The sequence below is a fragment of the Salvelinus namaycush genome, chromosome 35 (assembly GCF_016432855.1).
Source record: "Salvelinus namaycush isolate Seneca chromosome 35, SaNama_1.0, whole genome shotgun sequence".
NCBI classification, from domain to species: domain Eukaryota; kingdom Metazoa; phylum Chordata; class Actinopteri; order Salmoniformes; family Salmonidae; genus Salvelinus; species Salvelinus namaycush.
In genome coordinates this window covers 2,629,886-2,736,758 of record NC_052341.1, presented here as the reverse complement: position 1 = coordinate 2,736,758, position 106,873 = coordinate 2,629,886, and the positions used below count along the sequence as shown (strand labels likewise).

At 44.1% G+C, this 106,873-nt stretch overlaps 2 protein-coding genes across 2 annotated transcripts in view; one reads left to right on the top strand and one right to left on the bottom strand.

Annotated features, from left to right (window-relative positions):
- Positions 1 to 26,530: 26,530 nt before the first annotated feature.
- Positions 26,531 to 92,623, top strand: LOC120030042 (brain-specific angiogenesis inhibitor 1-associated protein 2-like). The gene is made up of 11 exons (XM_038975361.1): positions 26,531 to 26,592; positions 28,957 to 29,028; positions 31,024 to 31,161; positions 49,615 to 49,767; positions 56,810 to 57,046; positions 62,174 to 62,483; positions 63,339 to 63,543; positions 64,119 to 64,190; positions 64,633 to 64,819; positions 72,258 to 72,295; positions 91,364 to 92,623. The coding sequence occupies exons 1-11, from the start codon at positions 26,548 to 26,550 to the stop codon at positions 91,461 to 91,463; spliced, it is 1,557 nt and encodes a 518-aa protein (XP_038831289.1). The 5' UTR covers positions 26,531 to 26,547; the 3' UTR covers positions 91,464 to 92,623.
- Positions 92,624 to 104,331: 11,708 nt separating this feature from the next.
- LOC120029353 (serine/threonine-protein kinase LMTK1-like) overlaps positions 104,332 to 106,873 on the bottom strand; it is a 109,450-nt gene continuing 106,908 nt past the window's right edge. The window contains exons 14-16 of the mRNA XM_038974583.1: positions 105,929 to 106,052; positions 105,084 to 105,317; positions 104,332 to 104,968 (exon numbers count right to left, since the gene is read on the bottom strand). Coding sequence (XP_038830511.1) covers positions 104,937 to 104,968; positions 105,084 to 105,317; positions 105,929 to 106,052 — 390 coding nt within the window. The 3' untranslated portion in view covers positions 104,332 to 104,936. The remainder of the gene's footprint in view (positions 104,969 to 105,083; positions 105,318 to 105,928; positions 106,053 to 106,873) is intronic.

Here is a 106,873-nt window from a genome sequence, read left to right as displayed (position 1 = left end):
GGCAATCACGTCCCTTTAGAGTTCATCTCTGATATTTGATGTGGAAATTTTGTTTTGTTCGGTTCTAGCTTGAAATATACGTATTCATGTTACTAGCTCGTTCATGTGCTTCCTATCTCACCCGTATGGAAACGTTCTGTCTCTGAGACAGTCCCCCTTTGTGCTTGGCCTCCGGTCACATATACATTTGCATATAGATCATCTGATCTAAGCCACAATATGTTAATCACTACTACTAGGCCACTTGCATAGTTATAAACATACTAAAACGTGCTCAAGTCAATGAGACAGTTTCCAACAGTTTACCTCTTGTTTTGCCTCAACTTTCTCTGAATTATGCCGTGTAGCATTTTATTTTGTATTGTAGCCCAGAGTACGTAAATATTCAATTGAATTTCAAAACATTATCATGCTGCGGATTTTCTTTTCATTCATAACATCCAATAGGGATTATTGGTAATGTTTCTTAATTGGACTGTAAAGACACTGTTTTGGGGCTGTTGACTTTTCTCTGTCCTCTCTTGTCCTTTTACAGTCAGAACCAGTTTTTACACTGGAACAGCTACAACCTGTGTATGGACCTGGGATGGGGGGTGTAGACTGTGGTGATGGTGGGAGGGCAAGGGTCAGATTGGAGGCAAGATGGGGAGGTGATGGCAGCAGGTGGTCTCTTTCAATGACATCTGTAAGAAATGATTACATTAAGGCTCCAGCATGCTCCACTGCAGTTATTTCTTCAACAGCTTTATGTTTTTAGCTGTTTTTATGGTTGCAGTGATATACATTGGTAAGAAAAGTATGTGAACCCTTTGTAATTACCTGGATTTCCGCATAAATTTGTCATAAAATGTGATCTTATCTTCATCTAGGTCACAACAATAGACAAAGACAGTTTAAACTAATAACACACAAACAATATGTTATCATGTCTTTATTGAACACACCGTGTAAACATTCACAGTGCAGGGTGGAAAAAAGTATGTGAGCCCTTGGATTTAATATCTGGTTGACCCTCCTTTGGCAGCAATAACCTCAACCAAACGTTTTCTGTAGTTGCGGATCAAACCCGCACAACAGTCAGGAGGAATTTTGTACCATTCCTCTTTATAAAACTGTTTCAGTTCAGCAGTATTCCTGGGATGTCTGGTGTGAACCGCTCTCTTGAGGTCATGCCACAGCATCTCAATTGGGTTGAGGTCAGGACTGACTGGGCCACTCCAGAGGGTGTATTTTCTTCTGTTGAAATCATTCTGTTGTTAATTTACTTCTGTGTTTTGGGTCGTTGTCCTGTTACATCACCCAACTTCTGTTGAGCTTCAATTCGCAGACAGATAGCCTAACATTGTCCTGCAAAATGTCTTGATAAACTTGAATTCGTTTTTCTGTCGAGGATAGCAAGCTGTCCAGGCTCTAGGACAGCAAAGCATCCCAAAACCATGATGCTCCCTCCACCATACTTTACAGTTGTGGGATGAGGTTGGTGTACTGTGCCTTTTCCTTCTCCACAACAACTCAACTTTTTTCCACAGAATATTTTTGCCAGTTGCGATGTGGAACATCCAGGTGCTGTTTTGCGAACTTCAGACGTGCAGCAATGTTTTTTTTTGACAACCGTGTCTTCTCCCGTGGTGTCCTCCCATGAACACCATTCTTGTTTGGTGTTTTACGTATCGTAGACTCGTCAACAGAGATGTTAGCATGAGATTTCTGTAAGTCTTTAGCTGACCCTATAGGATTCTTCTTAACCTCATTGAGCATTCTGTGCTGTGCTCTTGCAGTCATCTTTGCAGGACAGACACTCCTAGGGAGAGTAGCAACAGTGCTGAACTTTCTCCATTTACAGACAATTTGTCTTTACCGTGGACTGATGAACATCAAGGCTTTTAGAGATACTTTTGTAACCCTTTCCAGCTTTATGCAAGTAAACAATTCTTAATCTTAGGTCTTCTGAGATCTCTTTTGTTCGAGGCATGGTTCACATCAGGCAATGCTTCTTGTGAATAGCAAACTCAAATTGTGAGTTTTTATAGGGCAGGGCAGCTCTAACCAACATCTCCGATCTCGTCTCATTGATTGGACTCCAGGTTAGCTGACTCCTGACTCCAATTAGCTTTTGGAGAAGTCATTAGCCTAGGGGTTCACATACTTTTTCCAACCTACACTATGAATGTTTAAATGATGTATTAAATATAGACAAGAAAAATACAATAATTTGTGTGTTACTAGTTTAGGTACACTGTGTTTGTCTATTATTGTGACTTAGATGAAGATCAGATCAAAGTTGATGACCAATTTATGCAGAAATCCAGGTAATTCCAAAGGGTTCACATACTTTTTCTTGCCACTGTATGTATACAGCTAGCCTATATAGATTCAGCTTCATGTTTTTAGTCAGATCGAGTCACATGTTCGAAGAATGGGACTGTCTCGCCTCCTGAATCTGAGCACTGTGAAGTTAAGTCTCTCTCTCTCTCTCTCTCTCTGACCTCTCATAAGTCTGAGGTGAATTTGGATAGCAGACAGCTGTGGCTGGGAGGATGAGAGGGAAAAGGGCAGAGGTGAGAGGTCAGAGGTGAGATGGGAAAATAGAAAAGAAAAGCTCTCAGCATTCATTATTCAGACTTTGTCTTTTTTTTTTTTTTGGCCTTTCACATTTTGTCTGATGGTTTCATCTCTTCATTCCTCCACTCAGCCTCTCTCTCTCTCTGTGAATACTGATTGAACTGCGTTTGATTGCCTACTCCAATCTGAACCTTTTATAGTCTGTATTCAGCCTCAATGACGGTATCTGTGCTGTGATCGAATTCCAACACAGCACTCAGTATTAGTAGCAAAGCCATTCGTTCAGATTAGTATTTTTTTTATTACAGAAAATAGTATGTTAGGGCAGAAGAACCCATTTAATGAGGCTGCTGGTTTAATTAATGCTACATCCCAGTGACCTCATCTTAAACTGTCCATAAACACATGTTCATCCATCTCCATATTGGTTCTGTCTTCTCTATTGTCCCTTATCTACTGCCTGTTCTAAAGTGTGTGTGTGTGCTCTGCGTTATATGAGGTCCTTTGGTTGTTTTTGCATCCCTAGCTATGACTCAGCACAATTAACCCTCCTCCCTCTAATCCCTTTGCAGTTAGTGACAGGCAGGGCTGAAGAGAGGTGACTGATGCTGTCTCTGGACATCATTGTGCCTAAAGGGGTGTGTGTGTGTGTCTTTTATTTCTGACAGTACTTGCAAGTATGATGTTCAAAACATCACAAGATGTTTTACGTGTTTGTTCCTTGTAGTTTAATGGCAACTCAGTCAGGCTAGCCTGCAGTGACAGTGTGATTGCATGATCAGCCATTCCCTCTTCACACGGTAATGAAAGAGGTGAACATTTAGTGTACATTCCAGTTAACTGCAGTTTGTTTGTATTCGACAGCTGACTGTAAGACGAGAGAGGGACGCAGAAAGGCATTACTATAGCCTGAGGGATGAACATTGAATAGTCTACAACATGACAGCCATTATTCACAAAATGTTCCTAACGTCAGCCCATTACATTGTTGGTCTACCCAGTGTAGTCTAGTCAGTTCTAGTCTAGTCAGCACCAGTCTAGTCAGCTCTAGTCAGCCTCTGTCTAGTCAGCCTCTGTCTAGTCAGCCCCTGTCTAGTCTAGTCAGCGCCAGGGAGGAATGGATGGGAGGAGGAGTGTTGGGATGGAGGGATAGGAGGGACGTCAGCGCTCTGCTGCAGCATGAAGCAGAAACGCTTTTCCAGCCTGCTCACTTTCATTATCCACAGGCCCCATGATTCTCTGTCTCTCTGTCTCCATGTGTGTCAGTTGGCTTTTCATAGCCAAGCATTGAGGTCAAGAGACGAAACCTAAGATCACACAGGACACTAGATAAGACAGAAGAATTACACCAGATATGACAGGCTGACCCTGTCTTTGGGGGTTCCAGTCAAGATTCTAGCATCCGTATTTATCACTAGCTGTGATTTAAAGTTTTATTGTCTTATCCGGGTAGCCGGAGAGTAGAGCTTTGCAGTAATCTAATCTTGAAGTGACAAAAGCATGGATTTAGTTATTCTGCAGCATTTTTTTTGATAAACTTTTTCAGATTTTGGTAATGTTACAAGGATGGAAAAAGGCTGCTCTTGAAATATTTTATGTTCGTCAAGAGAGATCAGGGTCCAGAGTTCAGTTTAATTTGAGATGGCTGTACATCAATCGAGATACATTGTCCGATCCAACAACAGATCTCTTTGTTTCTTGGTACCTAGAACTAGCATCTCTTTGTCAGAGTTTAAAAGTAAAACATTTGCCACCTTCCACTTCCTTATGTCTGAAACACAGGCTTCCAGGGTAGGCAATTTTCGGGCTTTACCATGTTTTCATTGACATGTACAGCTGTTAGTGGTCTGCATAGCAGTGAAAGTTGACATTTGTTTTTCTGAATGACGTCACCAAGAGTTAGCATACAGTATATAGTGAAAACAATAGTGGTCCTAGAACAGAATCTTGAGGAACACCGAACCATTGATTTGTCAGAGGACAAACCATCCACAGTGACTCATATCTTTCTGACAGATAAGATCTAAACCAGGCAAGAACTTGTCCGCGGTCCGCGTAGACCAATTAGGGTTTCCAATCTTTCCAAAAGAATGTGGTGATCGATGGTGTCAAAAGCGGTGCTAAGGTCTACGATCACAAGGACAGGAGCAGAGCCTCGGTCTGACGCCAATAAAAGGTGGGGTCTATGATAAGGTCTAAAACCAGACTGGAGCATACATGGGCAACTGCTTTTTTTTATGTTGAGACGAATGGGAGATTTGGAATAGGCCAATGTATTTATATTGTAATGTTTTTGTTTCAAGGTTTGGCTTTTTCAGGAGAGGCTTTATAACTTCCACTTTTAGTGAGTTTGGTACACATCCGGTGGATAGGGAGCCATTTCTTATGTTCAACATAGGAGAGCCAAGCACAGGAAGCAGCTCTTTCAGTAGTTTAGTTGGAATAGGGTCCAGTAGACAGTTGGAATAGGGTCCAGTAGACAGTTGGAATAGGGTCCAGTAGACAGTTGGAATAGGGTCCAGTAGACAGTTGGAATAGGGTCCAGTAGACAGTTGGAATAGGGTCCAGTAGACAGTTGGAAGAGCTCAGTGACTTTCAACGTGGCACCGTCATAGCATCGGGTGCCATCTTTCCAACAAGTCAGTTCAGCAAATGTCTGCTCTGCTAGAGCTGCCCTGGTCAACTATAAGTGCTGTTATTGTGACGTGGAAACGTCTAGGAGCAACAACGGCTCAGCCGCTAGGTGGGTAGGCCGCACAAGCTCACAAAACGGGACCGCCAAGTGCTGAAGCGTGTTGCGCGTAGAAATCGTCTGCTCGGGTGCAACACTCACTACCGAGTTCCAAACTACCTCTGGAAGCAACAAACGCGCAAGAACTGTTCGCCGGGAGCTTCATGAAATGGGTTTCCATGGCAGAGCAGCCACACACAAGCCTAATATCACTGTGCGCAATGCCATGTGTCGGCTGGAGTGGAGTAAAGCTCGCCGCCATTGGTCTCCGGAGCAGTGGGAACGCGTTCTCTGGAGTGATGAATCACGCTTCACCTTCTGGCAGTCTGGCGGATGTATCTGGGTTTGGCGGATGTATCTGGGTTTGGCGGATGTATCTGGGTTTGGCGGATGTATCTGGGTTTGGCGGATGCCAGGCGAACGCTACATGCTGAATGCGTAGTGGCAGCTGTAAAGTCTGGTGGAGGAGGAATAACTGTCCGGGACTGTTTTTCATGGTTCGGGCCCCTTAGTTCCATTGAAGGGAAAGCTTAACACTACAGCAAACAATGACGTTCTAGACGGTTCTGTGCCTCCAAAATTGTGGCAACAGTTTGGGGAAGGCCTTTTCCTGTTTCAGCATGACAATGCTCCTGTGCACAAAGCGAGGTCCATACAGAAATGGTTTGTCGAGATCAGTCTGGAAGAACTTGACTGGCTTGCACAGATCCCTGACCTCAACCCTAATGAACACCTTTTGAGATTAATTGGAACTCTGACTGCGAGCCAGGCCTAATTGCCCAACATCAGTGCCCGACCTCACTAATGCTCTTGTGGCTGAATGGAAGAAAGTCCCCGCAGCAATGTTACAACATGTAGTGGAAAGCCTTCCTAGAAGAGTGGAAGCTGTTCTAGCAGCAAAAGGAGGGGGGAAAAACTCCACATTAATGCCCATGATTTTGGAATGAGATATTCGACGAGCAGGTGTCAAGTAGTGTATTTCCCAGATCATTACAATATGTGATTATTAAATGACGAGTGATTTGAAGAGCGTGAAAAGCAATTTATGCAATGGACCAGTCCAGATGTTTCCTCCCTAACTGTTGCCTGTGAGACAAACCAGAAGTGATAATCCAACAAGTCAGTAGCTACATCAATTCAAGCTACCCAGGGAAAAAACACTCCCTGTTCTCCCAATCACATTTTCTAAAGCTATTTGGCTTTTCTCTCAAACTCCCAAATGGCACCCTATACCCTATGGACCCTGGGCAGAAGTAGTGCACTATATAGGGAATAGGGTTCCATTTGGGATGCACCCCCTGCTTCCCTGTTCTAGGTTATATAAAAGGGAGGGTATTTTTAAGGTGAGGGGCTCCGCTAGAGATCACGTGGGGATAAATAAATAATAATAATAATAAATAACGTCTCTAACGTGCGGTAGTGTCAAGGGGAATGGAACTGCACTGCACACACAGGACTGAATAATAATAATATAACTTTACCCCTAAGGTGTATATGCAGTAGCTACAATACTGCAGTGATGCATCATCATTTCTTACCTCCTCCCTTTTGGGGGGTGTCTGTGTCCTTCGTTATATCATAAATCAGTGTGATTACCTACAGAAGACAGAGCCCAAGTGCACACTAATAAGGAACACTTCCTCATAGAACATGACATGTTGAACATAGAGAACATATGGTACTTGTAGCCTTTTGGCTTAAATACAGAGACCGCTTCTTCCTGGCATGTTATAGGCTGTGGGCAGTTGTTATAAGATTTGTCATTTTATTTTCCTGTACTGAAGAGAAACTAACATGTGTCATGTATGTGAGATTTAAACATGCGTGACCTGTCATACACATCTGGAGCATAGTACATGTATGGTGTTGTGTTGCAGCTGTTTTCCAGTTGGCAATTTATGATGTTGTGTGCTTCCAGAGACGAGAGCGACAGAGTCTCAGCTTAATAATGGTACAGTCAAGCTGTTTTCCTCCCACACCAGAAATCAGACTGGTGGCCTACACACACACACTAGTACACTCACGCATCTACATACACACACACACTATAATGTACACACACACTAGTACACTCACGCATCTACATACACACACACACACACACACTAGTACACTCACGCATCTACGTACACACACACACTATAATGTACACACACACTTGGGTTTCACTTAGCCTCTCACATTTAACTGTTTCAACCCTGTTATTATTCCTAAAGCATTATTCCATTATTAATAGCCCCTATTCCACCACTAGACCCAATTTCACCACTAGACCGATTCCATTAATTATCCCCTATTCCACTACTAGCCCATATTCTGCTACTAGTCCCACCACTAGCCCCTATTCCAATACTAGCCCCACCGCTTGCCCCTATTCCACTACTAGCCCATATTCTACTACTAGTCCCACTACTAGCCCCTATTCCAGTACTAGCCCCACTGCTAGCCTCTATTCCACCACTAGCCCCACTTCCACTACTAGACCATATTCCAATCATAGCCCCACTACTAGAACCTATTCCACTAATAGCCCCTATTCCAATGCTAGCCCCACTTCTAGCCCCTGTTCCACTACTAGCCCCTGTTCCACTACCAGTCACTATTCCATTAATTGCCCCTACTCCACTACTAGCCCCTGTTCCATTAATAGCCCCTGTTCCACTACTAGCCCCTGTTCCATTAATAGCCCCTGTTCCACTACTAGCCCCTGTTCCATTAATTGCCCCTGTTCCACCGCTAGCCCCTAATACACAATCACTGACTCATAAAATATCCATTCACACAAGCGAGGACACCTTTTTATTCTGTGTGCCATGGTCCGTCTCTCACACAGCATCGTACTAAGAACACAAATTAAATAGGCAGTCACTTTAGTCAGAGTTCATTCACAAGTTATTCTAAGCACAAGTGGAGGCTTTTAAAAATTCAACAACTTTTCATCCGTCTCTTTGAGAAGGAAAGGATGGATGCTCAGTGATTTGTTCCACTGCAGCAGAGGTCAGAGTCAGTCTTCCCCCACCAGCTCTCTCCATCCCTCCCTCTCTCAATCTGGACGCCCACGCAATGATGTAGGAGCCTACGCAGGCAGGCAGGAAGCCCTAGGAAAATGCTCTGCCACCTCACCTCGAAAGTAACAGATAGATGAAATGCATTCCGGGAGCGATTCAGAAAAAGCGAGAGGGGAGACCAAATACACTAGACCAACGCACAGACTGCCCAAAAATGGCTCGTTGGTGATGTCACACTGCTGAAGTTGGCATAGTCTGGCTTCCATTGTCATAGAGGAAGGATTCTCTGGCATTACCGGTTATCCTCCCTGCCCATAACAGGACATCAGGAAGGATTCTCTGGTACCACCGACTCTCCTCTCTACCCATAACAGGACATTGTTCATCATACTTGTCATTCTGATACACAATTAAATTCTAAATTTCTGCTCTATTTAATGAATTCCTCTCCTGCTGTCAGCTGTTGCAGTGTTCTCGGTATCCGTCCGTAGAGGATGCATGCACATCTGGAGCGATGGCCGTCCTCATTAAAACTCTTTAGAGTCGAAGTTAAACGGCTGCATCTGAGGTTTGGGAAATAATGATTCTTTCGCTAATGAATTGAGATGCCGTGGTGTTAACCATGCTGTGTGTGTGTCTGCGCGCCTGTGGTGGTGCGCGCCAGTAGAGGCTGGTGACTTGAAAAATTGAGGAGGATGGGAGACCCTTGATATAGGCGCGGAACACACGGAGACAACAGTGTGTTTCAAAAATTGTCAGACTAATTATTTGACGCTTTAAATAAAGACATTTTTAATACAATATTATGGGGAATGGAAATGAGAGGGCTACTTACACCATGTTGGAAAGGGATCACAGCAGTGATTGTATGAGGAATAAGTTGAGGTGTTCAGAGGCTTGACAAGGACAGGATTTGACTGGGAAGACGAACTATAAAGCAACACACTAACACAGATAAGAGCTAAGAATGAGTTCGTCCAAGCAAGGAGTAAAATCATTGATGCGTAATAATGTGTTTGTGATTGACTCTACATACAGTAATGAGAGAACATTGATGGGGTACTCACAGTGCTTGGAGGGGAAACATTCAATGTGCCAGTGGATGAGCGGGCACATGAGACATGAGACAGTTCATGTCAGGAGAAAGTTGACAATGGTAGTGTTTATTTTTTATTTAACTAGGCAAGTCGGTTAAGAACAAATTCTTTTTTACACTGACGGCCTACCGGGGAACAGTGGGTTAACTTGTTTGTGTCGCACTGCTTTGCTTTATCTTGGCCAGGTCGCAGTTGTAAATGAGAACTTGTTCTCAACTGGCCTACCTGGTTAAATAAAGGTGAAATAAATAAAATAAAATAAAAACTGCTTTGTTCAAGGGCAGAACGACAGATTTTTACCTTGTCAGCTCAGGGATTCGATCCAGCAACTTTTCGGTTACTGGCCCAACACTTTAAACCACTAGGCTACCTGCCAGCCCAAAAGTGTGTAGTGGAGGGAAGTAGGCATCACCTCTTAATCAGGGAAAAGGAGGGGACTTAGCTGTAAATATAAATAGCAGATGCATTACATTACAGCTGTGCCGTAGTAGATTTGGACAACGAGTTTCTTTATGAACTTAAACTCAGACATCTCAAAATTCATAAAGTCAAACACAGTCTACGCATCTCACCCACTTGACACATCAAAGTAGCCTAAGAAACGTTCCTGAATAAAGCCCTGATCATCCACATACCTGACGATCACTGACAACTGCAAGCAGACTGGTGGCACCATAGGTCCAAGAGCGGTCAGACTGGTGGCACCATAGGTCCCAGAGCGGTCAGACTGGTGGCACCATAGGTCCCAGAGCGGTCAGACTGGTGGCACCATAGGTCCCAGAGCGGTCAGACTGGTTGCACCATAGGTCCCAGAGCGGTCAGACTGGTGGCACCATAGGTCCCAGAGCGGTGGGGCAATTTTTAACAGTTGATCAGACTGAAAAAAATTGTCTTGTTTTAATCCGATACAGCATGTCAGATTTGTAATGTTTAAGTGTAGCCTAAGCTGCTGCGACATTTATGTAATGTGCTTGCTTGTGTCTGTTCTGAGTGATTATATGTTATCATCTTTGCTAAATAAGGAAAGTGTAAAGCCTACCCAAGAGCACACGAAAAAATATGCTGCATTAACCTCTCTCTTTAATCTAACTGTTAATGGATGATGCGATGGAAGCTATCAAATCATTCAGAATTGTTTTCGACATCCCAGAAAAGGGAGTCGAAAGTTCGATATGTTCAGCAAGTAAGTTCTTCGGGATCGGTGTCCCATCCACAGGATGGTTGAGCTAACTTAGGCTAATGCGATTAGCATGAGGTTGTAAGTAACAAGAACATTTCCCAGGACATAGACATATCTTATATTGGCAGAAAGCTTAAATTCTTGTTAATCTAACTGCACTGTCCAATTTACATGAGATATTACAGTGAAATAATACAATGCTATTGTTTGAGGAGAGTGCACAATTTTGAACAAAGTTATTAATAAAAAAAATTGGCACATTTGGGCAGTCTTGACACCAAATTTTGAACAGAAATGCAATGAATTATTGGATCAGTCTAAAACTTTGCACATACACCGGTGCCTTCTAGTGGCCGAAATCTAAATTGCACCTGGGCTGGAATAGTACATTGCCTTGGTCTTGCATTTCAAAGATGATGGTACAAAAAAATATGAATTTGAATTTAATAATATCCCCAAAATGCTCAACTATCACTCTTCACTCATAATCTCTATCCAACAATGTCACCAAGCCTCTCAACACACAGAACCCCCATAATGCTCTGTGACACAATCCCAATACAACTCACTAGGTTAATTCTCTGATCCTAATTATATGATTTGATGGACAACATGTCAGTTCATACTGCAAAAGCTTTGATTAGTTGGAGGACGTCCTCCGGAAGTCGTCATAATTACCATGTAAGTCTATGGAAGGGGGTGAGGCCTACGATCCTCCTAGGTTTTGTATTAAAGTCAATGTAGTCAGAGGAGGACTGAAGCTAGCTGTCTTCTGGCTGCACCATTGATGCTACCCCAGACAGTGTTGTTGAAGTTACTGTAGACCTTCATTGCAAAACAACAGTGTATTTTAAGCAATTATTTTGTGACCTATGAATATATTTAGTATAGTTTAATATAAAAATGACTTTTTTATGTTTCACTATTTTTATGAAATTTCACTGAGGAGGATGGTCCTCCTATTCCTCCTGAGGCACCTCCACTGCGCGTGTCCATATTCCTCTAGCTAGAGAGAGAGGACAGCTTGCAGCTAGCACTGCTCCACTAGATAGAAGAACATGGAAAAAAGGCTTCTTCGTTAGATTCAGAGGAAGGGTTTTGCTGGGCTGAACCTTTATGTCGACAGTAAGGAAATCAGTGGGGAGATAGATGGGATAGACAGAAATATAGATAGAAAATGACAATACTAGACACAATGTCATTCTGATCAGGAAAGGACAATACCAGAGAGAATGTCATTCTGATCAGGAAAGGACAATACCAGAGAGAATGTAATTCTGATCAGGAAAGGACAATACCAGAGAGAATGTAATTCTGATCAGGAAAGGACAATACCAGAGAGAATGTAATTCTGATCAGGAAAGGACAATACCAGAGAGAATGTAATTCTGATCAGGAAAGGACAATACCAGAGAGAATGTAATTCTGATCAGGAAAGGACAATACCAGAGAGAATGTAATTCTGATCAGGAAAGGACAATACCAGAGAGAATGTAATTCTGATCAGGAAAGGACGATACCAGAGAGAATGTAATTCTGATCAGGAAAGGACGATACCAGAGAGAATGTAATTCTGATCAGGAAAGGACGATACCAGAGAGAATGTAATTCTGATCAGGAAAGGACGATACCAGAGAGAATGTAATTCTGATCAGGAAAGGACGATACCAGAGAGAATGTAATTCTGATCAGGAAAGGACGATACCAGAGAGAATGTAATTCTGATCAGGAAAGGACGATACCAGAGAGAATGTAATTCTGATCAGGAAAGGACGATACCAGAGAGAATGTAATTCTGATCAGGAAAGGACGATACCAGAGAGAATCTAATTCTGATCAGGAAATGACGAAACCAGCGAGAATCATATTCTGATCAGGTCAAAGGGGAAAAGTAGGGAGGGAGTCTATTCATCAGTGGATGTTGCATATACAATGCATTCAGAAGTGGATTAAATTCTAAAAATTTTCCATCAATCTACACTCAATACCCCATAATGGGGTATTAATAATTACCTTTGCTGCAGAGGATAAGTTCTGATAGGAGTTACCAGCCTCAGAAATTGCAGCCCAAATAAATGCTTCAGATTTCAAATAACAGACACATCTCAACATCAACTCTTCGGAGGAGACCGCATGAGTCAGGCCTTCATGGTCAAATTGCTTCAAAGAAACCACAACTTTTTTCTTTTTTTAAATGTTTATTTATCAAGGCAAGTCAGATAAGAACAAATTGTTATTTACAATGAAGGCATACCCCGGCCAAACCCCGACGACGCTGGGCCAATTGTTCACCGCCCTATGGGACTCCCAATCACGTCCGGATGTGATACAGCCTGGAATCGAACCAGGGTCTGTAGTGACGCCTCTTGCACTGAGATACAGTGCCTTAGACCACTGCACCACTCGGGAGCCCAAACTACTAAAGGACACCAATAAGAAGAGACTTGCTTGGGCCAGCCAAGAAACAGTGAGTGGTGTAAGTGTGCCCTCTAAAACCTGGCCTTGTTATGAGGACAGTGAAGGAGTTATTTTATTAGCCTGTCTGCTCCTCCATGGAAACGCCAGCCTGGCAGCACACACACAGGGTACATCCCAAATGACACGTGTGTCCCTATGTAGTGCACTACCTTTGACCAGGCCTCGTAATGTTTTGGTCATACGTAGTGCCCTACATAGGGTACTATATGGGAAGCAGTCATTGTCTACTGGAGGCTTTTATTAGAGAGCTGTGAGAAGCATGAAGGGAGACAATCTGGTGGCCTGTCACACGTGTGCCGCATCAAATACAGTAAGCCCACTTGTTCACTGCTGGGCCAGCACACACACACATACACACAGCTTTACATTTTGGGGACCTCTCTGGCTTTATCTGGCAATATTTCCTGCCTTTTTCCTGCCTTCTAATTTCCTGCCTTCTAATTGTACTCTATCTCTGAGAAGGGAGACACAGTGAGGGTGAAACAGTTGACCCCTAGGTGACCCGGTTTCTGAGTTTCTCCCCTGAGGTTTATCTGGAGACGCTCAGTGTGTATGAGGAAACTGCAGCGCCAGCGAGAGTCTTCTTCCAAACATCATCACAAACACCTGGTCTCTTGTTCTCAGTAGATAACGAATTATTCTGCCTGAGATGACAACAGGTTCTTGTATTTCTGATAGCCTAATGAATTTCAGCTCTAGGCCCTTGGCTCTGTTGCTTTAAAGCTGCCTGACAAATGACACCCTTTAACCTTTACGTTGCACTACTTCTGACTAAGGCCCATAGGGAATCGGGTTCCATTTGGGACGAATCTCACGGGAGGTGGATGGAGAGAGGGAGGTGGATGGAGAGAGGGAGGTGGATGGAGAGAGGGAGGTGGATGGAGAGAGGGAGGTGGATGGAGAGAGGGAGGTGGATGGAGAGAGGGAGGTGGATGGGGGGAGGGAGGTGGAGGTGGAGAGGGAGGTAGAGAGACTCGGACCTGGCCTCTGTGATCACAGCTCTCCGAGGGTCCTTAGCTGTCTTTAGTGCTGTGTCTTTGATTAAAATACTAACACACACCTGTTTCTCTGGTAGCGTTCTCTCAACTCTTATCTGCCGTCAGTCTGTGAAACTCTTCTACTCATGTCTGTCAGCTGAACATTTTTCAGTCATTTTTTGTTTTGTAAGACTGGGAGGGAGGGAGGGAGTGAATTCACAGCTTGTCCGTGCTTCATAGCTGGTATGTGTGAAATCCACAAGCTTTGCCGATTTGTTCTGTATTTTTTTTTTCTTTCCACTGCAGCAATAAGTGATGCAGTGTCAATATGCTTTCAACAGCCTGCTGGACTTTGTAAAATATGCCCTTGAGCTGGTTTGCCACCCGTCCTTGGTACGGGTGTTACTCTGCCAGATAGTGACTTAATGAACCTGTTAATATAGTAGAATACTGGGCTCTGTGGTACTATACCACTGGCACATATATACACATACACACACACACACACTTCCATGCCAACCAGTGAAGAGGAAAGGACGCAATGACCGACCTCTGTTCTGAATCCCATAAAAGCCAATTACAAGCTATTTAAGAGCACCATGTACCCACTCCAGCACCAACCTTACTTTACACTGTTGTTCCCTCCTGCTGAGTGGACCTGGAGTTTTCTCTGGGGGTTCACAGTTATCTGTGACTGTGACGCTGTTCCTATGTGACTGTGACGTTGAGTCTTTCACATCAGCCTGTCCTCTCTGAGATTACTCTCATTCTCACCCAGCTCTTGGTGTGAATCTAACAGTTACCTCACTGTCACAGACATTGCTGACTCTTTTCCCTCGGTCTCATCTCAGACACTCATTCTCAGTTTCCCCAATTGAGAATTAGCTAACATTTTACATTTCAGTCATTTAGCAGATGCTCTTATCCAGAGCAATTTACAGTTGATGCATTCATCTTAAGATAGCTAGGTGAGACGACCACATTTCAGGCATGGTAAGTACTTTTTTCTCTCTCGATAGAGTAGTTATCAGCAAAGCCAGTGCTTTTGGGGAAAAGTCCAGTGCGAGTGTTAGTTCACAAAAGTCACGGGCATCTGGTGTCCTAGTGCCAGGGATCTGGCGTCCTAGTGCCTGGGATCTGGCGTCCTGGTGCCTGGGATCTGGCGTCCTGGTGCCTGGGATCTGGCGTCCTGGTGCCTGGGATCTGGCGTCCTGGTGCCTGGGATCTGGCGTCCTGGTGCCTGGGATCTGGCGTCCTGGTGCCTGGGATCTGGCGTCCTGGTGCCTGGGATCTGGCGTCCTGGTGCCTGGGATCTGGTGCCTGGGATCTGGTGCCTGGGATCTGGTGCCTGGGATCTGGCGTCCTGGTGCCAGGGGGAAGCACGTTCCACCATTGGGGTTCCAGGACAGAGAAGAGCTTGGACTGGGCTGAACCACAAACATAACCCTTAACAACAATACTCTGTGACCATACACAAGAGAGGAGGGTAACACAAAACTTACTAATGTCTCTGGGTTTCGCTCTGTGGGACCAGAACCAGCGTTTGGAACACAGTTTGTGTGTGTGACCTCTTATGAAAAATACATAAACAAACCGTGTGTTTCACGCCTGGGCCTGGTAATGATATGCTAGGCCTACTGTGTGTTCAGTCACTACTGCTAGGATGAACACTAGACTCTAGTTTTAGGTTATACATCCTGTCTAGGAAACACACTAGGCTCTAGTTTTAGGTTATACATCCTGTCTAGGAAACACACTAGGCTCTAGTTTTAGGTTATACATCCTGTCTAGGAAACACACTAGGCTCTAGTTTTAGGTTATACATCCTGTCTAGGAAACACACTAGACTCTAGTATTAGGTTATACATCCTGTCTAGGAAACACACTAGGCTCTAGTTTTAGGTTATACATCATGTCTAGGAAACACACTAGACTCTAGTATTAGGTTATACATCCTGTCTAGGAAACACACTAGGCTCTAGTTTTAGGTTATACATCCTGTCTAGGAAACACACTAGACTCTAGTATTAGGTTATACATCATGTCTAGGAAACACACTAGACTCTAGTATTAGGTTATACATCCTGTCTAGGAAACACACTAGGCTCTAGTTTTAGGTTATACATCCTGTCTAGGAAACACACTAGACTCTAGTATTAGGTTATACATCCTGTCTAGGAAACACACTAGGCTCTAGTTTTAGGTTATACATCATGTCTAGGAAACACACTAGACTCTAGTATTAGGTTATACATCCTGTCTAGGAAACACACTAGGCTCTAGTTTTAGGTTATACATCATGTCTAGGAAACACACTAGACTCTAGTATTAGGTTATACATCCTGTCTAGGAAACACACTAGGCTCTAGTTTTAGGTTATACATCATGTCTAGGAAACACACTAGACTCTAGTATTAGGTTATACATCCTGTCTTCTCTCCCCGGACTAGTAACATTTTCCTGTTTTGATGCAGAGATAAAAGTTTATAGAGTGTTAAAAGACAACAAAATATTTCTCCTACATGCCTAGTTTTTCAAGACACTGACTCCTTGAGCCGTGAACTGTCTATCCTTTTCTCCAGAGATGGTCTTTTGTTATTCACGCATTATAAACACAGTTATTTGTGTGTATTCTAAATACACTAACACTTTTTTTTTCTCTAATTTATATTTTTCACTCATCACTAGATTCTGAGAGCAACACAATGAATGACAAACCGCTCCACGACCCCTAGAAGCCAATTGCATCTTGTTGAAAGGGGAAAATAAATAGGATTTTTGTGATTTACCAGGCTCTTGAGGGGACATCTTAAGAATCTAATCGATCGGAGTGGACAAGACAAATGGTGTACCAAATGACCTAATCCCTATGCAATGCACCCACTTCTTACCAGATGCCTATGTTCCAGTTTTAACCTTTAACTAGGCAAGTCAGTTAAGAACAAATTCTTATTTACAATGGCGACAGCCCGGATGTGATACAGCCTGGATTCGAACCAGGGACTGTAGTGACGCCTCTTGCACTGAGATGCAGTGCCTTTGACCGCTGCTCCACTTGGGGAACCCATGCACAAGTACAGTGAAATGCCTTTCTTGCAAGCGTTAATCCCAACAATGCAGTAATCAATGTAGAACTAAAAATAGCATAAGGTAGAACAAAGTTCAACACCATACTATATACAGGGTCAGTTCAATACCATACTATATACAGGGTCAGTTCCAATACCATACTATATATACAGGGTCAATACCATTTCTACAATGTGCAGGGTTACTGGTGTGATGGGGGAATATGTATAGTGCTAAGGTGACTAGGCATCAGGATATATGATGTGTGTAGTCAGTATAAAAGTATGTGTATATGATGCGTGTGTGTGCAAATTAAGTGTTTGTGTGTGTGTTGGGCCTTGTGAGTGTGCATAGAGACAGTGTAAAAATGTAAATACAAGGGTCAACTCAGATATCTAACAAAATGGCTACACGGACCATTTAAATGGAACAAACATATAAACGTAACATGCAACAATTTGAATATTTTACTGAGTTACAGTTCATATAAGGAAACCAGTCAATTGATATACATTCATTAGGCCCTAATCTATGGATTTCACATGACTGGGCAGAGGAGCAGCCATGGGTGGGCCTGGGAGGCCATAGTTCCACCCACTTGGGAGCCAGACCCAGCCAATTAGAATACAGACAAATACTCCTCAGTTTCATCAGCTGTCTGGGTGGCTGGTCTTAGACGATCCCGCAGGTGAAGAAGCTGGATGTGGAGGTCATGGGCTGGCGTGGTTACACTTCGTCTGCTGTTGTGAGGCCAGTTGGATTTACTGCCAAATTCTCTAAAACTACGTTGGAGGCGGCTTATGACAAATTTAATATTAAATTCTCTGGCAACAGCTCTGGGGGAAGTTCCTGCAGTCAGCATGCCAATTGCACGCTCCCTCAACTAGAGACATCTGTGGCATTGTGTCGCGTGAGACGACTGCCCATTTTAGTTGCCTTTTAGTGTCACCAGCACAAGGTGCACCTGTGTAATGAGCATGCGGTTTTAATCAGCTTCTTGATATGCCCCACCTGTCAGGTAGATGGATTATCTTGGCAAAGGAGAAATGCTCACTAACAGGGATGTAAACAAATTTGTGCTCAACATTAGAGAAATAAGCTTTTTTGTGCATATGGAACATTTCTTGGATATTCTATTGCAGTTCATGAAACATGAGACCAACACTTTACATGTTGTGTTTATATTTTTGTTCATTATAGTTAGCTATTTAACAGTCATATGGTTTTGGGGATAGAATCGTTTCAGGAGCCTGTTGGTGTCAGACTTGATGCACCGGTTGCTGTGCGGAAACAGAGAGAACATCTGTCTTTGATGGCTGGAGTCTTTAATGATTTCCCTTCCTTTGACACCACCTGGTATACACTGAGTCTACAAAACATTAAGAACACCTGCTCTTTCCATGACATAGACTGACTGGGTCATTCCAGGTGAAAACTATAATCACTGATTTTTGAAGTGTTAAATCCACTTCAATCAGTGTAGATGAAGGGGAGGAGACAGGTTAAATAGACAATTGAGACATGGATTGTGTATGTGTGCCATTCAGAGGGTGAATGGGAAAGACAAAAGATTTAAAGTGCCTTTTGAACGGGGTACGGTAGTAGGTGCCAGGCGCACCGGTTTGTGTCAAGAACTGCTACGCTGCTGAGTTTTTCATGCTCAACAGTTTCCTGTGTGTATCAAGAATGTTCCACCACCCAAAGACATCCAGCCATCTTGACAACTGTGGGAAGTATTGGAGTCAACATGGGCCAGCATCCTTGTGGAACACTTTCAACACCTCGTAGAGTCCATCCCGCTACGAACTGAGGCTGTTCTGAGGGTAAAAGGAGAGGGGGTACAACGCAATATTAGGAAGGTGCTCTTAATGTTTTGTATACTCAGTGTAGAGGTCTTGGATGGCCCTGGTCAAAAGTAGTGCATTATATAGGAAACCGGATGCCATTTGGGACCACAGGCCCTGAGTGGACAAGACAAAGCAGCTGGGGGCATTAATCGTGTTAATTAATTGTCTATTTTTTTTAAAGATGGGGCTCCACTAAGACCACATAACAATATCTGCTTTAGTCTCTAAGCTTCAGATGTTATCTGGGCTGATTATGGTACAGAAGCTTAGGTACCCTGCTGGGACAGGAGAGAGGAACAGGCAGACCAATATGTCAGACGTCAGGATGGAGTAGCATTACATTAGACATTCACAAACACAGGCACATAGCTGCTAGAAGTAGTCTCTGGGTGCTGAGATTTTATTTATTTTTTGCTGCGGAGGGGGGGTGCAGAGAAAGAAATGCCCATGCTGAAAACGTCTATATCGGTCTGTTAATACAGGGCTAGTAAAGGCCCAATGCACTGCTTTTATGAAGAAGAAAAAATTACTTAATGTATTTGAGTGTTGACCAGCATTTGTAACATTTCAGTCTGTTTAATTATCTCTACAAAACAGTTAATCTGATAATACTTGTGGAATATAAAAATACTTGCTTGATATGTTTTCCCGTTTTCTTGAAAATTTAGCAAAATGCAACTTATTTCTATGTGAAAATTGAAACGGTCGATTCATTCCTTTTCCCATGTTAGTAGACACTCTTATCCACAGCAACTTACAGTAGTGGGAGTACATTTTTCATACTGGTCACCCGTGGGAATCAAACCCACAACCGTAGCATTGTAAGCATCATACTCTACCAAATGAGCCACATCACAAACCGCTTGATGGCTGAATGTATTCAATCACTGGATTGGTCATTGTTTTCGCCATGGTGATGGAAGGTCTACAGGGTAGGTCATTGTTTTCTCCATGGTGATGGAAGGTCTACGGGTAGGTCATTGTTTTCTCCATGGCGATGGAAGGTCTACGGGTAGGTAATTGTTTTCTCCATGGCGATGGAAGGTCTACGGGTAGGTCATTGTTTTCTCCATGGTGATGGAAGGTCTACAGGGTAGGTCATTGTTTTCTCCATGGTGATGGAAGGTCTACAGGGTAGGTCATTGTTTTCTCCATGGTGATGGAAGGTCTACAGGGTAGGTCATTGTTTTCTCCATGGTGATGGAAGGTCTACAGGGTAGGTCATTGTTTTCTCCATGGTGATGGAAGGTCTACAGGGTAGGTCATTGTTTTCTCCATGGTGATGGAAGGTCTACAGGGTAGGTAATTGTTTTCTCCATGGTGATGGAAGGTCTACAGGGTAGGTCATTGTTTTCTCCATGGTGATGGAAGGTCTACAGGGTAGGTCATTGTTTTCTCCATGGTGATGGAAGGTCTACAGGGTAGGTCATTGTTTTCTCCATGGTGATGGAAGGTCTACAGGGTAGGTCATTGTTTTCTCCATGGTGATGGAAGGTCTACAGGGTAGGTCATTGTTTTCTCCATGGCGATGGAAGGTCTACAGGGTAGGTCATTGTTTTCTCCATGGCGATGGAAGGTCTACAGGGTAGGTCATTGTTTTCTCCATGGCGATGGAAGGTCTACAGGGTAGGTCATTGTTTTCTCCATGGCGATGGAAGGTCTACAGGGTAGGTCATTGTTTTCTCCATGGCGATGGAAGGTCTACAGGGTAGGTCATTGTTTTCTCCATGGCGATGGAAGGTCTACAGGGTAGGTCATTGTTTTCTCCATGGCGATGGAAGGTCTACAGGGTAGGTCAATGTTTTCTCCATGGCGATGGAAGGTCTACAGGGTAGGTCAATGTTTTCTCCATGGCGATGGAAGGTCTACAGGGTAGGTCATTGTTTTCTCCATGGTGATGGAAGGTCTACAGGGTAGGTCATTGTTTTCTCCATGGTGATGGAAGGTCTACAGGGTAGGTCATTGTTTTCTCCATGGTGATGGAAGGTCTACAGGGTAGGTCATTGTTTTCTCCATGGTGATGGAAGGTCTACAGGGTAGGTCATTGTTTTCTCCATGGTGATGGAAGGTCTACAGGGTAGGTCATTGTTTTCTCCATGGCGATGGAAGGTCTACAGGGTAGGTCATTGTTTTCTCCATGGCGATGGAAGGTCTACAGGGTAGGTCATTGTTTTCTCCATGGCGATGGAAGGTCTACAGGGTAGGTCATTGTTTTCTCCATGGCGATGGAAGGTCTACAGGGTAGGTCATTGTTTTCTCCATGGCGATGGAAGGTCTACAGGGTAGGTCATTGTTTTCTCCATGGCGATGGAAGGTCTACAGGGTAGGTCATTGTTTTCTCCATGGCGATGGAAGGTCTACAGGGTAGGTCATTGTTTTCTCCATGGCGATGGAAGGTCTACAGGGTAGGTCAATGTTTTCTCCATGGCGATGGAAGGTCTACAGGGTAGGTCAATGTTTTCTCCATGGCGATGGAAGGTCTACAGGGTAGGTCATTGTTTTCTCCATGGCGATGGAAGGTCTACAGGGTAGGTCATTGTTTTCTCCATGGCGATGGAAGGTCTACAGGGTAGGTCATTGTTTTCTCCATGGTGATGGAAGGTCTACAGGGTAGGTCATTGTTTTCTCCATGGTGATGGAAGGTCTACAGGGTAGGTCATTGTTTTCTCCATGGTGATGGAAGGTCTACAGGGTAGGTCATTGTTTTCTCCATGGTGATGGAAGGTCTACAGGGTAGGTCATTGTTTTCTCCATGGTGATGGAAGGTCTACAGGGTAGGTCATTGTTTTCTCCATGGTGATGGAAGGTCTACAGGGTAGGTCATTGTTTTCTCCATGGCGATGGAAGGTCTACAGGGTAGGTCATTGTTTTCTCCATGGCGATGGAAGGTCTACAGGGTAGGTCATTGTTTTCTCCATGGCGATGGAAGGTCTACAGGGTAGGTCATTGTTTTCTCCATGGCGATGGAAGGTCTACAGGGTAGGTCATTGTTTTCTCCATGGCGATGGAAGGTCTACAGGGTAGGTCATTGTTTTCTCCATGGCGATGGAAGGTCTACAGGGTAGGTCATTGTTTTCTCCATGGCGATGGAAGGTCTACAGGGTAGGTCATTGTTTTCTCCATGGCGATGGAAGGTCTACAGGGTAGGTCATTGTTTTCTCCATGGCGATGGAAGGTCTACAGGGTAGGTCATTGTTTTCTCCATGGCGATGGAAGGTCTACAGGGTAGGTCAATGTTTTCTCCATGGTGATGGAAGGTCTACAGGTAGGTCATTGTTTTCTCCATGGTGATGGAAGGTCTACAGGTACAATCCAAGATGACCGGCCTATATACAATACGTTTACATGAAGTGGTTTTATAAGGATGGTAATATCTTCTATGTTATTTGATCAAGAAAAATATTTAATTAGATTTTGTTTTTGTATTTTTGTCCATAACTTTTTTGCCAAAGTGGAGATGCTGAAAATATGTTTTTGCCCATGCTACAGACGTCTATAATCGGTCTGCTAATATTATAAAGGCCCAGGGCACTACTTTTGTGAATTAAAAAAAATCAAAATATATATTAATTAAAAAACTATTCTGATTTATCAGGGTGTGCAGCAGCACCGCTACTTCACACAGCTATGATGTGCATCTGCTTGAACACACACAGTAATATTCATGTGATGTAGTCACATTGTTCAAAGCATGGTGCTGTTATATCTTACCGCCCCTTCATTTTGTTCCCGTCCACTAATCTAGTTAATCGTGTCGCTGTATTTTATCCCTTGATGGAGAGCGGTATTAGCGTGGAGGGAGGAGGAGGAGGAGGAGGAAGGTGGTTGATGGATGGACAGTGGTATTAGCATGGTGGGGGTGGAGGGAGGAGGAGGAGGAAGGTGGTTGATGGATGGACAGTGGTATTAGCATGGTGGGGGTGGAGGGAGGAGGAGGAAGGTGGTTGATTGATGGACAGTGGTATTGGCATGGTGGGGGTGGAGGGAGGAGGAGCAAGGTGGTTGATGGATGGAGAGTGGTATTAGCATGGTGGGGGTGGAGGGAGGAGGAGGAAGGTGGTTGATGGATGGACAGTGGTATTAGCATGGTGGGGGTGGAGGGAGGAGGAGCAAGGTGGTTGATGGATGGAGAGTGGTATTAGCTTGGTGGGGGTGGCGGGAGGAGGAGCAAGGTGGTTGATGGATGGAGAGTGGTATTAGCTTGGAGGGAGGAGGAGGAAGGTGGTTGATGGATGGACAGTGGTATTAGCATGGTGGGGGTGGAGGGAGGAGGAGCAAGGTGGTTGATGGATGGAGAGTGGTATTAGCTTGGTGGGAGGAGGAGGAAGGTGGTTGATGGATGGACAGTGGTATTAGCATGGTGGGGGTGGAGGGAGGAGGAGCAAGGTGGTTGATGGATGGAGAGTGGTATTAGCTTGGTGGGGGTGGCGGGAGGAGGAGCAAGGTGGTTGATGGATGGAGAGTGGTATTAGCTTGGAGGGAGGAGGAGGAAGGTGGTTGATGGATGGAGAGTGGTATTAGCTTGGAGGGAGGAGGAGGAAGGTGGTTGATGGATGGACAGTGGTATTAGCATGGTGGGGGTGGAGGGAGGAGGAGCAAGGTGGTTGATGGATGGAGAGGTATTAGCATGGTGGGAGAGGGAGAAGGAGAAGGAGGAAGGTGGTTGATGGATGGAGAGTGGTATTAGCATGGTGGGAGTGGAGGGAGAAGGAGGAAGGTGGTTGATGGATGGAGAGTGGTATTAGCATGGTGGGGGTGGAGGGAGGAGGAGGAAGGTGGTTGATGGATGGACAGTGGTATTAGCATGGTGGGGGTGGAGGGAGGAGGAGGAGGAAGGTGGTTGATGGATGGACAGTGGTATTAGCATGGTGGGGGTGGAGGGAGGAGGAGGAAGGTGGTTGATTGATGGACAGTGGTATTGGCATGGTGGGGGTGGAGGGAGGAGGAGCAAGGTGGTTGATGGATGGAGAGTGGTATTAGCATGGTGGGGGTGGAGGGAGGAGGAGGAAGGTGGTTGATGGATGGACAGTGGTATTAGCATGGTGGGGGTGGAGGGAGGAGGAGCAAGGTGGTTGATGGATGGAGAGTGGTATTAGCTTGGTGGGGGTGGCGGGAGGAGGAGCAAGGTGGTTGATGGATGGAGAGTGGTATTAGCTTGGAGGGAGGAGGAGGAAGGTGGTTGATGGATGGACAGTGGTATTAGCATGGTGGGGTGGAGGGAGGAGGAGCAAGGTGGTTGATGGATGGAGAGTGGTATTAGCTTGGTGGGAGGAGGAGGAAGGTGGTTGATGGATGGACAGTGGTATTAGCATGGTGGGGGTGGAGGGAGGAGGAGCAAGGTGGTTGATGGATGGAGAGTGGTATTAGCTTGGTGGGGGTGGCGGGAGGAGGAGCAAGGTGGTTGATGGATGGAGAGTGGTATTAGCTTGGTGGGGGTGGCGGGAGGAGGAGCAAGGTGGTTGATGGATGGAGAGTGGTATTAGCTTGGAGGGAGGAGGAGGAAGGTGGTTGATGGATGGAGAGTGGTATTAGCTTGGAGGGAGGAGGAGGAAGGTGGTTGATGGATGGACAGTGGTATTAGCATGGTGGGGGTGGAGGGAGGAGGAGCAAGGTGGTTGATGGATGGAGAGTGGTATTAGCTTGGAGGGAGGAGGAGGAAGGTGGTTGATGGATGGACAGTGGTATTAGCGTGGAGGGAGGAGGAGGAAGGGGGGAGGAAGGAGGGTGGTGGGTGGACATTGTGATCCTCTGGTGGTCTCAGTGTGATGAATCAGCACTGTCCTCCTTGGCATGGAACCAGACCTATAAATGGTGCTATTATACAGAGTAGAGTGAGGTGTGTGTGTGTGTGTGTGCACTTTGTGTGTATTTGTGCTTGTCCAATATGGAAAAATGTTGTGCTATGTTGCTCACTGATTGAGTTCAGTAAACGTGTCGATTCAGTGGAGACATATTGAGATACATTGTCATTTTTCCCTCGACAGCGAGGCCAGGGGTTCTTCATCGATTGATGAGATGGAGAGTGCTTTGGAAACCAGCCAAAACCAGACAGAGGTTGGAAGCTGACGCCGACATATTTCTCTACCTCACTGTGTCCAGCCTCAGGCAGTGCAATAACCACTGCCATGTTCCTACCCTGGCTTTCATAGGCATTCTGGATGGGATGAGGGGAGGGAGGCCTCTGTATGCCTGTCACTGTCCTTTTGTTAGGGGGATTGTACTGTACTGGCTATGCGTCTGTTTGTGTATGTCCATCTGTGTGTGTGTGTGTCCCCGTCTGTGTGGCTGGTTGGTTGGTTAAAGATTAAGTGTGTGTACTGTGCAGCTAACAATGTAATCGCTTCCCAAATAATGTCCTACCATCTTGTGTGTACTTTTAACCGTTTTGCATTACATGCTGTTTTTGTGGATTTTAAGACCTGAATCCGGTCCAAGCCTTGTTGGAAGGTTCCCATCCTTCCCTTCTCCTACATCTCCTTTTCACTTAGTCAGCTTGATGACCTTACCACTTCCTGATAAGCTTCTTTATGCTGTGATGTCATTAAAGAAAGACCCTTCTAGAATGTTCTCCTTAGTTCTATAGGAAGTATCAACCTATCACCTTGGTTCTTCCCTCACCACCTCTCCTTCCCCACTTGTTTCATAACCCCAGTTAGTGACCTGTGAAAGACTCTGAGTGATCACATAAATCATAGAATGGTTCAGGGCAGCGTACTACACGCAGCGAGTTGGATGATCTTAGATATTACACCTTTTTAATTGACAAATGGATAGTCAATTAATTACAATAAATCATCACCTTGTGAATGTCTGCAAAGTCAATATTTGATTGAACACAATCGGTGTGTGTGTGTGGTGGGTAACCCATCGTGTGTCTCATTCCTATATCTGGGGAATTTATTTGGAAACGGGTCTCGTCTCTGGGGTAGTTTGATCTGTCTCTGTATCTCCAGGTCTTTTCTATCCGTTCGTAGCTCAAACTATATATTTTTGTTCCTTTTTTTTACAATGCATTGCATATTCAGAAGAGGCAGCATGTAGGTATCTTAAAACGAACGCATTTAATCTCCCTGGCTGCATGAATCACCCTTTACTCTCTCCTCTCCTCTTTTTGTTTTAGGCTTTTCTCTCGGTTCTGCTTTTTGTTTGGAGTATTTCTGTGTTTTATTTAGTGCAAAGCACTCGCTTTCTCTCTTAGTATAAAGATTGACTAATTCCTGTGTGGAACTAATTTTTATTTGTTTATCTCATATGGAGTATTTGTATGGTCTCAATACTATTAATATGAAGCTAATATTATCATTGATACTTTGATTTACATTCTCTGTTTCTGTTGTGTTGTTCTATTGTTTTTCAGTTCCGTTTTGCTCGTGACTTGACTGACGTTCCATCCTGTTCATTATTCATCCTCCTCCTCCCTTGTCTCCCTCCCTCCACCAGTCTTCCGTGTGTTTTTTGTTTGGCTGCATGGTCTTGTTTGCACGTTGATGTAGCTTTCAGCGACACCTTGGAAGATTTAATATAATTCTCTCTCTGTCTTTCTTCCCATTTTTTTTCTTTCCTGGTCTGTCTTCTCTTTAGGGGACGTACTGTTTCAGATGGCTGAGGTCCACAGGCAGATCCAGATGCAGCTTGAAGATATGGTGAGGAGAACTGGATGATGGGAATGAGGAATTTGTATTAGGATATTGAATTAGAATTTTATATTTTAGAATGTGTAATGCGCAAATGTAATCATTGAATTCATAAATTGAACTTGTTTCATTATCATTATTATTGCATTTAAAATTATTTCAGTTTGATTGAATATTCAAATGAAGTATGTAGATATTGCATTCATTGTCTGTGTATCAAGTTTCAAAACTGTCATTTTTAAAGTTGATCAAAGTTTCACATTCAACTTTTCAGATGCATTCAAATTCAGTTTTCAAATTGAGTTCTCTATATTCAGACTCAAAACCAGAGACAACATCCTGGTACTTTGCCAGCCAGGAGAGGTAGAGGAGAACAGAGAATCAAACTCTCTCTGTGGTAAACCCAAGCCTCTGGCAGTTGCTGAAGCCAAAGTGGCATGTTGAATTACATGCTGACCACACTGCCCACATGCTGACCACACTGCCCACATGCTGACCACACTGCCCACATGCTGACCACACTGCCCACATGCTGACCACACTGCCCACATGCTGACCACACTGCCCACATGCTGACCACACTGCCCACATGCTGACCACACTGCCCACATGCTGACCACACTGCCCACATGCTGACCACACTGCCCACATGCTGACCACACTGCCCATGTTACAGGACCAGTTACATGCTGACCACACTGCCCATGTTACAGGACCAGTTACATGCTGACCACACTGCCCACGTTACAGGACCAGTTACATGGTGACCACACTGCCCACGTTACAGGACCAGTTACATGCTGACCACACTGCCCACGTTACAGGACCAGTTACATGCTGACCACACTGCCCACGTTACAGGACCAGTTACATGCTGACCACACTGCCCACGTTACAGGACCAGTTACATGCTGACCACACTGCCCACGTTACAGGACCAGTTACATGCTGACCACACTGCCCACATGCTGACCACACTGCCCACATGCTGACCACACTGCCCGTGGACACATTATAAGGGAGTATAGCCCCACATCAATAAGTCTGAATGAAATATACATTTGATGTCGTTTCAAACTATGAAATACAAATTAATTTTATGAATTTAATTACGAATTTCAAATTCAATATCCTAATACAAATAAACAATTATGGAATTCAAATATAATTTCTGTTGGTACTGAAATCGCTCCATAGATAAGAATGATGATGATGAAGCCGCTCCAGCTTACGTCTCACCCAATCGATGCCTGAAGAATGTAGAGACTGTGAAAGGCTTGTAATTCAGTGTCATTAGATCTACTGTCACTGACTACCCACAACCACCTCCGAAGCACCTGTCTCACACATTACCGCCTCTGAGCGTTCGGTCCAGAGGAACAAAAGGTGTGACGGCTCCGCACTCAAAAAAAGATGTCGCATAAAGCTCACTTCATTATTCATTGTTTAGTTCAGAGGAACAGGAAATGACATCCAGAGCTTATGTCAGACCAACATGGAACAGAGCGCTACTGTACACACACACACACACACACACACACACACACACACACACACACACACACACACACACACACACACACAATCAACTACTGGCCTTTTAACTATTGTTTGTATATACTCTCACATCTCGCCTGTTCCTGCTCTTTCAGCACACAGCCAACTGATAGAAGTTAAGAAAATATTACTGCTTGAGACGTGGCGCTACTAACTAGGACGATAAGGGAAGAAAACACACCTAGAGACTTTGATACTGCTTTAGTCCCAGATGGCACCATATTCCCTATGAAGTGCACTACTACCAGAGCCCATATGATCTGGTCAAAAGTAGTGTACTCCAAGGCAGACTGTAGGGGCCTGCCTTGTTTTTTATTATTCATCAGAGCCAGTGTGTGAGGACTCCCTCGGTGATCTGAAGCTACCGTCTTAGCGTGTGTTCATTTGGGATGTTTTACCATTGATTTAGTTGTTTGTTTTGCGACATTTCAGTACTGCCTGGTGTGGGACTGCCCTTTGTCTCCATACATGCTAAAGTCATTTGTGAACATGCACTTCCTTACACACACACACACACACACACACACAATCTCAACACATGAAGTTAGACATAATTCACATACTGGTACTATACAACTTTCCCCAGTCCTTTGGGTCATGTCCGATATCAAGACAATCTTGGCTCCTCAAGTCATGTTGACACCACAACACTGACAGCATCCAAAATAGTAGGGTGTTTTTGTTTAAGCGAACAAGTCTGTTTTGGCAGTTTGAGAAAGTACAACCTGAGGCAGGTTATATTCCTGCCTGTTGTTATGACGCGTGGGTATATCTGATGTGATCATTAACTCTTTGTGGTCCTCTCTGTCCTTCTAGCTGAAGTCGTTCCACAATGAGCTTCTAACCGAGCTGGAGAAGAAGGTGGAGCTGGATGCACGCTACCTGAATGTTAGTATCCTTAGACCAGTGGTTCCCAACTCCAGTCCTCTACTGTACACCCCCCCCCCCCATAACACACCGTTTTGTTGTTGTCCGAGACAAACATAGATACCTCATTTAGGGCTTGATGAATAGTTGAAGTTGAATCAGGTATTTAAAAGCTGCAATATGTAACTTTTTTGGGGGGGGGGTGACCCGATCAAATTCGCATAGAAATGTGAGTTATAGATTTGTCATTCTAATTGAAAGCAAGTCTAAGAAGCAGTAGATTTGTTCTATCTATGCGATTTCTATGCTTCCCGCACTTAAGTTTCATTTTTGCGACTTTTGCTGTCGGTTTTGTAAACCAACTTCAAACAGCTGAAAAAACCTAACTTTTTGGTTAATTAAAAGATATTTCGCAGTGGTTTAGATGGTACAATGATTCTCTGCACTTGTTTTGTCACAAACTGAAATTAGGCAAACTATTAGAATTTTAGCAACCAGGAAATGTGTACAGTTGGATTTACTGGAGTTGGAAATAATGTCCTAGAGAACCATCATTCATTGTTGTCTCAATTTCATTCACATCAGTCACTCTCCCAGTTTAACACCTGTTTAGTACCTGTTTAGTACCTGTTTAGTACCTGTTTGGTACATGTTTAACACCTGTTTGACACCTGTTTGACACCTGTTTGACACCTGTTTGACACCTGTTTGACACCTGTTTGACACCTGTTTGACACCTGTTTGACACCTGTTTGACACCTGTTTGGTACCTGTTTGGTACCTGTTTAACACCTTCTAAATACACCTTTCAGATATCTTCTCACCTTCACTTTGAACTAGAACACAGAGGTGTTTAGTGAGCATCTAACTGTTGGTTGACATCCCTTTACAAATACGTATGCTTTTATTACCTATAATTATCTTTATATTAGCTGTTTTCTTATGACGTTACCGCAGAGTTAATTAAATTTTAGTTCAGTTTTATATAATGCCTTTATATAATTCTGTGTCAGTGGTTGTGTATTCTGAAGGGAAGGCCGCATTTAGTAAGCGTTGATACAGACTGGTGCTTTAATTGTATTCCACGGTGGCTAGCTAGGCCTCCCTACGGATCCACATTAACATCAAATCATCAGCTAGAGACCGACTCCACGGCTTTCTGAGCACTTCTTTTCATTTCCCACTGGTTTTCATCATAACCACTCAGCAATAAAGTTACAAATTACTTTCTTCTCTTACTTTCCGAATCATGAATTATGACACATTTTAAGAAAATAAGAAGTAGTTTTATTTAAGGGATAAACCCATTTCTAGAGATTATTGAAGATAATTTTGTAGTGGAATTGGGAAGCTTAAATAAAGGCTCAGTATACTGTTGGATATTCATAAACAAAAAGTCAGTAATAAAATAATATTGTCCTCTGTTTGAAATTCATATTGACCTCGTCAGTTCATTTGAGGCCATACTTTGGCAGGCTGGCAGCGGATCAGAAAAGCATATGTTCCCCTGTTCTCTCTCCCCCTTTTGTCCCTTTCTCTCTCTCTCGCTCGCTCGCTCATTCTCTCTCTGCATGGCTCTGTTATTTCAGCGTTGACAAAAGTAATTAGCCATGCTCAGCTAGGTTTTTCCATCAGACAGAAGTAAAATATTGGAAACATTGTTTTGTTGAGGGCAGGCAGACCGGCAGACAGGCCAGGCCACAGGATTGCGTTAAACTCTTGGCAGAGGTGAATGAGTGAAACACAAAGGCAGTGGTTTGGAACACAATGAGTCCTATAGCCACTGGGGACAGACTGTGTGGGGGGGGGGGGGGGGGAGAGAGATCAGCCAAGTCCCTATGATGCCAGACTAACTCATTCCCCTGCATTATGCCACATTGCATCAATCAGCGAATCGAAGGTGGTCAGGTGGTTTGAAATGGGACTCGACACCTAACCATAGTGGTAGAACACTAGTCTAGGGAAGCCAATGACTGTATAGCTATCTTAAAACTGACTCTATACTCCCACCTACAGGCGGCTCTGAGGAAGTACCAGATGGAGCACAAGAGTAAAGGAGAGAGTCTGGAGAAGTGTCAGGCAGAACTGAAGAAGCTCCGCAGGAAGAGCCAAGGCAGCAAGAACCCCTCCAAGTACGGCGACAAGGAGATGCAGGTGAGAGGTCGGAGAGAGGAGGGGGGGGAAGGGGTGTGTGTGCTTCCAAAGAGCCTCAGGTGTCGGTTAGCTTGCCACTGTGAACGAAACAGACAGAGTCCCTTGTCAGCCTATGGACGATGCCAGCTGGTGGGTCAAAAGTTCACCGTAGGGGAAGGTGGCTGGTGAAACGTTTGACTACAGAGCCAGATAAATACTGTATCATCCCATTGGCCACAAGCCCAGCAGGTGTCGGAGATGGATAGCCAATCAAATCCAAGAGGAGATTTAGGCTGAGCAATTCTCTTATGACCCTTTTACTGAAGCAGAAGAAGTTGACTAAAAATAACTACAAGAACTCCGTAACCTTCAACCTTTAACCTTGCAGACGTTAGCCAAGTCATCTATATGTACAGTACCAGTCAAGACTTTGGACACGCCTACTCATTCAAGGGTTTTGCTTTATTTTTACTATTTTCTAGTGTAGAATAATAGTGAAGAAATCAAAACTATGAAATAACACATGGAATCATGTAGTAACCAAAAAAGTGTTAAACAAATCAAAATATATTTGAGATTCTTCAAAGTAGTCACCCTTTGCCTTGATGACAGCTTTGTACACTCTTGGCATTCTCTCAACCAGCTTCATGAGGTAGTCACCTGGAATGCATTTCAATTAACAGGTGTGCCTGTCCATCATTACTTTAAGACATGAAGGTCTGTCAATGCGGAAAACCCTAGAATGAGTAGGTGTGTCCAAACATTTGACTGGTACTGTAACATCATCAAGGGAATAGGGACCCATCCCATCTCTCACTAGCTTCCAGATACGAGGTTCTGAGAGATGGGTCATTCGTTGCTCTGGTACTGGTGGTGATGTGTTGCTGCTGGATGGAGGGGTGGGCCCGGGATGCTGGATGGAGGGGTGGGCCTTGCCTCGGACAACCAAGAGCCAAGCTCGGAGGGAGGGAGACATACAGCGATGGGGAGAAATAAACTGAATGTCACCTTGAATTACTGCTTCAGAGATTCAAGCCTCTCACTCAAGGAGATATGCTAAGATAGTTGGGACAGGCATGGGTAGATCCTATAAAAGTCAGGTCCACTGAAATAAGGGAGTCATTCATCTTGCTGATTTTTCTCCTCTGCATTTTTCAAGCTTGTCAAAATGCTTTGAATCACCATGGTTACTCTCTTTTATTCTGATCTTTGACCACTTCCTCAACTACATTGCATAACGTTTGTTTATTTGATGTGAAGTGTTATGTAGGCCAGCTAATTGTGTCCTGCAGAGGCATACATACCTCCCCCATGGTAGCTGTTACAGAGAAGGTGTGTATGAGCCCTTACAGGTTGCCTGTGCCCCTCTGCCTCTTAGTGGGTAGCACCATGACACGTGGTGGGTGTATTGAGTTGATGGTTATACAACGCAGGTGTGTGGAGGCTGATGTGTTGTGACGTTGTGAAGCTGTATTATGATTCTGAAGCTGCAATATGAGACGGGAGCACTGCCTGCCACTGCTCAGTCCTCTTAGTTAAATAGTGTGTGTGTGTGTGTGGACTGCAATTTCCTGGCGGAATGCAAAAGTCATCAGAGCAACCTACAGGTCCTCTGTTGCCCAAAGGTTTCTATTTAAACCAATAGAAAATAAACAATTTCAGCACCAGAGTAGGCCAGTCTACAGGGGAAACACTCAGGCATTGAGACATTTTGGAACTGGTGCTATTGGCATTGAGATGCTCAATGATGGGCCTCCAGGCTATTCATAAAGCAGCAGGAGGGAAGGTAGGTAATTACTGTTTAATTGTTGTTGTTGCTGCGCTGAGTACCAGACCTAGAAGAGGAGTCATTTTGGAAATGGATACGTGGTGCTTTAAGCCACAGCGTCTCTGCAAGACGACACTCACCCTAAAAACCATTGGACTCCCATGGGCCGCTATGGTTCGGTGGTCTGTCCTTTTTTACATTACATTTTACATGTGAGTCATTTAGCAAGACACTCTCTTATCTAGAGCCACTTACAGTGAGTACATTCGTCTTAAAGCTAGGTGGGACAGGAAAGCAAAGAGCTTGGACTGGGCTTAGCGGGAGCATCCCTCCCGTAGGGGTGGGAGGGCCAAGAGACCAGAGGTGGCAGATGGAGTGCCTGGGTTGGGGTGTATGGTTTGAGCATAGCCTGAAGGTAGGGAGGGGCAGTTCCTCTTAGTACTCCATAGCAAAGCACCATGGTCTTGTAGTGGATGCGAGCTTCGACTGGAAGCCAATGGAGTGTGCAGAGGAGCAGGGTGACCTGGGACAACTTGGGAAGGGTGGCTGGTCTGGATAAGTTGCAGGGGTTTGATGGCACAAGCAGGAAGCCCTGCCAACAGCGAGTTACAGACGGGAGATCTGATGGTTCACTCCCAGCAGAGACACAAACACACACAGGCACGCGCGCACAAAAAGTAATGTCCGGGCCATAGTCACACTCCTTTGAGCCTGCTCTCTTCAGCACTTACTGATTAACGGAACCTTCTCTCTCTGTCTGTGTGTGTGCTCCCAGTCGCTTAACGGTTCTTGAGTGTGATTACAGAGAGTGAGTGTTGCGTGGCTGGGTAGCTGCGTAGCCTATCTCGGTCCCTGCTGTGCCTCACATGTGCACTTCTGGGAACAAGCGGTTGGCGGGGACACTTGAGACTGGGGCCTCTTCTCTCTGCCAGGGAGGAGTTTAGCTGATTACCAGCTAGTGAAGCTCGTTATAATGATTCTCTAAAAGAGTGTTGATTAGATCGACTTAATTATCCCACCTGAAGAAATGTTTTGTGTGTCTGTGTGTTTAAACCCAGCCTCGGTAGGCTCACTCTGAAAAAGCTAGTCCATCTCAGCCGCCGTCTTGTTCCTAACACCTATCATCGTTTCATTAAGTCGGGTAACGGCTCACTGATTTCCTCGGAAAGGAAAGAAACAAAAAGTAATCTCCCCTTTCCCCGCTCTGCTCCAGATGGATGGTAATATTAAACCCTTACTCTAGCCGATGTTGAAAATTCACTCGTTTACTACGGTGTCCCTAGGGGAACACAAAGCACGGACGCAGTGCCTGAAAATGACATGGTAAATCTCTCTCCCGTTCATTATTAAACACTTAAGAGGGAGGGTTTCAGGGGGAGAGGCAGACTGATTTGAATATAATGGCAATGTCACTGTTCTGCTGTCGACCCAGAAAAATAGGAAATCGCTAATAGCTTCTGTTACATAATATCTCAATTGGGTGTTAGATGAGTATTAGCAGTGGCACATAGGCGGTTGAACACCACCGTCTTTTCGTATTCCCATTTATTTACGATTTTATATTTTTATTATCATATTGCATTCAGTGTGCTTGCATGATTTGAGGTAGATTGTGCAATGTAAATACAATGCTAGTCTTCTCTGATTTCCAATTTATTCGGTTGTCAGTTAAAAAGCATTTAGCAGTTGAGTGGGAGGTAAATGTATTGTCAATTTATTCTGTAGCTAAGGGCAGTAAGGTTTCCCTTTGTTGAGACAGACCCTGGTGATCTCTCTCTGCTGCTCTCTGTCTCTCTGTCTGTCTGTGTGTCTCCTGTCTGTCTGTTTCTCTCTCTCTCTGTCTGTGTCTCTGTCTGTCTGTTTCTCTCTCTGTCTGTCTTTGTCTCTCTCTCTCCTCTCTGTCTCTCTCAGGCTCTGGTTACTATGAGGAGAAATGGTCAAAGAAGGTGTGTTTTCTGAACAGTCGAACATACCACATTACCCCAACTGATAGTCATGTTTCACTGCTACTGGCTTTGGGGCATTTATGGTAACTAGTAACAACAGCTCAACAACTAATTATCACGTTATAATGACAACTCTGTGAGGGTGACATGCTACATGCTACTGCCGTGTGAAAACGGGAGTTTCGAGTGACACGCAACATGTTAGCATGTCACATAAACGCAAATGCTCACAGACACATCTTGAGGCTACTTCAACACCACAGTTCAGTTCCCTCTGCGTTAGCTGGATGGCGTCAGAGCAGACGGGATGTGGAGAGTAAAAGAGGCCGAGCGAGAGAGAGGGGGGAGGGTCTTTTGTTTCTTCTGTTCTGCTGCAGTTCTGTTCCTTCCTCCAATTATTCAACCCAGTTATTCTCTGTCTCTCTGTCTCTCTCATTCCACCTTTCACTATCCCTTCCTTTTCCACGCTATCTCTTTTCTGAATGACCCATGTCTTGTCCTCCTGCTATTGATAATGCTTTAATAAGTCGCTTTGATGTAGTTGTTCAGGAGGAAGGGGCTCCACGACATCGGCGGAAGCTGTGCACTGACAGTGGTGACAAAAGATCAGGCTTAGACCTCGGCTTGACATCAATAAATGATGATTCTAGGAATGAAGTTCCATCAAAGATTAGGTTCATGGAATCTGACATTTGCGTTGACGTACTTACGTATCTCGTATTCCATTTAGTGGAGGTTTGAAATTTCCTTTTATGCATCTTCTGTCTCGCCACCATTTGGTATACCAAAGCCTCTATCATTGGGTATAATGTAACAATATCTAGTGAGCCTGTAAGAGTGGGAAAGGGGTTATGTCGGATCACTCCATATGTTCCTTAGTTCTTTGTCGCTCGTCCCCCCCCCCCCCCCCCCCCCCGAGTCCCACCTGTTCAACCCTTTCTTTCTTACTGCTGAATCTGCTTCCTGTCACCACCAGGGGTCCCCTGCTCCCCCGACCTCTAAGACTTCTGGCTACTGGTTCTCAATCCGCTGGGGCGGCAGCGTAGCCTAGTGGTTAGAGCGTTGGACTAGTAACCGAAAGGTTGCAAGATCAAATCCCCAAGCTGACAAGGTACAAATCTGTCGTTCTGCCCCTGAACACTGTTCCTAGGCCATCATTGAAAATAAGAATTTGTTCTTAACTGACTTGCCTAGTTAATTAAAGGTTAATTAAAGGTTAATTAAAGGTTAAATAAATCAACTCATCAAAAGGCTGTGATGATTATGGTTAGGGCAAAAACTAAAATGTGCACCCCTTTGGGTCCCCAGGACCAGGATTGAGAACCAGTGGTCTACGAGGTCAGAGCAATGCAAACCTCTAGGAGGTGAGGCTGAACGCAGGAATTAAGGAAATACAAATGAGTCACCCCCAGTAAGCGGGACCCAGTTTGATTGACAGCTGAGAAAGAGCATGAGAGGACCATTATACAGTAATTATTCAGATGACGTTACATAACATTTAGTCCATATTTGGGGGCTAAATGCTGAAATGCAGTTATCACAAACTGTATAGCGAGGAGATAACATGTAAATGAATTCACTTTAATGTACTGTAAGTCTATCAAGCATCTAGTCTACGGCCTGTACTGTTCGGGATCTAGTCTACGGCCTGTACTGTTCGGGATCTAGTCTACGGCCTGTACTGTTCGGGATCTAGTCTACGGCCTGTACTGTTCGGGATCTAGTCTACGGCCTGTACTGTTCGGGATCTAGTCTACGGCCTGTACTGTTCGGGATCTAGTCTACGGCCTGTACTGTTCGGGATCTAGTCTACGGCCTGTACTGTTCAGGATCTAGTCTACGGCCTGTACTGTTCAGGATCTAGTCTACGGCCTGTACTGTTCAGGATCTAGTCTACGGCCTGTACTGTTCAGGATCTAGTCTACGGCCTGTACTGTTCAGGATCTAGTCTACGGCCTGTACTGTTCAGGATCTAGTCTACGGCCTGTACTGTTCAGGATCTAGTCTACGGCCTGTACTGTTCAGGATCTAGTCTACGGCCTGTACTGTTCAGGATCTGGTCTACGGCCTGTACTGTTCGGCATCTGGTCTACGGCCTGTACTGTTCGGCATCTGGTCTACGGCCTGTACTGTTCGGCATCTGGTCTACGGCCTGTACTGTTCGGCATCTGGTCTACGGCCTGTACTGTTCGGCATCTGGTCTACGGCCTGTACTGTTCGGCATCTGGTCTACGGCCTGTACTGTTCGGCATCTGGTCTACGGCCTGTACTGTTCGGCATCTGGTCTACGGCCTGTACTGTTCGGCATCTGGTCTACGGCCTGTACTGTTCGGCATCTGGTCTACGGCCTGTACTGTTCGGCATCTGGTCTACGGCCTGTACTGTTCGGCATCTGGTCTACGGCCTGTACTGTTCGGCATCTGGTCTACGGCCTGTACTGTTCGGCATCTGGTCTACGGCCTGTACTGTTCGGCATCTGGTCTACGGCCTGTACTGTTCGGCATCTGGTCTACGGCCTGTACTGTTCGGCATCTGGTCTACGGCCTGTACTGTTCGGCATCTGGTCTACGGCCTGTACTGTTCGGCATCTGGTCTACGGCCTGTACTGTTCGGCATCTGGTCTACGGCCTGTACTGTTCGGCATCTGGTCTACGGCCTGTACTGTTCGGCATCTGGTCTACGGCCTGTACTGTTCGGCATCTGGTCTACGGCCTGTACTGTTCGGCATCTGGTCTACGGCCTGTACTGTTCGGCATCTGGTCTACGGCCTGTACTGTTCGGCATCTGGTCTACGGCCTGTACTGTTCGGCATCTGGTCTACGGCCTGTACTGTTCGGCATCTGGTCTACGGCCTGTACTGTTCGGCATCTGGTCTACGGCCTGTACTGTTCGGCATCTGGTCTACGGCCTGTACTGTTCGGCATCTGGTCTACGGCCTGTACTGTTCGGCATCTGGTCTACGGCCTGTACTGTTCGGCATCTGGTCTACGGCCTGTACTGTTCGGCATCTGGTCTACGGCCTGTACTGTTCGGCATCTGGTCTACGGCCTGTACTGTTCGGCATCTGGTCTACGGCCTGTACTGTTTGCCTTTTTGCAAATTTCTAAATGCATTTGTGTGGAAAAACTTAGTCTGGAAAGCAAGTGCTGTCATTACTAAATGTGTAATGTAATAGACATTACAGTTTTTTTACACCGAGAAAAAAAAAAAAAAAAAAACATTTGATTAATAAAATATTTTAATCAGTCTTCCCCAAATGAAGGGGATGATGACACAATCTTTGTGAGAGGGAGGGAATTTGATTTCATTGGTCCTCAACTTGTGCCTCAGACACTTCATTCAGGATAAATGGAGTTAGCCCTGAGTTAGCCTGCTTTGGAGCAGGTTAGTTCTGAAGGATTCATTGCCATAGAAACGTACCTGGCTAAAAGATGAGCCACTTTCGTGGTACTGGTTATCCCGAGTTGAACTCAGAGGCAAGCAGACTGGTTTGTCAGCTCTATGCTGATACCCAACTACTGCTTTCTAGTTATACTGTATATGGCTGGCTGGCTGACTGACTGACTGACTGACTGACTCACCTACTGTCTGGCTGGCTGGCCTTTTGTTTACATGTTGTCAATTTCAAGGTAAGGGTGTGTCTGGGAAGATCTAGAATTACCAGGAATAATGACCCTTGTTTGGTCCCGCCCGTAAACACACACTGTAGTACATGACAGGTAAACAAAACATGGCTATCCTATACTACTACAGTAGTAGTAATACAGTAATACTACTACAGTACTACTCCTACTACAGTAATCCCACTACTCCAGAATATATATATTTTTTTATATATTTCTTTCTACACTGAACAAAAATATAAACACAACATGTAAAGTGTTGGTCCCATGTTTCACGAGCTGAAATAAAAGATCCCACGAATGTTTCATAGACCACGTGTATGGCGTCGTGTGGGTGAGCGGTTTGCTGATGTCAGTGTTGTGAACAGAGTGCCCCATGATGGCAGTGGGGTTGGGCTGGAATAAGATACAGACAATGAACACAATTGCAATTTATCGATGGCAATTTGAATGCACAGAGATACCATGACGAGATCCTAAGGTCCATTGTCGTGCCATTCCTCCTCCCCCATCAACTCATGTTTCAGCATGATAATACACAGCCCCATGTCGCAAGGAACTGTATACAATTTCTGGAAGCTGAAAATGTCCCAGTTCTTCCATGGCCTGCATACTCACCAGACATGTCACCCATTGAGCATGCTTGGGATGCTCTGGATTGACTTGTATGACAGCGTGTTTCAGTTCCCGCCAATATCCAGCAACTTCGCACAGTCATTGAAGAGGAGTTGGACAACATTCCACAAGCCACAAACAAGAGCCTGATCAACTCTATGCGAAGGAGATGTCGTGCTGCATGAGGCAAATTGTCGTCACACCAGATACTGACTGGTTTTCTCAACCACGCCCCTAATTCTTTATTTTTTTTAAGGTATCTGTGACCTACAGATGCATATCTGTATTCCCAGTCATGTGAAATCCATAGATTAGGGCCTAATTAACTTGTTTCAATTGTCTGATTTCCGTATATGAACTGTAACTCAGTAAAATCTTTTAATTGTTGATTGGCTGAAAGCTGTGGTGTATCAGACCGTATACCACGGGTATGACAAAACATTTATTTTGACTGTTCTAATTACTTTGGGTAACCAGTTTATCTTAGCAATAAGGCACCTCAGGGGTTTGTGGTATACCACGGCTAAGGGCTGCTGTTTTTACACTACTGCTACTCGCTGTTTATCATCTATGCGTAGTCACTTTACCCCTACGTACATGTACAAATTACCTCCACTAACCTCTACCCGCGCACATTGACTCGGTACCGGTACCCACTGTATATAGCCTCCTTATTGTTACTTTTTCTTCAATCTTTTTTTACTTTAGTTTGTGTAGTAAATATTTTATTTCTTGAACTGCCTTGTTGGTTAAGGGCTTGTATAAGTAGGCATTTTGCAGTACATGTGACAAATACAATTTGATTTGAATTTCTTACGCATGACACAATGCGTGGTCACTCTCTACAGTCACTCGCTCTCTCTCTACAGTCACTCGCTCTCTCTCCACAGTCTGTCTCTCTCTCCAGTCTCTCCCTCTCTCTTCAGTCTCTCTCTCCCTCTCTCTTCAGTCTCTCTCTCCCTCTCTCTTCAGTCTCTCTCTCCCTCTCTCTTCAGTCTCTCTCTCCCTCTCTCTTCAGTCTCTCTCTCCCTCTCTCTTCAGTCTCTCTCTCCCTCTCTTCAGTCTCTCTCTCCCTCTCTCTTCAGTCTCTCTCTCTCTTCTCTTCAGTCTCTCTTCTCTTCAGTCTCTCTCTCTCTTCTCTTCAGTCTCTCTCTCTCTTCTCTTCAGTCTCTCTCTCTCTCCTCTTCAGTCTCTCTCTCTTCTCTTCAGTCTCTCTCTAGTCTCTCTTTCTCTAGTCTCTCTCTTTCTTCAGTCTCTCTTTCTCTTTCTTCAGTCTCTCTTTCTTTCTCTTTCTTTCTCTTTCTTCAGTCTCTCTTTCTCTTTCTTCAGTATCTCTTTCTCTCTCTCCACCCCGTCTCTCTTCTCCTGCAGATTTTCATCTCAGTGTTCTGCCTCTTTTTGTGTCCATGTAATTTGTCCCTGGGATACCTGTGCTAAACCATATTTAAGTCGCTAGTCACAGTAGGATAGCCATATTTGTAGGCCTCGGAAAATACCAGGGTACTTACGGCATTATCCAGCAGCCTCCACTGGGCTTCTTTCCTGATCCTTCCCTTTCTCTGTGGACTTTGTTCTTTTTCACAACGTGCCTGAGTATCAGATACAGGTGGTCTTTCTCTTTCATAGGTGTGATCTCTGTGGAGTGACATAGTAGCTCGTCTGTGTGGCAGATGTCTCCCAGATGGTTTTGTCATTGAAGACAGAGTGTACATATGCTATATATACATATGTGGACAACCATCAAATTAGTAGATTCTACTATTTGACACACCCGTTGCTGACCGGTGTATAAAATCGAGCACACAGACATGCAATCTCCACAGACAAACATTGGCAGTAGAATGGCCTAACTGAAAAGCTCAGGGACTTTCAACGTGGCACCGTCATAGGATGCCACCTTTCCAACAAGTCAGTTTGTCAAATTTCTGCCCTGCTAGAGCTGCCCCGGTCAACTGTAAGTGCTGTTATTTTGAAGTGGAAGCGTCTAGGAGCAACAACTGCTCAGCCGCAAAGTGGTAAGCCACACAAGTTCACAGAACGGGACCGGCGAATTCTGAAGCCCATAGCGTGTAAATATCGTCTGTCCTCGGTTGCAACACTCACTACCGATTTTTCAAAATTGCCTCTGGAAGCAACGTCAGTACAATAACTATTTGTTGGGAGCGTCATGAAATGGGTTTCCATGGCGTTCCTTGGGGAAGGCCCTTTCCTGTTTCAGCATGACAATGCCCCTGTGCACAAAGCGAGGTCCATTCAGAAATGGTTTGTCGAGATCTTTGTGGAAGAACTTGACTGGCTTGCACAAAGCCCTGAACTCAACCCCATCGAACACATTTGGGATGAATTGGAACGCAGACTGCGAGCCAGGCCTAATCGCCCAACATCAGTGCCAAACCTCACCAATGCTCTTGTGGCTGAATGGAAGCAAGTCCCCCCCCCCCCCCCCCAATGTTCCAACATCAAGTGGAAAGCCTTCCCAGAAGAGTGGAGGCTGTTATAGCAGCAAAGGGGGGGACTAACTCCATATTTACAATTGAAGTCGGAAGTTTACATACACTTAGGTTGGAGTCATTAAAACTCGTTTTTCATCCACTCCAAACATTTCTTGTTAACAAACTATGGTTTTGATAAGTCAGTCAGGACATCTAATTTGTGCATGACACAAGTAATTTTTCCAACAATTGTTTACGAACAGACTATTTCAATTATAATTCACTGTATCACAATTCCAGTGGGTCAGAAGTTTACATACACTAAGTTGACTGTGCCTTTTAACTTCTTCTGGCTTCAAGCCCGAGGCCGCCCACAATATGACAACAGCCACTTCAAGTGCAGGGCGCGAAATTCAAAAGATATTTTTTTTTAAATATTTAACTTTCACACATTAACAAGTCCAATACAGCATATGAAAGGTACACATCTTGTGAATCCAGCCAACATGTCCGATTTTTAAAATGTTTTACAGCGAAAACAGCACGTATATTTGTTAGCTCACCACCAAATACAAAAAAGGACAGACATTTTTCACAGCACAGGTAGCATGCACAAAGCCAACCTAACTAACCAAGAACCAACCAAACTAACCAAGAAACAACTTCATCAGATGACAGTCTTATAACATGTTATTCAATAAGTCTGTTTTGTTCGAAAAATGTGCATATTTCAGGTATAAATCATAGTTTACATTGCAGCTACAATCAGAAATTGCACCGAAAGCAGACAGAATAATTACAGACACCAACGCCAAATACCTAAATACTCATCATAAAACATTTCTGAAAAATACATAGTGTACAGCAAATGAAAGACAGGCATCTTGTGATTCCAGACAATATTTCCGATTTATTAAGTGTTTTACAGCGAAAACACAATATAGCGTTATATTAGCTTACCACAATAGCCAAAAACACAAGCCATTTCCCAGTAGCAAAAGTTAGCGATCGTAACAAACAAGCAAAATATATATAATTTGACTAACCTGGATTTTCTTCATCAGATGACAGTCCTATAACATCAGGTTATACATACACTTATGTTTTGTTCGAAAATGTGCATATTTAGAGCTGAAATCAATGGTTATACATTGTGCTAACTTAGCTACTTTTTCCCACTACGTCCGGATTTTTTTCTGACACTTTTTCTGGCACACATATTCTGACCAAATAGCTATTCATAAACATAACTAAAAAATACATGTTGTATAGGAAATGATAGATCCATTAGTTCTTAATGAAATCGCAGTGTTAGAATTCTAAAAAATAACTTCATTACGACATCCAGCTTCGGTATAGCTAGAGTACCCAAAAGTTGGGCGCCGACGACTAGTTCACATGTACGACAGATATATAAAATAGCATCATAAAATGTTTCTTACTTTTGCTGATCTTTCATCAGAATGTTGGACAAGGGGTCCTTTGTCAAGAACAATCGTTGTTTGGATTTAGAACGGCCACTTTCCCTCTCGATTTAGCAAGCACACTAGCCAAGTGGCGCGACTCTCTCCATCGTCAACAAAGTCAGAGAACGGAACACGGCAAAACTCCCGAAAAAATTTCAATAATCTGATTAAACTATATTGAAAAAACATACTTTACGATGATATGGTCACATGTATCAAATAAAATCAAAGCCGGAGATAGTAGTAGCCTATAACGGCAGCTAAACAGAAGGCTAATCCAGGTACCTCCTCGCGCTCTCCAGAAAACAGGAAATGGGGGACACGTCAAACAAAGAGCTTGTATTCCACGTCAGACCAAGATAAACACTCAATTTCTTCTCTCACCGCCTCTTGACATCCAGGGGAAGGTCTATGAAGTGCATGTATACTAATACGTATCATGCCCATTTATAGGCAGGAAGTAGAACAGAGCATCGATTTCAGACTTTCCACTTCCTGGTCAGGAAGTTTGTGCCAAATGAGTTCTGTTTGACTCACAGATATAATTCAAACGGTTTTAGAAACTAGAGTGTTTTCTATCCAATAGTAATAATAATATGCATATTGTACGAGCAAGAATTGAGTACGAGGCCGTTTGAAATGGGCACCTTTTATCTGGCTACTCAATACTGCCCCTGCAGCCCAAACAGGTTAAACAGCTTGGAAAATTCCAGAAAATGATGTCATGGCTTTAGAAGCATCTGATAGGCTAATTGACATTTGAGTCAATTGGAGGTGTACCTGTGGATGTATGTCAAGGCTAACCTTCAAACTCAGTGCCTCTTTGCTTGACATCATGGGAAATTCAAAAGAAATAAGCCAAGACCTCAGAAACAAAATTGTAGACCTCCACAAATCTGCTTCATCCTTGGGAGCAATTTCCAAATGCCTGAAGGTACCACGTTCATCTGTACAAACAATAGTACGCAAGCATAAACACCATGGGACCACGCAACCGTCATATCGCTTAGGTAGAAGACACGTTCTGTCTCCTAGAGATGAACGTACTTTGGTGCGAAAAGTGCAAATCAATTCGAGAACAACAGCAAAGGACCTTGTGAAGATGCTGGAGGAAACGGGTACAAAATTATCTATATCCACAGTAAAATGAGTCCTATATCGACATAACCTGAAAGGCCGTTCAGTAAGGAAGAAGCCACTTCTCCAAAACCGCCATCAAAAAGCCAGAGTACGGTTTGCAACTGCACATGGGGACAAAGATTGTACTTTTGGAGAAATGTCCTCTGGTCTGATGAAACAAAAATAGAACTGTTTGGCCCTAATGACCATCGTTATGTTTGGAGGAAAAAGGGGGATGCTTGCAAGCCGAAGAACACCATCCCAACCGTGAAGCACAGGGATGGCAGCATCATGTTGTGGGGGTGCTTTGCTGCAGGAGGGACTGGTGCGCTTCACAAAATAGATGGTATCATGAGGGAGGAAAATTGTTGGTATATTGAATCAACATCTCAAGACATCAGTCAGGAATTTGAAGCTTGGTTGCAAATGGGTCTTCCAAATGGACAATGACCCCAAGCATACTTCCAAAGTTGTGGCAAAATGGCTTAAGGACAGCAAAGTCAAGGTATTGGAGTGGCCATCACAAAGCCCTGACCTCAATCCTATAGAAAATGTGTTGGCAGAACTGAAAAGCGTGTGCAGGCAAGGAGGCCTACAAACCTGACTCCGTTACACCAGCTCTGTCAGGAGGAATGGGCCAAAATTCCCCCAACTTATTGTGGGAAACTTGTGGAAGGCTACCCAAAACGTTTGACCCAAGTTAAACAATTTAAGGGCAATGCTACCAAATACTAATTGAGTGTATAAACTTCTGACCCACTGGGAATGTGATAAAAGCAATGAAAGCTGAAATAAATCATTCTCTACTATTATTCTGACATTTCACATTCTTAAAATAAAGTGGTGATCCTAACTGACCTAAGACAGGGACTTTTTATTTGGATTAAATGTCAGGAATTGTGAAAAACTGAGTTTAAATGTATTTGGCTAAGGTGTATGTAAACTTCCGACTTCAACTGTAAGTCCATGAATTTGGAATGAGATGTTCGACGAGCAGATGTCCACATACTTTTGGTCATATAGTGTACATCACACATCAGCAACGTGTGTATCACACAACATTTGATTTGTCACGTTTCATAAGCAACAGGTGCATACTAACAGTGAAACGCTTATTTATATGTCCTTCCCAACAAGGCAGAGAAAAAAAAGATTAATAATAACACAAGTAATAAATACACAATGATTAACGATAACTTGTCTATATAAACGGAGTACCAGTACAGAGTCGATCTGCAGGGGTATGATGTAATTGAGGTAGATATGTACATATAGGTAGGGATAAAGTGACAAGGCAACAGCATATATAATAAACAGTAACAGCAGTGTATGTGACGAGTCAAAAATAGTTTGTGCAAAAAGGGTCAGTGCAGATAATCTTGGTAGCTGCTGACTATTCAGCGGTCTTATGGCTTGGGGGTAGAAGCAGACAGAGTGCCTGAAATAGAAACTAATTGCTTGACGTCTCATCAAGGTCTGTAGCTGAGAGTAGGCTGTAATCACAGGCTTTTACTTTGAAAACAACACTAGTCATTTGAATCCTCCTTGTAGTTCCCGCATTGATAACTAATTAAGCTCCTCAAGTGTTTTTTTTTCTTTTCTTCTCGTTCTTTTCTGTAATCAGTCTACACACAGAGGAAAGAGAACAGATCAATGGAGTCTTTCCTCTTCTTCATCATCTCTGAGTAATTAGTCTCGTTACAGAAAGCAGAGGCCACGGTCGCACTGTGTAGTGGTTATAATCTGATGGCTCAACTATGGTGAGGGGGATGGGGGGGAGGTGAGGATTGTGTAACACTCTCAGAGAAGAAACACGTTGAAGTGTTTACTGTTAGGTTCTAATTCTCAGAGTTAAAAACTCCACGGACACTATGAAAGCTTAACCAAGTTTATTTTTCCCAGAGGATCAATACAGATGCATTCAGACAAAACATGTTTCCACCAACACAAGTGTGTGTATGTGTATGTATGTATATGTATATATATATATATATATATATATATATATATATATATATATATATATATATATATATATATATACTCCAATTTAGATGCACTCCTGTCCAACCCTTAAATATGTTATGGTTGGACAGGAAGACGAAATGATGAGTAAGTATATTTCATATTCTCAGAACCCAACAGTGTCTTCACACAGCAACTCTGACTGTCCTTTATCATTCTGAGGGAGGGAAAGAGGGGGGAATTAAAGCTCCAGGGTAGCAGTGTGGGGAGTGGTAAATGGGAAGCTGAGTATTTGCAGTAAACATCTGTTTGCGCTGCTTTAATGGGTTCTGTAATGGGGCTGACATTTCCGTGTGTGTCTCCCTGATGTGAGCTTAGAGGGTCAAGCCTCGCAAATCTATTTTTGTGGGATATTTGTGTAAAGTATTCAACAAGGATTTGCGTGTATGCCTTTGTCTAGATGTTGACGACTGTTGTGTGGATGACAGTTTTCATGACTAGTCTGGTTGTATCTCTATGGTAACAAAGGATGAACTCTCAATTGTCCTCGTCTTAGGCTGATCTCTGTATGTGTCATCGACATAAGCGACTAATCCTACTTTAACTCTGCTTATATCGGCCATTTTGTTTTAATAAGGCAGGGAATTAGTGCTCCGTTGTTTACTACTCAATGTATGCTGTGAGTCAGAATGTAGAGTGTTTATGTGTTATTCTATGTTCAGATTTTCTACACTGATTTAGCTGCTGTCACCTTATTCTAGTGCTACTCAAGATGACACATACAGTACAGTTGGCACTCCCGCAGCACTCCCACACAACTCCTGCAGCACTCCCACACAACTCCCACAGCACCCCTGCAGCACTCCCACACAACTCCCGCAGCACTCCCACACAACTCCCGCAGCACTCCAACAGCACCCCTGCAGCACTCCAACAGCACCCCTGCAGCACTCCAACAGCACCCCTGCAGCACTCCAACAGCACCCCTGCAGCACTCCCACAGCACCCCTGCAGCACTCCCACAGCACCCCTGCAGCACTCCCACAGCACCTCTGCAGCACTCCCACAGCACCCCTGCAGCACTCCCACAGCACCTCTGCAGCACTCCCACAGCACCCCTGCAGCACTCCCACAGCACTCCCACAGCACCTCTGCAGCACTCCCACAGCACCCCTGCAGCACTCCCACAGCACTCCCACAGCACCTCTGCAGCACTCCCACAGCACCCCTGCAGCACCCCTGCAGCACCCCTGCAGCACCCCTGCAGCACTCCCACAGCACCCCTGCAGCACTCCCACAGCACCCCTGCAGCACTCCCACAGCACCCCTGCAGCACTCCCACAGCACCCCTGCAGCACCCCTGCAGCACTCCCACAGCACCCCTGCAGCACCCCTGCAGCACTCCCACAGCACCCCTGCAGCACCCCTGCAGCACCCCTGCAGCACCCCTGCAGCACTCCCACAGCACCCCTGCAGCACTCCCACAGCACCCCTGCAGCACCCCTGCAGCACTCCCACAGCACTCCCGCAGCACTCCCGCAGCACTCCCGCAGCACCCCTGCAGCACCCCTGCAGCACCCCTGCAGCACCCCTGCAGCACCCCTGCAGCACCCCTGCAGCACTCCCACAGCACCCCTGCAGCACTCCCGCAGCACCCCTGCAGCACCCCTGCAGCACCCCTGCAGCACTCCCGCAGCACCTCTGCAGCACTCCCACAGCACCCCTGCAGCACCCCTGCAGCACCCCTGCAGCACCCCTGCAGCACCCCTGCAGCACCCCTGCAGCACTCCCACACAACTCCCGCAGCACTCCTGCAGCTAAATGTTCAGGTTGTTGTCGGCTTTACTTCATGCACCTAACTACAATACTAACCTTAACCATTGGCTCACACATACATACATACATACATACATACATACATACATACATACATACATACATACATACATACATACATACATACATACATACATACATACACTACTGTTCAAAAGTTTGGGGTCACTTAGAAATTTCCTTGTTTTTGAAAGAAAAGCACTTTTTTTTTTGTCCATTTAAAATAACGTCAAATTGATCAGAAATACAGTGTAGACATTTGCTAATGTTGTAAATGACTATTGTAGCTGGAAACGGACTATTTTTTTTTTTTTTTTTTAATGGAATATCTACATAGGTGTACAGAGGCCCATTATCAGCAACCATCACTCTTGTGTTCCAATGGCACGTTGTGTTAGCTAATCCAAGTTTGATTTTAAAAGGATAATTGTTCATTAGAAAACCCTTTTGCAATTATGTTAGCATAGCTGAAAACTGTTGTACTGATTAAAGAAGCAATAAAACTGGCCTTCTTTAGACTAGTTGAGTATCTGGAGCATCAGCATTTGTGGGTTCGATTACAGGCTCAAAGTGGCCAGAAACAAAGAACTTTTTTCTGAAACTCTTCAGTCTATTCTTGATCTGAGAAATGAAGGCTATTCCATGTGAGAAATTGCCAAGAAACTGAAGATCTCATACAACGCTGTGTACTACTCCCAAACTGGCTCTAACACTTTCTAACCAGAATAGAAAGAGTGGGAGGCCTCGGTGTACACCTGAGCAAGAGGTCAAGTACATTAGAGTGTCTAGTTTGAGAAACAGACGCCTAACAAGTCCTCAACTGGCAGCTTCATTAAAAAGTAACCGCAAAAAACTAGTCTCAACGTCAACAGTGAAGATGCGACTCCGGGATGCTGGCCTTCTAGGCAGAGTTGTAAAGAAAAAGCCAGATCTCAGACTGGCCAATAAAAAGATTAAGATGGAAAAAGAACACACACTGGACAGAGGAACTCTGCCTAGAAGGCCAGCATCCCGGAGTCGCCTCTTCGCTGTTGACGTTGAGACTGGACAGAGGAACTCTGCCTAGAAGGCCAGCATCCCGGAGTCGTCTCTTCACTGTTGACGTTGAGACTGGTGTTTTGCGGGTACTATTTAATTTCCAGCTGTGGTAACATAATTGCAAAGGGGTTTTCTAATGATCAACTAGCCTTTTAAAATGATTAACTTGGATTAGCTAACACAACGTGTCATTGGAACACAGGAGTGATGGTTGCTGATAATGGGCCTCTGTACGTCTATGTAGATATTCCATAAAAAAATCAGCCGTTTCCAGCTACAATAGTCATTTACAACATGAACAATGTCTACACTGTATTTCTGATCAATTTGATGTTATTTTAATGGCCAAAAATGTGTTTTTCTTTAAAAAAACAAGGACATTTCTAAGTGAACCCAAACCTCTGAATGGTAGTGTATTTTCATACGTAACTGCTTAGATTTGTTTCTAGAGTCTAGGGGACAACTACATCCTACTGTACCTTATGTCTTCTCCCCGTCCCCCTGCTCCTCCCTCTCCTCGCCCTGTCCCCCTGCTCCTCCCTCTCCTCGCCCTGTCCCCCTACTCCTCCCTCTCCTCGCCCTGTCCCCCTGCTCCTCCCTCTCCTCGCCCTGTCCCCCTACTCCTCCCTCTCCTCGCCCTGTCCCCCTGCTCCTCCCTCTCCTCAGTATGTTGAGACCATTGGCAGCAAGCAGAGTGACCTGGACCAGTACACAGCAGAGGGCTACAAGAGTGCACTGTCAGAGGAGAGGAGGAGGTACTGCTTCCTGGTGGACAGACAGTGTGCCGTGGCCAAGAACAGCAGCTCCTTCCATAGCAAGGTGAGATGTCGGACTCACATTTTCATCTACAGGGTTCTGTTACCTTTGTATTCTCTCTTTGCAGGTAACCCTCAATAGCTAAAGCAGTGGATGAAAACCAACTAGCTCTCACAGTCTGACGTCAAAATTAGACGTTCATCCTTGTTTCTCAAACATTACATTTCGAAGTTGTTCCAAACATTACATCAATTCCAATCAAATTTTATTGATCGCATAAACGTGTTTAGCAGAAGTTATTGCAGGTGTAGCGAAATGCTTGTTGTTTCTAGCTCCAGCAGTGCAGTAGTATCTAACAATTTCACAACAATACACACAAATCTAAAGTAAAGGAATGGAATTAAGAATATATAAATATTTGGATGAGCAATGTCAGAGCGATATAGACTAAGATACAGTTGAATAGGATAGAATAAAGTATATACATACAGTTGAAGTCGGAATTTTAGGTTGGAATCGGATAGGTTAGAATCATGAAAAACTTGTTTTTCAAGTACTCCACAAATTTATTGTTAACAAACTATAGTTTTGGCAAGTCGGTTAGGACATCTACTTTGTGCATGACACAAGTCATTTTTCCAACAATTGTTTACAGACAGATTATTTAACTTATAATTCGTTTTATCACAATTCCAGTGGGTTAGAAGTTTACATACACTAAGTTGACTCTGCCTCTAAACAGCTTGGAAAATTACAGAAAATTGTCATGGCTTTAGAAGCTTCTGATAGGCTATTTGACATTATTTGAGTCAATTGGAGGTGTACCTGTGGATGTACGTCAAGGCCTACCTTCAAACTCGGTGTCTCTTTGCTTGACATCATTGGAAAATCAAAAGAAATCAGCCAAGACCTCAGAAAAATAATTGTAGACCTCCACAAGTCTGGGTCATCCTTGGGAGCAATTTCCAAACGCCTGAAGGTACCACGTTCATCTGTACGAACAATAGTACGCAAGCATAAACACCATGGAACCACGCAGCCGTCGTACCGCTCAGGAAGGAGACACGTTCTGTCTCCTAGAGATGAACGTACTTTGGTGCGAAAAGTGCATATCAATCCCAGAACAACAGCAAAGGACCTTGTGAAGATGCTGGAGGAAACCGGTACAAAAATATCTATATCCACAGTAAAACAAGTCCTATATCGACATAACGTGAAAGGCCGCTCAGCAAGGAAGAAGCCACAGCTCCAAAACCGCCATAAAAAAGCCAGACTACGGTTTACAATTGCACATGGGGACAAAGATTGTACTTTTGGAGAAATGTCCTCTGGTCTGATGAAACAAAAATTGAACTGTTCGGCCATAATGACAATCGTTATGTTTGGAGGAAAAGGGGGATGCTTGCAAGCCGAAGAACACCATCCCAGCCGTTTAAGCACTGGGGTGGCAGCATCATGTTGTGGGGGTGCTTTGCTACAGGAGGGAGTGGTGCGCTTTACAAAATAGATGGCATCATGAGGGAGGAAAATGATGTGAATATATTGAAGCAACATCTCAAGACATCAGTCAGGAAGTTCAAGTTTGGTCGCAAATGGGTCTTCCAAATGGACAATGACCCCAAGCATACTTCCAAAGTTGTGGCAAAATGGCTTAACTTCTTATGGCTGCAGGGGCAGTATTGAGTAGCTTGGATGAAAGGTGCACAGAGGTGCCCATAGTAAACTGCCTGCTCCTCAGTCCTAGTTGCTATTATATGCATATTATTATTCGTATTGGATAGAAAACACTCTGAAGTTTCTAAAACTTTTGAATTATGTCTGTGAGTATAACAGAACTCATATGGCAGGCAACAACCTGAGAAGTTCCACTTCTTGTTTGAATTTTTTCTGAGGTGGCAGATTTTCAACCAAGCTCTCGTTGAAAATACAGCGAGATATTGATGAGTTTTCACTTCCTACGGCTTCCACTAGATGTCAACAGTCAATAGAACTTTGTCTGATGACTCTAATGTGAAGGGGGGCCGAAGGAGACAGGAATTAGTCAGGTCTGCCACGAGCTGACCATGCTTTCACATGCGCGTTCACATGAGGAGGACCTCCGTTCCACCGCTCTTCTGAAGTCAATCTAATTCTCCGGTTGGAAAGTTATTCAAGATGTATGTTAACAACATTCTAAAGATTGATTCAGTACATCGTTTGACATGTTTCTACTGACTGTTACGGAACTTTTGGACAGTTCGTCACGTTATAGTGGACGCGCTTTGTGACTTTGGAATTGTTTACCAAATGCGCTAACCAATGTATCTAATTGGACATAAATAACGGACATTATCGAACAAATCAAGCATTTATTATGGACCTGGGATTCCTAGGACTGCATTCTGATGAAGTTCATCAAAGGTAAGGAAACATTTATCATGTATTTTCTGGTTTCTGTTGACCCCAACATGGCGGCTAATTTGGCTATTGTTCTGAGCTCCGTCTCAGATTATTGCATGATTTGCTTTTTCCGTAAGGTTTTTGTGAAATCTGACACAGCGGTTGCATTAAGGAGAGGTATATCTATAATTCCATGTGTATAACTTGTATTATCATCTACACTTATGATGAGTATTTCTGTTGAAACGATGTGGCTATGAAAAATCACTTGATGTTTTTGGAACTAGTGAATGTAACGCGCCAATGTAAACTCAGATTGTCTGTTATAAATATGAACTTTATCAAACAAAACATGCATGTATTGTGTAACATGAAGTCCTATGAGTGTCATCTGATGAAGATAATCAAAGGTTAGTGATTAATTTTATCTCTATTTCTGCCTTTTCTGACTGCTATCTTTCGCTGGAAAAATGGCTGTGCTTATTGTGGTTTGGTGGTGACCTAACATAATCGTTTGTAGTGCTTTCACTGAAAAGCATATTTGAAATCGGACACTTTGGTGGGATTAACAACAAGATTACCTTTTAAAATGATATAAGACACAAGTATGTTTGCGGAATTTTAATTATGAGATTTCTGTTGTTTGAATTTGGCGCCCTGCACTTTCACTGGCTGTTGTCATATCGATCCCGGTAGCGGGATGCAGCCATAAGAAGTTTTAAGGACAGCAAAGTCAAGGTATTGGAGTGGCCATCACAAAGCCCTGACTTCAATCCTATAGAAAATGTGTGGACAGAACTGAAAAGCGTGTGCGAGCAAGGAGGCCTACAAACCTGACTCCGTTACACCAGCTCTGTCAGGAGGAATGGACCAAATTCACCCAACTTATTGTGGGAAGCTTGTGGAAGGCTACCCAAAACGTTTGTCCCAAGTTAAACAATTTAAAGGTAATGCTAGCAAATACTAATTGAGAGTATGTAAACTTCTGACCCACTGGGAAATGTGATGAAAGAAATAAAAGCTGACGACAAATCATTCTCTCTACTATTATTCTGACATTTCACATTCTTAAAACAAAGTGGTGATCCTAACTGACCTAAGACAGGGAATTTTTACTAGGATTAATGTCAATAATTGTGAAAAACTGAGTTTAAATATATTTGGCTAAGGTGTTTGTAAACTTACGACTTCAACTGTATGAGATGAGAAATGCAAACATATAAACATTGTTAGTGGCTAGTGTTCCATTATTAAAGTGGCCAGGGTTCCCTTATTAAAGTGGCCAGTGTTCCCTTATTAAAGTGGCTAGTGTTCCCTTATTAAAGTGGCTAGTGTTGGATGGTGTGCTGGTGAGCTGGTGAGTTACCTCCGCTCTGAAAAACAAAAGTTCTTCCCGGCTGTATGTAATAACACAAAAAAATGTACTGGGATAATAATGTAAGAAATAACAAAAAAAAAGATATATATACTGCAAAGTTTCCTAAGTGCTAGAAGCACAGCAGCCCTATCCGTCGGGGCCATTTTTCGAAGTGTTTAAGGTTAAGTTTAGGCATTAATATCCACTGCTTTAGCTTTTGATGGTTAAAACAGTAGGGTCTACCACAGCAAGGTAATACAGGCACTTTCACTCACACCAACAGGTCTAGGGTTGCAATATTCTGGTCACTTTCTTGAAAATTCCAAATGAAGAATTTTAGGTTGGACGCTTCCCTCACAGCTTATTTCCTTTTTATTGCAAGAATCATCCAACTGGGATTTCTGGGGGGAAATTGGGAACGTTCTGGAATTTTACTGTTACCACAAACGGTTTACTTCTCCTTTCGGGACGGTTCATATACTTGTTTAGTTTGGCTTTAGCCATTGCGTCCAGTGGCTTTGCTTCAAGACTGCCAATCATGCCACGGTTGCTCTCACCGATCAATGTAGCCACCTAGTGTCTTTATTCAGGAGCTTTCATAGTCCAAGTCCTGGTTAAGTGGGCGTTCACTTTCTGCTCTTTCTGCTTTGTTTAACTCGGGCCTTGGAGCAAGGCTGAGAGACTGTGCAGTGGGAGGAAAGGAGGTGTAGAGGACAGGAAGGGAAGAGGCTGAACAGTGTCCCACTTCCACAAGTTAGTGGATGTGAATCCCAGAGGGAGAATGTGTGGGCTGACTGTCTATAGACAATACTGATGTGCTGACACAGAGAGAGAGAGAGAAAGGAGGGGGAGAGTTTGTTATGAAGCAATTTCGAAAGAAGCAGTGAATATTCTGTGTGAGGGAAAATATGGAGGCCATCAGATTGTAGGGAGACATAGAAAGAATGAGTGAGTGCATATTGTGTGAGTCGTGTAGGGAGAGGTGGGCAAGAGAGGACCCATTCTTCAGGTTCTCACCCCAGTGCTTGCTCACACACACACACACACACACACACAGAATAGTGGTACCCTCCATGTATGTGACATGCATAATTAAGGTAGCAGCAACTGTCCTGTGGTGATGGAGTAGAGGAATAAAGTAAAATGAAGAAGCAGGCTGTTGGTGTTGATCGTCTCTCTGGCATGGAGCTTTAGAAACCACACTAGCACCCACACTACATTACCTAGCAGATACTACCACCTGGGAGCTGAGTCACCTACTGGCACCGTTACCCAGCGCACCAACGGAGAGAGACCAGGGAGGAACACTCTGACTGGTACACAGAAAGCAATAAGGTAGAAAACATGGAGAGAAACAGAGACCGATTTTAAGTAGGCTATGTACAGAGACCAAGAGTAACATACCGTAGATAGAGGGATTTGTCACACTTCAAGGTGCTATCTAAAACCTAAACCTTTTGAAGATCCTTTTTTCAGGTAGAATCATTTTGGTTCAAAGTAGAACCCGTTTGAGTTCCATGTAGAACCCTTTCCACAGAGTTGAAGAACCCTTTTGGAACCCTTTTTTTTTTTTGTAAGTGTTTTGTTTCTAAGGGAGTGCAGTTAATGAAGAACCCTGGCAACCCTGCTGAATATCACTTCCTGTCTTACACCCAGACTGCTTTAATGGGTGGGGGTAAAACTGATCAGAGGTAAGCTAGAGCAGGAAACCCATAGCTGGGGAGAGAGCTGGTGGAGAGGTCTGGAGGCTACAGATGGTGTCGCGGGCCTTGAGTACAATAATCCTAGGAGGAAGGCTGCTGGTGTATAGCTGTGAGATGAAATGGCCTGCTAGACTGGTAATGAGGCTGCTTCAGCTGTGAGATGAAACGGCTGCTAGACTGGTAATGAGGCTGCTTCAGCTTTGAGATGAAACTGCTGCTAGACTGGTAATGAGGCTGCTTCAGCTGTGAGATGAAACGGCCTGCTAGACTGGTAATGAGGCTGCTTCAGCTGTGAGATGAAACGGCCTGCTAGACTGGTAATGAGGCTGCTTCAGCTGTGTGATGAAACGGCTGCTAGACTGGTAATGAGGCTGCTTCAGCTGTGAGATGAAACGGCTGCTAGACTGGTAATGAGGCTGCTTCAGCTGTGAGATGAAACGGCCTGCTAGACTGGTAATGAGGCTGCTTCAGCTGTGAGATGAAACGGCTGCTAGACTGGTAATGAGGCTGCTTCAGCTGTGAGATGAAACGGCCTGCTAGACTGGTAATGAGGCTGCTTCAGCTGTGAGATGAAACGGCTGCTAGACTGGTAATGAGGCTGCTTCAGCTGTGAGATGAAACAGCCTGCTAGACTGGTAATGAGGCTGCTTCAGCTCCCCAGGCCAACACAGAGAAGAGCTGTCAGAGCTGAGAGAGAAGGATGTCTTAGTTTGATGCTGTTGCAGAAAGGGGAATAGGTGACGCTCTCGCTTTCAATTCAATAGGCTTTTTTGGGCTTGGGGAAACATATGTTTACATTGCCAAAGCAAGTGAAATAGATAATGAACAATATACAATGAACAGTAAACATTATTCACAAATGTTCTATAGGAATAGAGACATTTTAGATGTCATATTATGGCTATATACAGCGTTGTAACATAAATATGGGTTGTATTTACAATGGTGTTTGTTCTTCTGGTTTCCCTTTTCTTGTGGCAACAGGTCACAAATCTTGCTGCTGTGATGGCACACTGGTATTTCACCCAGTAGATATGAGAGTTTATCAAAATTGGATTTCTTTGTGGATCTGTGTCATCTGAGGGAAATATGTGTCTCTAAAGTGGTCATACATTTGGCATGAGGTTAGGACGTGCAGCTCGGTTTCCACCTCATTTTGTGGGCAGTGTGCACATAGCCTGTCTTCTCTTGAGAACCAGGTCTGCCTACGGCGACCTCTCTCAATAGCAAGGCTATGCTCACTGAGTCTGTACATAGTCAAAGCTTTCCTTAAGTTTGGGTCAGTTACAGTGGTCAGCTATTCTCTCTCTTACTCTCTCTTACTCTCTCTTGCTCTCTCGCTCTCTCTCTGATGTGATACTTGAGCTGGAGATCCCACACATTGACACTTGCTTTCCAGGAGCCCACGCTCTCCCACCTAGGCTGACTCAACTACCTCAGCTAATGTAGTGAACCTTTTCACAGTATAAAGATTTGTTCAACAGTTTCTCCTGAAAGTTATAACCCTATACTCTCCCAGAATATCTCCTTATATATAAATACACTTAACGTTTGACCAGGTTCAAAGGAACACCTCGTTACTCTCTCACCAGAACAGCTCAATATTCACCACTACACAGTGTCTCACCACTCTCTCCCTTTGTGTTTATTTACCTGTCTTCTCCAGGGTAAGGACCTGCTAGCCCAGAAGATCCCAGCATGGCAGCAGGCGTGTGCTGACCCTACCAAGCTGCCTGACCGTGCCATGCTCCTGGCTCAGCAGATGACCTCTACAGGGGGTTCCCTGGGGTCCGTCTCCCACACCCACCATGGTTCCAAGGGCAACCTGCTCATCTCTGACCCCATTCCCGGGGCCAAACCCCTGCCTGTACCCCCCGAGCTGGCTGCCCTCATGGGCCAACAGGTGGGTTACCGGTACCGGTGGTATTACTATAATATTGCTGTGTTGGCGCTGTGTTGGGACCAGTGGTGGAACAAGTACTCAAATGACTCAAGTAAAAGTGATTTTTTTTTTTAAAGTAAGTGAAAGTAAAATGCTACTTGAGTAAAAGTCTAAAATGATTTAGTTTTAAATATACTTATGTATCAAAGTAAATGGAATTGCTCAAATAAAAGTATAAATCATTTAAAATTCCATATATTAAGCAAACCAGATGGCACAATTTTGTTTTACTTTGTTTTTTTTAGTTTTTTTTTACAGCTAGCCAGGGCTACAACAGTCCACCAGATCAGAGACAGTAGTATGACCAGGGATTTTCTCTTCATAAATGCTTGAAATGGACCATTTTCCTGTCAAAATGTAATGAGTACTTTTGAGTGCCAGGAAAAATGTATGGAGTAAAACGTACATGATTTTGTTTTGGAATGTAGTGGAGTAAAAAGTTGTCAAAAATATAAATAGTAAAGTACAAAGTGTTTTTACATTAGTATTTTACACCACTGGTTAGCACTGTGTTAGCACTATGATAGTACACATATATTACTACAATATCACCCAATAGTAAGCTATAGAGCTGCTATGGTTTGTCAGCCCTAATGGCGAAACATTCAGTTAATTGGGTGCTGCAGGCATCAATCGTTGTTTATCATCACTAATTGTGTTTTTGATTATGAAGCTTTGAAGCGCTGTGTGTGAGTGCCTGCGTTTCTCAGTATGAGCCTCTGTATCGGTGTGGTGCCTCGGTGTTTGAGGGGGTACTGTTGAGTGTTGAGGCCAGCAGCAGGTTTGTGGGCTGCGGCTCTAACCACGTTCCTTAATTAACACCACCAGCTAGTCTGTTGCCTAGCAATGCCCCAGGGTTGCCTAGTGATGCCCCAGGATGTTGGGATTCCATTATGGAATCTCTTGGAGCCTCTCCTTTAGAACTCAGAACCCTCCCTGATGCCTCAACACACACACACACACACACACACACACTTGTTGATGCAAATTAAGTCGTTAGTGCTGCATGCTAATTAGAAATGCCTTTAGGAAGGAACAGAAACAGATTACTTGGGTCTGTTGGGCTGTTGATTGTTTCACACCCCACTTCCACTCTGCTGTGTGTGTGTGCCTGCGTTCGTGTGTGTGTGCCTGCGTTCGTGTGTGTGTGTGCCTGCGTTCGTGTGTGTGTGCCTGCGTTCGTGTGTGCCTGCGTTCGTGTGTGCCTGCGTTCGTGTGTGCCTGCGTTCGTGTGTGCCTGCGTTCGTGTGTGCCTGCGTTCGTGTGTGTGTGTGTCTGCGTTCGTGTGTGTGTGTGTCTGCGTTTGTGTGTGTGTGTGCGCCTGTGTTCGTGTGTTCCTCCGTTCATTTGTGTGCCTGCGTTCATGTGTGTGAATTGCAGTAACATATTGAGGAAGCCTCTAAGGCTGTGTTTACACAGGCAGCCAGATTCTGATATTTTTCTTCCACTAATTGGTATTTTGACCAATATCAAATCTTTTAACATCAGATCTTTTTCAGAGCTGATCTGATTGGTCAAAAGATCAATTAGTTTAAAAAAAATAAGGCTGCCTTAAAAGGAGGAAGAGAAGATGATTCTTATTGTGTAACATTCTCAGAGAAGAAACACATTGAAGTGGACAGGATCTTCACACAGATCCCACAGAAACACGTTGAAGTGGACAGGATTTTCCCACAGATCCCACAGAAACACATTGAAGTGGACAGGGTCTTCACATAGAAACACATTGAAGTGGACAGGGTCTTCACACAGATCCCACAGAAATACATTGAAGTGGACAGGGTCTTCACACAGATCCCACAGAAACACATTGAAGTGGACAGGGTCTTCACACAGATCCCACAGAAACACATTGAAGTGGACAGGGTCTTCACACAGATCCCACAGAAACACATTGAAGTGGACAGGGTCTTCACACAGATCCCACAGAAACACATTGAAGTGGACAGGGTCTTCACACAGATCCCACAAACACATTGAAGTGGACAGGGTCTTCACACAGATCCCACAGAAACACATTGAAGTGGACAGGATCTTCACATAGAAACACATTGAAGTGGACAGGGTCTTCACATAGAAACACATTGAAGTGGACAGGGTCTTCACATAGAAACACATTGAAGTGGACAGGGTCTTCACATAGAAACACATTGAAGTGGACAGGGTCTTCACACAGATCCCATAGAAACACATTGAAGTGGACAGGGTCTTCACACAGATCCCATAGAAACACATTGAAGTGGACAGGGTCTTCACACAGATCCCATAGAAACACATTGAAGTGGACAGGGTCTTCACACAGATCCCACAGAAACACATTGAAGTGGACAGGGTCTTCACACAGATCCCATAGAAACACATTGAAGTGGACAGGGTCTTCACACAGATCCCACAGAAAAACATTGAAGTGGACAGGGTCTTCACACAGATCCCACAGAAAAACATTGAAGTGGACAGGATGTTGAGTTTGAGTTTGTTTTTACAGGGACAGTGCACATTAATCAACGTTTCAGTAAAAGTGCCGGTTTTAGCCAGCCGGCTAATTTTCAACCGCAGTCCCTGGGCAGGTTATTAAAAACAATTACAATATAGACAATAGCAACATAGAACAAGACATAGCATACAGACATAGCAACATAGGACAAGCAAGACGTAGCATACAGACAGAGCAACATAGAACAAAAAGCAGCAAGACAAAATTCATAAAAGCAACAAAGTGTTTCCACACCTCACAAGTTACAGACAACAGACATGGAAAGCGGCAACACACAGCTAGGGACCATGTTCACAAATCTGATTGACCTTTAGCCATGTCTTCAAGCATTTTGTGAAAGTGTGATATGTGGTGCAGTTATGTGTGTCTGATGGCAGTGTTTTCCAGACATGGGAAGCTCTCACAGAAAAAGCGGATTTACTAAAGGTGCTTTTCCTTAGGGGAACTACACAGTCACCTCTCATGGCAGACCTTGTGGATCTGCTGCCATATGTTTGGGTTTTCTGTTTAACAAAAATACTGAGTGGAGGGGGAGCCAAGCCATTTAGGATCTTGAATACAAGACATGCATCGGTGTATTGCACAAGATTTTCCCAACTCAGGAGCTCATGCTTTCTGAGGATGTGACAGTGATGATGGCTATTGGGCTTCCTATCAAGCACTTTGAGAGCCTGTTTGTAGACAGACTGAATAGGTCTTACTGTTGTACAGCAAGCTTGGGCCCAACTAGTCAAGCAGTATGTTAAGTGGGGGAGTATCATAGATTTGAAGTACAGTTTTGCTACCTCTGTAGTCAAACAATTTCGTATAAATCGGAAATTAGCTAGGTTGAATTTGGTTATTTGAATTACCTTTTTCACATGCTTTTTAAAAGAGAGGTTGGAATCAAGTATGATGCCAAGGTACTTAAAATCAGATACCACCTGGAGCTTCTCCCCTGACACATAGACATCTGGCTCAGTAGCATCTGTTGCCCTCTTTGTGAATAACATGCAAACAGTTTTTTTCACATTGAGATGCAAACACGAGTCACTGAGCCACTTTGTAACCTGGACCATTACAGTAGTGAGTTCTTGTGCAGCTTGTTGTTTGCTCTTTGCATGCACATATATCACTGTATCATCTGCATACATTTGAACTTCAGACCCAGTACAGACAGAAGGCAGATCATTAATGTACAGGCTGAACAGGAGGGGCCCCAGTATTGACCCTTGGGGCACGCCCACATCATAGCTAAGAGTGGGCGACAGCTCATTGCTCACTCTGACACACTGAGTTCTGCCTTCAAGGTATGATTTCATCCATCTCAAGGCATCGGGGGAAAAGTTGAACTTGGACAATTTTGTGATGAGAATCTCATGGTTAACAGTATCAAAAGCCTTCCTTAGGTCCAGAAACACAGCCCCAACAGCGCCCCCTTTGTCCATCTTGGACTTCACATTTTCCAGAAGAAAGCAGTTGGCCGTTTCTGTGGAGTGTTTCGCTCTGAAGCCAAACTGCATGGAATGTAATGTGAAGGGGCTGTTGTTGAGGTGGGCAATCAGTTGTTCTGCTACACACTTTTCAACAACCTTTGACACCACAGGTAGTATACTAATGGGCCTGTAGTTACTCACGTCAGCAGGGTCGCCTGATTTAAAGATGGCCGTTATTATGGCCGACTTCCATACCCTTGGAAACACCCCGAGACCAATAGATGTGTTGGTGACCTTAGTAATGGGGCCAATGAGTGACTCTTTGACTCTTTGATCTTCACACAGATCCCACAGAAACACATTGAAGTGGACAGGGTCTTCACACAGATCCCACAGAAACACGTTGAAGTGGACAGGATTTTCCCACAGATCCCACAGAAACACGTTGAAGTGGACAGGATTTTCCCACAGATCCCACAGAAACACATTGAAGTGGACAGGGTCTTCACATAGAAACACATTGAAGTGGACAGGGTCTTCACACAGATCCCACAGAAACACATTGAAAGTGGACAGGATTTTCCCACAGATCCCACAGCATCTCTGACTGTCCTTTATCATTCTGTTTTGTGATGATGTGTCTTTCAACAACAAACAACTTGGGTCCATTCACATTGAAGACTGGCGGTTGGGATTTTTTGTGGCTGTGTCGTGGTGCTGCTTAGTTGTTCCGTTACAGTTGATTGATCTCTTATAGTAAGCTAAATGATGTTGCCACGGGCAACACAGCAGATATTGCAAATTTAACGAGATGCACAACTTTGCTGTCACACAGTATGTGCACGGGTTCTGCTTTATGCTTTTACAATGTGGTAGCCACGGGACCAAAACAGCAGAGAGGTTGAGCATCGCGCTTTAACGCTCTTAGTTATTGCAGAAATTGACTCACTTTGCTGTTTTATTTTCTACATCATATCGCTGAGTCTACCTTTAATCAACACAACCTGGCCCATTTCCAACAGCATAATCTCCCTCTCGTTAGTAGTGATGAGATTCACATTATGTAATTCTTTTCTGTGATGGAAGAATGGTGCCTAATGAGTATGTTAACGAACACATCAACACATGCTTCACTCTCTTCCTTCCTTCCTTCCTACTTTACTCCCTCCCTCCCTGCAGCGTATAATGGGACCAGGAGGAGTGGATGGAGGGATGCCCATGATGAATGGAACGACAGGGGCCCACGGAGGAGCAGGCGGGGGAGGAGGGGAGGACTACCAACACTGGATGGAAGGGAAGATGGCTCAGGCCCAAGCTCAGGCCCAAGCTCAGGCCCAGCAGGCTCAGGCCCAGCAGGCTCAGGCCCAGCAGGCTCAGGCCTCCTCCCAGGCCCAGCACCTCTCCCAGCCCCACAGACAGGGCAGTGAAGTCTACTCCAACACCCTGCCTGTCCGTAAGAATGCCCCAGCCAAAAGCAACACCACCATGGGTAAGGAAGACCAGGATAGTGGCGGGGCGGGTCATCTTGAGGACCTCACAAGTTGGGCAACATAATCATATGTACAGAAGCTACACTGTAACACATTGACGTACCTTTACAGCAAAACATCGGCAATAGTGCAGTACTGTGAAGACCAATGCATTATGGGGGGCTCAATGGTATTCCGCTATATAGGCAGTCAAGTAAGAATATTACAGAATACATCACTAGTGGGCTTTATGAATGCCACCTCGTCACAGAGACCTTAGAGAGTGAACGGCTTGATTGAGACCTTTTTTACGATTGTGTCATTGACTCCATGCTGTGAATGCTGTGCAGTGGGGGTTGTTCTTGTTCCCTCTATCGGCTCTTTTCTTCATTTCTACTATTGAATAGCTCTCGTCTCTCCTTCTGTCACAGTGTGTACCTGGCACTTAGAGAACTGTGGTCTCAATGAAAGCAGAGCACATGGGAATAGGAGGGAGGGAGAAGACGGTGGGTTTAAAAAGGAGAAACAAAGACTCAAATTAGGTGAAGGACAGAGGCTTTAAGAATAATGGAAGCATTTAAAGTCACTTAGGAGAGGTGGGTTATACTAATACATTAGGTACTCCGAGCAGGTACTATATACAGTAGGCCCCGTGTGACCTGTTTTGGCTTAGTTATCTGCTTAAAGACCTTGGACTTTATTGCAGAAGTTCTGTGGTACAGCATGATTGAAGTGTAAAGGCAACCCCTAGATTTGGTCATAAGTCCTATAGATCTAGTCAAGCGCATGTCCAGTAGTAAGGTACAGTACAACTGTAGAGAAACGTCCAGCTACTAACTCCCTGTTATAAAAAGTGTAAAATCAAATCTCCTCAGTTCCAGAGACCCGGACCCTGCCCCGGTCTAGCTCCATGGCTGCAGGGCTGGAGAAGAACGGACGTACCCGTGTCCAGGCCGTTTTCTCCCATGCAGCGGGGGACAACAGCACCTTGCTCAGCTTCTCTGAGGGAGATGTCATCACCCTGTTGGTCCCAGAGGCCCGCGACGGATGGCACTATGGAGAGAACGAAAAGAACAACATGTAAGTATCCTAACTCCATCCCATTCCTTTTGTCTATAGCACTATGAGTTACGCTCTGTAGCTCAGTTGGTAGAGCGTGACTCTTGAAATGTACCATACGTGAAAATGTATGCATGAATCTTTACATTTAAATATGACGTCATAAGCATCCTGACTCTAGGTTATGCTGTCAATGTTGAATCACTGTTGCTGACTCATCTGTTGATTCTCTGTTTGCTGATTCGTCTGTTGATTCTCTGTTTGCTGATTCGTCTGTTGATTCTCTGTTTGCTGATTCGTCTGTTGATTCTCTGTTTGCTGATTCGTCTGTTGATTCTCTGTTTGCTGATTCGTCTGTTGATTCTCTGTTTGCTGATTCGTCTGTTGATTCTCTGTTTGCTGATTCGTCTGTTGATTCTCTGTTTGCTGATTCGTCTGTTGATTCTCTGTTTGCTGATTCGTCTGTTGATTCTCTGTTTGCTGATTCGTCTGTTGATTCTCTGTTTGCTGATTCGTCTGTTGATTCTCTGTTTGCTGATTCGTCTGTTGATTCTCTGTTTGCTGATTCGTCTGTTGATTCTCTGTTTCCTCATTAGGCGTGGCTGGTTCCCTTTCTCCTACACACGTGTTATCCCTGAGACTGCTGGCAACAAACTACGAGAGAACAAGTACGTTTGACATTTTTTGTCATTTGTGTGATGTATTTGTAAGGAAACAGGTCTTTATCTGTTATTCAATAGACAGAGAATTACTCCTTTCTCTCTCTGAAGCTAATTTGTTCATTTTCAAAGTGTGAGATCAGTTATTTTCAGTTCTGGAATTGTTTTATTTTGTTATATTGTTTTAATGTGTGACTGGTTGACTGTGGGCTAGATCCAATCCATATCCCGGAAGGTCCCAGTTATAGCGCATTTGAAATGTAAATATAGGTTCAGATTGAGCCGACATTTAAAGCGTTTATTATGAACGCAGTGCTGCAGCACGGATCTTCCGCGATACGTATTGAATCTAGGCCTATGTCACGGCTCCGGTTTGCACTGTCTGACTCTTCAGCTAATCACAGTTTTCATTTCACTCCCTGTGTAACTTACTGACTGTGTTTGTCACCAGTCTCCACCATGGTAAGAGCAGCAGCACGGGGAACCTGTTGGAGAGAGAGGACATGGCAGGTGTCCCTCCCCCAGACTACGGCATGTCATCTCGCCTGCTGGCACAGAGCATGCAGAGCGCAGCCATGACACACAGCAGCAGACGGCAACAACGGCCATATAGCGTGGCGGGGCCGGGCTTCTCACAGGTCAACAACAACTACTACTACAAACACACACACGTAGATACCAGGATTGTGCTCAACTCAGAATTGTAGAATTGACTCCCATTCAACTCAGAATTGTAGAATTGACTCCCATTCAACTCAGAATTGTAGAATTGACTCCCATTCAACTCAGAATTGTAGAATTGACTCCCATTCAACTCAGAATTGTAGAATTGACTCCCATTCAACTCAGAATTGTAGAATTGACTCCCATTCAACTCAGAATTGTAGAATTGACTCCCATTCAACTCAGAATTGTAGAATTGACTCCCATTCAACTCAGAATTGTAGAATTGACTCCCATTCAACTCAGAATTGTAGAATTGACTCCCATTCAACTCATGAATTGAAATTCAAATTGAATTGGTCACACTCCACAGGAAGTAGAATTTAATTCAGTGGAATTCAAATAAATTCCCCTCAGTCATAGAACATGAGAGTTTCATTGAATGTGACAGGTCACACTTCTAGATACCAAAGAATAGATCACTTCTCTCTGGAAACATTGTTCATGTACTTACTCGTTTAACCTTAGTGCTTAGAATAGCTGATTATATTTCCACCAACCATTTAATTTGCTTGGTTTCTTTTTAAAGGTCTCAGGGTCAACTTGAAGGATAAACTACTGCATTCTGGGAAATGTAGCATTTTCTCCATATTGAATAACATTTCAGATATGATATAATAACTTAGAATATTTCTATACAGTTTGTCTTCCTTGATCATTAATTTGAAGAGTTTGTCCTGAAAATATTGAATGTACATGACGACATGTTTTATGTACAAGATGTATATTTGACTTCACCTATTATAGAATAGAACGGGCAGTAGAATTTCAATACATTTCAATTAATTAAATTCGATTTCCTTTCATTCTAATTGTGATTCTGTATCCTGTTTACTACTTCAATTCAAAAATTACATTTTAATTTGAAGCATTCTCAATTCACACACACATGTTCACACGAGGTTTATATGTACAAACCATGAAACTTTGAAAGCATTTAAAGTGTGATGGTATTTTATTTTCATTACTTTACTAACTGCACCTAAAAGGATCACATACACACTGTACGTACACCAGTCGAGAGCACTTAGCTATGCCCTCATATATAGGAGGAATCAATCAACACAAGTGACTTAGGTGCCTTGTGCAGTAAACCATCAGTGTGACAGGCTGTGTGTTTAGGTCCCCGGTGGCACTCAACACAGCTTTCCCACAACGTTCTGGCCCATTAACTTACATAAACGGGGGATCAGTTCCCCTCTGCCTCACACACACGGAGTGTGTGTGTGTTTGTCTGAGTGTCTGTGTGTGAGTGTTTGTTTGTGTGTGTGCGTCTGTGTGTGAGTGTTTGTTTGTGTGTGTGCGTCTGTGTTTTGTGACGGGCCACACAGAGATGACAGAGCCCAGATTAGAGAAGGCTGCTTGCTGCTTCTGGTACTGAGGAAAGTGATTGTGACTGGAGACCCGCTGATAACAGGACTAGTCCAGCTGACTGGAGACTGTTGATAACAGGACTAGTCCAGCTGACTGGAGACTGCTGATAACAGGACTAGTCCAGCTGACTGGAGACTGTTGATAACAGGACTAGCCCAGCTGACTGGAGACTGTTGATAACAGGACTAGCCCAGCTGACTGGAGACTGTTGATAACAGGACTAGCCCAGCTGACTGGAGACCTGTTGATAACAGGACTAGCCCAGCTGACTGGAGACCCGTTGATAACAGGACTAGCCCAGCTGACTGGAGACCCGCTGATAACAGGACTAGCCCAGCTGACTGGAGACTGCTGATAACAGGACTAGCCCAGCTGACTGGAGACTGCTGATAACAGGACTAGCCCAGCTGACTGGAGACTGCTGATAACAGGACTAGCCCAGCTGACTGGAGACTGCTGATAACAGGACTAGCCCAGCTGACTGGAGACTGCTGATAACAGGACTAGCCCAGCTGACTGGAGACTGCTGATAACAGGACTAGCCCAGCTGACTGGAGACCCGCTGATAACAGGACTAGCCCAGCTGACTGGAGACCCGCTGATAACAGGACTAGCCCAGCTGACTGGAGACTGCTGATAACAGGACTAGCCCAGCTGACTGGAGACCTGCACACACATATATTGTCGCTGAGGCGAGAGCGGGGGATGTGCTGCATTATGTAACACCAAAACCCTTTTAACACAACCCTTTACAGGGCTTGGGTAGGAGGAGGCGGGAGGTGGAGAGGTACTGTATGTGGGCATGATAATAGTCTCTAATTGCTCAGATAGTCACATAACAACTTCTTGGTCTTGTTTTCCCCTTCAGATTATTCCAGGGATAGAAAAAAAGTAGAGTTAGAACAGACCGTTATGTTAGTTTTATACAGCTGTCACTCTGACTAAAGGCAATGGTTGTTCTGCTGTGTTCAGCTGGCGCCCTCTACTGGCTCATATTGGTTTGGCAACTGTCAACACTTCAATGACTGATCATATGTTAATTATATAAGCAATTTAGCAGTGGTGTAAAGTAATTAAGTAAAAATACTTTAAAGTACTACTTTAGTGTTTTTTGGGGGGGTATCTGTACATTACTATACTATTTATATTTTTGAGAACATGTACTTTAACTTCACTACATTCCTACTTTTTACTCTGTACATTTTCCCTGACAACCAAAAGTACTCGTTACATTTTGGATGCTTAACAGGACAGGAAAATGGTCAAATTCAAGTCCTTATCAAGAGAACACGTTGTCATCCCTTCTGCGTCTGATCTGGTGGACTCCCTAAACACCAATGCATCTTCTGTAAATAATGTCTGAGTGTGGGAGTGTGACCCTGGCTATCTGTAAATAATGTCTGAGTGTTGGAGTGTGACCCTGGCTATCTGTAAATAATGTCTGAGTGTTGGAGTGTGACCCTGGCTATCTGTAAATAATGTCTGAGTGTTGGAGTGTGACCCTGGCTATCTGTAAATAATGTCTGAGTGTGGGAGTGTGACCCTGGCTATCTGTAAATAATGTCTGAGTGTTGGAGTGTACCCCTGGCTATCTGTAATAATGTCTGAGTGTTGGAATGTGCCCCTGGCTATCTGTAATGATGTCTGAGTGTTGGAGTGTGCCCCTGACTATCTGTAATAATGTCTGAGTGTTGGAGTGTGACCCTGGCTATCTGTAAATTTAAAAACAAGAACATGTTGCCGTCTGCTTTGCTTAATATAAGGAATTAAAAATTAATTATACATTTACTTTTGATACTGAAAGTATATTTAAAACCAAATACTTTTATACTTTTACTCAAGTAGTATTTTACTGGGTGACTTTCACTTTTACTTGAGTAACTTTCTATTAAGGTATCTATAAAACTGCAATTTAGCAAACTTTTATCCAAAGCGACTTAAGAAAAATGTATGCACAGATGATTATAAGTGGCCCAGCAGGAATCTAACCGAGGACTCTTGGCATAAAACTGCGTAGTTGGTTAAGGCTTGTAGGTAAGCATTTCACTAAGGTTGTATTCGGCGCATTTGATAAATAAAATTGAATTTTGGACTCTTGGCATTAATTTTTATGTAAATGCCAAGCAGTCAGACTAAATGGTCATTTAGTCTGACGGCTGCTCCCCCTGTGGTCATTTAGTCTGACAGCTGCTCCCCCTGTGGTCATTTAGTCTGACGGCTGCTCCCCCTGTGGTCATTTAGTCTGACTGCTGCTCCCCCTGTGGTCATTTAGTCTGACGGCTGCTCCCCCTGTGGTCATTTAGTCTGACGGCTGCTCCCCCTGTGGTCATTTAGTCTGACGGCTGCTCCCCCTGTGGTTATCCCCCCCCAAACGACAATATAAAAGTGAAATGATCAAACGGTGAAATATGGTCATGTGACGATGGCTGTGTATAGAGATGTAAAAGGCCGCTAAGCCAGATGGGAGTCTGGCTGATAAGCAACATCACTGTCAGCCGCACAGAGGTTGGGTGTGGTCAATCTCTGTTCCTGACTGGTTTTCATCAAGCTATCCACTCGAGGAAGCTTCTCAATGTAACCAGTGCCTGTAATCTGGTTCAGATTATTATTCGACCTATCAGGGTGTTTACTGACATTACAGGAACAAGATCATCCACAAGTATTGCTCATATTTATACTAATACTGTAAAACTTTGTTCTAAAACTGTATCCGTACCCATTAGATGCAGTGATCACAATATAATGGCTATATCTACCTTTTAGCTGTTTGTGACGTTGTCTGTGCCCAATAATGTTTGTACCCTGTTTTGTGCTTCTACCATGTTGTGTTGCTACCATGTTGTCATGTTGTGTTGCTACCATGTTGTTGCTACCATGTTGTTGTCATGTGTTGCTGCCATGCTATGTTGTCATCTTAGTTCTCTTTTTATGTAGTGTTGTCTCTCTTGTCGATATGTGTGTTTTGTTCTATATTTTTTATTTATAATCCCAGACCCTGTCCCCGCAGGAGGCCTTTTGCCTTTTGGTAGGCCATCATTGTAATTAAGAATTTGTTCTTAACTGACTTGCCTAGTTACATTTTTATGTATTTATTTCACCTTTATTTAACCAGGTAGGCAAGTTGAGAACAAGTTCTCATTTACAACTGCGACCTGGCCAAGATAAAGCAAAGCAGTTTGACACATACAACAACACAGAGTTACACATGGAATAAAACAAACATACAGTCAATAATACAGTAGAAAAATAAGTATATACAATGTGAGCAAATGAGGTGAGATAAGGGAGGTAAAGGCAAAAAAAAGGCCATGGTGGCGAAGTAAATACAATATAGCAAGTAAAACACTGGAATGGTAGATTTGCAGTGGAATAATGTGCGAAGTAGAGATAGAAATAATGGGGTGCAAAGGAGCAAAATAAATAAATACAGTAGGGGGAGAGGTAGTTGTTTGGGATAAATTATAGATGGGCTATGTACAGGTGCAGTAATCTGTGTTGCTCTGACAGCTGGTGCTTAAAGCTAGTGAGGGAGATAAGTGTTTCCAGTTTCAGAGATTTTTGTAGTTCATTCCAGTCATTGGCAGCAGAGAACTGGAAGGAGAGGCGGCCAAAGGAAGAATTGGTTTTGGGGGTGACCAGAGAGATACACCTGCTGGAGCGCGTGCTACAGGCGGGTGCTGCTATGGTGACCAGCGAGCTGAGATAAGGGGGGACTTTACCTAGCAGGGGGGGCCAGCCAACGAGAGCGTACAGGTCGCAGTGGTGGGTAGTATATGGGGCTTTGGTGACAAAATGGATGGCACTGTGATAGACTGCATCCAATTTATTGAGTAGGGTATTGGAGGCTATTTTGTAAATAACATCGCCGAAGTCGAGGACCGGTAGGATGGTCAGTTTTACAAGGGTATGTTTGGCAGCATGAGTGAAGGATGCTTTGTTGCGAAATAGGAAGCCACTTCTAGATTTAACTTTGGAATGGAGATGTTTGATGTGAGTCTGGAAGGAGAGTTTACAGTCTAACCAGACACCTAGGTATTTGTAGTTGTCCACATATTCTAAGTCAGAACCGTCCAGAGTAGTGATGCTGGACAGGCGGGCAGGTGCAGGCAGCGATCGGTTGAAGAGCATGCATTTATTTTTACTTGTATTTAAGAGCAATTGGAGGCCACGGAAGGAGAGTTGTATGCCATTGAAGCTCGTCTGGAGGGTTGTTAACACAGTGTCCAAAGAAGGGCCAGAAGTATACAGAATGGTGTCGTCTGCGTAGAGGTGGATCAGAGACTCACTAGCAGCAAGAGTGACATCATTGATGTATACAGAGAAGAGAGTCGGTCCAAGAATTGAACCCTGTGGCACCCCCATAGACTGCCAGAGGCCCGGACAACTGTCCCTCCGATTTGACACACTGAACTCTATCAGAGAAGTAGTTGGTGAGCCAGGCGAGGCAGTCATTTGAGAAAAAATATATATATATATCCATCCATCCATCCAGGAAAGCCAAAGTTCCAAAATTCTGGGCATAAAATAGTTTATAAGAGGGCATACAAAATACTTTGCTGTGAATTATGTGGATGATGTTAAAACTATCTGTTGGGCTGATGTGATTAAGGAGCATCCAGACGCTGCACTTCATGAATTTATGAATTTGCTTCTTCCAATTATAGATAAACATGCACCTGTTAAGAAACTGACTGTTAGAACTGTTAAGGCTCCATGTAGTGGTGAGGAATTGAAAAACTGTATGGTTGAAAGAGATGGGGCAAAGGGATTGGCTAATAAGTCTGGCTGCACATCTGACTGATTTACTGCAAATTGAGAAATGATGTGACTCAACAAAAAAAAATAAGAAACTGTATTATGAAAACAAGATCAATGATACAAAGGACTTTGGAGTACTTTAAATGAAATTCTAGGCAGAAAGACGAATTCAACTCCATGTTTCATTGACTCAGATGGTTTATTCATCACAAAACAATTTGATGTTGCCAACACATTTTTATAATTATTTCATTGGTAAAGTGGGAAAACTTTGGAAGGAAATGCCGACAACGAACAGTGAGCCATCTTGACTAAGAGATCAGGAGAGACTGACTGCATCACTTTTTATTTTTATAAGAAACGTGTTGAAAAATTAGAGGACAACCATCTAAATTGTTTGCATAGTCAACTTACACACAGCTCTGATACATACACACACTTACCCCGCCAGACATGACACCAGGGATCTTTTTCCAGTCCACTATTATATAGAGCCATTATTGCATGGTACTCCCATCTCATATTACTCAAATGAACAGCAAACCTGGTTTCAGAAACCAGATAAAACAACGTCTCACGGCACAACGCCTCGCCACTATTGGACCTAGATATATTGTATATATATATATTTGTGTGGCTATGTGTGCCATTTTTAGATTAATGTAGTTCGGTCCCTGAGTTGTTCTTGTCTGTTAATGTTCTGTATTATGTCATGTTTTGTGTGGACCACAGAAAGAGTAGCTGCTACTTTCGCAACAGCTAACGGGGATCCGATCCTAATAAAATACCAATTACCCCTCAACCATCCCAATGGACATTTACAGTATTTAATTGTCACTAATACAGTTATGTGTATATAGTGCTATTTGTATATATATATATATATATATATATATATATATATATATATATATTTTTTTTTACATTTTCCTTGTTTTATTTCGCTAGTCCTGCATGTTGGAGCTCGGCGACTAAGATTTTCACTGTACCCTGCAATCACACCTGCAACCCTGTACATGTGACTGTTGAACACTGAAGCTGAATCTAAGCCAGATACGACCACAAACTACTACTGACAATATCTCCAGCAATTCAATAGATACAGTTCTGGATTTGCCAATCAAGCAATACTGTTATCATGTATTCTCAACTTTCTAGTGTGACACAAAAGTGCCAATGACTTGATGACTGAAAAGTGTTTTTTTGTCTTTGTCTCCACAGCAAGGACTTGAACAGTATGAGCAACGTTTCCCTCAGAGGTAAGGGCCACTTTTTGTCTCTATAGATACAAATACTCGGTCGTGATACTGAATTGGTTTGTCCGGGTGGCACTAGACTGGATATGATTTCATGGACTTGTAAACACTACAAGTAATTAGTGTCCTTAATAGGATAGGAACTGCAACATAAAGTCATGGACTTGTAGACACTACAAGTAATTAGTGTCCCTGATAGGAACTGCAACATAAAGTCATGGACTTGTAGACACTACAAGTAATTAGTGTCCCTGATAGGAACTGCAACATAAAGTAATGGACTTGTAGACACTAAAAGTAATTAGTGTCCTTAATAGGATAGGAACTGCAACATAAAGTCATGGACTTGTAGACACTAAAAGTAATTAGTGTCCTTAATAGGATAGGAACTGCAACATAAAGTCATGGACTTGTAGACACTACAAGTAATTAGTGTCCCTGATAGGAACTGCAACATAAAGTAATGGACTTGTAGACACTACAAGTAATTAGTGTCCCTGATAGGAACTGCAACATAAAGTAATGGACTTGTAGACACTACAAGTAATTAGTGTCCCTGATAGGAACTGCAACATAAAGTAATGGACTTGTAGACACTACAAGTAATTAGTGTCCCTGATAGGAACTGCAACATAAAGTAATGGACTTGTAGACACTACAAGTAATTAGTGTCCCTGATAGGAACTGCAACATAAAGTAATGGACTTGTAGACACTACAAGTAATTAGTGTCCCTGATAGGAACTGCAACATAAAGTAATGGACTTGTAGACACTACAAGTAATTAGTGTCCTTAAGTATTCCCCTGATAGGAACTGCAATATAAACTATCAAACTACAAACAAGGACATATCAGGTTTTTGTTGTGTTAATTGCCATATAATTTTAATGGTTTATTTTTGGTGTGTTTCCCTTTTTTCCCCCTGATTTTTAATTTTCTAACATTTATTTATTTGATGACGAGACCTAGCTATGATATTATCATGATGAGACAGAAAGGTTGGTTTGCCCAAAAACCCAATGTTGGACCAATGGGAATCACCTATCCTTATGCCGTTCCTAGTGGGTCAAATAAATATTTTCCCTCCGTTTTATCCTATTACTTTGAAACATATTTGTTGCTTTAGCTTGCTTTTTGCTTTTATCGTTAAGTTTCATTTAGGCTATTATAAATTTGATTTCAGGGAAAAGCCCCAGGCTTGAACACTCCCCCTCCTAGATACTGGCCCTCCATAGTATTGTTACTATCCCTTCTACGTTGCTGCCCACACTGTGCTCTGTGTCCATGTATATAGGCTACAGTATACTAGACCTGGGTCCATATAATATGTGTTTTCTATGCTATTTGAACTCAGGTCTGCAGTAAATGTTGAATGTGAAAGGCTGTCAGTTAATTTGTTGTAGCATATCAAAGAAATGAGATTGAAGACATGAAATTATTTTACTGTCTTCTCCTTTTTATATCTGGGGAAAGGTTATCTTAACTGTATGAAATACTACGATATTCAAATACTCATCATGAATGGATGAAGGGAATGTGCAGACGGAGGCAGCAACATGGGACCCAGCGCCAAAATTGGCCAAACTAAATGCCTGTAGATTGTGTATTTGTCTGTGGTTGTGTTGCTCCCCTGTTGTTTCTCTGAGTGCCTATATACTGTATATACCTGGAAGCTTCTCCTTTTCTTTGTTCCACAGTTCCGAAGGGGGAACAGTTACGAAATTGATTTCGACAGTGTGAGAAGGGACAGACAGACACAGACTCGGGTTGTTGCTGCTGCTGCAATACGACTGACTTACTGACTGCCAGGCACCTCTGCAATCCCTCATCATCTGCCCTCCTCACCAGTCACTCTAACCCTCACCCCTCCCCTCCTCTCTCTAACCCTCACCACTCCTCTCTCTAACCCACCACAACACTCCCCCCTCCGGCGCTTACCAGTCGACCCCCCCCCCCCCCCCCCCCCCACAATTCCACCAAGGGAAAGACTTGTCTATCCTCCTTGCCTTCCTGCCTCTCTCTCACCTGGCACTTTCACACTACTGGGAAGTTCCTAGGCCAAGCACTGGTGGAACCAGTACCCACCGCTAATGGCCTGACACCATCCTGACACCCTCCTGACACCATCCAAATCATTGGAATGATGGACTTTGTCTGAGGATGAAAATAAGGAAAATCTTTTGCTTGTCTTTCATGCATGTATATGTCTTTTCTATTCAATGGGGATTTATTCCTCTGTAAACATATATATATATATATATATATAATAAAATAGTACAAATTATTTAAAATAAAATCTTTAACATTCTACACCAGATTGAAGGTTGAAGGATGTATATTATCATTGTAAATCAAAATGGTAATCCAAAGGGGATTGTTTTAGTCATGTAAAGATGAAAATAAATTATTCAAAAAATGTAAAGTTAAAACTATACTGGGTCTTCTTATCCGTCAGACAATAACTTTACTTTATAGACTGAGGTTCTTCTGATAACGTCTAACGTTCCTCTTCAAATGAGAGGCGTATGTATCACATGTAGTGAAATAACTTAAATAAATGTAAATGTTATTTTTTCTCATAACTTATTGGGGGGCATCCGCCCAATGAAATGGATGACCATGAATGTGTACTATACATTAATGCACCATAAAGTAAAATATATGATTTAGTATATCTATTGATTATCAGTTGATCAAAATGCACCTTAAAGACCTAATACTCTGTATTATTTGTGACATTCTCTGTAAACATGTATTATTGTGTTATTATTAGCCACAAAGTCATGTTTTATTATGTCAGAGGTGTTACCTGACAGGCAGTGTGAAAGACTTTTTACTCTGATAATCAAAAGCTTGTGGATTTCTGAATATATCTTTTTTTTGTCTTTTTAATATAAACATACACAAGGCTGAACGGAGAAAACAACCCTCATCCCTGAAAGAAAGAGTTGTGAGGCTCTGAGTAGGATTACAGTTCATGCATGAAAGAAGAAACAGCTGATAGCTGTGCACCTCGGCCATCCCACAACAAAGGTGCTACATTTCATGGTGTGGAAACCATGTTGCCAAAGCAACAGCTTCTGTTCTTATCCCCTCCAATCAGTGCTGCCTGGATGCCAACTTTTAACAAAGAACCATAATTGTGACTACACCGTGCCTCTTGCTGTGCATACAATAGGAAGATGAGTTGAGACTAACATCAATAAATGTTTGCTAGCTATAAACCATTCAATCTAACCGTTGTGTAATTACCATATATCACAGAAATAATAGGTCATTCTGATCTGCACACATATATACAGAAACGTTGGAAGTGAATGAATGGATGAGATGCCCTTAAAGGAGTCATCAGTCATCCATTTGCCAACAGCACAACTGCAAATTATGGCAATAATTGGATCAATAGCCATTTAGAGCATTGTAATAAATAGCCTTTTGTCACATGTACTGTAACTCTTGCTATTGTGACATATATATTTGCAGTACATATGAAATGAACAACTGTGCAACCTCAAAGGGAGAGGAGTTGATTTGTTTTTGGGACTTCATTCAGCCTTCTTGTACTTTTAGTCTTTGTATTGAAATAAAGGGAATGGAAAAAAGCATGATATGTGAGGCAGGATAAAACATGTCTGTTATTTCTATGTGCTGAATAAAGAAAGACGCTAGTCTGTCTGCTTGTCTATATGTTCGTTAATACCTGGTCCTGTCTAAATCAGAAATTCTATCTTTGAATCACCCTTTAAATCCTATTAGATTGACCCAATTATTACAACTTGCCAAAGAGAAGAATAAGTGGCATTTACAGCCCAAAACGTATTCCCGCCACAAACAAAATGGTGTCTTCTTTACATGTGCCTTGCTGTCTTTTTCCCGCACCGTCTCTCTGTTTGTGTGTGACCAAACTCCTCTCTTCCCCTAGCTTTGCCAACCCCCTTCTCTGTCTATCTGTGTTAAATGTAGAGACAAAAGCGCTCTCAAACGAGTTACTACGACCAGAAGCTGCCAATGTTTCTTCTTTCTCCACTAGAATAAGGCCAAGGTAGGAGTATTCAGACTGCCACATCTGAAGAGATGGCATGACCACTCTGTGGGGGGGGGGGCGGGGATTTGTTTGATATACATTACCGTTCAAAAGTTTGGGGTCACTTAGAAATGTCCTTATTTTTTTAAAGAAAGCAAAACATTTTCGTCCATTAAAATGATATCAAATTGATCAGAAATACAGTGTAGACATTGTTAATGTTGTAAATGACTATTGTAGCTGGAAACGGCTGATTATATATATTTTTTAAATTAAAAATGGAATATCTACATAGGCGTACAGAGGCCCATTTATCAGCAACCATCACTCCTGTGTTCCAAGAATAGACTGAAGAGTTTCAGAAGAAAGTTCTTTGTTTCTGGCCATTTTGAGCCTGTAATCAAACCCACAAATGCTGATGCTCCAGATACTCAACTAGTCTAAAGAAGGCCAGTTTTATTGCTTCTTTAATCAGGACAACAGTTTTCAGCTGTGCTAACAATTGCAAAAGGGTTTTCTAATGATCAATTAGCCTTATAAAATGATCAACATGGATTAGCTAACACAACGTACCATTGGAACACAGGAGTGTTGGTTGCTGACAATGGGCCTCTACGCCTATGTAGATATTCCATTAAAAAAATCTGCCGTTTCCAGCTACAATAGTCATTTACAACATTAACAATGTCTACACTGTATTTCTGTTCAATTGCTGATGTAATTTTAATGGACAAAAAAATGTGCTTTTCTTTCAAAAACAAGGACATTTCTAAGTGACCCCAAACTTTTGAACGGTTGTATGAATGTATGTGTGTGTGTGTGTATATATATACATACATACATACATACAGTGGCTTGCTTAAGTATTCACCCCCCTTGGCATTTTACCTATTTTGTTGCCTTACAACCTGGAATTGGGGGGGGGGGTTGTATCATTTGATATACGACACATGCCTACCACTTTGAAGAAGCAAAATATGTTTTATTGTGAAACAAACAAGAATTAAGACAAAACAGAACTTGAGTGTGCATAACTATTCACCCCCCCAAAGTCAATACTTTCTAGAGCCACCTTTTGCAGCAATTACAGCTGCAAGTTTCTTGGGGTATGTCTATAAGCTTGGCACATCTAGACACTGGATTTTTGTCCATTCAAGGAAAAACTGCTCCAGCTCCTTCAAGTTGGATGGGTTCTGCTGGTGTACAACAATCTTTAAGTCATACCACAAATTCTCAATTGGATTGAAGTCTGGGCTTTGGCCATTCCAAGATATTTAAATGTTTTCCCTTAAACCACTCAAGTGTTGCTTTAGCAGTATGCTTAGGGTCATTGTCCTGCTGTAAGGTGAACCTCCATCACAGTCTCAAATCTCTGGAAGACAAACAGGTTTCCCTCAAGAATTTCCCTGTATTTAGCACCATCCATCATTCCTTCAATTCTAACCAGTTTCCCAGTCCTTGCCGATGGAAAAACATCCTGCCGATGGTGTTCTCGGGGTGATGAGAAGTTTTGGGTTTGCGCCAGACATAGCATTTTCCTTGATGGCGAAAAAGGTCAATTTTAGTCTCATCTGACCAGAGTACCTTCTTCCATATGTTTGGGGAGAATCCCACATGCCTTTTGGCGAACACCAAACATGTTTGCTTATTGTTTTCTTTAAGCAATGGCTTTTTTCTGGCCACTCTTCCGTAAAGCCCAGCTCTTTGGAGTGTACGGCTTAAAGAGGTCCTATGGACAGATACTCCAATCTTCGCTGTGGAGCTTTGCAGCTCCTTCAGGGTTATCTTTGGTGTCTTTGTTGCCTCTCTGATTAATGCCATCATTGCCTGGTCTGTGAGTTTTGGTGGGCGGCCCTCTCTTGCCAGGTTTGTTGTGGTGCCATATTTTTTAAGAATGGATTTAATGGTGCTCCTTGGGATGTTCAAAGTTTCTGATATTTTTTTATAACCCAACCCTGATCTGTACTTCTCCACAACTTTGTCCCTGACCTGTTTGGAGAGCTCCTTGGTCTTCATGGTGCCGCTTGCTTGGTGGTGCCCATTGCTTAGTGGTGTTGCAGACTCTGGGGCCTTTCAGAACAGGTGTGTATATATACTGGGATCATGTGACTGATCATGTGACACTTAGATTGCACACAGGTGGACTTCATTTAATTCAATTCTGAAGGTAATTGGTTGCACCAGATCTTATTTAGGGGCTTCATAGCGAAGGGGGTGAATACATATGCACGCACCTCTTTTCCGTTTTTATTTTTTTTTGTCAAATTTTTTGAAACAAGTAAAAATACATTACTTCACCAATTTGGACTATTTTGTGTTATGTCCATTACATGAAATTCAAATAAAAGTCAATTTAAATTACACATTGTAATGCAACAAAATATGAAAAACACCAAGGGGGATGAATACTTTTGCAAGGCACTGTACATACATACCTGCATACATACATACAGTGCCTTCGGAAAGTATTTAGACCCATTGACATTTCCACATTTTGTGACGTTACAAAGTCAGGTTTTTTAGTAATAATGTAAAAAAAAATATATATACATTTACGTAAGTATCTTGGCCTTTTACTCAGTACTTTGTTGATGCACCTTTGGCAGTGATTACAGCATCGAGTCTTCCTGGCGCTACAAGGCACACCTGTAATTAGGGACTTTCTCCCATTCTTCTCTGCAGATCCTCTCAACCTCTGTCAGGTTGAATGGGGAGCGTCGATACACAGCTATTTTCAGGTCTTTCCAAAGATGTTCGATCGGGTTCAAATCCGGGCTCAGGCTAAAGGACGTTTAGAGACATGTCCCGAAGCCACTCATGCGTTGTCTTGGCGGTGTGCTTAGGGTCGTTGTCCTGTTGGAAGGTGAACCTTCGCCCCAGTCTGAGGTCCTGAGCGCTCTAGAGCAGGTTTTCATCAAGGATCTCTCTGTACTTTGCTCCGTTAATCTTTCCCTCAATACTGACTAGTCTCCCAGTCCCTAAAAACATCCCCACAGCATGTTGCTGCCACCACCATGCTTCACCGTAGGGATGGTGCCAGGTTTCCTCCAGACATGACGCTTTGGCATTTAGACCAAAGAGTTCAATCTTGGTTTCATCAGACCAGAGAATCTTGTTTCTCATAGTCTGAGTCTTTTAAGTGCCATTTGGCAAACTCCAAGCGGGCTGACATGCCTTTTACTGAGGTGTGGCTTCTAAAAACCTGGTTTCGCTTTGTCGTTATGGAGTATTGTGATGTCATTATGGGGTATTGTGTGTAGATTTTTGAGGAAAAACATTAATTTAATTCATTGTAGAACAAGGCTGTAACGTAACAAAATGTGGAAAAAGTCTAGGGGTATGAATACTTTCAGAATGCACTGTATAATATATATATATATACAGTGGGGAGAACAAGTATTTGATACACTGCCGATTTTGCAGGTTTTCCTACTTACAAAGCATGTAGAGGTCTGTAATTCTTATCATAGGTACACTTCAACTGTGAGAGACGGAATCTAAAACAAAAATCCAGAAAATCACATTGTATGATTTTTAAGTAATTAATTAGCATTTTATTGCATGACATAAGTATTTGATACATCAGAAAAGCAGAACTTAATATTTGGTACAGAAACCTTTGTTTGCAATTACAGAGATCATACGTTTCCTGTAGTTCTTGACCAGGTTTGCACACACTGCAGCAGGGATTTTGGCCCACTCCTCCATACAGACCTTCTCCAGATCCTTCAGGTTTCGGGGCTGTCGCTGGGCAATACGGACTTTCAGCTCCTTCCAAAGATGTTCTATTGGGTTCAGGTCTGGAGACTGGCTAGGCCACTCCAGGACCTTGAGATGCTTCTTACGGAGCCACTCCTTAGTTGCCCTGGCTGTGTGTTTCAGGTCGTTGTCATGCTAGAAGACCCAGCCACGACCCATCTTCAATGCTCTTACTGAGGGAAGGAGGTTGTTGGCCAAGATCTCGCGATACATGGCCCCATCCATCCTCCCCTCAATACGGTGCAGTCGTCCTGTCCCCTTTGCAGAAAAGCATCCCCAAAGAATGATGTTTCCACCTCCATGCTTCACGGTTGGGATGGTGTTCTTGGGGTTGTACTCATCCTTCTTCTTCTTCCAAACACGGCGAGTGGAGTTTAGACCAAAAAGCTCTATTTTTGTCTCATCAAACCACATGACCTTCTCCCATTCCTCCTCTGGATCATCCAGATGGTCATTGGCAAACTTCAAACGGGCCTGGACATGCGCTGGCTTGAGCAGGGGGACCTTGCGTGCGCTGCAGGATTTTAATCCATGACGGCGTAGTGTGTTACTAATGATTTTCTTTGAGACTGTGGTCCCAGCTCTCTTCAGGTCATTGACCAGGTCCTGCCGTGTAGTTCTGGGCTGATCCCTCACCTTCCTCATGATCATTGATGCCCCACGAGGTGAGATCTTGCATGGAGCCCCAGACCGAGGGTGATTGATCTTCATCTTGAACTTCTTCCATTTTCTAATAATTGCGCCAACAGTTGTTGCCTTCTCACCAAGCTGCTTGCCTATTGTCCTGTAGCCCATTCCAGCCTTGTGCAGGTCTACAATTTTATCCCTGATGTCCTTACACAGCTCTCTGGTCTTGGCCATTGTGGAGAGGTTGGAGTCTGTTTGATTGAGTGTGTGGACAGGTGTCTTTTATACAGGTAACGAGTTCAAACAGGTGCAGTTAATACAGGTAATGAGTGGAGAACAGGAGGGCTTCTTAAAGAAAAACTAACAGGTCTGTGAGACCCGGAATTCTTACTGGTTAGTAGGTGATCAAATACTTATGTCATGCAATAAAATGCAAATGAATTACTTAAAAATCATACAATGTGATTTTCTCGATTTTTGTTTTAGATTCCGTCTCTCACAGTTGAAGTGTACCTATGATAAAAATTACAGACCTCTACATGCTTTGTAAGTAGGAAAACCTGCAAAATCGGCAGTGTATCAAATACTTGTTCTACCCACTGTATATATGATTTTTCTTTTATTTGTCATTTTGTTTTTGGAACAATGCAAATGTTTTGTTGTAAAGATCAATCTGAGTGATGTACAGAGAATTATTGCTGTGCATGATTTGGGGGGGATACCAAAACAGTTGTAATGTTGAAAAATGACCTCAAATGTACGATGACTTTCTACTATAGAAGAAAAGCGTAATAGATATTTATTCAGTTAAGAGCTCTGTTGTATTTATAATGATATGTTGTGTGGTCCTCTCACGAATCGGGAAGGCATGCAGTTTATTAGGCTACAGATGAAATACGTTGTGATTTAACAGGGTGATGAAAGTGCACGGTGATGAGCTTGATGCTACTTTCCAATAAATAGCGAGGGTCCTCTCCTGGTGAAATGATGATCGATGCTTGGCTGCCGTTTTTTGAATAATTTAAATAATCTCTCATCCATAATAATCTCATAATGTAGGCTAGCCAGCACTGTGTCAGTATGTCATCACACACAGACTAGTCAGTTTGATAGAAATGTGTCTGTGTTGGGAAAATGTTCATCTTTTCATGAGGATTTAAAAAAATATTCACATGAAAAGCTGTCGCCAATTGGATAGAAACCTAGCTATAGGCTCATTAAATTACTCTATTGCAATAAAGTAGTTATAGATACTTGGGGATTACAAAAGTGTTGGTGGATGAAACAACTAATTATAAATGGGTCTAAACCTTCACTTAAATGCTAAAAAAAATCTTAGCTACTTTTGTCACGATAAATTATTTTGTGTTCCCGGTCCCATCTTTAGTAGAGGTAGTGCTAGTTAAAAGTAGTCACCCACCCTAAGTCACCCACCCTAAGCCTTCTCTGTACTACCTATCATGCATGCAGTGCCTCCACTTTGCATATTTGGTGTTACTTCCTGGATGGTGGTCTGGACACTGCATGTCTCTATGGAGTCTAGTATAGCACAGTAGGTCCCATTTTTTATTTAAATAGTCTGCTATACACTGACAGTCCAAAATATTAGGAACATGACAGAAACTTACCAGATGAATCCAGGTGAAAGCTACGATGCCTTATTGATGTCACTTGTTAAACCCACTTCAATCAGTTTAGATGAAGGGGAGGAGACGGGTTAAAGAAGGATTTTTAAGTCTTGAGACATGGATTGTGTATGTCTGCCATTGAGGTTGAATGGGCAAGTGCCTTTGAACGTGGTATAGTAGTAGGTACCAGGTACACCGGTTTGAGTGTGTCAAGAACTGCAACGCTGCCTGTTTTTCAAGCTCAACAGTTTCTGTGTGTGTCAAGAATGGTCCCCCACCCAAAGGACATCCAGCCAACTTGACACAACTGTGGGAAGCATTGGAGTCAACATGGGCCAGCATCCCTGTGGGAAGCATTGGAGTCAACATGGGCCAGCATCCCTGTGGGAAGCATTGGAGTCAACATGGGCCAGCATCCCTGTGGGAAGCATTGGAGTCAACATGGGCCAGCATCCCTGTGGGAAGCATTGGAGTCAACATGGGCCAGCATCCCTGTGGGAAGCATTGGAGTCAACATGGGCCAGCATCCCTGTGGACGCGTTCGATATATTTTAGTCCATGCCTGATGAATTGAGGCTGTTCTGAGTGCAAAAGGGTGCAACACAATATTAGGAAGGTGTTCCTAATGTTTTGTACACTCACTGTAGATAGTCCCTTATATATGTTCTCTAGATGCTTACATTTTCAACAAACTGTCAACCACATCTGGAGTTATAGATCTGGGGAAGGGTACCAACATTTTTTTGCAGCATTGATGATCCCCAAGAACACAGTGGCCTCCATCTTTCTTAAATGGAAGATGTTTAGAACCACCAAGACTCTTCCTAGAGCTGGCCGCCCGGCCAAACTGAACAATCGGGGGAGAAGGACCTTGGTCAGTGAGGTGACCAAGAACCCGATGGTCACTGACAGAGATCCAGAGATCTTCTGTGGAGATGGGAGAACCTTTCAGAAGGACAACCATCTCTGCAGCACTCCACCAATCAGGCCTTTGTGGTAGAGTGGCCAGACGGAAGCCACTCCTCAGTAAAAGGCACATGACAGCCCGCCTGGAGTTTGCCAAAAGACACCTGAAGACTCTCAGACAATGAGAAACGCAATTCTCTGGTCTGATGAAACCAAGATTGAATTCTTTGGCCTGAATGCCAAGCGTTACGCCTGCAGGAAACCTGGCACCATCCCTACGGTGAAGCATGATGGTTGCAGCAACATGCTGTGGGGATGTTTTTCAGCGGCAGGGACTGGGAGACTAGTCAGGGTTGAGGCAAAGATGAACAGAGCAAAGTACAGAGAGATCCTTATTGAAAACCTGCTCAGACTGGGGTGAAGGTTCACCTTCCAACAGGACAAAGACCCTAAGCACACACCCAAGACAATGCAAGAGTGGCTTCAAAGAAGAATGGGAGAAACTCCCCAAATAGAGGTGCCAAGCTTGTAACGTCATATCCAAGAAGACTCGAGGCTGTAATGGCTGCCAAAGGTGCTTCAACAAAGTACTGAGTAAAGGGTCTGAATACTTTTGTAAATGTGATTTTTCCGTAATAAAAAAAAAAAGAAATAGCAAAAATGTCTAATCCTGTTTTTCTTATCATTATGGGGTATTGTGTGAAGATTGATGTGGAAAAAACAACAATATAATACATTTTAGAGTAAGGCTGTAACCTAACAATGTGGAAAAACTCAAGGGATATGAATATTTTCTGAGAGCACTGTAGGTACAGTAGGGGTAAAGTCAAGCCGTTTAGGGTCCTATTGGTTCAAGACTTGATGCACCACTACCGCTTGCCGTACAGAAGCAGAGAGAACAGTCTATATGACTTGGGTGGTTGAAGTCTTTGACAATTTTTGGGGCCTTCCTCTGACACCTCCTGGTATAGAGGTCCTGGATGGCAGGAAGCTTGGCCCCAGTGATGTACTGGGCCGTACGCACTACCCTCTGTAGCGCATTGCAGTCGGGTGCCTTGCAGTTGCCGTACCAAGCGTTGATGCAGCCAGTCAGTGGGCAGGCTGTAGACCTTTTGGAGGATCTGAGAACACATGCCAAACCTGTTCAGCCTCCTGTGGGGGAAGAGGCGCTGTAGTGCCCTCTTCACAACTATGTGGGTGTGTGTGGAACATGTTAATTTCTTAGTGATGTGGACGACGAGGAACTTGAAGCTCTCGACCTGCTCCATGTGAATGGGGGCGTGCTCAGTCCTCCATTTCCTGTAGTCCATGATTAGCTCCTTTGTCTTGCTGACGTTGAGGGAGAGGTTATTGTCCTGGCACCACACTGCCAGGTTTCCTATAAGCTGTCTCATCGTCATTGTCAGTGATCTGTCCTATCACCGGCGTGTCATTGGCAAACTTAATGATGATGTTGGCATCATGCATCTCTGTTGATTTGTAACGGCTTGTGAGAGTTAGGGTTTGGGTTGTGGCTAGAGATGTGGTTAGCCCCATCTCTAGCCACAACCCAAACCCCATCTATAGCCACAACCCAAACCCCATCTCTAGCCACAACCCCATCTCTAGCCACAACCCTAACCCCACCTCTAGCCACAACCCCATCTCTAGCCACAACCCCATCTCTAGCCACAACCCAAACCCCATCTATAGCCACAACCCTAACCCCACCTCTAGCCACAACCCTAACCCCACCTCTAGCCACAACCCTAACCCCACCTCTAGCCACAACCCTAACCCCACCTCTAGCCACAACCCCACCTCTAGCCACAACCCTAACCCCATCTCTAGTCACAACCCTAAGGGTTATGGCTAGTGATGGGGTTAGGGTTGTGGCTAGAGGTGGGGTTAGGGTTGTGACTAGAGATGAGGTTAGGGTTGTGGCTAGAGATGGGGTTAGGGTTGTGGCTAGAGATGGGGTTAGGGTTGTGGCTAGAGATGGGGTTAGTGTTGTGGCTAGAGATGGGGTTGTGGCTAGAGATGGGGTTGTGGCTAGAGGTGGGGTTAGGGTTGTGGCTAGAGATGGGGTTGTGGCTAGAGATGGGGTTGTGGCTAGAGGTGGGGTTAGGGTTGTGGCTATAGATGGGGTTTGGGTTGTGGCTAGGGTTAGGGTTGTGGCTAGAGATGGGGTTAGGGTTGTGGCTAGGGTTAGGGTTGTGGCTAGAGATGGGGCTAACCCCATCTCTAGCCACAACCCTAACCCCATCACTATCCACAACCCTAACCCCATCTCTAGCCACAACCCCATCTCTAGCCATAACCCTAACCCCATCTCTAGCCACAGCCCCATCTCTAGCCACAACCCCATCTCTAGCCACAACCCTAATGTTGTGGCTAGAGGTGGGGTTAGGGTTGTGGCTAGAGATGGGGTTGTGGCTAGAGGTGGGGTTAGGGTTGTGGCTATAGATGGGGTTTGGGTTGTGGCTAGAGATGGGGTTGTGGCTAGAGATGGGGTTGTGGCTAGAGGTGGGGTTAGGGTTGTGGCTAGAGATGGGGTTAGGGTTCGGGTTAGGTTTGAAGCTAAAGTATTCGGGTTGAACCGGGATGTGGACATAAAGCTAGGGTTAGGGTTGTTGAATGAAAACCGCTGGAGGCTACAGTATAGTAGTTATACTGATCCACCACCATACCGCTGGAGGTTACAGTACAGTAGTTATACTGATCCACCACCATACCGCTGTAGGCTACAGTACAGTAGTTATACTGATCCACCACCATACCGCTGTAGGCTACAGTACAGTAGTTATACTGATCCACCACCATACCGCTGGAGGCTACAGTACAGTAGTTATACTGATCCACCACCATACCGCTGTAGGCTACAGTATAGTAGTTATACTGATCCACCACCATACCGCTGTAGGCTACAGTACAGTAGTTATACTGATCCACCACCATACCGCTGGAGGCTACAGTACAGTAGTTATACTGATCCACCACCATACCGCTGTAGGCTACAGTACAGTAGTTATACTGATCCACCACCATACCGCTGTAGGCTACAGTACAGTAGTTATACTGATCCACCACCATACCGCTGTAGGCTACAGTACAGTAGTTATACTGATCCACCACCATACCGCTGGAGGCTACAGTACAGTAGTTATACTGATCCACCACCATACCGCTGTAGGCTACAGTATAGTAGTTATACTGATCCACCACCATACCGCTGTAGGCTACAGTACTGTAGTTATACTGATCCACCACCATACCGCTGTAGGCTACAGTAGTTATACTGATCCACCACCATACCGCTGGAGGCTACAGTATAGTAGTTATACTGATCCACCACCATACCGCTGTAGGCTACAGTAGTTATACTGATCCACCACCATACCGCTGTAGGCTACAGTATAGTAGTTATACTGATCCACCATACCGCTGTAGGCTACAGTACAGTAGTTATACTGATCCACCACCATACCGCTGTAGCCTACAGTACTGTAGTTATACTGATCCACCACCATACCGCTGTAGGCTACAGTACAGTAGTTATACTGATCCACCACCATACCTCTGTAGGTTACAGTAGTTATACTGATCCACCACCATACCGCTGGAGGCTACAGTACAGTAGTTATATTGATCCACCACCATACCGCTGGAGGCTACAGTACAGTAGTTATATTGATCCACCACCATACCGCTGGAGGCTACAGTACAGTAGTTATACTGATCCACCACCATACCGCTGTAGGCTACAGTACAGTAGTTATACTGATCCACCACCATACCGCTGGAGGCTACAGTACAGTAGTTATACTGATCCACCACCATACCGCTGTAGGCTACAGTAGTTATACTGATCCACCACCATACCTCTGTAGGTTACAGTAGTTATACTGATCCACCACCATACCTCTGTAGGTTACAGTAGTTATATTGATCCACCACCATACCGCTGGAGGCTACAGTACAGTAGTTATACTGATCCACCACCATACCGCTGTAGGCTACAGTATAGTAATTATACTGATCCACCACCATACCGCTGGAGGCTACAGTATAGTAGTTATACTGATCCACCACCATACCGCTGGAGGCTACAGTATAGTAGTTATACTGATCCACCACCATACCGCTGTAGGCTACAGTACAGTAGTTATACTGATCCACCACCATACCGCTGTAGGCTACAGTAGTTATACTGATCCACCACCATACCGCTGTAGGCTACAGTATAGTAGTTATACTGATCCACCACCATACCGCTGGAGGCTACAGTACAGTAGTTATACTGATCCACCACCATACCGCTGGAGGCTACAGTACAGTAGTTATACTGATCCACCACCATACCGCTGTAGGCTACAGTACTGTAGTTATACTGATCCACCACCATACCGCTGTAGGCTACAGTACAGTAGTTATACTGATCCACCACCATACCGCTGGAGGCTACAGTACAGTAGTTATACTGATCCAGCACCATACCGCTGTAGGCTACAGTACAGTAGTTATACTGATCCACCACCATACCGCTGTAGGCTACAGTACAGTAATTATACTGATCCACCACCATACCGCTGTAGGCTACAGTACAGTAGTTATACTGATCCACCACCATACCGCTGTAGGCTACAGTACAGTAGTTATACTGATCCACCACCATACTGCTGTAGGCTACAGTACAGTAGTTCTACTGATCCACCACCATACCGCTGTAGGCTACAGTACAGTAGTTATACTGATCCACCACCATACCGCTGTAGGCTACAGTAGTTATACTGATCCACCACCATACCGCTGGAGGCTACAGTACAGTAGTTATACTGATCCACCACCATACCGCTGTAGGCTACAGTAGTTATACTGATCCACCACCATACCGCTGGAGGCTACAGTATAGTAGTTATACTGATCCACCACCATACCGCTGTAGGCTACAGTACAGTAGTTATACTGATCCACCACCATACCGCTGGAGGCTACAGTACAGTAGTTATACTGATCCACCACCATACCGCTGGAGGCTACAGTACAGTAGTTATACTGATCCACCACCATACCGCTGTAGGCTACAGTAGTTATACTGATCCACCACCATACCTCTGTAGGTTACAGTAGTTATACTGATCCACCACCATACCTCTGTAGGTTACAGTAGTTATATTGATCCACCACCATACCGCTGGAGGCTACAGTACAGTAGTTATACTGATCCACCACCATACCGCTGTAGGCTACAGTACAGTAGTTATACTGATCCACCACCATACCGCTGGAGGCTACAGTACAGTAATTATACTGATCCACCACCATACCGCTGGAGGCTACAGTATAGTAGTTATACTGATCCACCACCATACCGCTGGAGGCTACAGTATAGTAGTTATACTGATCCACCACCATACCGCTGTAGGCTACAGTACAGTAGTTATACTGATCCACCACCATACCGCTGTAGGCTACAGTAGTTATACTGATCCACCACCATACCGCTGTAGGCTACAGTATAGTAGTTATACTGATCCACCACCATACCGCTGGAGGCTACAGTACAGTAGTTATACTGATCCACCACCATACCGCTGGAGGCTACAGTACAGTAGTTATACTGATCCACCACCATACCGCTGTAGGCTACAGTACTGTAGTTATACTGATCCACCACCATACCGCTGTAGGCTACAGTACAGTAGTTATACTGATCCACCACCATACCGCTGGAGGCTACAGTACAGTAGTTATACTGATCCAGCACCATACCGCTGTAGGCTACAGTACAGTAGTTATACTGATCCACCACCATACCGCTGTAGGCTACAGTACAGTAATTATACTGATCCACCACCATACCGCTGTAGGCTACAGTACAGTAGTTATACTGATCCACCACCATACCGCTGTAGGCTACAGTACAGTAGTTATACTGATCCACCACCATACCGCTGGAGGCTACAGTACAGTAGTTATACTGATCCACCACCATACCGCTGTAGGCTACAGTAGTTATACTGATCCACCACCATACCGCTGGAGGCTACAGTATAGTAGTTATACTGATCCACCACCATACCGCTGTAGGCTACAGTACAGTAGTTATACTGATCCACCACCATACCGCTGGAGGCTACAGTACAGTAGTTATACTGATCCACCACCATACCGCTGGAGGCTACAGTACAGTAGTTATACTGATCCACCACCATACCGCTGGAGGCTACAGTACAGTAGTTATACTGATCCACCACCATACCGCTGTAGGCTACAGTACAGTAGTTATACTGATCCACCACCATACCGCTGTAGGCTACAGTACAGTAGTTATACTGATCCACCACCATACCGCTGTAGGCTACAGTACAGTAGTTATACTGATCCACCACCATACCGCTGGAGGCTACAGTACAGTAATTATACTGATCCACCACCATACCGCTGTAGGCTACAGTACAGTAGTTATACTGATCCACCACCATACCGCTGTAGGCTACAGTACAGTAGTTATACTGATCCACCACCATACCGCTGTAGGCTACAGTACAGTAGTTATACTGATCCACCACCATACCGCTGGAGGCTACAGTACAGTAGTTATACTGATCCACCACCATACCGCTGTAGGCTACAGTACAGTAGTTATACTGATCCACCACCATACCGCTGTAGGCTACAGTACAGTAATTATACTGCTTCTCTCCTGATCCACCACCATACCGCTGTAGGTTACAGTACAGTAGTTATATTGATCCACCACCATACCCCAGCCAGCCAGCTAGTTCTTCTTACTGCTCACAAACAGGTACTTCTCCCAACTGCATGTAAACCTGACCTGTGAGCCCTGACCTGCAACGGGTATTGTAGTGCCATTTAACTGGTGTCTGTCTGTACAGTATTCTGTGTTTCGGTGTGATTTGTGTAATGTTTGTGTGTATGTGTCATATGCCTGTTTGTGTGTATGTGTCATATGCCTGTTTGTGTGTATGTGTCATATGCCTGTTTGTGTGTATGTGTCATATGCCTGTTTGTGTGTATGTGTCATATGCCTGTTTGTGTGTATGTGTCATATGCCTGTTTGTGTGTATGTGTCATATGCCTGTTTGTGTGTATGTGTCATATGCCTGTTTGTGTGTATGTGTCATATGCCTGTTTGTGTGTATGTGTCATATGCCTGTTTGTGTGTATGTGTCATATGCCTGTTTGTGTGTATGTGTCATATGCCTGTTTGTGTGTATGTGTCATATGCCTGTTTGTGATACCTGCATACTTGCCTCTTTTTTGCGTGTGATTTTTTTATTTTGGTTCTTTTGTTTTGTTATACTGAACAAATTGTATTCTGGGGAGTAACATGCTTTAGAGAATGACATAATGACCTAAGATTAACTTTTGTATGACATTGGTTGGGGTTTTTGAAAAATACTTCAATCTATCCATATATGGGAAAATAGTGTTTTAAATATGTTTTACTGTCTATAGCATTCATTGGTTATATGTAAAGAATGTGTTTAATCAAATGTAAAAGTGTAGTGTGATAAATATTTATGTTTGTGGCTATGGTTAGTTTACTAAGAAGTGACACATTACAATGATAAGTGACATTATTTATGTATTCTTTGAGATGGACATGAATGTTCACACCATAGGACTCTGTTTACCTTTCAGTGTGAGGCTTTTGAGTGAACAGTTTGACCGCTTTTGAGTCAGCAGGACCCCGTCGTAAGTGACACGATGAGGCACCTGTTGCCATTCAGCCAACCTATCACGCATTAATTCACTGGCTTCCTCTCACCTCAACTTGGTCTTTCTTACGTTCACTATCTAACTCGACTAGTCACTGTCATTGGCTAGTCTGGTTTCATGAGGGTCCATAGCCTGGGTCTGAAATGGTACCCTGTGCATGACTGTATGAACGTTCTGAACAGAATAACCAAATCTTCATTCTCTGTTGATTTTATTTTGTAGCATGACTGCTTGCCTTGTTCACACATCAGTCTCATTTCACCCTTAACCCATCTTCAATCAGAGGCAGCTCCAAACTCACTCTCTTGCTGCAGTAAAAGTGATGATTCTCTGCTCTGTAATCCTGGGTGTTAATAACTGTTGGTCCCCACTTCCCATTTTTCATCTCTCCTGTCCCTACAGGGTCCCCCCGCCAAAGGAGAAACCAGCCCAGGTCACTGAGGACCAACCCAGGCCTCTCATCTCTGACCATGACCAATCTCCTCCTCCAATCCTCTATTAGCTCCATGCTCTACTTCCTGTTATCCTTGGTTCTGATTGGTTGCTGTGAGGCACAGATATATTTAGCCAGCCAATTGGAAGAGAAAAACCCTGATTCTGCTGGAAAAATCCAAGCACACACAGGATTGATCTTTCTCAAGTACTGTAGACGATGTACTGCCTTTGACATTTAGTTTTAGCAGGACCTATGATGACTGAACCTGTCTAACTAAACTATCCATAGCATTCAAGCCCAACTAGCCTTGGACTGTATCTTCAATAAAATTAAAGCATTTGAAAACTGTTACATACTGTATGCAGGAAATTGTAGCTTATTCTGTTATTTGTTACAGATAATGATTTATGCATACATTAAGTTTAAGAAGATGTTGTTGTTTGATCTATATTAATTTGGGGGTCTAGTTCTATGATCTGGTCATACATTATGTTACTTATTGCCATTTGGGATTTGGTGGGAATATCTTTAGTTTGTGTGAGCAATACATTTGTCACAAAGTAAAGTATTTTCTATATTTCAAAGGGCCTATGTTACGGAGAATAAACAGAACACTGGACAGGCTGGCTGTGTGTAAAAATGTTCTACTGGAGTCTGGGTTCTACTGGGACCCCAACGTTCTACTGGAGTCTGGGTTCTACTGGGACCCCAACATTCTACTGGAGTCTGGGTTCTACTGGGACCCCAACGTTCTACTGGAGTCTGGGTTCTACTGGGACCCCAATGTTCTACTGGAATCTGGGTCTTAGGACAGAGAGAAAGAAAAGTTCAATACTATACACAATACACAAAGTTATAGCATTCTATATAGATTATTTTCCGTGTTATATACATATTGTAAATGACAGCAGAACAATAGGATTAAGAATTCATGCATACAAACAATATATTAACTGTTAATTAAAATTAATCCTATTGTTCTTCTGTCATGCCATTACTACATAAGACAAAGGATTTGTACCTTAAAATAGATATTCCTGTTGTATTTTGTACCCGTTTCTATATGTATGTAGTTCTCAACCAGTTTCATTTGTCTGTAAATCAATCTACAATGTATAGAAAGACGCACTGAATTTACTGTAAGACATATAGGGAAAATAACACATTGCAGAGTGTATTCCGTATATTACCAGTGTGTTTATACTGTGCAAGAAGAAATAATAATAAGCTCATTCCTTTGGGTGTGTTTGTTTGTGCGTGTTCCAAGAAATACATGAGACACACATTGATGTGTAAAACACTTTATTTATATTTCATAACGTACAGGAAGTAGAGTGGGGTGGGGCATATCTTGCTGACAGCATCCATAAACTAGTCATGTTTGTTTAAATCACGACCAGGACACATCTTATTGACAGCATCCCTAAACTAGTCATGTTTAAATCACGACCAGGACACATCTTACTGACAGCATCCCTAAACTAGTCATGTTTAAATCACGACCAGGACACATCTTACTGACAGGATCCCTAAACTAGTCATGTTTAAATCACGACCAGGACACATCTTACTGACAGCATCCATAAACTAGTCATGTTTAAATCACGACCAGGACACATCTTATTGACAGCATCCATAAACTAGTCATGTTTAAATCACGACCAGGACACATCTTACTGACAGGATCCATAAACTAGTCATGTTTAAATCACGACCAGGACACATCTTACTGACAGCATCCCTAAACTAGTCATGTTTAAATCACGGCCAGGACACATCTTACTGACAGCATCCCTAAACTAGTCATGTTTAAATCACGACCAGGACACATCTTACTGACAGCATCCATAAACTAGTCATGTTTAAATCACGACCAGGACACATCTTACTGACAGCATCCCTAAACTAGTGATGTTTAAATCACGACCAGGACACATCTTACTGACAGCATCCCTAAACTAGTCATGTTTAAATCACGACCAGGACACATCTTACTGACAGCATCCCTAAACTAGTCATGTTTAAATCACGACCAGGACACATCTTATTGACAGCATCCCTAAACTAGTCATGTTTAAATCACGACCAGGACACATCTTACTGACAGCATCCCTAAACTAGTGATGTTTAAATCACGACCAGGACACATCTTACTGACAGCATCCCTAAACTAGTGATGTTTAAATCACGACCAGGACACATCTTACTGACAGCATCCCTAAACTAGTCATGTTTAAATCACGACCAGGACACATCTTACTGACAGCACCCCTAAACTAGTCATGTTTAAATCACGACCAGGACACATCTTATTGACAGCATCCCTAAACTAGTCATGTTTAAATCACGACCAGGACACATCTTACTGACAGCATCCATAAACTAGTCATGTTTAAATCACGACCAGGACACATCTTACTGACAGCATCCATAAACTAGTCATGTTTAAATCACGAACAGGACACATCTTACTGACAGCATCCCTAAACTAGTCATGTTTAAATCACGACCAGGACACATCTTACTGACAGCATCCATAAACTAGTCATGTTTGTTTAAATCACGACCAGGGCACATCTTATTGACAGCATCCATAAACTAGTCCTGTTCGTTTAAATCACGACCAGAGCAAGGTCTAACATTGCTCATCATCACATCCCTTTCGTCTCACTAGCCTGGGAACCAGGCGTGGCATGATGGCACAAACAGACTTGCACCCAGGCTGTAGTCTCACCACTAGTGGGTTAAAACAATCTAGATCAAATATCCGATGTTCCTATTTGCCCCAATACTTCATTAAATACTTCTCTTTGGCAACAATAAAACATCAATACATATACTTTTAACTCTCACTTCCAGGTAAATTCCAGGTAATTTCTTGATATTCTTAAATGTAATTTTTCTTTTTTGAGATACAAAAATAGTCCATACAGACAGCGCTCTAGATGGATCTATGGATGCTAAACTATTACAGAATAGTAAATCCCTAGAAAGGCTAACAAACACTAAACAGAACACACTTACTGCATGGAGACCAGAGTCGATCTTTAAAAACAAAGAAATAGAATCTATGAAATTCCATATCTATGTTTTGAACTGAATTGTCAACCTGGTTCTTTGAGGCTAAAGACTAGAGTGATATTAGCCTGGTCCCAGATCAGTTTGTACTGTCTTGCAAACCTACAGTATGGTCATTGGAGTAGGCAAGAGGGTACAAACGGACCTGAGACCATGCTACAGTGATTGGCTTACCAGGCCGGTATAGCAGGCTGATTGGACTGTATGCGTTCTATGTTACAACCACATCCATCCTTTTTCATTTCTATAGCAAACACATTTTCACATACATAGCAAAGTCAAAAGTCCATGAATTCAAAAATTGTATTTTCCAATTGTTAAAATCGTGAAAACAACACACTGACTAACCCATGTTACATCAACAACCCCTTGACCACACAGCTGATCACAATACATTAAGACTAAACCAGTTCTCAGTTCTGTAGTCTTCCAACAGTCATTTGATTATTTCATCTTCAACATGTTACCGAAGCCACTTGAAAATCATTAGTTTGTTCTTCCATTCTTTAAGTTGCATTTTAAGGTTTCATATTTCTTAAAAGTGAATATTTCATCAAAAGTTTCCTATAAAAAATGATATGCTACTGTATCTAGGGTATTTCTACGCTTGTTGTACTTGTACTGCAGTTCCATTTTCAGAATCGGAATCAAAAATGTACAAGTTCTTTGATCGTATCACAAAGGATGTTCACCTCAAGAGTAGCAGACATATTACACAGTATGTGGTGCAGTGAAGATCAACTCTGAGGGTAAGGACAGGCAGCTACCCTCAACTGGGGATAAGACCGAAACCAACATAAGCTGTGTTTTACCACCAATATCTGCATGCATAGCACATGAATTTCAAGTCCTAAAAAAGCATTTATTCATTAAGTCATCAATGATATTCCCTCAAAACTGACTTGGTGGATTGACACAATAGCTTAGGTCCAGGGATGTCTGTAAAGTAAACGAAACGAAGAAGGGCATAGCTGAATATGTCCGATATAAACTCTCATTTGCGTTGCAAAATGTTCTGTGCCTGTTTGTTAGTGTGCACTAATGATAACGCCACAGGCCATCAGTGGGAGGGGAATAGTGACTGACACTGACAGATGAAGGGGAATAGTGACCCATACTGACAGATGGAGGGAAATAGTGACCCATACTGACAGATGGAGGGAATAGTGACCCATACTGACAGATGGAGGGAAATAGTGACACATACTGACAGATGGAGGGGAATAGTGACCCATACTGACAGATGGAGGGAAATAGTGACCCATACTGACAGATTGATGGAAATAGTGACCCATACTGACAGATGGAGGGGAAAAGTGACCCATACTGACAGATGGGGGGGAACAGTGACCCATATTGACAGATGGAGGGGAATACTGACCCATACTGACAGATGGAGGGGAATAGTGACCCATACTGACAGATGGAGGGAAATAGTGACCCATACTGACAGATGGAGGGAAATAGTGACCCATACTGACAGATGGAGGGGAACAGTGACCCATACTGACAGATGGAGGGGAACAGTGACCCATACTGACAGATGGAGGGGAACAGTGACCCATACTGACAGATGGAGGGGAACAGTGACCCCTAATGACAGATGGAGGGGAACAGTGACCCATACTGACAGATGGAGGGGGGAATAGTGACCCATACTGACAGATGGAGGGGAATAGTGAACCATACTGGCAGATGGAGGGGAACAGTAACCCATACTGAAAGATAAAGGGGAATAGTGACCCATACTGACAGATGGAGGGGAATAGTGACTCACACTGACAGATGGAGGGGAATAGTGACCCATACTGACAGATGGAGGGGAACAGTGACCAATACTGACAGATGGAGGGGAATAGTGAACCATACTGGCAGATGGAGGGGAATAGTGACCCATACTGACAGATGGAGGGGGAACACTGACCAATTCTGACAGATGGAGGGAAACAGTGACCCATACTGACAGATGGAGGGGAATAGTGACCCATATTGACAGATGGAGGGAAACAGTGACCCATATTGACAGATGGAGGGGAATAGTGACCCATACTGACAGATGGAGGGGAATAGTGACCCCTAATGACAGATGGAGGGGAACAGTGACCCATACTGACAGATGGAGGGGGGAATAGTGACATATACTGACAGATGGAGGGGAATAGTGACTCATACTGACAGATGGAGGGGAATAGTGACCCATACTGACAGATGGAGGGGAACAGTGACCAATACTGACAGATGGAGGGGAATAGTGAACCATACTGGCAGATGGAGGGGAACAGTAACCCATACTGAAAGATAGAGGGGAATAGTGACCCATACTGACAGATGGAGGGGAATAGTGACTCATACTGACAGAGGGAGGGGAATAGTGACCCATACTGACAGATGGAGGGGAACAGTGACCAATACTGACAGATGGAGGGGAATAGTGAACCATACTGGCAGATGGAGGGGAACAGTAACCCATACTGAAAGATAGAGGGGAATAGTGACCCATACTGACAGATGGAGGGGAATAGTGACTCATACTGACAGATGGAGGGGAATAGTGACCCATACTGACAGATGGAGGGGAACAGTGACCAATACTGACAGATGGAGGGGAATAGTGAACCATACTGGCAGATGGAGGGGAATAGTGACCCATACTGACAGATGGAGGGGGAACACTGACCAATTCTGACAGATGGAGGGAAACAGTGACCCATACTGACAGATGGAGGGGAATAGTGACCCATATTGACAGATGGAGAGGAATAGCAACCCATACTGACAGATGGAGGGGAATAGTGACCCATACTGGCAGATGGAGGGGATTAGCAACCCATACTGACAGATGGAGGGGAATAGTGACCCATACTGACAGATGGAGGGGAAAAGCGACCCATACTGAGAGATGGAGGGGAAATGCGACCCATACTAACAGATGGAAAGGAATAGTCACCTATACTGACAGACGGAGGGGAATACTGACCCATACTGACAGATGGAGGGAATACTGACCCATACTGACAGATGGAGGGAAATGGTGACGCATACTGACAAATGGAGGGGAATAGTGACCCATACTGACAGATGGAGGGGAATAGTGACCCATACTGACAGATGGAGGGGAATAGTGACCCATACTGACAGATGGAGGGAAATGGTGACCCATACTGACGGATGGAGGGGAATAGTGACCCATACTGACAGATGGAGGGAAATGGTGACCCATACTGACAGATGGAGGGAATAGTGACCCATACTGAAAGATGGAGGGAAATAGTGACCCATACTGACAGATGGAGGGGAATAGTGACCCATACTGACAGATGGAGGGGAATAGTGACCCATACTGACAGATGGAGGGGAATAGTGACTCATACTGACAGAGGGAGGGGAATAGTGACCCATACTGACAGATGGAGGGGAACAGTGACCAATACTGACAGATGGAGGGGAATAGTGAACCATACTGGCAGATGGAGGGGAATAGTGACCCATACTGACAGATGGAGGGGAACAGTGACCAATACTGACAGATGGAGGGGAATAGTGAACCATACTGGCAGATGGAGGGGAATAGTGACCCATACTGACAGATGGAGGGGGAACACTGACCAATTCTGACAGATGGAGGGAAACAGTGACCCATACTGACAGATGGAGGGGAATAGTGACCCATATTGACAGATGGAGAGGAATAGCAACCCATACTGACAGATGGAGGGGAATAGTGACCCATACTGGCAGATGGAGGGGATTAGCAACCCATACTGACAGATGGAGGGGAATAGTGACCCATACTGACAGATGGAGGGGAAAAGCGACCCATACTGAGAGATGGAGGGGAAATGCGACCCATACTAACAGATGGAAAGGAATAGTCACCTATACTGACAGACGGAGGGGAATACTGACCCATACTGACAGATGGAGGGGAATAGTGACCCATACTGACAGATGGAGGGAATACTGACCCATACTGACAGATGGAGGGAAATGGTGACGCATACTGACAAATGGAGGGGAATAGTGACCCATACTGACAGATGGAGGGGAATAGTGACCCATACTGACAGATGGAGGGGAATAGTGACCCATACTGACAGATGGAGGGAAATGGTGACCCATACTGACGGATGGAGGGGAATAGTGACCCATACTGACAGATGGAGGGAAATGGTGACCCATACTGACAGATGGAGGGAATAGTGACCCATACTGACAGATGGAGGGAAATAGTGACCCATACTGACAGATGGAGGGGAATAGTGACCCATACTGACAGATGGAGGGGAATAGTGACCCATACTGACAGATGGAGGGGAACAGTGACCCATACTGACAGATGGAGGGGAACAGTAACCCATACTGACAGATGGAGGGGGGAATAGTGACATATACTGACAGATGGAGGGGAATAGTGACTCATACTGACTGATGGAGGGGAATAGTGACCCATACTGACAGATGGAGGGGAACAGTAACCCATACTGAAAGATAGAGGGGAATAGTGACCCATACTGACAGATGGAGGGGAATAGTGACTCATACTGATAGATGGAGGGGAATAGTGACCCATACTGACAGATGGAGGGGAACAGTGACCAATACTGACAGATGGAGGGGAATTGTGAACCATACTGGCAGATGGAGGGGAATAGTCACCCATACTGACAGATGGAGGGGGAACACTGACCAATTCTGACAGATGGAGGGAAACAGTGACCCATACTGACAGATGGAGGGGAATAGTGACCCATATTGACAGATGGAGGGGAACAGTGACCCATATTGACAGATGGAGGGGAATAGTGACCCATACTGACAGATGGAGGGGAATAGTGACCCCTAATGACAGATGGAGGGGAACAGTGACCCATACTGACAGATGGAGGGGGGAATAGTGACATATACTGACAGATGGAGGGGAATAGTGACTCATACTGACAGATGGAGGGGAATAGTGAACCATACTGGCAGATGGAGGGGAACAGTAACCCATACTGAAAGATAGAGGGGAATAGTGACCCATACTGACAGATGGAGGGGAATAGTGACTCATACTGACAGATGGAGGGGAATAGTGACCCATACTGACAGATGGAGGGGAATAGTGACCCATACTGACAGATGGAGGGGAACAGTGACCAATACTGACAGATGGAGGGGAATAGTGACCAATACTGACAGATGGAGGGGAATAGTGAACCATACTGGCAGATGGAGGGGAATAGTGACCCATACTGACAGATGGAGGGGGAACACTGACCAATTCTGACAGATGGAGGGGATTAGCAACCCATTCTGACAGATGGAGGGGAATAGTGACCCATATGGACAGATGGAGAGGAATAGCAACCCATACTGACAGATGGAGGGGAATAGTGACCCATACTGACAGATGGAGGGGATTAGCAACCCATTCTGACAGATGGAGGGGAATAGTGACCCATACTGACAGATGGAGGGGAAAAGCGACCCATACTGAGAGATGGAGGGGAAATGCGACCCATACTAACAGATGGAAAGGAATAGTCACCTATACTGACAGACGGAGGGGAATACTGACCCATACTGACAGATGGAGGGGAATAGTGACACATACTGACAGATGGAGGGAATAGTGACCCATACTGACAGATGGAGGGAAATGGTGACGCATACTGACAAATGGAGGGGAATAGTGACCCATACTGACAGATGGAGGGGAATAGTGACCCATACTGACAGATGGAGGGAAATGGTGATCCATACTGACAGATGGAGGGAATAGTGACCCATACTGACAGATGGAGGGAAATAGTGACCCATACTGACAGATGGAGGGGAATACTCACCCATACTGACAGATGGAGGGAACTGGTGACCCATACTGACAGATGGAGGGAATAGTGACCCATACTGACAGATGGAGGGGAACAGTGACCAATACTGACAGATGGAGGGGAATAGTGAACCATACTGGCAGATGGAGGGGAATAGTGACCCATACTGACAGATGGAGGGGAACAGTGACCAATACTGACAGATGGAGGGGAATAGTGAACCATACTGGCAGATGGAGGGGAATAGTGACCCATACTGACAGATGGAGGGGGAACACTGACCAATTCTGACAGATGGAGGGAAACAGTGACCCATACTGACAGATGGAGGGGAATAGTGACCCATATTGACAGATGGAGAGGAATAGCAACCCATACTGACAGATGGAGGGGAATAGTGACCCATACTGGCAGATGGAGGGGATTAGCAACCCATACTGACAGATGGAGGGGAATAGTGACCCATACTGACAGATGGAGGGGAAAAGCGACCCATACTGAGAGATGGAGGGGAAATGCGACCCATACTAACAGATGGAAAGGAATAGTCACCTATACTGACAGACGGAGGGGAATACTGACCCATACTGACAGATGGAGGGGAATAGTGACCCATACTGACAGATGGAGGGAATACTGACCCATACTGACAGATGGAGGGAAATGGTGACGCATACTGACAAATGGAGGGGAATAGTGACCCATACTGACAGATGGAGGGGAATAGTGACCCATACTGACAGATGGAGGGGAATAGTGACCCATACTGACAGATGGAGGGAAATGGTGACCCATACTGACGGATGGAGGGGAATAGTGACCCATACTGACAGATGGAGGGAAATGGTGACCCATACTGACAGATGGAGGGAATAGTGACCCATACTGACAGATGGAGGGAAATAGTGACCCATACTGACAGATGGAGGGGAATAGTGACCCATACTGACAGATGGAGGGGAATAGTGACCCATACTGACAGATGGAGGGGAACAGTGACCCATACTGACAGATGGAGGGGAACAGTAACCCATACTGACAGATGGAGGGGGGAATAGTGACATATACTGACAGATGGAGGGGAATAGTGACTCATACTGACTGATGGAGGGGAATAGTGACCCATACTGACAGATGGAGGGGAACAGTAACCCATACTGAAAGATAGAGGGGAATAGTGACCCATACTGACAGATGGAGGGGAATAGTGACTCATACTGATAGATGGAGGGGAATAGTGACCCATACTGACAGATGGAGGGGAACAGTGACCAATACTGACAGATGGAGGGGAATTGTGAACCATACTGGCAGATGGAGGGGAATAGTCACCCATACTGACAGATGGAGGGGGAACACTGACCAATTCTGACAGATGGAGGGAAACAGTGACCCATACTGACAGATGGAGGGGAATAGTGACCCATATTGACAGATGGAGGGGAACAGTGACCCATATTGACAGATGGAGGGGAATAGTGACCCATACTGACAGATGGAGGGGAATAGTGACCCCTAATGACAGATGGAGGGGAACAGTGACCCATACTGACAGATGGAGGGGGGAATAGTGACATATACTGACAGATGGAGGGGAATAGTGACTCATACTGACAGATGGAGGGGAATAGTGAACCATACTGGCAGATGGAGGGGAACAGTAACCCATACTGAAAGATAGAGGGGAATAGTGACCCATACTGACAGATGGAGGGGAATAGTGACTCATACTGACAGATGGAGGGGAATAGTGACCCATACTGACAGATGGAGGGGAATAGTGACCCATACTGACAGATGGAGGGGAACAGTGACCAATACTGACAGATGGAGGGGAATAGTGACCAATACTGACAGATGGAGGGGAATAGTGAACCATACTGGCAGATGGAGGGGAATAGTGACCCATACTGACAGATGGAGGGGGAACACTGACCAATTCTGACAGATGGAGGGGATTAGCAACCCATTCTGACAGATGGAGGGGAATAGTGACCCATATGGACAGATGGAGAGGAATAGCAACCCATACTGACAGATGGAGGGGAATAGTGACCCATACTGACAGATGGAGGGGATTAGCAACCCATTCTGACAGATGGAGGGGAATAGTGACCCATACTGACAGATGGAGGGGAAAAGCGACCCATACTGAGAGATGGAGGGGAAATGCGACCCATACTAACAGATGGAAAGGAATAGTCACCTATACTGACAGACGGAGGGGAATACTGACCCATACTGACAGATGGAGGGGAATAGTGACACATACTGACAGATGGAGGGAATAGTGACCCATACTGACAGATGGAGGGAAATGGTGACGCATACTGACAAATGGAGGGGAATAGTGACCCATACTGACAGATGGAGGGGAATAGTGACCCATACTGACAGATGGAGGGAAATGGTGATCCATACTGACAGATGGAGGGAATAGTGACCCATACTGACAGATGGAGGGAAATAGTGACCCATACTGACAGATGGAGGGGAATACTCACCCATACTGACAGATGGAGGGAACTGGTGACCCATACTGACAGATGGAGGGAATAGTGACCCATACTGACAGATGGAGGGGAACAGTGACCCATACTGACAGATGGAGGGAAATAGTGACCCATACTTACAGATGGAGGGGAACAGTGACCCATATTGGCAGATAGAGGGGAAGAGTGACCCATACTGACAGATGGAGGGGAATAGTGACCCATACTGACAGATGGAGGGGAATAGTGACCCATACTGACAGATGGAGGGGAATACTGACCCATACTGACAGATGGAGGGGAATAGTGACCCATACTGACAGATGGAGGGGAATAGTGACCCATACTGACAGATGGAGGGGAATAGTGACCCATACTGACAGATGGAGGAGAATACTGACCCATACTGACAGATGCATGGGATTAGTGACCCATACTGACAGATGGAGGGGAATAGTGACCCATACTGACAGATGGAGGGGAATAGTGACCCATACTGACAGATGGAGGGGAATAGTGACCCATATTGACAGATGGAGGGGAAGAGTGACCCATACTGACCGATGGAGGGGAATAGTGACCCATACTGACAGATGGAGGGGAATAGTGACCCATACTGACAGATGGACGGGAATAGTGACCCATACTGACAGATGGAGGGGAATAGTGACCCATACTGACAGATGGAGGGGAATAGTGACCCATACTTGCAGATGGAGGGGAACAGTGACCCATACTGACAGATGGAGGGGAATAGTGACCCATACTGACAGATGGAGGGAATAGTGACCCATACTGACAGATGGAGGGGAATAGTGACCCATACTGACAGATGGAAGGGAATACTGACTCATACTGGCAGATGGAGGGGAATAGTGACCCATACTGACAGATGGAGGGGAATAGTGACCCATACTGACAGATGGAGGGGAATACTGACCCATACTGACAGATGGAGGGGAATACTGACCCATACTGACAGATGGAAGGGAAAAGTGACCAATACTGACAAATGGAGGGGAATACTGACCCATACTGACAGATGGAGGGAAATACTGACCCATACTGACAGATGGAGGGGAATACTGACCCATACTGACAGATGAAGGGGAATACTGACTCATACTGGCAGATGGAGGGGAATAGTGACCCATACTGACAGATGGAGGGAATAGTGACCCATACTGACAGATGGAGGGAATAGTGACCCATACTGACAGATGGAGGGGAATACTGACCCATACTGACAGATGGAGGGGAATAGTGACCCATACTGACAGATGGAGGGGAATAGTGACACATACTGACAGATGGAGGGGAATACTGACTCATACTGGCAGATGGAGGGGAATAGTGACCCATACTGACAGATGGAGGGGAACAGTGACCCATACTGACAGATGGAGGGGAATACTGACTCTGGCACCCGTATTGGTGGAAATCATATGGCCCGTATACAGTGGTGGTCCGACTCCTTTGAGAAAACAGTAGAATTACAAAATTCTCCTTCAATCATTATTTGTGATATTTCGTTTATATTTTATGATGACGAGTTAACTAATGTCTCAAAAATATGCTCTTGGTACAGTCACTTTCAAACACCGATTATTTGATGAAAAAACCTTCATTGTGTCCTTTCCTTCATTGCTTTTCACTCCCTCCTTCTCTGAGAGGGATGTTCTGTAAATTGTGTCTTCTGTTTTGATGTCCATGTTAAAACAGCTGATCAATAAAAATGATCGTCTGTCTTCCACGTAACAAGCGGTAACGTTGTGTGGTTCTCTATAACATGCTGATAATGAGTGTCTGTGGTGGCAAACAAGTTACACGTTTGTTCTAAAGTTTCTCTTTGTTCCCAAAAATATCTTGAATGCAACATAAGTCTTTACCTTCATACAAGTTATTTTGATAACATAAATATTCTTCGGTGTATGTGTAGATTATCATCATATAGTATTTTATATATTCTCATAGGTGTTGATTCTCTGCTTTCACATCCCTTTTACAGACTCCATTCATAAAGTGTCCATAAACAATTAGGCACTGTCTTTTCAGAAAGCTGATGTCCAAAAAAGCACTAAACAAATGTCATGTTTAGAGGCTCAGACATGTTTATATGGTGCAGTTCCTGCAGTTTCTGGGTGGCTGTGGTTCTATAATACTCTGTCTCCATCCTCACTGCTCCCTGCACAGACAGACAGACAGAACGCGTCATTATCCACTATGTAAAATCCATACAATTAATTATCCTCAAGAAGTGTTTGTGCACTGTCAATTTAAATGAAAACACCAGGACCCACCTGGACCAGAGTCCACGTCAGAGTCAGAGACGTGTGTAATGGAGAAGCGAGACACGTGGCTAGGGGAGACTGTGAAGCGGGAGTACTGCACTGCTGGTTTGGGCTCCGGGGCCTTGGAGGTGGAGGGCAGGCTGGGTGCGGAAGGGGATGAGCCTGAGGAGGAGGCAGCCATCTTGGATGAGGAAGTGGGAATGGGCAACAGGGGGAAGTCATCCTCCCACTCATACCCTGCACCTGAAGAGAGAGGGAGAGAGAGAGAGAGAGAGCGAGAGAGAGAGAGTGTTAGGTAGGTATGTAGGTAGGTGAAGGAAAAGAGAGAGAGGAAGGGAGAAAGGGAGAGAGATGGAGGTAGGTAGGTAGGTAGGTACAAAGGAAGAGAGAGAGAGAACGAGGAAGGGAGAAGGGAAGAGAGAGAGAGGAAGGGAGAAGGGAAGAGAGAGAGAGAGAGAGAGAGAGAGAGAGAGAGAGGAAGAGCAAGAGAGAGGAAGGGAGAGAGAGAGGAAGGGAGAAGGGAAGAGAGAGAGAGGAAGAGCAAGAGAGAGAGGAAGGGAGAAGGGAAGAGAGAGAGAGAAAGGGATAAGGGAAGAGAGAGCGCGAGAGAGAGAGGAAGAGCAAGAGAGAGGAAGGGAGAAGGGAAGAGAAAGGGAGAGAGGGAGAAGAGAGAGAGACAGCGAGCGAGCGAGAAAGAGGAAGGGAGAAAGGAAAAGAGAGCAGTTTTGATATATCTGCCTATTATATTTTACACATCTAAACTCATAGATCTGAGATTGATTGTGAAATTAAATGCCGATTGACTTCAATCAATGTTTCAATGTAAGTAGTGGACTCTGGACTAGTGTACTTACTCTCTTCTGAGATGTTTCCATCTGAGGAGTCATCAGAGGTTGGTTGTTTGACCAGTGAACCCTGTCCGCTGGTCTCAGTCCCTGGAGAGAAACCATGCTCAGCCAGCTCTTTAGTGGGACTCTGCTGGAAATGGACAGTACAGGTTACAGCTATGGCTAGTGTGCATTTCAAATTAATATACAGTATATATACAAAACTATGTGGACACCCCATCAAATTACTGGATTCGGCTATTTCAACAACACTCGTTGTGGACAGGTGTATAAAATCAAGCACACAGCCATGCAATCTCCATATACAGATATTGGCAGTAGAATGGCCTTACTGAAGAGCTCAGTCACTTTCAACGTGGCACCGTCATAGGATGCTACCTTTCCAACAAGTCAGTTCATCAAATTTCTGCCCTGCTAGAGCTGCCCCGGTCAACTGTAAGTGCTTTTATTGTAAAGTGGAAATGTCTAGGAGCAACAACGGCTCAGCCGGGAAGTGGTAGGCCACACAAGCTCACAAAACGGGACCGCCGAGTGTTGAAGCGCGTAGCGCGTAACAATCGTCTGTCCTCGGTTACAACTCTCACTACCAAGTTCCAAACTGCCTCTGGAGGCATAGTCAGCACAATAACTGTTCCTTGGGAGCTTCATGAAATGGGCCGAGCAGCCATGTGCAATGCAGTGTCGGCTGGAGTGGTGTAAAGCTCGCCGACATTGGACTCTGGAGCAGTGAAAACACGTTTCCAAACACTGGAGTGATGAATCACACTTCACCATCTGGCAGTATACGACGGACACATCTGGGTTTGGCGGATTCCAGGAAAAGGCTACCTGCCCCAATGCATAGTGCCAACTGTAAAATTTGGTGGAGGAGGAATAATGGTCTGGGGCTGTTTTTCATGGTTTGGGCAAGGCCCCTTAGTTCCAATGAAATGACATCTTAATGGTACAGCA

Coding starts and splice junctions, on each gene's coding strand:
- LOC120030042 (XM_038975361.1), top strand. CDS start 26,548: ATGGCTGAGGTCCACAGGCAGATCCAGATGCAGCTTGAAGATATG. Junction 31,162..49,614: donor ACGGCGACAAGGAGATGCAG/GTGAGAGGTCGG, acceptor CCCTCTCCTCAG/TATGTTGAGACCATTGGCAG. Junction 57,047..62,173: donor CTGCCCTCATGGGCCAACAG/GTGGGTTACCGG, acceptor CCCTCCCTGCAG/CGTATAATGGGACCAGGAGG.